At 35.9% G+C, this 144,179-nt stretch overlaps 7 protein-coding genes, 1 long non-coding RNA gene and 2 pseudogenes across 13 annotated transcripts; 1 reads left to right on the top strand and 9 right to left on the bottom strand.

Moving 5' to 3' along the window:
* Positions 1–17,422: 17,422 nt before the first annotated feature.
* LOC121265728 lies at positions 17,423–52,973 on the bottom strand (annotated as a pseudogene).
* Positions 52,974–55,189: 2,216 nt separating this feature from the next.
* LOC121265729 lies at positions 55,190–55,660 on the top strand. The gene has a single exon (XM_041169409.1). It carries the CDS (start codon positions 55,190–55,192, stop codon positions 55,658–55,660), a length of 471 nt encoding a protein of 156 aa, XP_041025343.1.
* A 5,156-nt stretch (positions 55,661–60,816) lies between these two features.
* On the bottom strand, positions 60,817–62,161 carry LOC121264991. Its single transcript, XR_005940589.1, has 7 exons — positions 62,143–62,161; positions 61,896–62,005; positions 61,671–61,740; positions 61,492–61,565; positions 61,295–61,390; positions 61,108–61,203; positions 60,817–60,945 (listed from the first exon to the last, which is right to left on the bottom strand). It is a non-coding gene; the product is annotated as an uncharacterized LOC121264991 (long non-coding RNA).
* Positions 62,162–62,175: 14 nt separating this feature from the next.
* On the bottom strand, positions 62,176–66,075 carry LOC121264989 (protein TPR3-like). 3 transcript variants are annotated; one of them, XR_005940588.1, is made up of 5 exons: positions 63,998–64,298; positions 63,128–63,603; positions 62,671–62,796; positions 62,441–62,554; positions 62,181–62,353 (listed from the first exon to the last, which is right to left on the bottom strand). XR_005940588.1 is itself a non-coding variant. In XM_041168413.1 (4 exons), the coding sequence occupies exons 2-4, from the start codon at positions 62,721–62,723 to the stop codon at positions 62,191–62,193; spliced, it is 330 nt and encodes a 109-aa protein (XP_041024347.1). In that variant the 5' UTR covers positions 62,724–62,774; positions 65,667–66,075; the 3' UTR covers positions 62,176–62,190. The 3 variants fall into 3 exon arrangements, 2 of the variants coding, with proteins under 2 accessions (XP_041024347.1, XP_041024348.1); XM_041168413.1 differs by lacking the exons at positions 63,128–63,603; positions 63,998–64,298 and adding an exon at positions 65,667–66,075 and having other exon boundaries at positions 62,176–62,353; positions 62,671–62,774; XM_041168414.1 differs by lacking the exons at positions 63,128–63,603; positions 63,998–64,298 and adding an exon at positions 65,667–66,075 and having other exon boundaries at positions 62,176–62,353; positions 62,671–62,779.
* Positions 66,076–78,693: 12,618 nt separating this feature from the next.
* Positions 78,694–82,719, bottom strand: LOC121265730 (annotated as a pseudogene).
* A 1,627-nt stretch (positions 82,720–84,346) lies between these two features.
* On the bottom strand, positions 84,347–86,165 carry LOC121264983 (berberine bridge enzyme-like 18). Its single transcript, XM_041168406.1, has one exon. It carries the CDS (start codon positions 86,151–86,153, stop codon positions 84,540–84,542), a length of 1,614 nt encoding a protein of 537 aa, XP_041024340.1. The 5' UTR covers positions 86,154–86,165; the 3' UTR covers positions 84,347–84,539.
* Positions 86,166–89,780: 3,615 nt separating this feature from the next.
* On the bottom strand, positions 89,781–108,252 carry LOC121264988. 2 transcript variants are annotated; one of them, XM_041168412.1, is made up of 10 exons: positions 107,454–108,252; positions 92,947–93,248; positions 92,583–92,821; positions 92,257–92,466; positions 91,971–92,063; positions 91,510–91,605; positions 90,768–91,392; positions 90,544–90,581; positions 90,257–90,409; positions 89,781–90,110 (listed from the first exon to the last, which is right to left on the bottom strand). In XM_041168412.1, the coding sequence occupies exons 2-7, from the start codon at positions 93,173–93,175 to the stop codon at positions 91,078–91,080; spliced, it is 1,182 nt and encodes a 393-aa protein (XP_041024346.1). In that variant the 5' UTR covers positions 93,176–93,248; positions 107,454–108,252; the 3' UTR covers positions 89,781–90,110; positions 90,257–90,409; positions 90,544–90,581; positions 90,768–91,077. The 2 variants fall into 2 exon arrangements, with proteins under 2 accessions (XP_041024346.1, XP_041024345.1); XM_041168411.1 differs by having other exon boundaries at positions 90,544–91,392.
* LOC121264987 lies at positions 96,232–103,087 on the bottom strand. 3 transcript variants are annotated; one of them, XR_005940587.1, is made up of 6 exons: positions 102,702–103,087; positions 101,434–101,504; positions 97,721–100,226; positions 97,528–97,615; positions 96,635–97,436; positions 96,232–96,540 (listed from the first exon to the last, which is right to left on the bottom strand). XR_005940587.1 is itself a non-coding variant. In XM_041168410.1 (6 exons), the coding sequence occupies exons 4-6, from the start codon at positions 98,575–98,577 to the stop codon at positions 96,942–96,944; spliced, it is 1,440 nt and encodes a 479-aa protein (XP_041024344.1). In that variant the 5' UTR covers positions 98,578–100,226; positions 101,434–101,504; positions 102,702–102,819; positions 102,916–103,087; the 3' UTR covers positions 96,232–96,941. The 3 variants fall into 3 exon arrangements, 2 of the variants coding, with proteins under 2 accessions (XP_041024344.1, XP_041024342.1); XM_041168410.1 differs by having other exon boundaries at positions 96,232–97,436; positions 102,702–102,819; positions 102,916–103,087; XM_041168408.1 differs by having other exon boundaries at positions 96,232–97,436.
* Positions 108,253–112,760: 4,508 nt separating the features above from the next.
* On the bottom strand, positions 112,761–113,663 carry LOC121265732. Its single transcript, XM_041169410.1, has 2 exons — positions 113,447–113,663; positions 112,761–113,368 (listed from the first exon to the last, which is right to left on the bottom strand). Exons 1-2 carry the CDS (start codon positions 113,661–113,663, stop codon positions 112,761–112,763), a joined length of 825 nt encoding a protein of 274 aa, XP_041025344.1.
* Positions 113,664–140,558: 26,895 nt separating this feature from the next.
* LOC121265733 lies at positions 140,559–141,479 on the bottom strand. Its single transcript, XM_041169411.1, has one exon. It carries the CDS (start codon positions 141,477–141,479, stop codon positions 140,559–140,561), a length of 921 nt encoding a protein of 306 aa, XP_041025345.1.
* Positions 141,480–144,179: the final 2,700 nt, after the last annotated feature.

A 144,179-nucleotide genomic window follows, 5' to 3' on the forward strand; every position in this document is an offset into this window, starting at 1 on the left:
AACATTTGAATATTTGTTCGAACGTAAATGGAAATGTTCAAACATAACGCTCTTAACGTTCGGACGTTATTTCGAATGTAAACGAAGGAGCGTTCGAATGCAAGTGGTACATTTGGAGATTTGTTCGAACGTTAATCGTTTAATCGTTCGAACGGTTTGGTCATTTGAGTGTGAGTACGTTCGAACGTATAAGCCTACGTTCGAATGTTACTATTGAATTTTATGAATTCATGTTTGAACGTTGGTTCGACTGTGAACCAACGTTCGAACGATTTTAATTTACATTCGAACGTAAATATCAGAAATACTAATTTCATAAAATTTAAAAATATAATACCAATTGTATCATATTACATACCATCAATTAACAAGTAACAATGTCTTATAAAAGGATAAAATTAGATATTAAAACTAGCCACAAATACTAATGAAATTTATTTCTTCTTTCCCTCGTCCACCGCGATTCTGTTGTAACGACATAACACGCTCCATTTGCACCATCATCTCCCGTTGCACTTGCTCTTGTACTTCACTGCGTATTCTTTCCTCCTGGTCTCTCTGTTGGTCCTGCAAACGCGTCTCTAAATGAGACTGTCGTTCTAAGAGAGACTCTAACTCTTGCTGCATCGACCTCATATACTCATTCTCACGCCGTGCAGCTTCTAAATCTGCCGTAAGATTATTAATTAGTGAAGCCGATGAGGTTGAGAAGGACGAATATCTATGCTTGATAGATCGTCCCAAACCTCTTGCCATACTAGACTGCAGCCCGAGCACTTGCGTGAATATGTCTATGTCACTAGGAGAGGATTCCCCAGAAGTCGACTGCATCTCCATCATTTTTGCCTGCAATTTAAAAGGTAATGATCGTAAATAATTAGTAATGTATTAAAAGAAATAGAAATAAAAAATTAATTATTCAAATGTTACATAAATAATTTATTTAACAAAATTAACACTGCTTACATAATTATCTGCAGCGACAGGATCCATCCACTCACTATACTCAATAGTGTGAGCAGCAGCATAGACATGAATGAGGGAAAAGTTCTCCGGATCATCACGTTTCTAACAAAGCGACATTAGAAATTTTAAAAATATAATGTTAATACTTAAATAAATGAATATCAGGAAAATAAATGAATTCTATAATTTTTTAATTACTATTTTTTCAGCAAGACGATGGAATGACCTTGAACCGGCATGATGGTGGACAGTCAAAGCGGATCTATTCTGTGCATTTGTAGAACTCAAGTGCTACAAAATATTTTAAGAATGTTAATTGTAATATGTATACATATAATCTATGGAACGAATATGAATATAAATAATTAAAAGATATAAATGTAAAATACCTGATAATCTGGAGATGCGAAAAGATCACAACACTTTCTCCAATCATCTAACTTCATCTGCTGAAAAGGAGACTGCGCAGCCTCTTCTAACGTCTCAAACTTATTGAAGTAGTCATGACATTGTCCTTTATAACATAGGAATAGTGTAGCCATCAACTCATTCACGGTTCTCAAATCCTCACTACGGCCAAAGTTAAAGTTGAATTCATCCTAATAAGGAAATCAGGTCAAAAATATGATATACTAATCTAGGTAAAAAAATGTACTCTCAAAGTAAACTCACCAGCACACCACTTCAAATATGCTCCTTAATCTCATTCGGAACATCTCGCCATGAGCGCACATAAAATGGAGCATAAGCTCGAACTACTATGCCAATATAGGAGGAAAGCACTGCTGCACTGTTATCCACTCCTCCAGTGGAATTATCAGGAATTGTGATCTTCAATTTTCCGTGCCTTCTATTTTTTTCAAGAGAGATACCACGTGTATAGCCACGACCGCGACGTGCAGATGCGTCAACTACATGATAATAGATAGTATAATTATAAATTATATAGTTATTGAGACAAAAGTATTAACTATATGATTAATTATCAACGACAATTTTTCCTTACTGGTAGGTGTCGACTGGCTGTTGTTCTCTTTTGTGTTAACTTGATCTTCAAGAACAGATTCCTCGAGTGGGAAGTCCTCAATGGGTTCAGGACTTGGACTTGGCGGAGGCACATTTCTTCGTTGTCGTTTCGGCGACATTCTTGAAAATAATTAATTATATCAAAGGAAAGTAATTAGAAGAAATTATGAAAATTCAAGATATTTTATAGTCACCTATATGAATTAAATATTTAGTACTTTTCTTCTTCATCTTCGGATGAATTTTCCATGCTTGTTTCAGAATCTCTATCAATAACATCTTCATCATCATCATGCACCTCTTCTTCATTTTCCTTATCCACCTCCTGTCCGGATTCTGATTCGTCTTCATATTCTGACTCTTCCTCTTCTTCCTCCTCACTTACTTGAATTGAATGATCATTTAATACAGACAGGTCGAGAGATGGATGGGACATCATCTCTACACAAGGGGAGCAACTCGAGTGCACTAAGGTCAACAAACAAGTTAATACCCTTTCCATCTTCCTGGTATGCCTCTACAATCAGAGTGTCATGATCTTCATCTCCACTATTCTCATAATCTGTACTCGTTCCTGCTTCATATATATTTTGAGGGACAAATTTTTGTTCGACTCGCCAAGTTATATCTCCACTATCTTCATCAGCACTTTTCATTAGATCAATCAAGTAATAGACTTGAGTAGCTTGACAAGCCAATACAAATGGATCATCTTCGTACCATTTAGATGCAGTATTGACACTCGTAAAGTGATTATCCCGATGTATCAAAACCCGACCACCGCGTAGATCCCACCAATCACATTTAAAGATATATGTTACAGACCCACCCAGATATTTCAATACGATAATATCACGTATGACACCATAATAGTCAATATCATCTGTTCCATGACTCCCCTCGACCAACACACCACAGTTTTGAGTCTTTCTATTAGATTCACGGTCCAGAGTATGGAATCTCTAACCTCGAACCGTGCATGCAGTGTATCAAAGTGCTCTATTTGAAGGACCACAGGCCAATGCATACAATTCAGAAGAAATTGATTCGGGATCACGAGCACGTTGTTCCAAAATCTAAAAATTGAAATAGTATATATTTATTATTTCATTATCCAAAGTTAAAAATTTTAAAATATAACATATATTTAATTTTAGATCAGACACGTTCTTCAAACCATCCGGGAAATTCTTCCTCGTGGCTTACCTCTATATTTTCTACACCTTCCGTTCTAAGTTTGTCCATGTGCTTACTGTTATAACATGTTGCAAAAGAAGTATATTTTGAGCATAACAATTATAGTTAATTTTAAGAAAACTATAATTATTCGAAACATGAAATGACATACCTGAGATAATCATCAATCTCTCGGCAATTATTTAGCACATACCACAGAACTTTACCCAACTCTCTGCCAATTAAATCGTAACCTGTTTGTGCACCCAAGAGTCGTACATTCTGGAAAATTACTAATAGCTCACGAGGAGGCGGAGCAGCAAGATCAGCATTTCACTCTTGATGATTAAATCTTGTCTCAACACCACGAAGATATAGAGAGCAAAATGTTAACCATTTATCGTGTATATAGGCCTCTGCTATTGAACCCTCAGCTCTGGCTTTATTCCCAGTAGTGCACTTCAGTCGACCCAAATATCTTTTAACTGGATACATCCAACGGAACTGCACTGGTCCACCCAAAAGTACCTCTCACGTAAATGTATTACTAAATGGACTATGACATCAAAAAATGATGGTGTAAAGATTTGCTCGAATTTACATAGTATAGTAGCAATGTCTTCTTCCAATTTCGACAACACATCTCGATTTACTACCCGAGTGCACAAATCCTTAAAAAACATACAGAGTTCAGATATGGCGACACGTACATTAGATGTCATCTTCCCACGAATTCCCACAGGTAATAACTTCTACAAAAATACGTGAAAGTCATAATTTTTCAATCCACTGATTTTCCAATCATCAGGACTCACACATTTACCAATATTTGAAGCATAACCATCTGGCAACTTCACACCTTGCAACCATTTGCAAAAATCTATCCTCTCCTCCCTGGTCATCATAAACATGCATGTGGCATGACCACCCTATTGCCTTCCACCCGCAAATGTAGATTATGTTTAATTCTCATTCTCTCAAGATCTTTTCTCGTCTTGATCGTGTCTTCTGTCTTTTTGTTAATACTCATCAATGTACCCAGTATATTATCACAAATATTCTTCTCTATGTGCATTATATCCAAACTCTGTCGCAACATGTAAAACGACCAATACAGCAAGTCAAAAAAAATACTACGCTTGTCCAATTCAATTCTGCTGCGCCTCTTTTTCTCTTGTTCTTTCCCCGACTTTTGCCAAAATTGTTCACTTTAACATGTTGCAGTTGTTCCACTATCTCTTCCCCAGACAACTCTTTTGGTGCAATTCTATCCTCTACTCTCCCATCAAACTTAGAACATTCTCTTCTCCATGCATGATTTGCTAGTAGATAACGTCGATGAACCATGAAACACAACTTCTGAGAATATTTTAGCCACTCACTAGCAGTTTCTTTATTACACGTCAGACACGCTAACTTCCCTTTCGTACTCCAGCTGGAAAGATTCCCATATGCGGGAAAATCATTTATGGTCCACATTACCGTAGCATGCATCTGAAAAGATTTGACATGGATGCATCATAAGTTCTAACACCTGTTTCCCATAACTCTTTCATCCCTTCAATCAACGGCTGCATGAATATGTCAATGTCATTCCCAGGTGATCTCGGGCCAGGGATGAGTAAAGTTAACAAAAAGTTTAGGGCCTTCATGCACCTCCATGGTGGAAGATTGTACGGAATCAATGCTACAGGCCAAGTGCTATAACTTGTACTCATATTCCCAAAAGGGTTGAATCCATCTGTTGTGAGTCTCAGGCACACGTTCCCAGCTTCTATCCCAAACTCTGGATATTGATTATCGAAAGACTGCCATGCAAGTGAATCAGCTGGGTGCCTCATATATGCATCATTCTTAACTCTTTTTTCCTCGTACCACCTCATATCATGAGCTGTTTTCTTACACATATATAGTCTTTGCAACCTAGGTTTCAAGGGAAAATACCACAACACCTTAATCGGCACGATTTTCTTACCATTCCACCTTGACTCTCCGCATACAGGACATGCTTGTTTCTCCTCGTTCTCCTTCCAGAACAAAACACATTCATTCTTGCATGCATGTATGGACTTGTACTCAAATCCTAATCCCTTTCTCAACATTTTCGCTTCATAAAAGTTCTTGGGCAATGCAGACCCTTCGGGAAGCACCTCGTTAAATAAGTCCAATACCATGTTTATTGCTTTCTTCGACATCTCGCACAATGACTTAATGTGAAGCAACTAAACAATAAACGATATTTTGGAATGTTTTGTGCAGCCTGGATAAAGCTCGCGCTTTGCATCTTCCCACATTGAAGCGAAATTATCACAATCAATCCCTCTGCCACTTGAGGCATTGTCGTCAACCTCATCCATAAACATCCCCGCTCCAATGTCTCCCAAAATCTTCTCCATCTCATCCTGCTCACAATCATCATCCATGTTTCGCAAATAATTGTGATGATCGACCAATACATCTGCTGACTGTTCATATGGCTCACCATGCAGTACCCATCGGGTATACCCCAAATCCATACCATTCACAAATATATGACTTTCTACTTCATCTAACCCTATCGCACACAAATTTTTACACCCTCGACATGGACACTTAATGTAACCAAGACTATCAGCAGAGGCCCGTGCAAAATCAATGAAGGTTCTTACGCCACGCGCATAAGGTATGTAATCATTTCCAAGTCTATCACCCAGACGCATCCAAGTTTTATCCATTTCTAAAAGCATATATCTATTAATAACACGTGCATAGAAAATTCACATGCATTCCATGCTCCAATACGAAGTTACTTTTTTTATAAGGTAGTTGGTCTTATCCTATTCGAGATTATATTATCCATATTGTACAAATCTCATCACTCTACTACTTTCCACGTTAGTAGAAATTTTAGCAGCACCTCCCCATAGTTCTCCAAGTACAAATGTTCAAATAGAGGGATTGTGACCCTATGAACAGTATACCCGAAGAACAGTAGAGGAAGACACCGAAACTTCATATTAAACGTGGAAAGTAACAGTAACAAAAATGTGCAATACAGATAATATAATTTCAAACTGTCCACGCTGGACAATTCAGGAATTAGTGGACACATAAATGTACACTAATTTTCAAACGGGTCTAAGGTTATTTATGCAATGTCATACGCATCTATAAAAAAACACTAGAAACAATATCTTCATGTCCTGTGTCTAGATTGTCAAACAAATAGTATTGCATGTTATATTGTTAAACTAAAGAGAGATGGAAGAATATATTCGCAAGTTTCGTATCATGAGTAGATTCGGGGGAGATTGATCTTGAAGAACTGCTTATATTTTAGTCTAATTGCTTAACTGTCATAGACTCTCTAGTCCTGACAACTCTCAATTAGTAATTGTCAAGACCGGAAGAGAGTAGTCGAGGCTAGAGAAACAATGACAGTCAAGCAAATTGATAGACATTTCTTCAAGATCATTCTGCCTCGTTGTTATTATATAATTGTTATATATAATTTTAAAGGTTATTATATATTTTTAATTATTATCATTCCACAATTATAATCTTAATTGTTATACTTAATTGAGTGAGTTATTTATTTATATAGACAATACATATATAATATTTATATAAGCATTTATTTGATCCTTATTTACTTACTCTTTAGTTTATAATAAATAAGTATATTTATTCCAACTCTACTTATTTGGTAGGTACAAGACTTTTTTATTGAAGAGTATTTTAATGGTTATAATATAATTTTAATTATTATCATTCTTAAAGTATAATTTTAATTGTTATACTTAATTTCAAATGTTATAATATAATATTAATTATTATCATTCTTAAAGAGTTATTTTAATTGTTATACTTAATTCCAAATGTTATTATAATATTTTAATTATTATCATTCTTAAAGTATCATTTTAATTGTTATACTTAATTTCAAATGTTATAATATAATTTTAATTATTATAATTCTTAAAGAGTTATTTTAATTGGTATAATTAATTTCAAAGGTTATAATATAATATTAATTATTATAATTCTTAAAGAGTTATTTTAATTCTTATACTTAATTCCAGATATTATTATAACATTTTAATTATTATCATTCTTAAAGTATCATTTTAATTATTATACTTAATTTCAAATGTTATTATATAATTTTAATTGAGTGAGTTATTTATATTTAATAAGTAATTATTAATTGTAGTTATTGTACGTATATATATATTTTATATATAATTAAGTTATATACTTTTTTTTTCTTTTTTTTAAAAGCAAGTGTTATACTATAGTTATAATTAGAATAATAATCATATTCTAACTAAATTAGTATGAATATATTATATATACTTATTACATGTTAGATATTAAATCTCATATTAAATGTGTATTAAATGTTTTTAATCTTTACTTAAATTAAAATCTTAAATTTATAATTTTCTTGTCAAAGAACAAATTTAAAAAACACAAAAAAAATTATTATGTAAAAAATTCACATAAATACGAAAAACTAAACACAATATATTTCTAACCATATAAACATATATTCACAGAAAATTCACAAATAATAATCATAATTATTTCAAGAGTAAGCATAAAATGATAACAATATGTATAAACATAATCCTAAACTTGAGTAAGCAATAACCATGTATTAACGAAACCTAAAGACAACATATTTTTAAACATGTTAACATATTCAAACAAAATTCACAAATAATAATTACAATATTTCAAATCCATATCACAACATATTCACAATAACTCACAAACTATTCTCAAACTATACAAACAATAATCACAATATTTCAAATCCATATCGCAACATATTCACAATAACTCACAAACTATTCACAAACTATACAAACAATAATCACAATAATCAAGAGTAATCATAAAATGTATAAACATATTGCTAAAGTTTAGAAATATACCTAGCACTAACAATATCCTCTTACAAATCAAAAACTTCCAACTTGCCAAAACAATCAATCCTTCAAAAAAATACAACATTAATTTATTATTTTGTATTATATAACAAAAACACAATACAAATATCATAAAATTAAAAAAAAAAAGACAAAAACTCAATATTTTTTTCTTACCAAAACTCAACGGGACTCTCACTTTAACTCTTTCTCTCCCTAATTCACGTCCCTCTCTCACTCAACTCTCTCTCACTCAACCCTCTCTCTCTCAACCCCCTCTCTATCTCTCCTGCAGAAGACTCTCTCTCAACTCTCTCTCTCTGTCGCGCACGGGAGAAGCAGAAATGAGCCGCTTCCACCCGTGCGTGAATTCATTAAGTCTAAAATTATTAGACGAGACGTTCAAATGTTATATTATCCCGCCCAATTTTACTATGACGTTCGAACGTAAGAAAAAATGATAATTTTTCCACGATTAACGTTCGGATGTTTTATATAAACGTTCGAACATACCCTTCGTATGATAGGGCATGAAATCTAGCGGGAAATTTCCTGCACTTTTTATTTTTATGTTCGAACGTTAAGGAATTTGTCGTTCGAACGTAAATAGATTTTCACCGACTAACGTTCGAACGTACAACTTGCACACTGAACATTCATATCATCAAAGAGTTACCATAATTGAGCGGGAAATTTCCCGCACTAATTTCCTAACGTTCGAACGTTCAGAAATTTTCGTTCGAACATTATAATTTTCTAGTGATTTTCAGTCACTAACATTCGAACGTACAGTATAAACGTTCGAACATTTAGATCATCACCTTAATTGAGCAGAAAATTTTCCGCACTTTTACTTTAATGTTCGAACGTACCCTTCCTAACATCAAAGAGTTACCACAATTGAGCGGGAAATTTCCTGCACTAATTTCCTACCGTTCGGACGTTCAGAAATTTGCGTTCGAACGTTATAATTTTCTAGTGATTTTCAGTCACTAACATTCGAATGTACAGTATAAACGTTCGAACGTTTAGATCATCATCTTAATTGAGCGGGAAATTTCCCGCACTTTTACTTTAATGTTTGAACGTTATAATTGAAATGTTCGAACGTACCCTTCCTAACAGATATAAAAAATATAGCGGGAATACATTATTAAAGTTCGAACGTTAAAAAATCATGGTTGGGCATAAATTTTTATTCAATAGTTAGTATTCCTTAGTATAATAGTTATATATACCTATTATTTTCTAGATACTCACAATATTTCTCTTCATTATAATTTTTTTTTTTTAAGTTGAAAAAAATACCAACTTCTTCTCACTATTTTCTTATTCCATACAACCTGGTTGTTCAAGATATTCTTTGTTACTCCATAAATTATGCATTATATACTATATTATAGTGTAGTATATATACTATATATATTTTATATATATATATATATGTAGTATGATAGCATAATACTTTATAAATAAAAACATAATTAATATAGTATATATACTATACCATATATATAAATCAATAATATATAATTAATAAAACGAACAACAAAACTTATATATATATAATGCACTATATAAATACTATATAGTAATGATTTTTCTTGAATCACATTATCGAAAGGTCATAATTTGTATGACTTTCAACTGCATCCAAATATATGACTTTCAATTTCATCCAACCCAGTTCCATACCGTTCATAAATATTCCCGACTTTCAACGACTATCAGCTGTTGCGGTACGGCTGGGTCTACCACTTAATGGACACCTATCTCGATGTCTGAAGATACGTACGACCCACTTCATAGCCACAAATGTAACAAATGAAGGTACATAACTACAACGTGATCACCAAGCTAGCTAGCTAGTCGGTCCTCTATATATTTATTACTTGTAACATGCACAATCATGGAGGATGTTTGAAGGTTACTTTGAAAACAAAATGGATCGATCCTCCCCAAAAAAATGCACCTTGCTATTTACTGATCCAATTGCCAGTCCTGTCTTTGATCTCCTTCTATATGAAAAAAGAATTATACTTTATATTTAGTTAAGTTATATATTTTTATTTTTTTTTAAGACATAATTTACACTATACTTATAATTTGAATAATAATCATATTCTAACTAAATTAGTATGAATATATTATATATACTTACTCCATGTTAAATATTAAACTTCATATTATCTGTATATTAAATGTTTTTAATCTTTACTTAAATTAAGATCATAAACTTATAATTTTCTTGTTAAACATATTCAATAAAAATTCAAAAATAATAATCACAATATTTTAAATCTATATCACAACATATTCACAATATTCTCACAACAATATTTATACACATATTAATTCATCAATGAACACCATAAACTCACAAACTATTCACAAAATTCACAAACAATAATCACAATTATTTCAAGAGTAAGTATAAAATCACAATAACATATATAAACATATTGCTAAACTTTAAAAATATAATAGCACTCACAAATTCAAAAAAACCAATTAATCTAATTGTCATTCATTAGGGAGAGTAATTTGATTCCAATCAAATTATTTAGAAAATTGTACACTAGAATTTTGGGTACTAGATTGTAATAATAAAATATATTGTTTTAGACAAGTAATAAGAGCATGTGGTTCTAATGTTGATTTCATTAGTTTATAATAGATCATATATATATATATATATACTATATTCTATATTATATTATATAATATTAGATATATACTGTACTATATATATAATACAGTATATATAATATACTATATATATTATAGTATAATATTATATATTATAATGCTATATACAACATTATAATATATAACATATATTAATAATATAATATAGTATAGTTAATATTTAGAAAAATAAATCGAAACACGTTCGAACGTACTAAGAATTACATTCAAACGTTTTGCGTATATAAGGTGGAAACAGAACGGCATCCATGTCATTTTCACCGTTATCATCGTCTGACTGTTGCACGCCGCTTCTCCTCCGTCGCCGCAGTCGTCAAACTCCACCACAACCGTCACTAAAAGGTAGGCATTCATCTTTTAATCAAATAACATGTATTTTATTTAAGATTTGGATTGAGTTTTGTTTAAAAAGGATAAGTGGTGGCCGGATTTTCAACTCTATTTTCCAGCCACCACAGCTTGTCATTGGCCAAATAGTTACCGTAGAAATGTTTCTTGAAGTGTATACTTCATTTCTACGGTGGCATTTCGGCATTTAGAACGCTGTAAATTAATTTTCGAGATTGTAATAATGGCTGAGTCGATTCAGACATTCTGTCTCATAACGTTCAAACGTTTCACCAAGACGTTCGAATATATGACGTTTCAATTACATAGTCGTTAAGGCTTATACCTTCGAACGTTAATTTTTTACATTCAGACGTTATTTTTCATAAATTTTACGTCCACGTTTAATAAATACATCCGAACGTACTACTTTTTTAACTTTATTTCAGCTTTAACGTTCGAACGTAAATTCTTTACGTTCGCACGTTAAACAATACTATGAATGTATAAGATACACGTTTGAACGTATGTCGTTTAAATTTATTTGCTATTTACGTTCGAACGTTTCACCAAGACGTTCGAACATACAACTTTACAATATTTATATTCGAACGTTTGGACGTTTGGATGTTCATATTTACGTTCAGACGTAAAACACATACGTTCGAACGTATAATATAAACGTCCGAACATACGTCAGCCAATATTTATTTACTGCTTATGTTCGAACGTGTATGTTATACGTTCGGACGTAAGTGTTTTGCTTGCGAACATAAAGGTAACACGTCCGAATGTCTTATCTTAATGTTCGAACGTATATTTTACTATGTTCGAACGTTAATGCAGAGCAGCTTAAAATTAACACAAAAAATACCTCAATGTAAATAATTTTTTTCTTTCTCTATTTTCAGGATATAGCTCATCCTCTGCATACTAGGAAATGAGGGAGGGAAGGAGCCACTCAGGATACTGCTCGTATCAGGGCTCGTACTGTTATGGTAGAGCGAGAGGTCCTAATTAATGAGTTTGACGAACTCATTTGGGAGCAGACGAACCTGAGAGATGTTTTCCTCAATATAGGCTAGGGAAATATCTGTACATTGAGGGGGAAGGTATACCCCTCAATGGTTCAGGAGTTCTATATGGGGATGTGTGCCATGCCTCAGGACACATCCTCTCACTTCGTGACTATACACAGTGTTTCTATTGATATTTCACCAGATGTCATCGTCGAGCACCTCGGGATTCATCGAGGAGTTGAGACATCTGCACACGCTACATCCCGTGAGGATGTAGCCACTTCTGCATCATCTATTGGCCACCCATTTGAGCCAGCATTAGCCAGAGATGCAGACCGATCAGAGGCTGAAGATACTGGCCTCGAGGCTCGAGATGATGACCGAGATGAGGATTTCTACATCCTAACCTGGAGGGACCGCATGTAGATCGAGAGGAAGAACGCATTCAACCAGAAGCATCTACTGCCTTTCTTCTGCATGTTGCACCTTATTGTTGCAACAAACGTGGATCTTGTGGCACATAAAACCACATTTAGTAAGCTTTGGGCATAGTTTTTTATACAAGTGGCACGTGGAGATCCCATAGATTTGCCACTTCACATCTTTGGGAGGATCCTTTATGAGGCGAGTATCGTCTCCACAGATAATCTCCCATACGGTGTCCTGATCAGCCGGCTTTTACTTGCACAAGGAGTGCCAACTCAGCCAGAGGAGCGGGTGAAAGATCAGATGAGCCCCCTCGACATGACCACGCATCGACGTAGCATTGGACAGGCTAGGGGACATCAGCCACCCCCTATAGAGGATCTAGTTCCTCCGACGCAGCCTGAGCCAGGTCATGTGGGGAGTAGTAGTCAGCAGCCACCGAGTACATCTGTGGGAGATGCACAGCCTGCTTGGGTTGATGAGGTGATCTCACAGCTGACTGCGCATATCGATCATAAGATCGATCAATCGCTCGCGGCTATAGAGGCATATGTATCTGAGATCGCCCATCGAGTAGGTATCCTCAACGACAAGGTTGATACCTTGACTGAAGAGGTACGAAGTTCAAATTTCGCGAACAATGCTATCATCTGAGTGTTGTTTAAGAAATTCGATCATATTTTGTATTTTGCTTTTATTATTTATAAAGAAAAATGTTATTTAATATTTCTATGGTTTTTCACCATTCAATTCTCAATCTTCTTTAATGTTATATTTTTCAACTTTAATACTAAATCGCTGCCCTTCAAATATATATAAACATAAAAATATATTTATATATTACAAATTGTGTATATATAAATATATAGAAGTCAATTTTTTAGACTTGTTCATAAATTATGCACTATAAAAATCACATAATTTTTAAATTAGAGTAATTTAATTTAAATTTACAATCAACGTTCGAACGTTATTAATTAAAGGTCGAAAGTTGGCGCAAAATATTTAACGTTCGAATGTTAATTACTAACGTTCGGACATTGGTGCCAAAACATTTCACATTCGCACGTAAGTTGCTAGAATGTTCAAACGTAAATTTGACGTTCGAACATAAATTTCCAATACGTTCGAACATTAAAAAAACCTCATCTGTCTTTAGTGACGGTTTCCAGAAACCGTCACAGAAAATACCTTTTAGTCATGGTTTGGGAACTGTCACAATTTTCCAACCGTCACTAAAGACCAATTGTGTTGTAGTGCCAATTTATGGAGTAAACTGATGATCTTAGCATTTAATCATGTAATTGTTTGGAGAAAATTATGTGAAAATTAAAGTATTTGGAGGAAATGGTATTTGAGTTCGAGAATTTTAGATATTACAGGAAAATGGATTTTTTTTTTCATTCTTGGGTTTTAATTATGAAATACGTGTATAATTGAAAATTTACACAAGTTACATACGTGACTATTTTATAAGTGATGATTGATATCCATTTGGCACTATTGTGAGAAAGTTCAGAAAAAACTTTAAAAGTTCATGTAAGCGAGGTTTCTATACTAGACTTTGCATAAAACGAATGGACTAAGGTTGATCTTTTTTTTAAAATATGCATGTTTTATTATGAAAAGAAAAGATTGAAAACAACATTGGTCGTTTTATCTTCATTACTCATGAAATCCGTATAGAAAAAGAAAAATATTTTCTGTCATGACTGGTGTCAACATGAACTATTTTTTACATTCTATTTCTGAATTGTGTAAAAAGAACGAATGTGAAATTTGAAAATTTGTGCATTTTATGTGAAGATACTCTGAATCTATTTTGAATATATGAAAATGATTAGAATTTGTTTAGTACTCTATTATGATATGATGTGATATCTGAAAATCTTTGACATGACATTTTGATTTTTCATCTGATTCTGTTTCTAGTTCTAATTCGAAGACTCTGATTATGATATTGTGTGGCTACCAACATTGTTGTTTTGCTCTGATTTAATGCCCTACCGCGAGATATAATAGTCATCTCTGGCCCTGTCACGGGACATAATAGTGACTTTTGGCCTTATCACGGGATATAATGGTGACCTCTGGCCTTGCCACAAGAAATAATAGTGGCCTTCGACCTTACCACGGGATACAATAGTGGTCTCTGCCCCGGCCACGGGATATAAAAGTGGTATCTATACTGAGTGCATCACTTCAGTGACGAAGAGTGATAGGTTCTGATTCGTTAACCCTAGACATACACAACTCAACTACGGGGGTTAAACATGGCATATGTTTTGATATGATGATGATGTCCAATTATGCTATGTCAAAGGATTTTTTAATATAAATGTTTTGAACTGTCGCTCTGATATTCTGATAACATGTTTTGGAGATCAATCTACATTCTTAAACTAAAAGTTTTGTTCTGCATTCTGAACTCTGTGAAAAGACTCATGTTTACATACTAGTATATATTCTCTGCTTACTAAAGCCAATTCTTGATAGCCACTTTATATGTACCACGCATGTTATGATATATGCAAACATGTCATCAAGTATAGCACACAACATGTCATTCAACATCTTGTTCAGATTCAGAAATTATAGTTATGTACATATTATGTCATGCATGTCTTGTACAGAAGACACATAAGCTATCTTAAGTTCAAGTGCAAGATAATATCATATCAGTTTAATCAAATGGTCATTCAGATGCATGGTACCAATGTAGTTTTAAGGTAGATGTGCAAGTCACGGACTCAAGCATGATCCAGTTTAGTACGCTAGAATACTACTCAGCTGCTCCATTTGCGGTTATGGGGCGTGGGATCAATACATAACCTTGCACACAGGGTTAAGTATGTTAGCCAGTACTTAGCTTAGTCAATTAAATGAAATCAATTAATTAATTCAGATAAATCAAAACATGTCATACATCACGTAAGCATCAATATAATCAATTATGATTTTAAGTTCTTACCATGAAAGCTTTTATAAAAAAATTTTTTGTTAATTATGTTTACATTGTGATGAGCTTCTTACTGAGTCTTCAACCAATTTTAGTTTTATTTCATATTTTTAACCACCCAAGTGAGGATGATAATCAGTACGAGCAAGCGGGTCCGACTAATTAGATGGAGCAGTCAATTTAGTTCTAGGCTTTATTTATTTATTATTTACTTGATTTATTTCCTACGAGATCCTATACACACGTTTTGACGTTACCTTCAACAATTAATGACTCAATAATTTACTACTTAACTACTCTAGACAATCTTTACTATTATAGGTTTCCTTACAAAATGTTCACTATTCCATATAACAATAACGATAACTACTGGAATTTCCTTTTTAGCCCTTCTCAATATATATAACACATCTAATATTTTCAGTCCAGAATATTTATGTCTGCTGCTGTCTACGTAAAGAAATATCATAAATCTAGTTTTAAGGTAACGTTTTGGCTCCTCATTAACGTCTAAAACAAAAGAACTAAATATTTAATAATATATCGTCAAACTAGTTTATGAAAAGTGAGTGAGATAATAATTTATCTTGATTTTCTAGTAAATAACTTGTCGAATTCCTTCGGGTTGGAAATATTATGTTATAGTTACCATGGATTTAGGAGATTTGGAGCTAGAAGGGAGAGAAAAGCAAGAGAGAATCGGTGTGTGTGGAGACCGATTACTCTTTGTGAAAATGTTAATAAAGACTTGTACACTTATAGCTTAAAAACTTATCCCGAGTCAAAGCTTTATGGGGTTTTGAGAGACACATAATAAAGCGAGACGACGAATGATCTTGACACAGAGGGTGAAAGAAAACGATATTGCATGCTATGTACATTTCCATAACATTTTCAATTAATTTTATAGCCATTGACAGCCACAAATAAGTTATAGAAAAGAGATGGTATCATTTTCACACATTATATATATATAATGGAGTATTTATTTTTATAAGACATTTTATAAAAATATCTATTATTTAAAATATATTTGTTTAAAAGATTATAAAAAAAATGTTATCTATCCATCGTTTTTCATTATTGATTAACGTACTGCTTTAACAGTGTATGTCGTAAATATGTTGACTATTTACATAGCCGGGCTGTAAAAAAATGATTGGTTTATATCTGACCAAATTCAAAACCGGATATGTCTACTCCATAGGAAACATTTGTCTCGTTTGATTATACAGCTCTAATGATATATTTTAAATAATAGTAAAATTTTTAAATTAAGATAAGATAAAATAATTTGTAAAAAAAAAATATGTGTTTAAATAGTGAGAAGATATAAGATACTGTTTAATTCTTGAAATTTGAGAGCCGACAATGTCACTGTTTACGCATTGCTTAATATCAGTTGTCACTCTTTATGCACTATTTAAATACTGTTTATTATCAGCTTTTACTGTTTACATAATGTTCACTATTTATTACCGTTTATTAAGTTGATGTTTTTAAAATTTAAATATGAAATATAGTGTGTTTCAAAAGGAAAAACTAGTGTATGACACAAATGAGTTTTCATCTCATATGTATGTGTAACCCGAGCCTTAAATTCCTACTACCGATCAAATTGAAACTTTTAGTATTAGAAATAATTTTTAAAAATTATAAATCGATAAATCTTGCACAAATTTTTATAAACCAAATAGATCTTATTTTAAAACAAATATAAAAAAAATTATTTTTTATTAATAAAATTTACTTTTTTAACAAAACATTTATACGAAATTTATCTATTTAAGATTTGTAACTAACGAGGCTCTTCTTCAAATTACTCGTCAACATGAGCAAATACCATACGTACATATATTTGGAACAGTTTCGATCAATTTCTATTTTCACAATGGATTAGTTTTGTTTTTATTTTTAACAAAGAACAATAATATATTCCATTTTTCAGGAAAAATTTCTGACAATCAAATAGCTATAGTACAAGATTAGAAAAAAAAAATAGCGATAGGACACACATTACAAAAAATTTGATTTTTAGGGATGAAATTTGTTAGGAATGAACTATATTTCATCCCAAAAAGTTATTTTTGAAGACAAAATTTACGTCTCCAAAAATGCCTGAGCTACTAAATTCTTTCGAACGGAAAAATATCCTTTCGAACAATATATTTTGTGACGAACAAAATCGTCTCAAAAAAAGAAACCATTCGAAAGGAACAAAATAGATTCGAACATGAAATTAATGTCCGTTAGAATAGTATATAATTTGTTCAAATAATAATATTGGCGAGAATTAATTTATTTTTTCCAGGAAAAGATAATAACCGTCCAAACTTAAATTTATTTGCTCGAACGGAAATGTTTTCAATTAATTTTTTTATTAGTATGGATTTGTGCATATATTTTTTCCATTAAATTAATAAATATTTTTTCCATTAATTTGTTATCATTTTCAAAATGTAAAAATGTGTATATATTATATGTTATGATTTGCAGTGAGTTAAAATATTTATAAATTCATAAATTAATTTTATGTAATTAACTTCTAAACTTTATAGTGATTTCTTTTATGTTAAATTTATATAAATATAACTTTAAAGATAGTATCATTTTTTATATTATTATGAGCGGCAAGTAAAATGATAAAAATAAACAAAGCAGTAAACACAAAAAACAAAAACCATACATTAATTACATGTCAAATATATAATGTTCAATACAATATAAAAAAGTAAAATAATAACTAAAACGATCATGGGTCCTTAGTAGATCAACATCCGCTTGCAACATTTTAATAGATCCTTTCAGATCCCTAAGTTTCTCCATGATGGACTCAACGAACTCCACAAACAGAACTCGTACCTGATCCAAAGTGGTCCCAGGAGGCTGTCTCTCAACAGCAGCAGCACTACTAGAAGCTGGATCTGTGGGAGGATCACTAGACTGTTCTGGTGTAGTCTTCCACAAGTGTCCTTTACTCTTACTGAATGTGATCTTGTTAAAGGGCCCCATCTATGGCGACCTCCGCTGAGTGGCCGACACTGTAACTCATGATCAGAGTAGGAGGTTAGATATCAGCAGTGCAAATGGTAGACTACCTCCACTGAAAAATAGTGACTCAGATCGAATGCGAAGGAATAAATACAATGTCAGATCAATGGGATCCCCCCGTGCTATCTGCAACAAAAATCTGGCTCAATCAATCCCAAAATCAGTCTTGTATTTTTTCGGATCAATGTTATAGCCAACAATCAAATTAAGCATTCTAAAAAATGCTATAAAATTGGCCTGTCGGATCACCTTGCTCCCATCCTATGGAGGAGCTGATGGGTCTCGCACTAGTTGATGCACCTGATCGTCTGTGAGACCATCATCAGGTAGATCCTCATCCTCACTACCATCCGAACTAGCATCCGAATTTACATTCAAGGCTAGTGTGGAGAATGCGGCCAGTGTGTCAAAGTCAAATGGTGCAGCCGCTGGTCCCTGTGTAGCCGCTGCAGGATATGCGTCGGCCACGCTCGAGATGTCAAGGAACTCAACAATAATGCGGGGAGAGAAATTAATACTCACTCCCCGGACCGATAGGGTGTAGAACAAAGCATCAGCGCTAAGTTCTCCCATGGCACGGTAGAACTCACTGACCATCTCTGGATATGCAGTCCCTCGTTGCTCACAGATCAGTATCCATCTCCGCTCGGTGGAGATGGACTATATGCTCCGTTCCTCCCATGAAAGATCAGAGAAGTCAGACAAAATGACTGGACGCTCGACAAGTATAGGCCTCATCTCCTAAGCATGAACAGCTTTACTACTTTGGCTGGGCTGATCTCTCGCACATTTTCTTCTGCTGGATGCCATTGATATATTGTTTAACTATAAGGAAAGTAAGAATATAATTAACCATAATATTTAAATTATATTATTGAAGAATTATAGTATATTGAAAAAAATTGAAATAATTCGTTCGAACGGAACATATTCTGTTCGAACTAGTCAAATCTATTTGAATTGACTGTTCTGTTCATTCGAACCGGAAATATTTGTTCATTTGAATGAATTTATTTTGTTCGAACAAAAATAATGTTGTTTGGCAACTAAGCGTTCAAACGGATTAGAGTTAGTTCGAACGGGAAGAAGCCAAACAGTCATGGCTGAGTCGACTCAGCCCCGAACTAAAAAACTTCCTATCTAGATGTTATCATTTGTTTTAATCGGTAGAAATGATTAAGGAGTGAAGCCCAATCATTTCTACCGATTATTTTGATGTTATTTCTACGGAATACACCAAAATGGGTGGATTTCAGATTCAAAATCCATACGCCCCACCAAGCACAACCCATTCGTGCAAAAAGCTAAACAATAAAGGTGGAGAGTTGACATATACCTCTTAGAAGTTCAAATGTGGGGTTACTACAGCGGTATATATATGTAGTAGCTATTAGTTATATAGGTACTACTACGTAAGTATTATAAGTTATGATAAATATACAAGTTATCATAAGTACTATAGTTACTATAGCTACTACAATGCACGTATTATAAGTTATGATAACTATACAAGTTATCATAAGTATAGTAACTAGTTACTATAGTTACCATAATTACTAGTTACTATTATAAGTTTAACTATACTTATTATATTTTATATGACAAGGAAGTAAGTTATACAATATATAGTGCAAAATTAGAAGACCAAAAGTGTATATATATATATATATATATATTAATAAGTACTATATATTAATAGTTAGTATATAATATAAGTATTATATTAACTATTAGACTTGTAGTACATTATATATTATTAATTATAATATAAAATAGCTACTATAATATATAGTTATTATATACTATATAATATTAAAATATTTTGTGATTGGTTCGAACCCAATAACGTCCTGTTTGAACGGTTTTATTTCAGGGAATATGTTTGGAGGAAAACTTCGTGCCAAATACTCTGATTGTTTGTTTATTCAAAAGTGAAAATCCATCATTCGAATGCACTGGTCAATTAGTATTATGAAAATACCCTTTGAGCTTGTCTACATTTGAAGAATATGCAAATGAATATTCTGATTTGTTAGTTCGAACAACTAAATTACACATTCGAACGTGAAATAAATCGCGGCAGATTTGGCGCTTATTCGAAATTTTCTTGTTCGAATGCGTAAATATCCAGTTCGAACGGGACTTCACAGATTCAAATACTTCAACCTTCAGTTCATTTTCACAGTTGATGAAAATTTATTTAGAGGCAGAGCATGGCAGGCAATTTTGTGTGTGTGAGAGAGTATTGTGGAGAGAGAGAGAGAGAGAGAGAGAGGAACAAACTTAGTGAGAGAAATGATTCTTGAGAGAGAGAAGAGAGATTTATAAATTGTTTTTTTTTTTTGTTCTATGTTTTTTTTGTATTTCGAGTTCAATTAATGTTAGTTTATTGCACATGATTTAGGTTTTCTCATAATGTGTTTCATTGTGATTGTGAAAATTGTGTTTTGGGGCAAATATTTTGTCTATGTTTTGTGTCTGGAATCTGGATTTGTCCCGTTTAAACGAACAAAACCCTGTACGATAAGAATCTTGTTCGAACAACATTCTAGTAATTGCTTAAATTATAATATAATATAATTATAAAATATACTTATAATATTTTTAATTAAAATAGAAACTTAAAATATAGATATAACATAGCAATTGCTAATAGTTAAATTAATGTTTAATACTTATAAGAAATTTAATTATAAAATAAAAATAATTACAAAATATTATGCACTAAAATTAATACTTATAACATAGCAATTGTTAATAGTTAAATTAATGTTTAATACTTATAAGAAATTTAATTATAAAATAAAAATAATTAAATATTATGCACTAAAATATTATGCACTAAAATTAAATTAGAAACTTAAAATATAGATATAACATAGTTACTAATTGGATAGTTACTTATTGTATAATTGTATTAAGAGTTGGATAGTTTTGAATTTTATGGTTATTTTTATATGTACTTAAACTTTAAACCGGTTCGAGAATTGTGGCCAAAGATTCTCTTAAAGAATATTTGGGTACAACTCTTGAATTGTTCAAAGTGGACAGTTTGAGATTCTATCATCTATACGGCAGATATATTCAGTTTAAACTCTTGTGTTAGTTAATTAAAATTTCGGTTTAGCGATTCCTTACATTCTTCAAGTATGTGGTCTGTAAGTTTCTCGGCCCATTAATAGGGTTGACGACTTATCATGACTAGCATCATTGGAGAATTGTAGGAAAATGCTGCCGAAATATGTACTAACATTAGAGTTTAGGACTGAGTATATATGCGATATAGATGATAGTCTCTCAAATGGGATATGATCAAGTACCTTATAAAAGTTAGATTTTTTTTATAGTGTTTATCCCATGAATTAGGTGTTTCTGGATAGACATCCGACAAGTAACAAAAATACAATGGATAAAAGTTGGATACTACTGGGAGAGAGACTTGGGCAAGACTATAAGGAGTATGCATAACGGGTGAAGCTTTTTATAGAGTTTGTTCGCATAAGTGTTGACAGTCGAGGATTTATATGATGTCCGTGCAAGACGTACAAAAATCTTAATTCTTATAATTTGGTGGTAGTGGAGGATTATTTATTTGTAAATGGAATTGATCCTAAATACTTACATTGGGTCTTACATGGCGAACCATTTCCCAAAGGAGTTAGATTTAGCAGTCAGACCAATCAAATGGAGGAGGGTAACAACATCGAAATAGACGATATTAATGTGGATGATCCTAATGACAATAATAATAATGGAGAGGACATAAATGAGATTTTAGGCGATCTGGGGGTAGTAATATTTGGGATGAGGGATGGAGAATGAACATCTGCACAATCATTTGAGGGAAATGATAATTTTGCAAAACTGTGGGAGGATGCACAAAGAGAGTTGTACGAGGGGTGCACTCGTCATAGGAAGTTATCTTTCACGGTGAAATTACTTCATATTAAGTCTGTTTGTCGTATTTATGTCAAGGCCATCGACATGTTATTAGAATTATTTAAAAAGGCTTTTCCTCAGGATAATGTAGTACCCCGTAATTTTTATGAAGTGAGGGTTAGGATTTGATTATAATATCATCCACACTTGTAAAAATGATTCTGTTCTCTACTGGCAGCAATATGCAGAATTTGACTCATGCCCAGTGTGTCATGAGTCAAGATGGACATCCGATAAACATAATGTACCCCAAAAAGTGTTAAGACATTTTCCGTTGATTCCTTGACTTCAAAGATTGCTTACATCTTGGTTGATTGCCAAAGATATGTCTTGGCATCAAACATAAATAGTCCAAAATAAAAACTTCCTCTCGCATTCTACAGATTTCTTATAATGGAAGAAATTTGATGTCAAGTGTCTATGGTTTGCTGAAGAACCTCACAATGTACACTTTGGTTAGCAACGGATGGTTTTAATCCATTTGGCAACATGAGCACTTCTCATAGTATTTGGCCTATCATATTAATGCCCTATAATTTGCCACCTTAGAAGTCTATGAAGGATCCATATTTTATGATGACTCTACTGATACCAAGGCCAAGATCACCAAGGAATGAATTAGATGTATATCTGCAACCACTAATTGCAGAGTTGAAAGAGTTGTGTGATCAGGGTGTCAGTACATATGATGCAGCCTCATCAGGTGAGTTCAAGATGCATGCTGCAGTGATGTTGACAATAAATGATTTTCCAGCATATGGAAATCTGTCTGGGTGGAGCACCAAAGGTAAAATGGCTTGTCCTGTTTGCAATAAAGATACACAATCTCAGTGATTGAGTCATGGTAGGAAATTATGTTTTATAGGACATCGTCTTTATTTATTATATGATCATAGATGGCGTTCAAATAGAGCGATGTTTGATGGAAGGGTTGAGCGCAGGGCGTCGCGCAGTTAGGGGATGTTTTAGAAAACAGGTTTGGGAATGACACTGCGCCACAATTTAGATGTTATGCACATTGAGAAAAATATATGTGAGAATATATTGGGCACTCTGATGTCAATAAAAGGGAAGACAAAAGATACAACTAACTCTCATAAAGACTTAAAGAAGCTGGGGATAAGACTGGAGTTACAGTTGTAAGATTATGGGTTATCAGCTTATATGCCGATCGGATGGTATAAACTTTCAAATGATGAGAGAAAGAAATTTTGTGATTGGTTTATGAAAATCAAATTACCCCGATGGGTATACTTTAAACATCACAAGATGTGTTCAAACACATGATTGGAAAATAACTAGTCTTAAAAGTCACGACTGTCATATATTTCTGCAGCGTTTGTTGTCGGTTGGTGTGCATAGAAAGCTTACTCGAGATGTTCGTATAGCTCTCACAGAATTAGGGGAATTTTTCAGAGACATTTGTAGTAGAACGTTGAAAGTTGATGCATTGTTAAAAATGGAAGCTGACATTGCAGTAATATTGTGCTAATTGGAGAGTTTGTACCTGCCTTCATTCTTTGATGTAATGGTTCATTTGGCTATGCACCTACCGAGTGAGGCGTTAGTTGCTGGCCCAGTTCAGTATAGATGGATGTATCTTATTGAACGATTTTTGGAAAAACTTAAGCGATCTGTGGGGAATAAAGCTCGTCCAAAATGTTCGATTGCAGAGTCATATATTGATAATGAGTAGCATACCTTTTGTTCAATATATTTTCGTGGGGCTGATACTAGATTTATAAGACCAGACCAAAATTTTGAAGGTGGGTGAGAGATGAGAATCTCATCGACATTTACTGTATTTTCCCATAGCTGCACAAGAGGGCTACGATCTATGTGGGCGAGAGTTGAAAAGAGCTCGATGGTATGTCTTGAATAACTGAGGTGAGATTTATCACTACTTGAGGATAGTGATGATCATCTAAATCAATATTATCTTTAAGTTTATGTATAATAATATAGTATAACTTCATACAAATTAAACATTCACATGAACATGCACAACAAACATATACAACTACTTCGCTCGAATGGTGTAACTGACGTAGAAAAGATGCACGAAGAGGAACTTGCCTCATGGTTTGAACATACGGTATTATGTTAAGCCTCATTTTATAATACGAATTTCATACCAATAAATTTTACTTTTTTTCTATATAATAATATTTATTGATATAGGTTGCATTGAAATATGGAGAAAATTTAGAAAAAATCTCATAGAACTGTACACTCTAGCATGTGGTCCGTCCAAGCGGGCCATCCAGTACTCAGGATGTTTGGTGGGTGGATATAGATTTCACACAACTGGTAGAGAACGATATAGGAAAAATCAAAATTATGGGCTCGTTGTTGAAAGAAGCCATGTGGATGATAACATTGACTTCTACGGAATTGGAAGATATTATAGCGTTAAAGTACGTAGGGGGATATATGGTCCGGTTGTTTAAATGTAATTAGTGGGATGTCTCAAATCCTAGGTTAAGAGTGCGTAACGATGATTATTTTGTGAGTGTCAATACATCTCGCACATGGTATGAGGACAATCCTTTCGTTCTCGCTTGCCAAGCGAATCAAGTTTTTTTATTTAGATGACTCCGAGTACGGAAACCCATAGCAGGTAATGGAGAAGTTTGCACTAAGAAATGTATATGATTACATTCTAGAGGCATCAAGCAGCATATCAAGAAAATGAAGTAGGCATCAATCTATTTGTTGATCTAAGCCAATATGATATGGTCCCATTGAGTAGAGAAGATGTTCAACCCGAACTAATTGAGGGTGAAATATCAGAAGAAGAAGAATCAACTAAAGTGTCTAGTGAGGATGAGGGCGACTGGTCCAGTAAAACGGATAGTGAATGAATTTCAAACATGAATTTTTGTAAGTAATATTAACATATAAAAGTTAAGATAATGTTTTTTTGAATAATAATTTGTTACAATTTCAAATAGATATGCCTCCCAAACGAAATCAACACATGTGACATTCCCATCCATTACTAACTCCCCGTGTGGTTTACCTGCCATGAATAGTGAGCCAACATCACCGGGCCCAGAACAAGGTATTTTATCAAATTAAATATCATATTTTATTCTCAATTTAAGTAATATATCTATAAAATAAATTAATTAAATTAAAAAGTTATGCTTTAGTTAATGTATATATAATTGTTGTAACCATGTGCCGAGGTAGAGGCACTACGAGGAGTGTCTGCATAGAGAAAGTAAGGAATAGTTGTAAAACCAAGGTTGATATTCCTGATGATCACACTGGTGGCTCCAGAGATTCGGCAGCGTGGCTTGCTTCTTATGTTAGTACACTTACTCGCACGTATGCACCGATTGTTATATCCTCTTGGTCTAAAGTTTCCCAAGATGTGAAAGACTACTTAAAAAACCGTTGTTTGGTAATAAGCTACATCTCAAGCAACTAAGTATATAACATGTTACTTTCAAGTTACTTTGTATTTATATTAATTGTTTATAATTTTTGAAATGATGAGTTTGAGCTTAATTTTGGCTGAAAAGAGGATCGATTAACGGTTGAGAAATTGATGTCAAATACATTTTGGAAGTACAAAGGTTAATGCGATGCACATTATAAGAAGTTCAGTACTATAATAGAGGTGCGCCAAAATCCATTCCAAGCAATTCCACCAAACGAATGGAAGAAAGTTTGTGATATGTTTGAAGATCCTGCTTATCAGGTAATATCGCTGCTATCTTTTTTTAATAGTACATCACAGATGTATTACACATATAAACTAATATTTTTTTTAGCAAAAAAATACTGTGAACAAAGCAAATAGATCAAATTTAAAGATAAATCATCATGCAAGTTATCGATCTTTTCATCGTTTGTCTAACAAAATGGTAAGTTATTTTAGTGCTTGTAAAATATTAACATATAATATACCTTTTCTGATTTAAGTTCTAATATAAATTTTCCTTTTGTAGAAAGAAGAAAGTCTCATTGACTATGATTTGATCCAATTGTATGCAAAAATACATAAAAATCGTAATGGTGTTTGGGCCAGTCATGAAGCAGAGACAAATTATGTAAGTTTAAGTTTTTTTAATTCCATTGTCACATAATATTTTTGTTACTTATACTAACTTTAATGTTTTGTTTTTGTAGGACAAGATGATATCTTTTAAGGAAACTGCTGTGAATCCATCTGATGCATCATCTGTCAACGATGCTCAGATTCTTTATGAAATTCTTGGATCACGTTCTCTATATTTGAGGGGCTTAGGACGTTGTGCAAAACCATCATCTTCATCATCATCCTATTCTCGAGCCAGATAGAATGCCGACAAGACTAAGAAATTAGAGGAAGCAGCACTTGAGACCAAACGATTGAGGTGCAAGGAAAAAGAGTTGTTGGCCCGATTAGATCAAGCAGCGGATTTGGAGGCGAGATTAGAAGAGAGGATGCAGTTAAATAATGAAAAAATATTTGAACAATTCTAGTCAATGATGTCCCAAATATCTATGCCACCACCATAGTCTTCAAAATTATCTTTTCTTTCATTGCATTTATATTATGATGTTCAAAAATATTTGAACAATTGATGTTTGAATTACAAATTGTATAATATTAGTATGATATTTTTAAATAAATTCTGATTTATATGATTAATACAGTTCGAACAGTAAATAACCAGTTCGAACGGTAAATTACCATTTGTAATTACATTCGAACCGAAACAGACCCATTCGAACAAAAACTAACCCATTCGAATGACAAAAAAGAAATACGGACGTTCGAACAATTATTTTTTTTGAACAACATTTATGTGTAAAACTCAGTTCGAACGAATATAATTTTTGAAAATAAAATTTCTGTTCGAACATACATAATTTTTGTTCGAATACAAGTCATTTGAAAAATTTATTAATTTGAACGCATAAAATCTGTTCAAACACTCTGTTCGTTCGAACAAGATAAAATATGGACATTAGTTCGAATGGATATTTCATATTGTTTGAATGGACATCTAGGTTTGGACAGAGAATTATTCCATTCAAACAATATATTAAGACAAAATCGGTTCGTCTAAAAAAAATTATCCGTTCGAACGGTTTCGACTGGATCCGCCCAATTTCATCTCTAAAAATGATTTTTTGAGACGAAATTTGATTTTCGTCTCCAAAAACCTTTTGAGACAATCTTTCCGAGACAAATTTGAGATAAAATTTTTTCATCTCCAAAAATAATTTGGGAAGAAAATTGTATTTTTTGAGACAATTTTTTATCTCAAAAAACACAATTTCTTGTAGTGACACAAGAAGAAATACTTTAGCGCTAAAGTCCTAGTTAGCTAGGCACCAATACTGCATGTATATATACACACACACTAGCGTCTGTGTGGCAGAGTAGGGATATTATGTTCATTGCTGAAGAAGTTACCAGGATCATCCTCAGTCTTGATTTTCACCAACCTCTTGAAATTACCCTTGAAATACTTGATTCCATAAACTTTTCCTTCCGAGTAACTGTCCGGTTGATACCCAGGTCAAGATCTTTGTAGTTGTAAAAGGCCTCTCTTGGATTCTTGGACACATATGGAGTCATGTAACTGTAAAGCTTCCTTGTCAAATTTATATAGTAATTTGTCAACTCTTGCCCTGCTTGATTCCAGTTTATTGCATACTAAATCTTTGCCAAATTCCCAGCTCGATGTCGGAATGGAGATTCCTCCGCTGGAATCTCGGCCATTCTTCCACCATAAGGATTGAATGTCAGTATTACGTACTGCAGCTCAATCAGTCTCTTCCAAATCATCTCCAACCCATCCTAGGAAATTGGCTTCCTCACAGTCTGATTTCCTCTTCAAGTAGGTCAGAGATTGAGGTGTTTGGCTGAGCAAAACATAGTTTGCTGTCCCGAGAGGGAAGTTGGTCCAAAAAAGCACATATTGAACCCAGCTGGTTTCGTTGCAATCTGATTTTTTCAATCTCAATTCAGGGAAGCTCTTTGTCATGACTGAGAAAAGTTTGTCAGAGTCTGTGAGGAACAAGGCAAGGAATGTAGCTCTTCTAGTCTTCTGGCCATCAGTTCCATTTACCATGCAGGGCCGGCTCTTCCACTAGGCAAGTTAGGCAATTGCCTAAGGCCCCTAATGGAAGAAGGCCCAAAATATATATATATATATATATAAAGTATAATTTTTTTTAAAAATATATATATACCCAATAAAAAACTTTAATCAACTCAATGAGAACAAGAATATAAATAAGATAAAATAGATATTATATCATTATTAATTTTTAAAAGTATCACATATATAATAATTATTTTACCAATTCTCCTTCTAAGAATGCACTTCTCTTTCGTCATTATTGGTTTAATATACAATTAATATGAAAATTATAAATAGCAAAATTTAAATTTCCAGTGTTCATAAAAGGTTTTTGTATAATCCTTTGAAGAGACAAGGGCCCATTTTTTTTTCGAATGTGTAAGTTTCTTATAGAACTTCATTGACAATAATGATTATAATTGTGTCTAAGAGTCAAAAGTACTTGTTAAACTAGATTTGATAAAATTCTCTCTAAATCAAAAATTTCCTAGTAAAGATAAGTCAGTTATTAATTGAAAATGTTGTATAAAATCTTAGTCAATAAATTTACTTTACAAAATAGTAGGAATTTTTTTAAATAAAAATAAATTTTTTTAATTTTACTTTAAAAGAAAAAAAAATGCCTCGCTCAAAATTTTAGCTTTAGGCCCCGGAACGTATTGAGCCGGCCTATTACCACGTCCAGGATAATCCTGATGAAAAGGTTGTTATCCAGCTTATCTGCAACATGTTGCCACCGAACTCAAGGGAGTGGTGGAGTTGTGGTGATAGTCACTAGATCCAAGTATACTAATGACCTAATCGCAAGCTTTCTTGACAAATTAATGATCAAGTGCAAGAATGAGACCACTTTTTATGTTTTTTTGAACAAATTCTAATGTATTTTTGAAGAAATTATGCATGTCTATTAAAGCTTTTTAATTATATGAGAAAAATATCTTCTACTGCATATATATATATATATACACATACGGCCCTAGTACTTTAATGTATATATGATGCATATGGATCACCTAGAAATTCATAACATCATTGGGATGGAACAACCTATCTGTAATTAAGTGTGAAAATGATACCATCTCTTTTCTATAACTTATATGTGGCTATCAATGGCTATAAAATTAATTATTAGAACCTATTTTCTTTCTAAAAATGTTATGGAAATGTCCCTTACATGCAATATCGTTTTCTTTCACTCTCTGTGTCAAGATCTCTCCTCGTCTCTCTTTATTATGTGTCTCCCAAAATCCCGTAAAGCTTTGACTCGGTTAAGTTTTTAAGCTATAAGTCTACGGGTCTTTATTAACATTTTCACAAAGAGTAATCGGTCTCCACACACACCGATTCTCTCATGCTTTTCTCTCTCTTCTAGCTCCAAATCTCCAAAATCCAAGGTAACTATAACATAATATTTCCAACCCGTTATGAGAAAAAAACTCCCAAATAGAAACTTTGTATTAGGAATCTCACTCTCTTCATTTTTTTTTAATTAGTGATGACCAGTGATCTACAAAAATCTTCAACCGTTTTTATCTCTGAAAGGTCGAAGGGATTCAACAAGAGGTTTACTTGAAAATCAAGATAAATTATTATCTCACTCACTTAATTTTCATAAATTAGTTTGACGATATTGGAGAGGATATCCCAGCCGGTTAGCCCCTAAGATGGGTCTGGACCCTACCAAAGAGTAAAGCCCATACCATAATCGAGGAGCCTAGCCCGGCGCAAAGGAAATCAGTCCAGTGCCAATACCGACTAGATAAGCTAATACCGACGAGATAGCTATCCAGTCAATGGTAAAAGGTAAATGAGGTTATTATTCGAATTTGCAAAGAGATGAATCCTCATTTCTAAATTTGAATTTGAATAAAGGATAACCACTATCCACGAGGGAATGTGGATAGCTCACAAAGCTCTATATAAAGGAAGAATCTAGGTAAGTAGATGGATCGATTTATTGTCATTATTATTATTATCCACAAATTACTGACTGAGGCATCAGAGGCGTTCCCTCGGACCCCTGTGGTCTCTACACTTTGGTTGCAGGTGATCGTGAGGTGGTGGTAGTGAAACACGTCCAAAACAGTTGGCGTCGTCTGTGGGATTGTTTAAGTTTCACACTTTACGTACTTGTCACATAAATTGATCGCCAAGAACATGACCCCCCACGGTGAACGAGAAAGCAAATAAATTGCACCATGACGTACGTAGCTTGATGGACAAATATGAGAAGATGGCCAATAAGATAGGAACATCTTCTTCGGTAGATCAATTGTTGTCGAGCACAAATCTACCGTTTTCTACGGAAATCCTGACAATGCCCCTGCCCACAAAATTTAAAGTCTCGACAATGGACCTATACGACGGCTCGAAAGATTCCATGGAGCACCTTGAGACTTCCAAAGCTCATATGACACTTCACGGGATCCTAGGAGAGATTTCTTGTAGAGTTTTCCCTTTGACTCTTAAAGGATCGGCGAGAGGATGGTTTGGCGCACTACAACCAAACTACATAGAAAGTTTCAAAGAGCTTGGCCGACAATTCTTGACCCAATTCATGGCGAGTAGAAAACGCAGGAGACTCAGCGCCTACTTGTTGACCGTCAAACAAATGGAGGATGAAAGCCTGAAAGCGTATTTGACACGTTTCAATAAAGAAAAGATGACGACCGACGACCAAGACTAGAAAATCATGCTAACAGCACTATTGAGAGATATTTGGCCAAGGAGCCCTTTTATGGCTGAGCTAGCCAAAAAAACCCCTTCCACCTTATGAGAGTTCATGGATAGTGCTGATGATTTTGTTAATGCTGAAGACACCTTGATCGCCTTGACTACCCAACCAGAAAGAAAGAGTGAGCGGGAAACGAAATGGGGATAGAGGAAAGATTGAGATGGAGGACAAAGGGCAAAGAGAGACAGCAAGAGTCAAGGCGGGATGGTAATGTAAGAAGGCATAGTGGCGATTATGTACACTATTTAGAAAAAACAAAGGAAGAAGAACTAACTAAGAAAAAACAACAAACGGAGAAGTACTGCACTTATCATAAGTCAAGGGGACATAGAACCGAGGACTGTTACAACTTGAAGCAAAAAGTAGAAGACATGAGGAACAATTGCGAGTTTGAGCAATTGATCGCCCAGAACATGACACCCCATGGCGAACAAACGAAAGGAAGAATGAGCACAAGAGGAGAAGAAGTAAGAGCCCCAGGCGACGGGAATCAACAGAAAGGGAGAGGGGATCAAATGAACCTACGGGCCAAAGAGCGAGAGCAAATGAAAATCGAAGAAACCAACCTCTAGGCAAGATACACACTATCGCCAGCGGATATGCAGAAGGTGGCCCAACTTCCTTAGGAAGAAAGACCTATGCAAGGTGGGCAAGATATGAAGAAATCTATAATGTAGAAAGGCCCGTCAAATAGCCCCAAGTACAAGGATCACGCACGATATCTTTTGACGAGGAAGATTACTGAGGGGTTGTGTACCCCCATGATGATGCTTTGGCGGTAACAACGTTGGTGGCAAATTTTACCACCAGGAGAATACTAATTGACAATGGGAGTTCGGTGGATATCTTGATCTGGGATGCTTTCAGTAAAATGGGAATCGGCAAAGAGCAGTTGAAACCAGAACCAACTACGTGGAGACGCGGTCCAACCAATGGGGTCCATTACATTGCCAATATTTGTAGGCACAGACCCTTATGTCGCCACAACGATGAGTGAGTTTTTAGTAGTAAGAACTCGGTTGGCATATAATGCAATCATTGGGAGGCCCACGTTGAATGCATTAAAGGCTATTACCTCAACCTATCATCTAAAAATGAAGTTCCCAACAGGCGAGGTACACGAACCAAGAGGAATAGGCGAAGTACGCAGTGAGCAGGTCTTGGCCAAGGAATGTTATGTGTAGGAGCTCAGACAAGAACAAAGGGAGGTCAACATAATGGATTCTAAAAAACACATGATCCTCCTGTTGGGACCACAGGTAATGGCAACAGAGTTAGAAACGAGGGATGAAGATACCTTAAAGCATGGAGAGGCAGATGAGCTTCTAGAGTTGGTCACCCTTGAACAGAACCATCCCGAAAGCCACATGAAGATCGAGGCAAAATTGGCACAAGAAGAGAGACAGCAACTGATAGATTTCCTCCTGGACCATAAAGATATATTCGCTTGGAGTCATAAAGATATGCCCGGGATAGGCGAGGAAATCATCTAACATGAGCTGAACGTAGACCCAAAGATACACCCAGTAAAACAAAAGAAGAGAAACATTAGTACTGAGAAGTTCAAAGCAATCGCTGAGGAGGTTGATCGGTTATTAGCAGCTGAATTCATCAAAGAAGCACGTTATCCAGAGTGGCTGTCTAACGTGGTGTTAGTAAAAAAAGTCCAACGGGAAGTGGCGAATGTGCATAGATTTTACCGGCCTCAACAAATCTTGCCCAAAGGACAGCTTCCCATTACCAATGATAGATCTGATAGTGGACGCAACAACAGGGCATAAAATGCTAAGCTTTATAGATGCCTACTCAGGATACAATCAAATAAGAATGAAGAATGTTGATCAGGAGAAAACCGCCTTTATAACTGACCAAGGACTATATTGGTATAAAGTGATGCATTTCGGTTTGATGAACGTTGGGGTAACCTACCAGAGGTTGGTAAACAAAATGTTTAAAAACCAGATCTGAAGAAGCATGGAGGTGTATGTCGACGATCTACTAGTAAAGAGTAGGGAGTTTGACCAACACATAGAAGACCTTTGAGAGGCTTTTAAGGTCTTAAGTCATTACCAAATGACGCTCAACCCAATAACATGTGCATTTGGAGTACAGTTGGGAAAATTCCTCAGTTTTATGGTGTCAGATAGAGGGATTGAAGCAAATCCCGAGAAACTCATAGCAATAATAGAGATAAAGTTATCTCTTGAATGAAATACAAAGACTAGCGGGGAAGTGTGGCACCCCCGACCCCACGTACAAAAACTCGAGAGTCAAGACGTCCAGATGATAACAACACGGTCACACATCCCAAAAATAAGTGCTAAGTGTGTGTACATGCAATAGTGTACAATAAAAACAAAGCAGCGGATAATTTAAATAAGTCAACTAAGTACTAGAATTGTTAAATACAAATTTACTTAAACCTAAGAGTTTCAAAAAGCAAAACAGTTATCCCATAAATATTATAATACCAAAATACATATTTCAACAAGCGGGAAACAAATCTCAAACACGAGCGAGTGATCCCATATCACTCCTCCGGTGGAGCCAAATCTTTAGGCTTAACATCAAAATCATCTGCATCAAAATCTGCGATACCATAAAACGGTACCGCAAGTAAGTAATAATCCAAACAACCAATGAGATAAAAGTGCATTAATACAACCAACAATTATGCATGCATATGATGAAATATGCATTAGACCTAAAACAACATTTTTCCCAAAAATGAATATTTTCCAACGCACACCAAAATCCCATTTTGACCCAAAATATTCCATTAAAACATTTCCCACCATTTTCCCAGAAAATGGCCCAAAACAATAATCCATCATTTTCCCAGAAAATGATTCACATAAAATCCTTTTATCAAAACTTGCCAATTTTCCAGAAAATGGCCCACGTAGAAATCCACCATTTTCCCAGAAAATGGCCCAAAACAATAATCCATCATTTTCCCAGAAAATGATTCACATAAAATCCTTTTATCAAAACTTGCCAATTTCCCAGAAAATGGCCCACGTAGAAATCCACCATTTTCTCAGAAAATGGTCCACATCCATTTATCAAAAACCGTCATTTTCCCAGCAAAATGGCCCAATATCCATTTTAACCGTATGCACCATGATCTCTCCTAGGGATCATCCGCACACCCTGGCTCCCTTTGTCACACCACGGGTAACGACTGTGCGAGTGACTTCGTAATGAACGATGACCAGTTCTGCGCCTAACACTAGCCCCCGCCACCACGAGAGCGTTATCATCCCGTCCGATCCCATTGTCGTCCAGTGACAACTCAAGAGACGTCACTCAATATATTCCGCTCCCGAGTGACCAGAGGAGTTCCACCGAGATAATGCCCCATCTCGGCTTGGGGACGTGATACACAAGCACCCAAAAATCATTTTTCATATGAAAACTCAGTTTTCAAATATACACATGAACATGTATGCAATTATGCAAAAATCCAGTTTTCATTTACAAACATGAACATGCGTACAATTATGCAATGTACAAGACACGACACAAATATCCAACAGCCAACAAATTCCCACATAATCCAATCACACAACAACTCTATACTACGATCCAACAGACCCCTTACTCCTCGGACTCAATCCAGCACAACCAAACCAGTTCACAATAAATATGAGTTAGCGCAAAAATACATTTAAATCTCAAAAGTTCTTTAGAAATATACTTACAGCGCTATAATATACTTTTCGAATGATCATGGAGATGTTAGAAGTGGCAGCACATCAATGAAACAGTGTATTTTGGACTATGGTTGTGGGTCTCAAAAACCCAATTTCAAATGGGGACAAACTAAGAATTGGGATGGCTAGGGAGTGGCTTAGAGGTGTTGGTGATGCTAGTATTGATGGTCATTGGCCGTGGGTGGCGGTTGGAGTCTAAAATACCCAACTCGAAAATGGAGATGGAGGGGATTTCACTGATGGCAGATCAGAGCTGAAGATGAGTGAGTTAGGTAGTTGGGAGGTTGCCGGTGTTGTGGTGAAAATATGGTGGTCGATGGTGGCACGATGACGGCGCTAGAGCACAAAGGGTGCCACAGCTTAGAGCTGCGCATGGGGCTGACGGCGGCAAGGGAGGAGCTAAAAACATAGGGGGGTGGTCACCGGCCGGAGGGGAAGAGAATTGGAGGGGCGGTGATGGTGACGGTAATGGACGGTGCACGACGGCACTGTGGGTGGAAGAAGAAAATGGACGGGAGAGAAAGGAGAGGTGTCGCGCATGCGGGAGGAAGAAAAAGTAGGGAAAAAAGAAGAGAAGAAGTAAAAGAAAAAGTGGGAAAAGAAAAAGTGAGGGAAAGAAATGAGGTTCAGTCCTTACAACTTGGGTCATAAAATTGATACAACGAAAAGGATTTCAAAACAATAAGTTGAATAAAATAATTTAAATGTAGTGACTAGTTAAAATAAAATAATAATAAAAATTCAACAACACAATAATTTTAAAGCCCACAAGCAAACTAATTTCAATTAAAGAGCATCTTAAATACAAAACAATAATTAATATTAAGAAAACATATCAAAATAAGTTTCACAATTTAAAAATCATAAAAATAAACCAACAAGAAATCCGATAAATTTCAAACAAGAGAACCAATATTTAAAATAATTAAAATACACTAAAATACAGGGTGTCACAGGAAGATTGCAGCTTTGAACAGGTTTGTATCCCGATCAACGGATAAATATCTTCATTTCTTTCAGGTGATTAAAAAAGTGCCAGAGTTAGACGCCAAGTGCGAAGAAGCGTTTTCTCAGTCGAAAGAGTATCTAACTAAACCACCATTGCTCAATCACACCTAGCCAGGAGAGTCATTGTCATTGTACTTAGCAGTAACTCCAGATGCAATATCTATTGCATTGGTACGAGAGGAAGGAAATGAGCAAAAACTGATTTATTACGTAAGTAGGGCATTGAGAGGAGCAGAGACCAGGTACCCAAAGGTGGAGTTGGTCGCCTTTGCAGTGGTAGTAGCAGCAAGGCGGTTATGGCCTTATTTCCAAGCCCATCCAATAAAAGTAATCACTTGGTCGCCCCTACAAAAGGTGTTGCAAAAACCAGACATCTCAGGACGGTTGGTCAAATGGTCAATCGAACTGAGTGAGTATGACATCAGCTACATACCAAAAAGAGTTACGAAATGGTAGATACTGGTCGATTTTGTAGCAGAGTTTTCCAACTTCAAAGAAGAAGTCCAAAAGCCACCTGAGAAGAATCCATGGCAAGTGTATGTAGATGGGTCAGCCTGTCGAGCAGGTGGAGGAGTCGGGGTGTACATAGTAACAAGTAAGGGGAAAGAATCATACGATGCAGTACGATTGGAGTTCAAAGTAACAAACAATGAAACTGGGTATGAAGCAATACTCGCCGGATTGGTCATCAGGAGGGTATTAGGAGCCAAAGAAGTCGAAATGAAAGTCGATTCACAAGTGGTAGCCGGGCAAATCATGAGGGAATATTTGGCGAGGGGGTCCAAGCTAATAAAATACCTTCACCAAGTACAGGAACAAAGCAAAGATCTCAAGTATTTTCGAATCGAAAAGATACCTCGTGGAGACAATTTCAAGGCTAACCAATTGGCGTGCTGCCTCAGCAAAGCAAGAAGAAACACTACCATGGAAGGTTGATTTACAAGCAATCGCTAGACCAGTGGTAGGAGAAGAAAGTTTGCACATTCAGGAGAACACGCCAGGCTGAGCAAATGATATAAAAAAATATTTGGAGATAGGTGAACTTCCCTCATCTCGGGAAGAGGCGAAAAAGTTAAAGAGTAGGACGACCAGGTTTACCATAATTGACAAAGTACTTTACAGGCGGGCTTTCTCAAACCCATTGCTGCGATGAGTAACAGAGGAAGAAGCTGTATATGTAATGAAAGAGGTACACAAGGGGATCTGTGGGAGTCACTCAGGACGACAATCACTCGCCGCAAAGATTGTAAGGGCTAGGTACTATTCTCCAAACGCACTCAAAGACGCAAAGGAGTTCGCAAAAAAATGTGTTCAATGTCAGATTCACAATCCCATGTGCACCCTGAAGAGTTGCGGTTCATCATCATAGATGTCGACTACTTTACAAAGTGGGCAGAAGCAAAGGCGATGGCTACAATAACTACTCAAAGCGTGACAAAGTTCCTATGGAAGGCAGTAATATGCAGGTTAGGGATACCTCAATGTATTATTTCTGATAACGGAAGACAATTCAACTCCGAACATTATCTTCAATGGTGTGCAGAGTTAGGAATCAAGGTCAAGTACTCTTCCCCAGGCCATCTTCAGGCAAACGGACAAGTGGAAGCAACTAATAAAACCATCATGGGAATACTAAAAAAGAAGATAGGGGACAAAAAAGGGCTATAGGCCGACAAGCTCCCGAAAATTTTGTGGGCTTACAAAATGACAGCAATGACCTAAACAGGCCAAACACCTTTCACCCTAACCTATGGGAACGAGGCAATGGCACCAGTAGAGGTCGGGTTACCGAGCTACAGAAGAACAAATTTTGATCCAGAAGCAAATGTAGCAAGGTTAGAAAAAAACCTAGATCTATTAGGAGAGATAAGGGCAGATGTAGAAGTCAGAGTTGTAGCTTCTAAGAGGAAAGCAAGACAATATTTCAATGAATGAGTGAGGCCCAAGTCATTCAAAGTGGGCGACTTAGTGCTGAAGGAAACCGGCGTGACCTTTGGGGAAGAAGAGAAGTTAGGTCCTCGGTGGGAGGGACCTTACGTTATAGTAGCAAGTCACAGGTCGGAGACTTACCACGTCAAGGATGCCACAGGACGCCAGCTACCTCATCCATGGAACGCAGAGCACCTACGAAAGTACTACGTTTAAAGTAAAGATATGTAGTTTTCTTTCATTTCATTTGTTGATTTCTGTAGGAATATCATTTTCAATAAATGCCAGCACGTTTTGTCCACTTTTTTCTTTTGTTTTGTTCATTTTGGCTTTGCAATAAGTATCCAAGGTTAAAAACTCAAAGGATAAAACAGTCGAGGAACTCTCCCGTTAACACCTTCACGCCAAAAGGCAAAGTGGTCAAGGAACTCTCCCACGAGCCTAAAAACTTAAAAGGTTAAAACGGTCGAGGAACTCTCCCATCAAGGAACTCTCCCACGAATCAAAAAACTGAAAGGTTAAAACGGTCGAGGAACTCTCCTGTTAACACCTCCACGCCAAAAGGCGACGTGGTCCAGGAATTCTCCCACGAATCAAAAAACTAAAAGGTTAAAACGGTCGAGGAACTCTCCCGTTAACACCTTCATGCCAAAAGGCGACATGGTTGAGGAACTCTCCCACAAATCAAAGAATTAAAAGGTTAAAATGGTCGAGGAACTCTCCCGTTAACAACTTGACGCTAAAAGGCGACGCGATTGAGAAACTCTATCACGAGCCTAAAAACTTAAAAGGTTAAAGCGGTCGAGAAACTCTCCCGTTAACACTTTCACGACAAAAAACAACGTGGTCGAGGAACTCTCTGAGTCCAAAAACTTAAAGGTTAAAACGGTTGAAAGAGTCTCCCATTAACACCAAAAGGCGACGTGGTTGAGGATTTCTCCCACGAACCTAAAAACTTAAAAGGTTAAAACAGTTGAGGAACTGTCCCGTTAACACCTTCACGCCAAAAGGCGATGTAGTCGAGGAAGTCTCCGACAAATCAAAAAGCTTAAAAGTTAAAATGGTTGAGGGACTCTCCCATTAAACACCTTCACACCAAAAGGCGATGTGGTCAAGGAACTCTTCCACAAATTGAAAAAAAAAACTTAAAGGTTAAAACGGTCGAGGAACTCTCCTGTTAGCATCATCTCGCCTACAGGCAACGTGGTCGAGGAACTCTCTCACTAGCCCTAAAGAGGTAAAAGAAGTCAATAGAAACTCTTACCGATGGGCGATGTACCACTCACAAGCGAGAACAACATAAAAGCTAATACATAAAAGCTAATACATAGGGCATGAATAACATGGGTTGATATCAAAATGCAGAATCAACAATGAATACTTTATAGCCAACAAACAAAGTTCAAAAGCCTAAAAAACAGCTTTAGAAATTCAGTCATTTACAAGGCTAACAAAAAAAAATCAATCAAAAGCAAATCCCGAGGGGAATGAGAAAACTCCAAACTAAGCAGGCATCATGATGGGTGGTGAAAAGCGTCAGGCATCTCAACCCGACCAAAGGAGTCACAGAAATGAAGGGCAACCTCACAAGCCCGAATAGACTTCCATTCCAAAGTATGCAGGTTCGTGGTGGGTTCCCGAAGAAGAAGCTCACGAAGCAATTTTACCCCAACTTGAAGCCTATACCCCAGGCCCGTGTTTGAATCTTGGGGGTAGCAGCCAACTGAGGAAGGACCCGATTAAGGTCATTCTGAGAATTCTCCAAAGAGGATCCCATCTCAGCCAACTTGTGTTCCAAGATAGAGATAGTTTTCTTGGCAGATTTAACAATTGCGTCAAGCGGGAGGTATTAACGATCGCTGTCTTTAAGAAAGCCCTTCACCTCAGCCAAGTGTTTCTCAGCTTCAGCTTTCATCCCTTCAGTCGCCTCCAGCTTTATAAGCAACTCACTTTTTTCATCGCTAAGAGAGGTCAAGCGAGAAGCTTATTCGGATTTGGACTTAGCCAATCTTTCGATTTCTGAGTTCGCACAATCAAGGCTGGCGGCGAAGCCATCTTGTTCTTTCAAAACAGGCTCCACTTGAGCAACCAACTTATCGCATTCTTTCTTAAAAGCTTCTGCTTGGGCAACTAAGTTGCCCCTCTCCCGAATAGCTCCCTCTACTTCATTCAGGCGAGTAGCAAGGTCATCAAGTTCCTTCCCCATTACTACCACCTCCTGACGGTAGTGGTCTGCATCCTCAAAAGAACTTGCCAGCTCTTCCTAGAGTGAAGCAACTTGGGTGCGAAGAGCAGCCAACTCATCATCAGAAGAATGGGAGCGAGCCTCAAAAAGGGCCAACTCATCGGCCAGTTGATTCTTCTCACCCTCCAAATGCATCCAATCATCTGTCGAGTTGGCAAAAAGATGACCAATCACCTAAAAAAAAGGATTAAAAATATATTCTTCAGAATTATTTACCAAAGCATTAAGGAGAACGTAACAATACTGGTGCAAAAACACTATGAAGCTGTTGAACAAAGGCATTGATAACCTCTGCTCGGTAAGTAGGAGGGGAGGCCGGGGAAGCCACATGATCGAAGCTAGAAGAGCCTCTCGGGTTGACAGCCGGCGAGGAGACGTTAGCAAGGTCCCCCTGGGGAAAGGCTGCTTCAGTAGCGGAGAACATAGGGTAGCAAACAGATGGTTCAACGGGAGGGACCATGCAGTTTTTGGCCTTCCCTATCTCACCAGTTTCATCCTGGCGGGGTACAGCCTCATCGGTCCCGAGACCCTCCTCAAGAGTTGTCAAAGATGCTTCGCCGCTTCCTCGAGGAGAGACACTAAAAGGCGGCGAAGGAATTGAAACCCTGCTGCCACTGGCAGGGGAGAGGGTTGGAAAAACAAATGGCAAATCTGGAGTAACCCCACCCAAATTGGTTGAGGCAAGGGGGGGTACTAAGTGCTGCAACTAACTCTTGAGCACTACCCTCTTCGCTCCCCTCCAATCAAGGTAGATCTGAAGGAGCATCAAAAGGTACAAAAACAATTTGCTGGGGCGAAGTCAATAGAGGCGTGGGAGCTTCAAAGGGCAGGAAGCGAGCAGAAGCAAAAGGTGGCGTTGTAAGGAGGACAGGGTTCAAAATAATAATGTCTTCTTCTACTGGAGTATCATCACATTGCTGCTGGGAATCATCAGTCGGAATCATCGAAGGCTGGGTAGCAGCTTCAGCGGCCGTCTCTGCGGCGAGTATACTATCAATGTCTTCCTCAGCCTGCAACATAATGTCATCCAAAGAAAGAGGTAGTGGATCCATAACAATTGGTTCTTCCTAAGAAGTGGCCACCTTGGTGCTTTTACCTTTCTGGTGGACAATTTTACTCGACAACTCCAGAGAGGAACTCAATTTGGTCCCACTCTATTTTTTGGGAGGTACCAATTTTGAATCTCTGCCCGCCGCCGAGGGAAGTAGAACACCACCTTTGGATGAGATGGACTCACTAGAGCGAGGTGAGACACGAGCTTTTTTAACATTTCTTTGTTTCCTCCTGCCTTCGCCAAGACATTTCTTGTTTTTCAAATCTCCCGCTAGCTGGGGAGCACCCAAAAACTCACGTCCCAAAATATAGTCCCGACTAGGAACCATCACGAACCTCTCAATGTTACTGGGAGTTAAAAGCACATCCGAGAGGCACAGTTTGGGGTGGGCTTGAGCCCAGGACTCCACCAATCTAACACAGGCCTCTTCACGAGGGGAAATCACCTCGTAGTCATCCTCATCAGGGATAGGAGCCCAATTGGGCCTAAAGGGAAATTCCCGATTAGGAACTTCATCGGCGGGAAACTCCCAACCAAAGCTAGCAATAAAGAAAATTTTATTGGTCCATTCCTTCACATGAGAGTACTTGCGCTCTAAATCAATCAAGGTTCGACGAGCTCTAAAACTACATAGATTACCATCCAGATGCCTAAACCCATGAAGAGACAAAAACTCACGGGCTGTTAGGTCTGGGTACTCATCGCCTACCGCTTTCAGCACCCGTCGCCACAAAACGCAGCAGGCCATTAAGATCCTCCAGATGTTGGGCACTAACTGAGCAGGAGCAAGCCCTAGGACGTCTAGCACGTCGCGAACAGGGCACACAAAAGGCAGACGAAGCCCCATGACGAACATAGCGAGATAAAGGGCAACAAAGATAGCCATACCTTTGGCGTCGATAGGTTTCTGGTTGGGAGCTGGAGCTTTCAACTTGAAGGAATCAGGGATGTTGAAATTATTCCAGGCATTCTCCAACTCACGGGCAGTGTCGACGGAAGACCAGCAAGAACCCATAAAAATGGAAGCCGGTAGAGCAACAATGAGTCGAGTAAGAGAGTCGCAAGGTGGAGAGGAGTCCAGAGCAGCAACAACCACCCTTGGAAGAAGAGGAAGCCATGGAAGGATTGAAAGAAATCACAAAGAGGCAAAGAACTTGAAGAGGGAAGGGGAATGCAAGAACCCAGAGAAGAGAAATGCAAGAACTCAGAGAAGAAGTAGAAAGCAAGAAGTGTGACCGAAGACCAAAAGAAAAGGAAAAATGGGCAATAAATAGGAGTTGAAATACGATTGACGTGCCCAAGAAGAGGAAATGAAGCGGCGTACTGACACGCCACGAAGAAAGAAACGATGCCTAATAATTAAGTCATATCGTGCCATGCGCAATAAGAGTTCACGGGGTAACTGGAGGTGATATCCCAACCGGGGTAACTGAAAATAACCTTGGTCGTTTTATCTCAATGACTCATGAAATCCATATAAAAAGAGGAAAAAAATTTCTATCATGACTGGTGTCAACATTAACTACTTTTGACATTTTATTTTTGAACTGTGCAAAAAGAGCGAATATGAAATTTGAAAATTTATGCATGTTATGTGAAGATGCTCTGAATCTGTTTTGAACATGTGAAAATGATTAGAATTTTTTCTATACTCTATTATGATATGATGTGACATTTGAAAATCTTTGATATAACATTCTGATTGTTCGTCTAATTCCGTTTCTGGTTCTAATTCGAAGACTCTGATTTTGATATTGTGTGGGTACCAACATTTCTGTTTTGCTCTAATTTAATGCCCTACCACGAGATATAATAGTCATCTCTGGCCCTGTCACAAGACATAATAGTGACCTTTGGCCCTATCATGAGATATAATGGTGACCTCTACCCCTACCATGAGAAATAATAGTGGTATTTGGCCTTATCACGGGATACAATAGTGGTCTCTAGCCTTGCCACAGGATATAATAGTGATATCTATACTGAGTGCATCACCTCAGTGACGAAGAGCGATTGGTTCTGCTTCATTAATCACAGGCGTGCACAACTCAACCAAGGGGGTTAAATATGGCCTATGTTCTGATATGATGATGATGTTCAGTTGTTATATACCAAAGAATTTTTGAATATGAATGTTTTAAACTGTCGCTCTGATATTCTGATAACATGGTTTGGGGATTGATCTGCATTCTGAAACTAAAAGTTTTGTTTTGCATTCTGAACTTTGTTAAAAGACTCATGTTTACATACTAGTATGTGTTCTCTATTTACTAAGTTGTTGATAATTCACCCATTATCTCCATAATATTTTCATATAATTTTGATAATTCAGTTAGAAATAAAGAGTGAGAAGTATTAGCAATATTTGATGATAGAAGAGGAATAAGTGCCAAATGGTACATGTAATTATTGGAGAGTCCTATTCAGTAGATTTATTGTTTTATGTTGATTTGAGCATTCCACTAAAAATTATCCACGTCTCAAAATGCTCAAATCAACATAAAATAATAAATCTACTGAATAGGGCTCTCTACTAATTACTTGTACCATTTGACACTTATTCCTCTACGATCATCTCGTCTTACTCATGCTTCTTACTCTTGACTTCTAACTAAACCATCAAAACATATGAAAATATTATGGAGATAAGAGATAAGTTATCAACAACTCAGCAAGCAAATAACACATACTAGTATGTAAACATAAACATTTATAGAGTTTAGAATGCAAAACAAAACATTTTTTAGTTTTAGAGTGTAGAGAACATGTTATCAAAAATATCAGAGCGAAAATTCAAAACTATTCTTATTCAAAAGTCCTTTGGCATAACATAACTAAAACATCAAATCAGAATTGAATTTCATGTTTAACTCCATGGTAGGGTTATGCAAACCCTGGAGGCCAATCGAGTAGAAATAGAATGTGAGATCCTCCCCTTATTCATTCTTAGGGCCCTGAGTGTGCACACAAGAAAGATCACGCAAAAAACCACTTTGCTTTCAAAATAGGTGCATCAAAAACAAAAAAGTTAGTACCAACCTAAACAGATGCCACAGTTTTACACCCGTGGTAAGGTCAGAACAAAACACAAACAGAATATCATGCCAAAGGTTTTCAAATGTCATATCATATTATATCAGAGTATGTAACATTTTTAGAACACAACAGAATCAGATCATTGTCATATAATTATGCACAAATTTTCATATACACTCCATTTGCATAGTTTATAAACAGAATGCTAAAAATAGTCCATGTCTACACCAGTAATGACAGAAAATATTTTTCCCCTTCTTAAACGAATTTCATGAGTAATGTAGATAAAATGACCGAGGTTTTTTTCAAATTTTTATTTTCATAACAAAACATGCATATTTTTCTAAAATCAACTTCAGCCTATTTTTTTTTTTTACAAAGTCTAGCATAAGAACTCCGCTTATCTCCAATTTTAGTTTTTCTAAATTTTTTACACGACCATGTCGAAGCAATATCAATAGTTAGCTATACGAAATACTAAATATTACTAAATTTCTAAAAATACTTGCTAAAATTTTCCATTTACTTAGATACATACTACGTAAATAACTTTAATATTTATTTTGTTTTATACAAAATTTAAGAGTAATAATACATACAGTCGTATAGTGTGCAAATGTAGTGCACTCGTTTTGAAAAGTGTGAGGTCTACTATTAAAAAATTAATTTTCTTTTCATATAGGTCCTATATTTATTCATTTTTTTAAAAATGATTACGCGACGTTTGCACAATTACGACTGCAACTATTATTTCTCAAATAATTATATCAATCTAACGTAACCAGCGTAACTCATTTAGTAAGATAGACTTAAATCAGATTTAAAGTGTTTAAAATTAAAATTAAAATCTTACTAATAGCTACTGAACTTTTGTTGTAAAATTTAATAGTTAAATTCGTATGTATTTACTGTAAAAATATGAGTTTTTGGGCTAATAAAAATAAGACTAAGCCCAACTTAAATACCAACTATAAAACACAGCCTGCAACATAAGGTCTAGCCCAAAATAAAATTAGTCCTGTTATTGATTTTCATGTTAAGGGCAAATACGTAATTTGGATCTATAAATGTTTGCATTACGAAGGCTACACCATGATCACTTGTGAAATGAGACAGATCGTGAGACAGAGACTCCCCAGAGAAGGGACCGTGCGATGGGCTCACCGTGAGGAAAGCAACGAGCGGCGATCGGGTGACTGGGCGAGGCGGAAAAGAACTGGGGTAGGGAGAGAGAACAGTCACTCACGGCGAAGAGAGAGAGAGAGAGAGAGAGAGAGAGAGACGTGAGAGGGAGAAACGGAGAAGAGGCAGTGGATCACTTATCGAGAGGAAAAACGGCAGATCTGGAGTGGCGTGCAGTGACCGGCGGCACTTCCTGTGCAAGTGGAGGCGACGTGGAGCGGGTGGCGACGTCGTTGGGCTTCACCGTGCTGTCGCTGGTGGCTGAGATGTCCGTGTGGAAGGGCAGTGGATGGCTTGGGGTGTTCTGTTTTGGTGTAGGGGAAACAGGGGCTTTTGGTGGTTTTACAGAGGATGGGTAAAGGTGTGGAAGGAGGGTCTCACACTGTCTGTGTGGTGGTGTAGGGCGGAGGTTTAAGCTGTGGGCCTGGCGGTTCTGTCGTGCGGGGAATATCTCGACCCATTGGGTTTCCGTTCGAGGCTGTTGTGCTGCACGATGGATGCTGGGTGTGGGCTAGTGGTGCAAGGGCAGCTTTGTGGAGGAGTTTTGGCTATGGTTTATCCCACGATGGTGCATCAGCAAGGTGGCACAGCTTGGCCGTGCCTGTGCAAGGAGGCGCGGAGAAGCCGCTTAACGTGGGTTGCTGCGGCAGAGGAGTATGAGTCATTGGTAATGTGGGCTGGCGGCTCGTGGAGGTGCAGTAGGCTAGGCCTTGGGCAGTGGCTGGCGGCAGCTACGTGGAGGAGGTGTACTGAAGACACAGGCTGCGGCAACCGGCCTAGCTTGGAAAACTTTGAACATGCAGGTTAATCCTAGCGGGGGTGGAGACGTGAATGGCGAGGAAGCGGGCTTTGGAGAGTGTAGATGGGAAGCAGGCTTCTTTTTTTTTTTGGCGCCCATTTGAAAGTATTTGGATCCATATCTTGGATAGAGTATATAATAGATACTAATCTGTCTCGGTCTCGACTCGACTTTTAGAATTAGGGTTGTAATCGAGCTGAGCCGGTCTCTCGGCTCGACTCAAAATACTTGAACTCGAGATTTTTCTTTTATTTTTTGTTCGAGCTTGACTCAATAAGCTAAACTCTCAACTCGAGCTCGAACTCGAGTTCGTCCCATAAACGAGTTCGAGTCGAGTCGAGCCGACGTCAAACTTGAGTTCGAGCTCGAATTGTTTATTTTTTAATTTTTTGAATAAGATTTAATAATTAATAAATTAAAAAAATAAAAAATAAAATATCTACTATTGAATTTATACAACTAAAAAGTAGAACCTCTATTGAATTATAAAATTTTTAAAAATTTATAAACAATTAATATTTAACTAATTGATATTTATCCAAAATAACAATATATTATATACCTATATACCTATATATATTATTAATACATACACTTAATATAATATCATATATCTATTTCATATATGGTTCTCACGTACTAATATATGCAATTTTCAAATTTTATCAACTAATTATTATACAAATTATAAAATATACCTATGAAGTATATTCACCATATAGACACAAGTAATTCGATTACATACTATTTATTTAATTATAAAAGTAGTATGCTTATATTATTAGCTAATATATATATATATATATATATGTATATACATAGGTATATGTATATATTTTCAATATATGAATGAGTTTTGATTGAGTCAAGCTAACAAGTCGACTCGAGCATAAACGAGCAAGTCTTAACGAGCGGGTCGTTTACAAATCGAGCAGGTATCTGCTTTCACGAACGAGCTTTTTTTTTACGAGTCGAGTTTGATTCAAGTTTAATCGAGCGAGTACCGAGCGAGCTATCGAACAGACTGGTTGATTTACAGCCCTATTTAGAATTATCCAACTCTTCCCATAAACAATAAATACTAATGACACTCAACTCAATTTCTAAAAATAATACAACTTGTCCCATAAATTTTTCGGGCAAATTTTCACTTGGTCCATAATTAAAATTTTAACCTAGTTATCTAGCCCAATAAAATTCATATCCTACCAAAATAAATTTTTCGGCCCATAACATTTTTAAAAATTACTCATTCAATCTCAAGTAGGTTTTTCATACATATTAACCTAAAAAAAAAGTTTTAGAACACGAGCTTCGTGCTGGGCGTGTTACAAATTAATTAGGCCTAATAAATTCATGAGTAATGCATATGCCTAGGCAATATAGAGTGCCACATTGTTTAAGTATGAGACTTGTATTGTCTTGGCCTCTTATAAAAAAAAGCTACACTAGACTACATTACAACTTACACAAAGTATTAAATAAAAATTATACTTAATATATATTACTATATTTATATATAATAAAAATAATAAAAAATATTTATAAATGTGTATAAATATATATGTACTAATTTATTAGGGTAACAGGGTGCAAAGCCCCGCTACCTACCCCTAATATACAGTACTAATCATATACAGTACTAATAATAGTTTTCAAATCAGTTCCATTCCAGCCATTTCAGTTGGAATTTCGTGCCGATGTAGTATATAGTATACTATACCTGCTCATTCTGTTTTGTTCTAAATCCTTGCTCGTTTCGATCATTACGGCCGAAAATGGCATTCGAGGTCCTATTTCATTCCAGTCTATTTTAATGCTAGTTTTATAATCTTCTTTAGTTTTGATGGTATTTTTGTAAATTTTAAATTAACTTAGATGGTATTTAATTAATTCGAAAATGTATTAATATAATTTTAATTTTTTTTGTAACTTTAAATATGTCTTCTCATTCTCTTTTTTATTTTTATTTTTTTTATAATTTATCTGTCCTTTTATCTTTTTTTTTTCCTTTGTTTTTTTGTGCTTCAACTCAAGTTTATGATTTTTTTAATATTATCTTTTGACATTAATATTTCTAATTTTTTAATGTTATCAACGTATATATATATTCATTTTATACATCGACAATTCTTCAGTATATACACACACATACATGGTGCACACTTACATATACTTGTATTTATTCTATTAGTTATCAGTTTACATATATATCCAATTAGTTCTACAAATAATGCATGAGTAATGACACACTTAATTTCTGTATACAGTCATATTTTAAAATGTAGGATTTACATAAAGTGCTATTATTTTTATAAGATATTTTATAAAAATATCTATCATTTAAAATATATTTGTTTAAAAGATTATTAAAAAAAATGTTATCTATCCATCGTTTTTCATTATAGATTAACGTACTGCTTTAATCTGTCGTAAATATGTTTACTATTTACATAGCCGTACTGTAAAGGAATGAATGGATGGTTTGTATTTGACCAAATTAAAAACCAGATATGTCAACTCTATAGATAATATTTATCTCGTTTGATTACACAGTTTAAGATATTTTAAATAATATTAAAATTTTTGAGTTAAAATGAGATGAAATATTTTATAAAAAATTGTGTGTTTGAATTATAAAATGAGATAAGATGAGATAATTTTAAATTCTTAAAATTTGAAAAAGATGTGTATTCCACTATTAATTAGAGACCCGAAAATGTTACTGTTTATGAAGTGTTTATTGTCAGTTTCTACTGTTCAAGTACTGTTTACTGTCAGTTTTCCTTGTTCATGCGCTGTTCACCTACTGTTTACTGTTAGTTTTCGTTGATCACATATTGTTTACTGTTTATTATTATTTATTACTATTTATTAAAGTAGATGCATATTTTTAAGACTTAGAGACAAAATATACTGTGTTTGAATAGGAAAAACTAGTGTACGATACAAATGAGAGGAAAAGTTTTCATTTATACCATGTAACCAAACCGCGCCTTAATTTCTAGTACCGATCAAACTTTTACTATTAAAACTAATTTTTATAAATTATAAATAGATAAATCTCGCAAAAATTTTTATAAATAAAATAGATATTATTTAAAAACAAATATATAAAAAAAACTATTTTTTATTAATAAATTTTACTTTTTAACAAAATATTTCTACGAAATTTGACTATTTAAGATTTGTTACTAACAAGGCTCTTCTTTAAATTACTCATCAATAGCTACTGCTAGCTAGCTATTCCATACATACATATATTTGGAACTGCTTCAATTTCTGTTTTCACAGCGGATGATCAGCTTTGTTTTTATTTTTAACAAAGAACAACAATATTTTACATTTTTCAACAAATATTTCTAGCAATCAAATAGCTATAGTACACACAAGAATAAATACTTTAAGCGTTGAAATCCTAGCTAGCTAGGCACCAATACTGTGTGTGTATACACATACACTACCGTCTGTGCAGCCGAGTAGGGATACTTTGTTCATTCCTGAAGAAGTTACCAGGATCAACCTCAATCTTGATTTTCACCAACATCTTGAAATTACCCTTGAAATACTTGATTCCATAAACTTTTCCTTCCGAGTAACTGTCCTCTTCGTTGTGGTTGATACCCAGGTCAAGATCTTTGTAGTTGTAAAAGGCCAGTCTTGGATTCTTGGACACATATGGAGTCATGTAACTGTAAAGCTTTCTTGTTAAATTTATATAGTAACCTATCAACTCTTGCCCCGCCTGATTCCAATTTACTGCATATTGAATCTTTGCCAGATTCCCAACTCGATGTGGGAATGGAGATTCCTATGCCGAAATCTCAGCCATTCTTCCACCATAAGGATTGAATGTCAGTATTACGTACTGCAGTTCAATCAATCTCTTCCAAATCACCTCCAACCCATCCTTGGAAATTGGCTTCTTCACATAGTCTGATTTCCTCTTCAAGTAGGTCAGAGATTGAGGTGTTCGGCTGAGCAAAACATTGTTTGCTGACCAGAGAGGGATGTTGGTCCAGAAAAGCACAAATTGAACCCAACTGGTTTCGTTGCAATTTGATTTTTTCAATCCCAATTCAGGGAAGCTCTTTTTCATGAGTGAGAGAAGTTTTTCAGAGTCTCCAAGGAACAAGGCAAGGAATGTAGCTCTTCCAGTATTCTGACCATCAATTCCATTTACCACATCCAGGATAAGCCTGATGAAAAGGTTGTTATCCAGCTTATCTGCAACATGTTGCCACCGATACATGATGTTTGTTGCATTTTGGTCCAAGGTCTTCTCAACTCGGAAAACAGTCACTATTTTTGGAATGCGAACGATTTTTATTTTGTAAGAAACAACCACTCCAAAGCTGGCTCCTCTACCACTTGTAATGGCCCAAAACAGATCTTCTCCCATAGATTTTCTGTCAAGAAGTTTGCCCTTAACGTCGACAATCTGAGCGTCAATAATGTTATCCACTGACAGGCCGTACTTTCTCATCATATTGCCATAACCTCCTCCGCTAAAATGCCCACTGACACCGACTGTGGGACAAACACCAGCAGGAAAGTCATGGGTTTTACTTTTCTTGTAGATTCTGTAGTAAACTTCGCTGAGAGTTACCCCGGTCTGGACCCAAGCTGTCTCCCTTTCCATATCAATGTGAATGGAACGGAGATTAAACATGTCGAGGATAAAGAATGGGACATCGGCAACATAAGAAACACCCTCATAGTCATGGCCTCCACTTCTGATCTTCATTTGCAGGTTGTGCCTGTGAGCAAAAACCATGGCTGCTTGAATATGGGACTCATGCAAAGTAGTGAGAATGAGATAAGGTTTTCGGGTTGTGGACATGTTGAATCGGAGGTCCCGGATGTAAGATTGCAAAACAGAAGAGTAGGAGCCATTGCTGGGAGTTTAGATAGCCGTAGAGATTGGATGAGCTGAGAATGGTAATGAAATACCTCAAAATACCTGCAAGTGTTGAGAATGTTGTGAATAGTAATGAAAAAGTAATAATAAAATATTGAATAGTAGTAAAAAGTATGTGAAAAGTAATGAATAGTAGAAAAGTAAGTAAAATGTAATAATAAAATAAAGAATAGTAGTGAGAGTACTTGAGATACTCTCACTTGCCAAACACACCTGAGCCAGAGGTGGCTGAAACGGAATAAATTCATGAGATGGAGAGTAGGAGAAGTGGGAGCCATGAAAGCATTTCTGCAGGCAGTAGTACTGAAGTTCTTATTTTTGGTAATCTTTGATTCTGCATTAGTGCATTTGTAATTAAGAAGGGTTGGGTTTGTCCGTCGAGTCCTTGGATTGGCAATATAAGTAGGATGATCATGTGCGGCAAAGAAACTCGTAAAAAAAACAAAAATAGATAAGAAGTGGCGCCGACACGTCAGCTTGTTATATAGACGTGCGTTGACATTCCATATCAATATTATTGTATATACGTATATTGCCATTGAAACATGCGTTTCTTCTGCCTAATATTGAATCTTAAGATAATTACAAATATAATATATATCCACAACTGCAATGTCATGTACACGCGCGTACGTCATGTGAGAATTGAGTATCTCTCTTCCATTTCGACCTAAAAAATAAAATTGTATACAGATACGCGTGTTTATTACTTTTCATTTTATATTATTTACCAAAATCCACTTACAGTTGGCGCATTCTCATAAGTTTTGTTGGAATTTAAAAATCTAAACTAACGTTATAGAAATAAATATGTGAAATGTGCTATACAACATTTATTAAACATTCCATATTATATGGAAAATTTATAAGAACAATAACAAATGTTATAGGTATAGTCTCCTTCATTATTAGAAAAATTATTCCATTTAAAAGTCTTGACACTATATACTATTCACGTGACATAATTCTATAGTATGTATATATGTGTGCGTGTAATATTGAGTCGTTTATCCATGAACATATAAATATACGTACCATGCATGTGGTTTTAAATCAATCGGTCACGTACACTAGCTCGTAATATTCATTAACAAATTTATATTTACTCAAGGCTGAGCATTAATTTTCATTTGAAGCGGGTTCTTTGATCTATATATTTAGAGTAGAATATGGTCAAAAGAATATTAAATATTTTAACATGAAAGTTAATAATCGGATCTTCTTTTTCTATGATCCACGATAATAAATAATAATAGTTAGAAAATGTACATTCATTTACATCAATTTGATAAAGAATCTGACATGACTATGATTGAATGATCGCCCTAACAACTTAGTCTCTAAGTGTCTCTTGATGGCTAGAGGCACAATGATGTTGTAGGTCAGAATTACTCTTAACTCGTCAGTAATATTTATAGACTTTTGACCATCAAGAAATCTAGAAACTTTATGTCCCACTGTGATTATATAGAGTTCATTAGAGTTAATCAAATTCTATTGTGACTCATCAATTAAGTAATAAGTATTGAGTTATTCTAAACTCATTAAAATATGGATGTGTAGGATATAGAGTTTAAATAAAACTCTTACAAAGAATTCCAGTTATAACAATTCCAATGGGTAGACGTAAGAAAAATTGAAGGAAAAATAATCAATCATGAGGGCTAGCTATAGAATTGATCAACCCCAAGATATGCATGCGCCTAGTATGGAACCAGGTGGGGTAGCTTCAACTGGCTTAGTTGTCATGGAAAACTTGATAACTTGTATATGTTTACTAACGTGGCTGAATTCGAAGCCTGAATAAGTCAATAAATCAATGTTTTAACTCCTCACAAACCCCTTCTACACACACAGAGATATACATCTAGTTAATTATGCTTAGTTGTCATGGAAAACTTGATAACTTGTATATGTTTATTAATGTGGCTGAATTCGAAGACTGAATAAGTCAATAAATCAATGTTTTAATTCCTCACAAACCCCTTATACACACACAGAGATATACATCTAGTTAATTATATATATACAAGTGTGTGCGTAGGAGAGAATTAGTTGGTCCTTGATGGTTGTGAGGTTTTTTCTCTCTATGCTCTTAGGAACATAGTGTCTCTTTGATCTTCGATCGGTAGAGGGTGGTAGAGAGTGGTTTCGAGCGTCAGTTATGGAAGAGGAGCTCTCTCATATTTGCGGGAGCCTCAAGTTAAGAGAGGAAGAACAACAAGAAATCTTTCTTCCAGAGGAAGAAATTCTACTATCACGAGAAGTAAGCCACGCCTGCTTGGTTGCATTGGTGCTGTCAGACAAGGAAGTAAACAGAGGGGCTTTTAAAGCTACCATCACGAAAGTATGGAAAGCTGAAGGGGACCTGTCTTTTAAGGAGATAGTTAGGAACAAGTTTCTTATAGAGTTTGCTGATACTAATGTCAAAACAAGGGTTCTAGCGGGGCGACCATGGTCCTTCGATAGGTACCTGGTGTGCCTTCAAGAGTGTGCAGAAAGGGTTGCACTAAAGGATGTAGACTTTTCTCTCGAACCATTTTGGATCCAGCTCCACAACCTCCTGTTTGCTGGAATGAACAAAAGCATAGGAGAAAAACTGGGAGCTAGTGTGGGGAAAGTACTGGTGGTGGATGTGGATAACAAAGGTAGAGCATGGGGTGGTGTGCTACGGGTTAAGGTGCTGCTAAACATCTCCAAGCCACTGCCAAGAGGAAGGCTAATCAATATGGAAGGGTCACGTATCTGGATTTCATTAGATATGAGCGTCTGCCATCCTTTTGTTTTCACTGTGGTGTACTGTTGCATCCGAGCTCAAGCTGCTCAGGATAGGCCTCGGATGGAAGATCACATGAGGGACTTCAACAGCAATATGGACCTTGGCTCAGGGCCAGTCCAGTGTCCAAATATCAACACGCCCCACCTGGAAATAGCAAACAAGGAAGGGGAGGACCAGCTGAAGGTCGGCAAGGCAGCTCCGATGGCCAGGGTTCTGATTTGGGCGGGAACAACTTTAGACAGGATACAACTATCTCACTGGAGTCAGTCTCAAAGGCACAATCGCAACCAGACTTTTTACAAGAAAAGGGGAAGGAAGTTGACAACCTGCTGCATGCAAGGTCCCGAGGTAACTCCCACTTGCCTTTTGAGGAAACCCCAATTGGCCTCGAGATCCCCATATCAGTAGCTAGAAAAGTCAGCATGGGGCATACTGACACCCAACTCCCGAACCGTGACATGTCTCCTACAATAGTCAGCAACAATGTAAGTCCCTCAAACCTTTGTACCTCGCAGATGCCAACGAGACAAAACGAATCTTACCTTTTATCAAACTGGAAAAGAAGGGCCAGAGGTGGTCAGCTTCCTAGTCTTGATGTAACTATGCTTTCAATTCCTGAAATATCCAGTAAACCCAAGAATAAGAAGAGAAAGAATGCAGCTACCTCTAAACCTACAAGGGTGTCTAAGAGACTCAAACAAACCAAAATGGCAGAGGCTATTGAACAGTCCTACCTCTCCCCATGATCACTATATCCTGGAACTGCCGAGGGCTTGGGAATCCTTGGACAATTAGAGAACTCCACCTTTTGGTGAGAGACAAGTCCCCAATTTTGGTTTTTTTAATAGAAACCAAATGTAAAAGAAACAGAATGGAGGTTATTCGAAACAGACTAGGCTTTGATTGTAGTTTTGTGATGGATTGTGTAGGCAGGAGTGGGGGCCTAGCAATGCTGTGGAAGAATGATCTTAATGCTGACCTAATATCCTATTCCCTCAGCCATATTTCTTTACAAATGATTCATAAGGATACAAACAAAAAAGGTATAATCATTGGCTTTTATGGCCATCAAGTGACTGCAAAGAGGAAAGAAAGTTGGAATCTGTTTAGATTACTAAAAACATACTCAAACACTCCCTGGCTTATTATGGGAGATTTTAATGAAACCATCTCTCATGGGGAAAAGATGGGTGGACCTTCCAAGCCAAACAAACAAATGGATGATTTCAGAAAAGCTCTAATGGACTGGGATTTGGGTGATCTTGGTTTTGAGGGTTCCCAATACACCTGGTGTAACAATCGAGACGGTTCAGAGTTCACCAAAGAGAGGCTAGATAGGGCCCTTGTCAATGGTGCTTGGCAACACCTCTATGACACTAACTCAGTCATCACCTTGCCTGTCCAATGCTCAGACCATAACCCTATCATGATTGCCAGTAAAATCTTTGCTCACTTTCAAAATCTAATAAAGAGGATATTCAGATATGAGGTTGCCTGGGACAAGAAGGAGGGATGTGAGGAGATTATTAAAAGAGCATGGCAGGGCTCTCTCAAAGATGGAACCAAAGCTGATGTGACCAGAAGGGGTCTTGAGAGATGCAGATTCCAATTGAGACAATGGAACCATGAGTCAAGAAGAAAATCCCAGCAGGATTGAGCTCAAAAAAGGGACAGATTAAGCTCTTTACAAGCAGCCAACATTGGAATGGATAATGCTTAGCTCAGAATTCTTCAGAAGGAAATGAACACTCTGCTGGAGGAAAAGGATTTATTTTGGCGCCAGAGTGCCAAACAAAAGTGGCTTCAAGATGGAGACAGAAATACCAATTACTTCCACAAGTGTGCCACTCAAAGGAAGAAAAAAAAATTGATTACTAAAATTGAGAGTGAGAATGGTGATTGCTTTACAACTAGGGAAGATATTGGGAGAGAATTTCAGGCTTTTTTCATGGATCTCTTTTCCTCCTCCAATCCAGTAGGAGTATAAGACTTTGTGGAAAATTTCAATACTAGTGTCACTGCTGAGATGAACTCCAACCTTACTAAGGACTACACTTGAGAGGAAATTGAAAGGGCTCTTTTTTAGATGAATCCACTGGGCTCTCCTGGACCAGATGGTTTTCCTGCCCTTTTCTTTCAGACTCATTGGTCTATTGTGGGGAATGATATAGTTGCTGCGGTCCTTGAATTGCTCACTCCGAAAACTGGTTTTCAGGCCATAAACAATACCTTAATTGCCTTAATCCCCAAAAAGAACTCCCCCTTGTACGTTTCAGATTTCAGACCAATTAGCCTTTGCAATGTACTCTACAAAATCATTGCAAAGGTCATTGCAAACATACTAAAAAACATTTTACCCTCTCTTATCTCAGAAACTCAAAGTGCCTTTGTCCCTGGCAGGTTAATCTCAAATAATACCATTGTAGCATATGAGCTGCTACATTCCATGCAGAACAGAATGAGGAAGCAAAAGGATGCATTTATGGCCCTCAAACTCGACATGAGTAAGGCCTATAATAGAATAGAATGTTCATTTTTACAAGTTGTTTTACTGAAGATGGGTTTCGATAAGGGTTGGGTTGATCTCATTATGCAATGTGTTGGAACTGTCTCTTATTCCATCATTCTAAATGGAACCCCTCAAGCATCCTTCAAACCTACCAGGGGTATTAGACAGGGAGATCCCCTCTCCCCCTATCTCTTCATTCTGTGCTTAGATATGCTTAGTTTTGCTTTAATCCAAGCTAAACAAAAGGGACTCATCTCTGGAATTCCTGTCAACCGTGGCTCCTTTACTGTTAACTACTTGTTTTTTTGCAAATGACAGCCTGGTATTTTGTAAGGCTCAGGTTTTGGAATGGTCAAGATTACACATCACACTAAGAGCTTATGAATTGGCTTCTGGTCAGAGGCTCAACCTTGGGAAATCTTCCATTTTTTTCAGCAAGAATACCAAGCCTGATATCAAGCAAGCCATTTTGGCTTCAGCAGGGATTCAAGCCTCGGGTCCTTTTGAGCAATACTTAGGTCTGCCTTCCTATGTAGGCAAGAACAAAACAAAGGCCTTCAACCATATACTGGATAAAATCAAAGGCAAGATCAGTAGCTGGAAAACCAATTTGCTTTCCCAAGTAGGAAAGGAAATCCTTCTAAAGGTAGTTATCAAAGCAATTCCTACATATTGCATGGGTATTTTCTTAATCCCTAAGAGTATCTTGAGGAACATCAACAAAAGCATGCAATCCTTCTAGTGGGGCTTGAGGGACTAGAAATCCAAGATGCACTGGCTCAGTTGGCAGGGAATGGGGATGTCAAAGCAAAAAGGGGGATTGGGCTTCAGGGATTTTGAAGATTTTAGCAAAACTCTCTTGGCAAAGCAAGGATGGAAGCTCCTCACAAACCCATCTTCACTTATAGCTCGTGTACTCAAAGCAAAGTACTACCCTTCAGAAGTTTTCTACAATGCAAAAGTAAGGAATGGAGACTCCTTTGTTTGGAAAAGCATCACAACAACAAGACCTCTACTACTTGAAGGCCTTCGATGGAAGGTAGGGAATGGTCAAAGTATAAAATTATGGTCAGACAAATGGATCCCTTATCCATCCTCTTACAAAATCCAATCCTTGCCAAGGATTCTGCCACAAGAGGCTACGGTGGCCTCTTTAATTGACCAAGACTCTCTTAAATGGAATATGCCTTTGATTCAAGACCTATTTTGTCCAGCTGAAGTCTCAATCATACAAAAGATTCACATCAGTCCATGCAAAAGCAATGACAAACTGACTTGGAGATGCACTGTAAATGGCAAAATTTCAGTGAAGTCTGCATATCACCTTCAAACATCTCTTAATACTGAAAAGCTTGGACAAACCTTAGTGCCATCACAAACCATAGGAATATGGCACCACATTTGGAAACTTTAGATCCCAAATGCCCTCAAAATCTTCCTTTGGAGAGCTGCCAAGGACATACTCCCCACCAAGGTGAACCTGCATAGAAGAAGAGTGATTGATTCACCTTTGTGTCTAATCTGCCAGTCTGAACCAGAAACTACTTCACATGCTCTTTGGACATGTTCAGCTGCTCAGGATGTGTGGTGTAACAGCACGAGAAAACTCCAAAAATGCAGAGTGGTTGAGGCTCTTTTCAGTATAATTCAGGAACAACTCTTTTCTACTCTTCTAGAGGAGGAACATCAAGCGTTGGCCTTCACAACAAAGCAACTCTGGTCTAGAAGGAACAAGTGGATATTTGAAGCTCAATTCTCCTCCCCTCAACAAGTTATTAACCTTGTCTCTTCTTGTATATCAGATTTAAATACGGCAAGGAGCCCTCAGAAGCAGAAAAGTCCTAGTGAAAACCCCTATCCAATGGACAAAGCCACCGCTTGACAGTTTCAAGGTGAATTGGGATGCAGCCATAGACAAAATCCATTGCAAGGTACGCATTGGAGTAGTGATCAGGGACTGCAAGGGACTGGTTATAGGCACTCTCAGATCATCTCAAGCTTCCTTCTCGGATCCATTGCTAGGGGAAGCGTTGGCAGCCTTAAGAGCAGTTCAGTTTTGTATCGAACTCGGTCTCTCAAATATAATCCTTGAAGGGGACTCCATGACTGTGGTAAAAGCTATTAATGAAAGGGAGGATTGTTGGAATTCATCTAGCCTAATCTGTCAAGACATCAAGCTGTTGCTATAACAAGTTAGTCCTTGGTCCGTTAAGCATGTACCTAGGCAGGCTAACGTAGTGGTTGATACTCTGGCAAAGAGTTCTTTAGACCTCTTTGAAGAATCCATCCATGTAGAGAATCATTCTCATTGTATTCAAAATCTTTTTGGATGATTTTAATATGAAGTATCCGATTTCTTCAAAAAAAAAAAAAAAAGTGTGTGCGTAGGTATAGATCAAAATATAATATATATATATATATATATATATATAAAATAGAATATCAGATATATATTGAACGACCTTTAATAATTGGTAGGGTGGACAAATCAATGGGGACTAGCTAGGGCTGCTAATTAACAAAATTATTAAATTCATGCACGAATCCCGAGTCAAACCTTTACGGGGATCGAATTTGAGAGACATGTAATAATAATAATAATAATAATAATAATAATAATAATAATAATAATAATAACGGGGGCTTCAGTTTGTACTCACTTTGTTCCCTTATATATATTTTTAAAAATTTTATTTTTACATAATGATTAAAAAATTATTTTTTAATATATTAATATTTTTTTTTTCAAAAATATTTAAATATAAAAAAAAAAAGTCACTTCTGTGTTAGGCACGATCAACAGTCTACAAAATTGGACGATACGCTAACATGACTCTAATGATGATGATGATAGTGATGATAGAAATCAGAGACAGAGCGATGTGTTGACGAGAGACAGAAAGAAAATAATAGGTGCTAATAATAATATTCTAACCATTGACCTACGTACGCACATGACTATATCCTTTTATATATAATAATTTGGGGACACTTGGCGGGTGTTAGGTCACGTAACAAATTAAGCCACCTACTACTACTAATAATATTATATATTTCCCAATATGAAAAAGAAAACCGTTAAAAGATATATAATTTAGTACTTAACTTTGAATATACATACATATATATATACTAGTAAGGGCAAACACGTGCAATGCACGTGTGCCCAATTGCAAAAACATGAAAAATATTCTTAAAAATAGAAATTTCTTGTAAAAACATGTAATAAGAAATTGAGAGAAAATAACCTAATAATAAAATAATATGCATGCCAAAAAAACAAAGACGAAATACTTGTGTTCACCATATAGTGAACACTCTATCATTCTCTACGTGTGATACAGAATTCCATTCGGAGAGGAAAAATCAATCTCAAAGAGTAACCAATAAGAAAGTCTAACCAGCAATTTAAGTTCAATAAAAAACTATGTACTTCAAATTAAAACAATCATCTTATGACTGGAAGGTCATTATGATCCAGCAACACATGCAATACTTCTTCAACTAATTTTATACTCATAATTCGAAACATATCTATTCGATCAAATTGGGATAAAAAAAAATTATAGTGCTCCTCCAAGCCAAACACATCCATTTGGTATGATAGCATGATACTTGAATCTGATGAACCATTTGATATGTACTCGTTCCCCATCGCTACATGAAAGAATGAACTGAGTATATCATGATGTGTTTTATAAGGTGTGAACATGCACATATGTATGTAAACTGCATATTATTTGGTATTCAGTTAGTAGGATGGAACGTAGCAGTCAAATACCTCACAGGCACTTAAGTTCAAAACACAAAGACACACCACACTTTCATTACTGATATTACATTTTTCTATTTCCCTCTATTTTTCTCAGCGACCAAACATTGGAGTAAACAAAGTAAAAAAGTAAAATAAAATCCTAAATTATGAACTATGAATAAACCTCAAAACAGCATAAACTTCAAACCAAAAAGTCCAAATTCCTTGCAAGAAACAAACCAACAAATCAGATTAAGTAAAGAAAAAAAAAACAACCAGAACATAACATGCAAAAAAATTGAAAGTCATCTATTTTTTTTTTAGAGACCAAACCTAAAAAACTGGATCACAGTCCAAATTTCCTAAAAAAAAATAAACCAACCAAACAATGGATAGTTTAGAATACATAAAAAATAGATGTAAAAGTACACATTGAAAGTTGCCTATTTAAAAAAACAAAGGTTAAAAAAATAAAACCCTATTTAGTTGACCATGCCCCCACCAAAGAGCAAAGGACAGTCAGCACCAACACAACAGGTTCATTTTATTACCTGGTACCATCTGCATTGTAAGCCATTGTCGTGCACCAGCGACCAGGAGCATCATAATCAACTCGAGATCCCAAGTTGTCATACAACCATGCTTTTATCTTTCCATCCAGTGCAGTTGAAAAGATAAACTAAGTATAAAGGCACAAAAAAGATGTTAGGAACAAAAATATTGGGACTTAAGGAAGAATCCATGAAAGGAAGGCCAAACCAATAACCACAATAAGCTCAAAGCATCCAACTAAAACAATCAGAACAAAAAAAAAAAAAAAAATCACAAATGAAAATGATACCTGAATGTTTTCCTTATAGTGAGGACAGACAGAATAAACAGGAGCCTCATGACCTTCAAACGTATACTGCTTTGCACCAGTAGTGCCATCCCACACCTACAATTACCAAACAAGATTAGGAAGGAATGACAAATTTACCTCAACTTAAAACATCAAAACGACCAAACATGCAACAAGACCAACCGACCTTGATGGTCTTATCGTCACCACAGGTTATCAGACAAAGTTGCTTGTTTGGGTGGGAGAATGCGATGTCATTTACTTCGCCAACATGAGCATCAATCTATATCAGTAAATTTAAAGTAACTTTCAGTATAGCATCTCAAATACCATAGAAGTTAAAGTGCAAAAAGAATGAAACGGAAAAATTTATATTAGATATACCTCCAGGTGCTACTGTATATTATCATTCCCATGATAAGAATATATTTGAACGATGTGCCTGGACTATGCAACTCCTGTAATTGGAATAGAAAGAAGACATCATCTAATTGTCTAGTTCACCTTTAAGATATATATTAGTTGTGTACATGGAGTGAAAACCTCCAATGTATTAAGCATACCAAACAAAGAACCGTTAGGGCTCCAAATCACATGATTAACAGATACACCAGGATCTTTAACCAGAGCTGCCTGAAAATTCATCAATATCAGTTCCAATTACTCTACAATTTTTTTATTGGTAAACAAGTTCCAATTACTCTACTATTATAAGCATTAAGGATAAAACACTAACATTAACTTGTATCGTTAATGAAAGAAAAAAAAAAAAAAGAGAAGGGACACACCTGCAGAGGCATTGAACAAGCACTGAGATCCCAAACTTTGAAATTCTTCAAAACTAACCGCTCCCTAGAACCAACTTCCCACAACCCAATGTCCCCAACATTGGTACCAACTGAAGCACAACATGCAAAATATTCAATGGACATAAAACACCAAACATTTGTAGGAAGGAAATATAACATTTACAACACTGGATAGCAAGCTTAAATATTTATAGATAAAATCAAGAGGCTTTAAAAGAGAGCCAACCAAGAAGTAAGGTTTGTTGGTGAGAAGACTAAAGCATCTTTAAATGAGTTACTTTTGGTTGATGAGAGTCCGTAACCTTGAATTTTTAAGGTTTGGGAATTGCAATTTATCACGGAATAAAGGATTTGCTTCAATTAATTTTTTAAGCTCCACCAACATGATTGCTCTAGCAGATTTGGTATTTCCATATTTGGAAAGTTGCTCATTTTCTCTGTGATACAACAAATCTATTTTGACAACATTTTCTATAGTTGATTTCAAATGTAAGGGGGAAGAGTTGAACACAAATTCATCATACCTGAAATTCTCCAATGTCAAGAGCTGAGTGATTTCCTTGAAAAGCTTTTCATTAAATGTGGCAAAAACTTTCAAATCCTTTACTAATATATCCACAGCCTTGGAACGATCATGCCTATCAAAAAACAGTCTCATTCACATGCTATATGCCACAGAATCTCCAAAGACAAACAATCACTTCTCATAAAACCGACAATTAGATAATTAATAACCTAAAACTTGGAAGCTTACTTATCCAATGCCTCAAGATACTTTTGCTTCCTTATCTCAAAAAAGATTTTCATTGAGTATCGATTGTCGTCCACTTTTGTGAACCCGGAAAGGTACTTCTCAACCTCCTCTAGTTACAAGTGGATCCTGTAAAGATTTATGCCAACAAACATAATATCAGTCCCTAACAAAATCTAAAGAACAAGAAATAGAATATCTAATGCACCTTGGAATCATTGAAAAGCTGAGAATACACTACGCTTACTAACAAATATTTCACATTTTTTCATCCAGATTTTCTACCACCTAAAATGTTTCAGTATTCACCATTGAATTATCATTTTGACATAAACTTGCACACAGTAGCAAAAATGTGCTTAAATTCTCAACTGCAAGTAGCACCAAACTACTCAGGCACATAACATGCATCTATATTCTTTAAACAATGACTTAAACAGCATAGCTCTGATGACCATACCTGGTCTGCAGTGGTTTCAACTGAGAGCTGCTTCCACTCTTTAGCCAGAGCAAGCCACTGTGCAGAATTCAATTAATTATATAGTTTCCCATTAATTGATTTCTGAGATCCATCCAATATATTCAGAATTTGATGTAACATAGACCATATAGTAATTATTTATATTTAAAGCAAGAAAAAGAAACATTTATTTAAAAAAAAAAATCTCTAAACGAGGCTTTAAATTAACTATTCTAAATATGACATATGAATAAACAAAATAAATATTACAAAATAAATATAAAAAACATACTTCAAATAAAAGTGATAAAAAATACCACAAAGTAGAGGAGAAATAAATGAACGGTAGGAATAGCACAGATGAGCAGTCAGTGAAATGTCATAGAGCAAGATAAGAACATAACCAACTGATTCATGACAAATAATATATAAAGAAACAAAACATAATAAAATTAGGATTTTATTTATGAATGATACTATAATAAAATATTAAGAATGACAACAAACATTATGTATCAAATATACATACACACACACACACACACACACACATAATATATATAGATACATGAAGATATAAATGTAAACAATATAAGAATTATTTATATTTAAAGCAGAAGAAATAAACATTTATTTAAAAAAAACAAATCTATGCATGCCATTAAATTAAATAATCTAAATATGGAGCTAGAATAAATAGAATAATTATTACAGAATAAATACAACAAGCATATTTAGCATAAAAAGGACAAAAAAAATACCAAAGTAGAGGACAAATAATTGAACAGTGGAAATGGTGCAGATGAATAGATAGTGAAATGATAATGAGCAAGATAAGAATAGAACCAGCTGATCTGCGACAAAGAACACATAAAAGTGTAGAATATAATGAAATTAGAAATCATATTTATTGAATGAGGCCATAATAAAATACTAAGAGTGAGAACATATATAATCAATAACATGGGTATTTATAAAATTGGAAATTAAACAGAATATAATACAGTGGGAGATAGAATTTGTTATTAATGGTCTTATTAATAATAACATTAATAACCTCATAAATATAGAATTCTTTGATAATATAAAATATAATATTCAATAATTATTAATAGATTTCAAGTATAATATTCAATAATATATAAATTTTCAACAACTATAACATGTGGAGTATAGTTTGTCACACGTACGGTAGCCCAAAAATATTTTTCACCAATTATAACATGTGGGGTATAAATTATTCTCGTCTTCCCTCTCACTGCTGACACTTTTTTTCTCTTCTCTCCTCTCTATCTTTCTCTTCTGCTTTTGCCTCCACTCTCATAGCTCTTTCTTTCTCTCCTTATCTCGCTTCTACTCTCAGACGCATCAACCGCAACACCAACATAACAGCTCCGTTTTGCACAGCCTGACTCCATATCACCTGGCCAAGAAAAAACAATTTTTTTCTTCGTGCAACAGAGATGATGAACATCGCATCCATTACTTCCCATTCTCCATGCTTAAAACTTTTTTTTTGTTTAGATTTACGTTTATAAATCTAAAGATATTTACACGCTTTACTATAGATCTGAGGAATTTTTTCTTCAGATCTGTTGTTTTATATATTTCCCATTTTTTCTGCAGATGTAACTTTTTTGGTGTACTAATTTTTATTTTCCAGATCTGCAAAAGATTTTCTTTTCGTTGCTACTGTTTGTCTAGTGTTTTTCTTATGATTTCTTCAACTACTTATATAGTGATTTATTGTGCTGGTATTTTCATTGAAGTTTTTTTTTTCCCTAACTTTACAGGTCCAAGGTTTTTTTTTTTTTTTTTTGCACAACTGTAATTTTCGTTGCTTTTATTTTTCTTTCTATAAATTTGTTGTTAATCTCATCTCTGCTTCGTTATACATTTTTTGGTATCAATTTTTTCATCGTTATTGAGCATAGTGATTTGATTGTCATTTGAGGTTTTGTGCAAGCTCTCTGTTTGGAAAAGTTTTCTAGTTTCAATCCTTATTCATCTAGACGTGTATTACATGGTTTGGGATATTTCGTTCTCATATTTGTTCTGGTCTGATCTAAGACTATATCGAGGTGGTGAATTTTTGCGATCTATGATCTTTTTTCTATTAGTATGAGTTCTCTTTCGAGTTTAACGAATCTATGTACAAATGTATTACATGTTTTGATTTTTTTTATTTTATTTCTTTCTCGCATGTCACTGTAATATTGTTCATATCTGAGAATCTTACTTTTATTTTATTTTATTTTTCTAGATAAAGGAGCCAGAAACAGCACTACAATGAAAAATGGAGAACCTGATCAGATTCAGTCATCTCTTTCTCAACTAAATTTAGTTTTCTAAATCCAAATATTCAAATAACTTTTTGTTGTTGTTCTTTCGTTTCGATTTTTTTCATCCATTCATCCCAAAAAAATTTATAGTAAGACTTTTTTTATTTATTTCTAACAATTTAGTATTGCATATAGAAATAAACAACTGAAGAAATAGTCAGAAATATTTACCAAAATAATCAACATAAAATTCATACCTGTGAAACTGGAGAGTTGAGAGGCGAACCCAAAAGCGAAGAAACAGATTTGGGAGGAAATAAAGAGATGGAAATCACTCTTATACCAAGCGGCAGGCGGTGGAAGCGGTGGAAAGCAGAAAAAACAAAATAGAATCTGATAAGAGGAAAACAGTAGAAAATAAACGAAGTGACAGAAGCAGTGGGAAAAAGAAATCAGAGATAAGATTAAAACACAGGAATTGGGAAAGCAGAAGAAAAGGGTAGTTAAAGATAACGACGGAAAAAAAAAAGGTCCAAAGCGAAAAACAAAACCAGAACCTAGGAGAAGTCAAGGATAGAGCAGGAAAAGATATAGAAAATGAAGGGCAAAATCGAAAAACAACATGTTAGACAACAGCTGCCTGCTTCAAAAGCAGGGGTGAAATTGGTATAAATGTTATAACTGAGGGACAGAAACGTAAAGAAATACGAAATAAAGGGCAAAATTGGAAATAAAAGATGGACGACACCTCCTTGCTTATTGCCGCTTATTATATATAAGATATATACACACGTACACACCGATATAGCCAGCCTGGTGCATGTATTATTAATCCATATTAAATAAAAAGTCCAGTCGTTGAAATCAACTATTACTGATTATGAACAAATCTATGCATCATTCTAATTTTTATTATTTTCATATCATCTTTTAATGTAGTATTAAACAATAAATTTATAAATAAAATATAATAAATAAATTTTAATTATCTAATACCATATTATAAAATAATAAAAAAATAATAAAAATTAAGATGATAAATGTCATTACTCTTACTCATTCTTATCAATCTATATAGATTAATATTTTAAACTATATTTGGAGATCAACACTTGATGAATCGTCGTACTTGTAATGACACGTATTGTCAGACTACCACAATGAACGAATTAGATAATGATCTCTTCCCTAGTTGAAGCGGATCTCGATTGAGATTCTGGCCCCTGCATGTGTTGATATAATTAAGGAAAATAATTTATACATAATATTTTATATAATTTTATTTTAAATGAGATATAATTTTATAAAATATCTTATAAAAATAATATTATTATATAATATATTATATAATGTGTTGTATATCATTGCTCTATCTGATAGTACTAATTTGGGAGGTTTTCTAGGTAACCATCTGTACGTATGTTAATTGGGTGCTACGTGGGGAAGATAGTTGAAAGATTTTATGGGTAACGTCGACGGATCATCATCATGATCAGCATTCATGTCCACGTATTCATCTATATTGTTAATGCCTTAATTTGTATAATAAATAGAAATAATTGAAATAATCATATCCGATCCATGCTAATGATTATGGTTTCGATACAGTATTCTTCTTATTTATGTATAAAAATAAATAATAAGTAAATTATAAATAAAAATAAATAAAGAGAGATACGAAACTTTATATAGTTCAACATAATACCTATATCTACAAGTTGTTAGGGAGGAAAATCTATTATAATAAGCAATTTTACAATCTCTCGATACTGCCTTACATATATTTCAACACAATAGATGAATTTAAGAAAATGTTTTTGGAGTTAATATGTAGGGAGCTTCTATGGAGAGCCTCCGTAGATTTGTGGATATCTCCTATTTATATAAAAGTCTATTTCTGTGGGGTAATTGAGTTCAACTTACCTCATGAACCATTTTCTCTTTAAGAATTTGTATATCTTTCTTTTCAGAAATCTGAGTGTCTTTTCTTATTTTTTGTTAGCCTTATATCTTAATTAACTTGATTTTTTGCTTAAGGCTGTGAGTTGTTTGGATTCATAGGTGAGTTGAAATGGTTTGTAAATAGTAGAATAAAATATTATTAATATATTATTTTTTAATATTATTATTATTTTAAAATTTTAAAAAATTAAATTATTTATTATATTTTGTATGAAAATTTAAAAAAATTATAATAATAAAATAAGATGAATTAAGATGATTTTTAAATTTAAAATTATAGCTTACAGATTTGACTTGTACATGGACAATACCAAGCATACAAAGTAAGACTGTTCAACTAGGCCGGGTTTTTTCCCAGCCCGGTCTGGAACCCAGAAAACCGAGATCCGGTTCTGGGTTCCTGCCCAGATTTGATTTGGGTTGGAACCTCGGTTGAAAAATCCAGACCTTTTCGGCCCGGATACGGGTTACAAACCCGAGTGCCGGTATCCGGATCTTTTTAGTTTTTACGCCTCTACAGAACCCCCCCCCCCAATCCGTCTCTCTCTCACTCTCACTCTCTACGCTTGCAAGAAAGTGGAGACCCTAAGTCTGTGCCTCTTCGTAGCCGCATCTCCGCCACCGCATCCCCGTGAGTCTGCTCTCTCTCTCTCTCTCTCCCTCTCTCTCTCTCTCCATTGGATTGTTGGGTTTGACTTTTTGGGTTACTCACGAAAAGTATCGAACAGATCTGATCTAGGTTTGGATTTCTGGGTTTCTCCATGAGTCTGATCTGGGTTAGATTTCTGGGTTTTTCCGTGAGTCTCATCCTCATTTTACTACCTTGTCTTAGAAAGGCTAGGGCTAAGCACCGGATGACTAGTTAGGTTTAGATGGATAGAAGATGAGTATATAGATGATGCAAATTGTCTAGTATAATAAGTTTGTATCTTGTTGATGTAAAGGTTTCTCGATGCTGGGTCTCTTTTGTATTATTTTTTTACTATCCTGTCCTTTTGCATTATTTTTCAATTCATTTCTAAAAATAATAATTGTTCATTAAGCATATGACAAACACATACTTAAGATTCAAAGTTAAAAAAATTATCACGATCCCAACTTCCTTTGAAAAAGGTAATTAAAAATAATTAAAAATAATTGTTTGGAAAAATTTGGGACTAAAATTTTACAAAGTACAAACATGTATAGGGCAGGCCGGGGCTCGAAATGCACAAGACATTAAAAACGAGTACTCATTTTCCCACTTGCTGATAGGTTTGGTTGCCATCCCATTAATGTGCATGTGAGAGCATTAACATTAGCTTCATTAAAAGTCTAGTCAAATGTAAAATTTGATAAATTTCATCAAAATAAGGCTGCATTGGATTAGTCAAATAGATAAATGTAAAACTTTGAGCTACAATAAATCTATAGGTTTCTTCAAATTTGAAGGTCTACTATTCATTCATCAAATATATTTTTTATTCACATTTTATCTCCAACCGTCTTGTAATAATAATGTAAGAATCAAATTAAATTATTAATCAACATATGATTAGTATAATTGTAAAATATGAAAAAAAATAAAACTATTTTTATTAAAAAAATAATATTATATTATTATTTTGATGAATTCAATGGCTAATTCAATGTGAAGTTATGACTAGAGAAGTTTTAGATTTATAAAAATCATGTACTTTTTATCAAATTTTAGAGATAACTTTGATGAAGCCAATGCCAATGCTCTGAGTCTTTTTGTGATCCATATGCATCATGCATGTTATCCACTCATTTGATATTTCGATTGTTGCTATAGAGCTCTTATTGATAGAAGCTACCAATGAAAGTGCATACATATACACATAAATGCATATATAGATATATATATATATATATATATATATATATATATAATATCTTTGAATGAGTGGTCTATCACAACTCGCCACCAGAAAAGATAATATATACATCAGAAGAAAAGGAAGAAAGAAAACAGAACTATTATTAATACTACTCATCATCTCAATTTCTATCATCCTCTTATCATTTCATGATGTGACATTAGATGATAGATTTATCATCTAATATCACATCATGAGATGATAGAATGATGATAAGAGTTGGAATGATGAATAGATTTTTTCATTATTATATGCTAGCAGAGATTATTATATGCTAGAGCCCCGTTGGATTCCTGCTGGGCTCTAACATATATTTTATTATGTGTTTTTTTAATTTTTTAAAAATAATTTTTTTAATAATTTTAAATATTTTAAAAAAATTAAAAAAAATTACAATATTATTAAAAATACTTTTTTAATCACAAGTAAACTAAAAAATATTTTTTTATAAATTTTTATTTTACTTCGTGATTAAGAAAGTATTTTTTTAATATATATATAGTTTTTTTACTTTCTAATTAAAAAAAATATTTTTAATGATGTTTTAAATTTATTTTATTTTTAAAAATATTAAAAATTTATATAAAAATAACTTAAAAAAATACACATGAAAACACGCGCGAGAACAAGCCCACCGGAAGCTCTATCATTGTCTACCAATTAATTAGGAAGGGCCGGGAAGGCAACCATTTCTTTTGTGTGCTGAATGATTAATGTACGAAGCATGAATACAGTAGCTTCAAGCTGCAGAAAAGTACTGCTACAAATCGACAATATTATTCTTGGATCAGAGTTCAAATAGCTCGATTTTGACCATTTTTCCAGGCCTCGCATTCTTATATGTGTGTGTTCTCTTAAATATATGTATGTGTATATATATATATATATATGTATGTATATAATATTTAGTGAGTTTATGATTTTAATATTTTTTTTAAAAATATTTAAGGGGATTTAAAAAGTATTTAAAAAAAACTAAAAAAATAAATTTGATGTTCGTTACCCACTCCCAATGGATTTGTTGGTGAGTGTAGCATTGTCCTTTTTATTTTATTTGTTATCATTAATATTGATCTCTATTATTGTCCTTTCTCTTGGCATTGTCAAGTGATTGTCTATTATGTTGTTAGGGGTGTTCAACTGGATACGGATTCGGATATCCGGCCATAACCGGATCTGGATCCCGATGCTAAAATCTGGGCGGTTATCCATCCGGATTAGATCCGATTTAATACTGGTGGATAACCGGATTCAATCCGAATATTCGGATTTATCCGGATCCGGGTTATAACCGGATTTAATCCGAGTTATAACCGGATAAATACGGTTTTAATTTTTTATTTTTTTTTAAAAAGACTTTAAAACTTAAAAAAATGTTTTTATAGCTCTTAGGTTTTTTTTTAAAAAAAAATTCTGATAATAAATTAACAAACAAAATAAATAAAAATACAAAATAAATAATATTGTTGTTACATCACAATGCAAAACATAAATTTACAAAAAGCAAAAGAAATAATAATATATCACAACTAATTAAACGAAAACATAAATTTACAAAGAACAAAAAAAATAATAATACATCACAACTAAACTAAAGCATAAATTTATAAAGAACAAAAGAAATAAATTTATAAAAATCAAAATTTATTAGTCTTCACATCTTGAAACTCCAAACAACATGATCTTACTTGCTTAGCTATGGCTCTCCAAACAAAATTTATTAGGCGTTGATAGAAGAGTGTGCTCTCTGATGATAAAAGAGCTTTCAGGTACATTTGTATATACCACATCACAAGCAAATTATGCTGTAAATTGTAGATAACTTAATTCCCCTGTTGGCTAATGATGATCTCTACCTTAAAATTAAGGAACTAGATTAATTATTTCTCATTATATTCTATATCGTCAAACTGCAAAATAATTCATGGGAACTAAGTTTAATTGTTGTGGTGGCGATATGTGTGCCAGGACTATTTCAAATTGTAGGTGCTCTTGTGTTCATGATCGATGTTTAGAGGGCATATATATATGCATATGCATGTGAGACACAGCTTGGTCATGAAGGGATTACTTAAACGCGTATCGTACTTTGACAAATACAAAATCTTAGTTCTCGGATGATCGTTTTCGTGATGCATGCAGCTGTTGCCAGTATCAATTAATTTTTGGATCCAAAAAAGCTCTTCTGAAAAATATTTCTCATATGTAAAAGGACTTTATTTTTCTTCCCTTCACTAATCTCTCAGTACTTCCAGCTTCCACCATCCACAGTTTTTGAAGGGGAATAAGCTGTTATTCTAATTGTTACAAGCTGTTATTCTTCTTTGCAAAATGGGCTCAGGTTCAATTCGAATATACCCATGAGAATATGTCAAAGGTATTGAAGGTGAGGTGTTAACATCTAACCCTAAATCCCATGTCAAAAACAGAGCAAAGGAAAGCACTTCGAAGCTTGGAGAAAACCCTAAGTACAAAGAAAGGTACCTTAAGAGCTTAGAGAGAGAGAGCCTTCGATGGTAGCCTCAGCGTGTCTTACCCAGATGCGCAAAGCACTTTGAAGCTTGGAGAAGACGAGAAAGCTGCAAACCCTAAGTGAGAGAGAAGCAGATTCGAGACTGAGAGAGAAGCAGATTCGCGAAGACGAGAGAAGGGGCGGTTTTTTTTCATTTTAAAGGACCCGATTATGGATAACCGGATCACATAACCAAATCCGGAATTTTTTTAACCTCCCGGGTGTAATCTAAGTGGATAACCGCCCGGACGCACCCAGATTTTCAGGTTTCGGACCGGATTCGGAAAAAAACCGGTCTAGTTGAACACCCTTATATATTGTAACCATTTAATGATATACTTAGAGAGTACACTTTATCCGAACATCTTCAATTATTGATACATATAATAATAATAATAATAATAATAATAATAATAATAATAATAATAATAATAATAATATATAGAGATGGATATGTAGTAAAATATTTTAATATCATCCTTATAATAATTGGGGAGACGTGTTACATAATGTTTAAAGAGATTTCTTAAACATAAATTTATAAACTGAAATGTTCGGATGAAAATTTACTTTACAATAAAAAGATCTTAAAATCTAGCATTAAATTAAACTGCAATAGTTTATAAGTTTATTCTTACAAAATTTCTTTATGGACAAAATATTTTCCAGTAATTAATTCTATATATGCTTAGATGTTTTTGTACCCGATACAGCACGGAATAATATTAATACTAATTTTAATACAATAAAAAAAATTGGAACGGTATATAGTATATTGCTATGGCTAGTCGTTTTTTATGGTTAATTTGATTGTGAGTGTTCTGAAAAAGAATAAAGTAAAACAATAAAATCAATCACACGACATAAAAATTTACACAGTTCACCAATGTACATATGTTCACAAAGTTGAATATGATTTTATTTTCTTGAGAAATGTCAAAGTACATTGTGGGGAAAAAGAGAAATGATATTTATAGTCATAGAGTGCGCAAAAATCATTCAATCCTTTTAAAAAAGGTAAGTAAATACGGGACTCATATTGAAAAAAAAAATTTATTTTTTAATAGTGGACCTCACTCTTTTTCAAAAGGATTGTGCAACATTTGCGCACTCCATAATTGTATCTATCATTATTCGGGACAAAATTACAATTCTCAAAATAGTCATACTATTTATAATAAACATATATATAGCGTTGTACATCGAATGCCCTAATTTTTCAATCATTGTGTTATTCGCTTGAGCGAAGTGTCAAGTGAGCTTCGTCCAAACTCTCTTCTAATGTTCACTCAAGCGAGTGTCGAGTGAGCTCTCTGCATGAGTTTCGCTCGAGTGACCTGTAGCACGAACGTCGAGCAAACTTTCGGCTTGAACCTATTTGCCCAAGCCTGTGCTCTATGGCCCAAGCCTCATAAAAACTCCACGTACCAAAAAACCGCAATAAATCCTTGTTGGGTTGGATCATCAAATTTAATCCGTTTAATTAAATGGATTAAACCCTAACATGACATATATAAATAACGAGTAATACAACATGACCTGCATAGCCCATTTGATGATTAACTCTTGTTGTTTTCACTTGAATACCACCCATGCATTCCATCCAATTTAACCTGTTTCTTGCAAATGAGTTTAGCAAACCTATATATTTATTTTGACCAAATTAACATAATTTGATATAGGATACCGAGATATTTATACAAATCATTCACAATTCCAACTACATTCATGATAAAGTATTTTATAATCAATATTCAAACTAATAATAAATAAAAAAACTAATATATCCAAAAAATAAGTTTAAATATTAACTAAAAAAAGGGTAGATACTTTTTAGTTATTATATTGTCAAATAACAAGATCAATATTACATCCCAACAACAACAACGGCATAAATCCAAATATATATAGAATTTGAAAGTAGAAGTAAAGGGTAATCCTTCATTTTGTTGAAAATAGAATGTATTCAAGTTATATATACTAGTTGTGAGTTTTGGATTGACCCTCAATTGATTCATTTATTAATTATATCTTATTGAGCTAACTCATTTTGACCCAGATCTATTTAAATCAAAACTATGTATGACCCACAATAACAACTACAACCACAGATCGAATAGTGCATGTTTTCCCATCACCCAAAGGCACAAGGGCCTTAAGACATGTAACATTAGAGGCACTAAAGGTGTAACGACCCGATCCAATATTATTAAGGATAATTTATGGATAATGTCATTGAGCCTAAATTAGGATAATGAGTCAATTATTATATAAGCCCAATTGTGCGTTTAAGTATTTATTTTAATAGACTACAGGTCTAAGATTTTTTATATTTTTATATTTTTTATTATTTGGAAGATATCGAATTTTATTGGACTTGTCATGTTAGTTAATATCATTAAATATTTATAATATTGGATTAGATGAAATAATTTTTATGGGCCCCAAGCCCATGAAGTCAGGAACCATTTTCCATGTCAGGCTCGTTCCATGTTTCATACGATGGACGTCTCTCATGCACATTATTCTCTTTTTTGTTCTCATCTAGGGTTTTCTCCAATCAAACTCTACAAATATACGTTTTTCCCTCATGCATGAAGAAGACCCAAGCAGCCGTAGCTTCCTCCTGTGCCAAAACTCTTTCACTTCGTAGAACCGCAAGTCACTGCAAACCGCTGCCACCTTGGAGAGCCAAACAGAAGCCAACCACCACACAGGTGCTAGGAACAACCGTCGCCCAGCCATTTAAAACCACCACTGGATAGCACTCTGTTTTGCTTCACCAAAAACAGAGAAATCCCAAAATCTATCGCGCCGCAAACCACCATCACCCACGTTCCTTCACGGCGACTCCACCACCGCCCAGAACATGCCGACGCCACCACCACTTTCAGATCACGCCTGTGCCAGCTCATGGATTGCCACCGCCTGAGAACCCAGCTCAACCACGTTGCGGCCTCTTGCACCCGTAGATGAGCACCTTGACACAGCCTTTCGCCAGCCACCTTAAGGACGTCGGAGCACCTCTCGGAAAACACAGAAACCGCCGACTTGTTGTTTTCCCTCGAACCCGCATCTTCCCGGTAAGCCCACAACCGTCGCCAGCCTCCTATCTCTCTCTCAGTTGTTTTCGGCTTAATGGATCACACTCTCTCTCTCTCTAACTCTCGCTTCCTCTCTCAGCGTCACACCTCCCTGCCTAGAGGACCACCCAGTGCGCTGCCGTGACCCCCTCCAGCCACCCAGAATCGCCGCACGTCAGCCTCTCTCTCGGTGAGCCCTTGTATTGCACGCCTCTCTCCCGAGCCTCTGTTCTCTTCATGATTTAAGTTGAGTTTCGTTTTTAGTTGAGTGTTTGGGTTGTTGGTTTATAGTTTACTGCGAGTAGATGTTAATAATATTACATATATTATTACTTTTATAACCTTTTTTTAAATATAATTACTTTTGTAACCTTGCACTTAAGTATATGATATTTATAGAGACTATTATGTCATTTTATTTGAAGTTGAATTTAATATTTCAAGTTGAGTTTAATGTTATTAAATAAATATATTAGTCATAAGCTCATTTTTATAAGGAAGTGTTTAAGGAATTTGAAATATATTTTATTAAAATATGCTATTGAGCCTAATATTTTAGTTAATATTTCCTTTGTCTATTTAGTCAGATTTTTTTTAATAAAATTATTATGTTATATTTTAAATAGAAAAATTAAGAAATTTTAAACTATATTATTTATTATTAATTTTAAAATTAAATTTCAATAGTAAATAGCAAGTGTTTAATAGTTTATGTTTAAATACTTTAAATCTATGGTATGAAATGAACCTCTAATGTTATTATAGTAGATTTTAATATATTTGTGCTATTAATGTTGCAAATTTAAAATAAAGAAATATGTTAAGAATATTAAAATGATATTAATATTTATTAGATTTCTTGTTAAATTAATTAGTTATGTTAATCATGGGATTGTAAATCTATTAATTGAGATTTTTATGACTTATTTTAAAATAGCCCCAGTATCCTACTAAATTATAATATGTCATTATTATTTAAGTAAATTAAATACTAGGACTTATTGATTATTAAGTTAAACAAAAGATTTATTTGACTATGTTTTTTATTGTGAAATTAATTAAGTAGGATATTAGTACATATTATTTCTAGACGAATTTAGTACTTGTTATTATTGCGTATAGGTGTCAAGTTACGAAGTGATATTCAAGAAGAAGCGTAGTGAGGTAAGTAATTTGATCATAAATTAGGATCATCACAGTTCAACTTATATATAAGTATTATTCAATCAAGTTCATTGGCAGCCATTATTTATGAACCACTCATGTCATATGCAAGCATGTTATCCAGCATAGCATACGATCATGTCATTCCGCATTATGTTCAAATTCAGAAATTATAGTTATGTATATATTATGTCAAGTATCTCATGTGTATAAGACACGTAAGTTATCTTAAGTTTAAAGTGCAAGATAAGATTAGATCAGTTAATAATCAGATGATCATTTAGATGCATGGTACCAATGCAGTTCAGTTTCAGGGTGGATGTTTAAACCACGAACTCAGTCGTGGTCCACCATAGGATGCCAGAATACTATCAACGGCTCCCCTTGCTGTAGCGGGACGTGGGGCTGGTGCACAATCTTGCACATAGGGTTAAGTGTGTTGGCCAGTCAGATAAATTAGTAATCTTGCACATAGAGTTAAGTATGTTGGCTAGTCAGATAAATTAGTTAAATCAGATAAATCAGTCAGATCAATCAGTTAATTCAGTTAAATCAGTCATGCATAACATAAGTATCAGTATGAACAGTCATGAATTTAAACTCTCAGCATGAAATTTTTTATGAAAACCTTATGTATATTATGTTTACGTTGTGATGGATTTCTTGCTGAGTCTTCAACTCATTTTAATTTGTTTTCATGTTTTTAACCACCCAGGTGAGGATGATAAATACGAGCAAGCAGACTAGGAATAGAAGGAGCAGTTAATTTTAGTTTCAGACTTTCTAAAATAAAATTTGCTTTTATGATATGAATTTATTTCAGTTATTCATTTAATGTTTTTGGAAGACATTTTATTAGACATTTTTCTACAAAATAAATTTCTAATTTCTTTTATGAAAAATGAGATCTCTTGCCGGGTTTATTTTATGAAAAATACGTGGCACTCATAGCCTATGGGAATGGGGTGTTACAAAAGGTGATGCAAGTTAGATCATGTTTAATTAAATGAGTAGCAATAAATACTTACAGGCAAGAGATATCAGAAATTAATTATTGTGGACATAATTAACTTATAGGAATAGAGAAATTTTACATGAAAATCTTATACCACACACCTCCACTTAATCAATATATGATTTTTCATTTTTTATCATTCTATTTTAATGTTAATTAAATATGTGTGTCTTTAGATAAAAAATTAAAAATGATAAATCACCTACTAGCTAGGTGGATGTGTGTAATGTAAGGCATTCTTGTAACGTTAATTCTCGCACGAATCTAAGACCCGACCTCCAACACTAAATGCCGACTCAACACTTACATGGCTGCCTATGTATAAAATGATAATCAAATTTTTCTAGATTATTATTAAAAAAAGAAAATCGGGTTGAAATACTCGTTTATTCCAAAAGAATTTTTGGGTCGACTCATCAGCAAAGCAGAATGTCTCTAAGTTGGGTCGGGTTGGGTCAGAATAGTCGTTTTTGTACCGGGTCAGGTTTGGTGAACAGTCTTATGCCAAAGGGTAGAAAGCCAGGTCTCTTTGACTCTCTTTCCGATAATCGGATCTTGTCTTAATTACCAAATCGGATTTGACTATGTCTTTCTTTCTTATGGGTTTGCAGTTCATTACACCAAAGGCTTTCAGTGAACTATTGAAGCTATCGAGAGAGCTTCGCGCCTTTGGCGTTTTCACTAGACGTTCAATTTAGTAACCACTTAAATGAAAATACTACTAAAATTCGAATTGAATGTAAATTAAATGAGAAATAACAAGTCCAAGGTAAAATAAAAGAAAGAAGCATTAACGTAGTACACATGAACAAAAATTATCACAATAAATCTTTCTAAACATAAATTACATAGAAAACAAACCCCTTTCACTCTCACAAGTCTCTAGTGCATGCTAACTAAATAAGGTTGAACAATCGATGATGATGAAACCTCATCATGTTATTCCACATGACTACCTTTTGATTACTTGTTCAGTGGCTATAGCTTATCATGAATATAAGCAACTGTCAACAATTTCCAGAATTTTCCCTTTTTTAGGATATCTCATATATTTTAGCCTACTTTAAAAGTGAGAAAGTTTCATGTAGTAAAAGTTCTAATTATTTAATTTGAATTTTCTGGTTTAAATTTAAAAAATTCTAGATAATAAAATACCCTAAGAATTGTAGAGGATTTTAAAAATCAGTTTTTTTATATAAAATATTAACCCACCTAATCATTACTTAAATCGCAAGATATCCATGCATAAAGCGGTACAATATTGACAATAATGATCCCTGATGACCATCATCTTCTTCTTTTTAATTGTTTTCCCCTTCTCACTGGCTAGCAGTGCCCATCAATGTCAAAAATGCTGAAAACGAGAGCATTATTGGCTCTTATGACCGGAAATATTTTTCAAAGACTTCCTTTTCTAAATCTCATAATTAATTAATTAGCAATTGATTCTCGCTCATGTATTCATATATAACCAAATTATGAACCAACGGGTCCAATGAGAAAGATTTGAACATGACCATGATCATGTCAGAAAATAAATATTGTTTTTGTATGATCTCCATGAACATGCATGCCTCATTAATATGATATATATATATATATATATAATATTATATATATATTTGTGAAAATTAACCAGAAAATTTACAATCCAGTGTGTGCGTGCGTGCGTGTGTATCCATATATAGCCGTTAGCTGTGCATATTAAATGGAAGATCAATAGGTGAAAATAGGTAGAGAAAAAGGCATTATCGCCGAGTACATGGAATCTTTAATTTAGAGATCATATAGATCTCTAAATATCACCACTAATCACCAAGATGAAAGAGCCGGAATGCTTTGTTCATTCCTGAAGAAATTAGTAGGATCGATCATAGTCTTCACATGAACCAACCTATTAAAGTTCCTCTTGAAATATTTAGCACCCCATAGACTTGCCCGTCTATAGCTTGTCTTGCCCTTTTTATTATTTTTTCCAATGTCAAGGTCCCTATAATTCATATATGCAGCTCTTGGAGATTTCGAAACATAGGCAGCCATGTAACTGTACAGCCTCCTTATCTAACTTATATGCCGCTCAGATGCAGCAATTCCTTCATCTTCCGAATACACCAAGTATTGGATTTTGTAGATATTACCAGCTCCATGGGGGAAAGGAATTGCAGACTCTGAAATTTCACTCATTTTCTGCCCATAGGGAGTGAAGATCAATAATGCTGTTTCTGCCTCTTTCTCATAAAATCTCTCCCAAATCCCTTCCAAGCCAACTTCAGGAATAGGTTCCATCACATAGTCAGATTTTGCTTTGAAAAAGGGTCTTATTAGAGGAGTCCTGTTTAGTAGAACATCAAGGGATTCGCCACTTGGAAATCCTCCAAAGTATAGGACTGATTCAATCCAGCTCATTTCAGCGCAATCATCTCTTACCAAACCCAGTTCAGGGAAGCTCTCTTGCATCAATGAAAGGAGATCATTATCTATCCCTCCGAGATACAAGGAACCAAATGAAGCATGTATTGTCGTCCTCCCTTCTTGGCTAGAATTGGCACCAGGGAACACGACGCGAATGAATAGATCTTCGTGAACTTTGTGTGCAACATGTTGCCACCAATAAACAAGCTTGGTTGCATTTTGTTCCAAGTTCCTATTAACTGTGAATACAGTCACAGTTGATGGAACATGAACCAGCTTGATTTTCCATGCAACAATGATTCCAAAACTCGACCTCCACCACCTCGAATTGCCCAAAACAAATCTTCCCCCATAGTTTTCTGTCAAGGATTCTACCCTTGACATCAATCATTTGTGCGTCAATAACGCCCACAGTTGGGCAAAGTCCCGCCAGAAAGCTAAAATTTATACTTTTCTTGACAATCCTATAATAAACTTCACCAATAACGGCGCTGGATTCATCCCAAGCTGTGCATTTTCTGCATCAACACTGATTGATCGAAGATTTATCATATCGATTATGAGAAATGAAACATCAGATACATAAGAAAGGCCCTCGTAATCATGACCACTGCTTCTAACTCTGATTTGCAGGCCATGCTTTTGGGAACAATTAATGGCTGCTTGAATTTGGGAGACATGTGATAAAGTGTTAAAAACTACATGATTAAGTTGTTAAAGTGAATGAATTATTTAACCAAAAAATAAATTAAGCACTTAATTATGTAGTAATTTTTTATACTTGACTCAATATTAAATTTTGGTATTTAGCACTTGAAAAGAGTTGTATTGCAGTTAGTCCACACCAAAATTAATATCCCAAAATTTTACTCCTCTCATATCTTATTTATGTTGTAGGGCATTATAGGAAAGATGTTAAAAGCACATGAGCATTATTGGAAATACCCAGCTAGCCAGGCAACATCCAAAAGCACTAGAAACTCACGCACACGGGACTGAGTGGAGAGAGGCGGCCTCACCTGGGCTGGAGATGAAATGAGGGGCAGACGAGCTCACGCACGGAAACACTGGAGCAACGCTGGAGCAAGACGCCAAACTGCAGGGATCATGGCCTCCATTCAGCGCAAGGTGCGCACTGCAGGAGCTGGACCGTAGCTTCACAACAACACATTCTCACGCGGAAAGAAAAGTGGAACACGCACTGCAGGGATGAAATGCAGAAAATGGGGGTGAAACGCAGGGGCTGAGACGAGGTCACGCAGAGTATAAAAAGAAGGCATTTTTCCGTGCGAGGGGCTCTCTCTTTTTTTTTTTTTTTTGGCAGTCTTTGTTTTTTCGTTTCTATCTTTTGGGATTTTAGGTTTCATATTTTTGATTGGAGATGATTTTATTTTCTTAATAGTAGAGATTCTGGATTTTTTTCTTCTGCAGTTTGTTATGCACAGAGGACTCTTTTCAAAGTTTGAGTTTACTTGTTTCAATTTCTATTTTCTTGAGAGAATGATGTTAGGCTAAGTTTACAGCTTGAGCTACAAGATATGGATTCTCTTGCACTAAACTACTGATTAGAGTGATTCTGATATGATATAAATCTATTTTATAGTTTTGCAAGTTGATTTTGTTGAGATAAGTCAAAACCAAAAACTCTTGTTCTTGTTCTACTGTTAACGTAAGGCACAGCAGAAACTTAGTAATATTTTCAAGATTTTTCATGGTTAGTATTCACAATAAATTTATTTGCACTCCATAGATACTTTAGACTGAAAATCTCGTTTTAAATCTCCATTTTCCGATTGTTAATGATTAGACTAGATTGACAATTGAGTTATAGAGTTAGACCTCTTAATCAGAGTTTGGAAAAGGAGGAAACATTCTTGTAGCCCAAGTGTTTGACATATTGTGTCACTTGCTTTGATATTACTGCAATCTCTACATTTCCTGCACACATTTCTCTAGCATTCAATTTCTTTTCTCATTTCTTTCTATTTCCATTCCTTTTAAGTCTACAAGCATTCAGAAAATTATTCAAGAAAAAAATAGAGAAAATATCCGAACCACTTTTCATTAATACACTTCAAGTTAGTACATAAATATACTTTTCTTGTTTCTTTTCTTGGTTGCATAAATAGCCATTTCACAAACAAGCTCTTCACACAAAATACACTTCATTATATGTTTCCTCAACATGAATATTATTGTCCATATGGAAATGACCATGGAACTTATCCATGTACTACTTTGATAGCTTCTGCACTTAGAAGACAGATTTAGAAAGCCATCAACATGCGACGGTGTAACAATGACTAGAGGTTTCGAGGTGGTAGGTGTTGAGAATCTAGGATTTTGTATGGAGAATTCCAATACAGATGAATATGAGGAATTGGTGAGTGTGTAAATGACCTGAGAAGTTGAGGAGGTGGAGTTACCAGCATGAAGGGTCAGGCCAGGGGTGGAACTAGGACACCACATATCTAAACTTCTTACTTAAGCTCCATCGAACTCAAGTGAAAGATAAAAATTAAGATAGAAAAAGTTATATAAGATTTTTTGAAGCAAATGATAAAAATTAAGTAAACAAAGATAAATTTTTTTGTTGAATCTAAGATTGAATATTGTAAAGTTTCTATAATATATATAGAAATAGTTATGTGAGATTTGTTGCATTCACTCCTAATTGTTAACTCGATGGTAGTTATAGATATATAATATATATACTTATTAACAAAGCTAATCCAAACAAGCTAGCTAGTGGAAGACTTAAAAGGAAAAGTATAAATAAATAGGAAAAATGAGGTTGTAAATTTACCAAATAGCTTATAAAAAGAGACCAAGATATTTTATTGCCACTTTTGAGATGTAAAAAAAAAATGAGAACGTGAGATTTTATTAATGACAAAAAATTAGGTGTAATTATGAAAAAATTATTAAAAAACTAAAAGAAATATAGACAACTGAGTGCTAAATGAGATTTTCAAAAATGTTTTAGGGAGACGAATTATCTTTATATTAGGATATCTTTAAAAAAACTATATACTAAACCATATTTTTGAAAAATTTTGAGAGGGTGAATTATCTTTATACTAAGATATCTTTAAAAAAAATTTCAAAAACTATATACTAAATCATATTTTTGAAAAATTTTGGAGGGGCGACAGCCCCCCACCCATCAACGTAGGTCCGCCCCTGGGTCAGGCACTGAAGGAAGTCTTCATTAGTGTGAGCCGATTTAGTTGCCCATAAAAATGAGAAAAAAGTAAAAACTGATGTCCTAAGAAACTGCATTCTTGTCTATGTTTCTACGCTAGAAATTGGATGCGAGCTTCATCATTTATTGTGTTATGAGGAGATATATACGTAATTTGTTGAATACTTAGAAATTAATGTGAGAACTGTACGTACAGTGGTGCTTATAACTGCTGTAGCTTACAACGTACATATTTTTTAACTTTGCATAAAAACCATGCATTCCATCATGCATCCAGCTGATTGGCCAGGGAAAGACTTGGAAATTTAATGTACGTGACCGTTACGGCGGTATTATCTTTTGCATGTTGTATTTTCTAAGATTAATTTGCAGACCATTCCAACATCCAGATTGGAGAGATGAACCGCCACAAGAAATTAAATAGGCCGGAACACAGAAAATTCGCCACAACATCCAGATTAGCGCACGTCTGCAAGTAGTAAAGTCCAAATTGCATGGCAACTTGACAATATTAAACTTTGACCATGCAACCAAAACTGTTTATTTATGATCAGTTAATTCTAGTAAAATAACTATTTACAATTAAAATGAATCTATTTTAGTCACAAATAATTTTTTTGCCTTAATTAAATGGCCACAAAAGTCTCTTTTTCTTATAGTGATATATATATATATATATATATATATGCGTGTGGATATAATATCAATAATAGTCATTACAAGCAAACTGCTTATTTATGATCAGTTATTTCTTATAAAAATGACTATTTTCTGCTAAAATGAGTTTATTTTCATCATAAATGGTCATTTTCGTCACAAATAATCCATTATAAATTCTCTTTTTTATTCTACTTAAGGACTTTATTAATTTTAAAGTAGTTCTCGTACGGCCTTTTCTTTAAGAAGAAGCTGCTTAATTAATATATTTTAATTGACAATACTTTTAGAATTCTAGATAGTAAAATACCCTCAAGTATAGATATATAGAACTCGTATTTTTATCTAAAATTATTTTTGTATACATCAAATTATAAGCCACCTAATCATTTATTTTAATCGCAATTAATTTATCCACAAAAATATATTGGACAATGATCGTGGATTTTTTCTGCCTTCTGCTGCCCATATGTCAACTTTTTGTTGAAAAGGAAAGCATTTTTTAGCGGCGCGCTGCTTGTGACGGGCAATTGTTAGAGACTTTCTCTGTAGCTCTGAATATTATATATAATCGAGGCTAAGGCATCGTTGATAATAATATTAAATTGGACGAGATAAGATAATTTTAGATGAGTTGAATAAAATATTATTAGAATATTATTTTTTAATATTATTATTATTTTGTAATTTAAAAAAATTGAATTGTTTATTAATTATATTTTGTATAAAAATTTGAGAAAATTATAAGGATAAGATGAGATGAAATTAGAGATTTATGTATCCAAGCAAGGCTAAGAGCTGGTTTTTTTTTTTTTTTTTTCTATATATAAATTCATTCATTGAAACAATAAACAAGTCCTTACAAAAGATTGCTTTTATCAAATCAAACGGCTTGAGATACAAAGGAAGGAGTATCATTAATTCATAACCACCAAACCAACATATCAAAATATATAATTGACGTAAATGAAAACTATATATATTATTAATGGAATATAAACATGTCACAAAATACAATATATATTTTCTTTATATATATATATATTATATATATATATATATGCATCATCAGCAGACTATATGCCTCAATTTGTGGAAACCCTTTTATTTTACAATGCACATAAAATATCGATAGATATGGCCTTTATGATATGTGCTTATTAAATGGAATAATAGGAAAAACGAGAAAGATAGAGGATTTATTGTTGAGTACAATATCTTCAGTAATTAAAATCACCTCTCACCAGGATGAAAGAGCAGGGATGCTTTGTTCATTCCTGAAGAAATTAGTGGGATCGACCATGGTCTTCACACGAACCAACCTGTTAAAGTTACTCTTGAAATATTTAGTACCCCATATACTTGCCCGTCTATAGCTTGTGTTGCCTTCCTTACTATTTGTTCCTATGTCAAGGTCCCTGTAATTGATGTATGCAGCTCTTGGTGATTTTGAAACATAGGCAGCCATGTAACTGTAAAGCCTCCTGATCCAACTTATATGCCTCTCGGATGCCGCAATTCCTTCTTCTTCCCAATGCACGTCGTCTAGGATTTTGTAGATGTTACCAACTCTATGTGGGAAAGGAAGTGCAGATTCTGAGATTTCACTCATTCTTCCCCCATACGGAATCATCACCAAAATTGCTTCCTCGGCCTCTTTTTCGTAAAATCTCTCCCAAATCCCTTCCAAGCCAACTTCTGGAATAGGTTCCATCACGTAGTCAGATTTTGCTTTGAAAAAATTTGGTCTTGGTACAGAAGTCCTGCTTAGCAGTACATCCAAGGATTCCCCACTTGGAAACCTGGCGAAGTAGAGGATAGATTCAATCCAGCTCATTTCAGTGCAATCTTCTCTTACCAAACCCAGTTCAGGGAAGCTTTCTTGCATCAACGAAAGGAGATTATCTATCCCTCCGAGATACAAGGACATAAATGAAGCTTGTATTGTTCTCCTCCCTTCTTGGCTAGAATTGGCAACACTTGAGTTGACGAGAATGAATAGGTCTTCATCAAGCTTGTCTGCAACATATTGCCACCGATGAACAAGCTTGGTTGCATTTTGTTCCAAGTTCCTATTAACTGTGAATACAGTCACAGTTGATGGAACATGAACCAGATTGATTCTCCACGCAACAATGACTCCAAAGCTGGCCCCTCCACCTCCTCGAATGGCCCAAAATAGATCTTCTCCCATGGATTCTCTGTCAAGGATTCTGCCCTTAACATCAATCATTTGGGCGTCAACAATATTATCTGCAGCAAGGCCATATTTGCGCAACATGGTGCCGTACCCTCCCCCACTGAAGTGTCCACCAACACCCACAGTCGGGCAAACTCCTGCCGGGAAGCCAAAGTTTCTACTTTTCTCGGCAATCCTATAGTATACTTCACCGATAGTGGCACCGGCTTCAACCCATGCAGTGCCATTTTCTACATCAACATTGATTGAACGAAGATTTATCAGATCGATAATGACAAATGGAACATAAGAAACATAAGAAAGGCCCTCAAAATCATGACCACCGCTTCTAACTCTTATTTGCATGCCATGTTTTTGGGAACACTTAATGGTTGCTTGAATTTGGGAGACATGCAATGGCGTAATTATGACTAGAGGTTTCGGGGTGGCAGGTGTCGAGAATCTAAGATTTTGTATGGAGAATTCTAATACAGATGAATATGAAGAATTGGCGGGGGTGTAAATGACTTGAGAAATTGAGGAGGTGGAGTTTCCAGCGTGAAGGGTCAGGCATTGAAGGAAGTCTTCATGAGTGTGAGCCGAAGTTGCCCATAAAAATGAGAAAAGAAGTGTAATAACAAATGGAATAAGCACTGAAGAGATAGCGGGCTTCATTTTTGTTTGCGTTTCTGCGCTAAAAACTGGATGCGAGCTTCCTTATTTATAGTGTTATGTGGAGATATATACGTAATTTGTTGAATACTTGGAAATTAATGTGAAAACTGTACGTACAATGGTGCTTATAACAGCTGTTGCATGTAACGTACATATTTTTTAACTCTGCAGCAAACCATTCCATCGTGCATCCAGCTGATTGGCGGAAAGATCACGAATTGCCATAAGTAATTTCGTACATAGAAAAAGAGAAATTTCGTGAACGTGGTAAAGTCCTAATTACATGGCGATTTGACAATTACATAGAATTTTGACAAACGTCTCTTAAAACTTGCCAGCAAAACAAAACCAACAGCAAAACCACTTCAGGTTCACCAGTTCAGGCCATAGTTTCTCGAAGAGTTATCATATACACGTAAGATATTACCCAACATATTATACAATAATATTATAAATTAAAATATTTTTATGAGATGTTTTACAGAAATATCTCTTATTTAAAAAAGAATTATATAAAATATTACGTACAACAATATCTCTTATTTTTATAAGATATTACGTACCTTGCAGCTTGTACTAGTTTAGTTTGAATACCAAAACTATCTCAATCATTTTCATCTCATTATTATAATTTTTATAGAGTTTTACATAAAATATAATAAATAATTCAACTTTTATAATTTCAAACTACAAGAATATTAAAAAATATACATTTTAACAATATTTTATTTAACTTTTACCTAAAACTATCTCGTTTTATCTTATCTAATTATCCAAACCTCACCTTAGCCATGCGGTGGAATAGTCGTCAAAGCTTAGCCTTCGAAAATGTCACAATCTGATTCTAAATTTAACCTCATCTCATCTCATCTCACCATTACAACTTTTTCAAATTTTCACACAAAATATATTAAACAATTTAACTTTTTCAAATATCAAAATAATAATAATATTAAAAAATAATATTCTAATAATATTTTATTCAACTTTCATATAAAACCATCTCATTTCATTTCACTATCTAAATCCCACCTAAAAGGGACATTACCATCTTAATTTCTTTCTTTCTTTCTTTCTTTCTTTCTTTTTTTTGAAAGGATTACCATCTTGATTTCAAACTAACCCGTTACGTGTAGTAAAAGTATGTTTAAAATAGTAACTAATTATGATTTTGACATGTAAGTTTGAAACGTAATCCCGCGTGCTTGGATCTTTCACTTTCATCAATCTTATTAAAAGTTAGTAAAGTGATAACTACACAACCGGCCTTTTTATAATCATGTTTTAAATAAATGAAATTTTTATAGAATAATTATAAAGATATTATCGTCTTGCAAAAATACCTTTATTTTAAATCGTGATTATGAAAAGAGTTATAATACTACTTATTATCCATATTCTCATCATCTCATAATATACTGGCATTAGATGATTGGATTATTTATTATATTTCATTTGTGAATCTATCATTTAATGCAACATAAAAAAATAAATGGTGAGTAGAGTTTTTTTTATAAAAATGATTGTGCTTATTGTTACTGAAATCATGATGAGAAAGTCATCTCAATGCATTTTTACAATATATATATATATATATATATATATATATATATGAGATAGAAATGTTACAATGAAGTCTTTAGGCTACGTTTGGATAGTGAGAATACCTGAGAAGTATTGAGAATGTTTGTGAATAGTAGTGAAAAAGTAATGAAAAAGTAATAATAGAATAATAAATAGTAGGTAAAAAGTAATGAATAGTAAAAAAGTAGGTGAAAAGTAATAATAAAGTAAAGAATAGTAGTGAGAGTACTTGAGGTACTCTTGGCACCCAAACGTAGCTGCCTCTAATTGACCAACGTGTAATTTATTATTTTTGTCATTCTAATATATTTAAACATTATGATAGAAGAGTAAAAATAATAAATTACATATTGATTAAGTGAATGTATCATGTGGTATATATAAAACTTCTATATAAAATTTTTCATATATATATATATATATCGGTTTGCATGAGGATTTGAATTTTGCATAATGCACTGATGATTAATCTCTATAAGGACTTTTCAAAGGTCAGTTCTGAAATTTTCATTTTCATATAAATGGAAAAAGTCCTGCCCATTGTAGAATTAGCATCTGACACGTATGCATGCCTAATCCTTTCGTGGTCCGCAACTCTTTCCAAGTATGAGGAAATTCAGAAAAGACAAAATGTTGTAAGGAACTTCCATTGAAAAATCTCCGTGGAATAAAATGCATTCTCATACGGTTTAATTACGTGCCGTATTTATATTACGTGCCGGCCCTATATTTCTATGTTCTTGATTTTTATGAATTCCTTGTATTTATCATTAGTTCCTAACTAAGGATTCATTTGGATAGTAAGTTAAGATGAGATAAAATATTGTTAGAATATTATTATTATTTTGTTATTTGAAAAAACTAAATTATTTATTATATTTTATATAAAAATTTAAAAAAATTATAATAATGAGATGAGATGAGATGAGATAAAATGAAATGAGATAGTTTCTGTATTCAACCGAGCCCTAAATGCATTCTCATACGGACAACTTTTGTACTCAGGTTATGCTTATTTTTATATTAATAAAATCGTTGAGATTGATTGCAGTGATCAGTTGACAAATATAGATTATCACTTCCCATATATCGCTACATCGAAAGATAAGAAAGCATGAGCAGATATGAACTCTAGATTAAAAAAAAAAAACATATATAATCCCGCATTAATTGAAGATAGTGGCGTACGTATTTTGCATCTCAAAAATGGGATGAAAGGAACCAAATTGTTAATGAATAAAGCTAGCACATGAACCTCACCAGCACATTCGTCAGAAATAAGTAGTGGATGGTGGTTGCTGGATTAGCGGCCAAAGAATCCGATGGTGGGGATACATTTATGGTAGTGGTACAGCTTAGGCCTGGGGGTTGAGTACTACTTTGCCCACCCCAGGCAGCCCACCCCAGGCAGCCCACCCACTCAACCCCTGCCTGGGGTGGGTAAGGTTGTCCTCCCGCATCCACTACAAGAAATAAATTTATTTCCGGCGAATAAAATCGCCGCAAATACTACCAATTTTCGCCGCAAAAATCTTATTCCGGCTAAATAAGTTTGCCAAAATGTCGCTGCTTTTAAACGGCCAAGTAAGACATTTTGTGCCGATGTTCGAAAACGGACAGAAATGTTGTCCATTTCCGGTGAGTATTACTCGCTACTCGCCGGAAATATCATCTATATCGCCAGTAAAGGCTTTTAGCATAGTTGCTCAAGTCTATTTCGGCGACTACTAATCGCCGGAAATATAATCATTGCGGCAAATTTAAGTCGCCAAAAAACTTCCATTATTGGCGATAATTGACATTTGCCAGAAACACGAAGTCAATTATTTGCGGCGATGATATAGTCGCCGTAAATAATTGCAAATAATGTCTACTATATTAATTGCTATATTTATTTTCGGCGAGTTATGTTCGCCGGAAATGGTTTTTTTGTTTTTTTTCAAAACCTATTCTATTTGCTTGAATTTTGTCGTGGTGTTATTTTCCCTAATATTTGTAATTTCATAACAGATAATTGCTTGCTAATAAATTATAAATACTATATTTGGATAAATTTATATCTGATTGCACATATATATTATATGTCAACATCATTCAAATAACCTCGACGTACATTTAAAATTCACCAAGATTTAAGTGTACGTTTTACATAATACCATCCAACATATCACAATGGAATATAAATTTACAAGTGTTTTTTGTTCAAACTATAAATGTCTAACAGCAAGTTGCCTTCATGAATGCACCAGCTTCTTCATTGCAAGTGTTTTTCTTTCTAATCACCATATTCAGCAAGTATGGGAAGAGTTGAATTTGGTTCACCGATTTTACTTCAAGTGCTTCAACACAACTGTAAAGAAATGCAACATATTTCTGCAAAAACATAATATTCAAGGCCTAAGTTACAAGGCATTCAATTAATAAAATATAGCATCTCTAAATAAAATAACCAACTATGTATATATTATGTACATATATAGAACATGTAGAAACTCTGACAATTAATACAAGGGTCTCACCTGAAATTGGAGCTACCTTTTACATGATTCAGAAGACTAATGAGTCCATTTCAGAAAATCTCTAAGTACGCTAGCTCTTTAGTCTGGTATAAAGCTAGCTTCCAAAATCACAGTACCCAATGTGAGAAAAATCCAACACTTGGCAATTTGATCCTGCCAAACAAAGTACGCACCAAAAAGAACAAATTATATAGGTGAAAAACCATATGCACTTATGATTTTTTTATATGAGAAGTACATAATTTGCGCTTATTGGAACTAGTAAATAGCAAGTCCGCTGCACTCACCCAAGGTGATTTCTTCTATGATATCTCTCATTCAGCAACTTCATTGACCAAACAGAAAAAAAAAATTTCAGAATAATGATGAAACAAGTTATTTATTCTTAGTCATATAGATGTTGAAAGATACATAAAAAGCAACAATGTCAGAACAAGAATAAATGAAAATCTGTAGGTTAGTCAGGTACTAATAATATTATTAAAAGGCTACGTATGTATTGATAACTTACCTTGCTGTAGCAATTTCATTGTACATTGATGACCAAGAACTTCCAATGTGCATGTTGGTGGCAAAAGCAACGTACATCGCTAGACAAAAGCTACAAAATATCCTTAACCAAAAAATATACTACCTACCTCACACCAGTAACTGATGTACAAAAGAGGAGGTTCTGGAGATATGTGAGACATGTGAGACATTTTCTTGTTATATTATTTTAACTTTCATCTCCTTACCAAAATTGACAAAAAATTGTTACTCTCAAATTTAGTAACTGGCTATGCAGGTCCCTGAGTCTCTCTATAAGACTCTCCCTGGGTCTACCTCTCTAACTCATATCTCTCCATAAACTTGTCGTACTTGTCTTGTTTCTCCATTAATAACATGACATTCACTCGTAAGTCATCATGTAAAGCCTTATAATGTGCAGCTTTTTTCTCACTTCTTTCTGCACGTTTAGTTAATTCTACTATTCGGGCATTAGTTGATTGTCTAGATGACTCGGGAATAACCATCTCGCTGAGACCCTGTACATACCCTAGCCTGTGGCCCAAAACTTCCTTAGATATTGTTGTTGCAGCCTCCTTAGTTCGCTTCTCAGGCTCCAGCTCTGCCATCTTTGCTGCCATCTCGTTCTATCAACCATTGGAAAACATCACATAGGTTAATTGCTCGTAATATGTACTTAGCACTAAAAATATAGACATTAGTTTTTCTCAAACATCATGGGATTTTACTTAATTAACACTCATATATTTCTCTTCCGTCATGGGAGTCACAAATTTGTCATTCTTCTTTGACCACCTGACTTCTTTAAAGAAATCAACCAAATTCTCCTCGTTCCCAGACTGCAAATAAAATAAATTACACACTAACGTAGATTGAATATATGAACACCATTATGGAGTACAAATTAAAAGCGTACAAGTAGCTAGCATTCACAATGGAACTCAAATCTGCAAGATAAAACTCTCATTCAAGCTATCAAATTAATTGTTGGGATTCGACTTACAAAGTAAAAACAATAACGATTGTTGAGTGTTTTTTCTGTTTTTTCATAACTAAATGTGCAAGTAATTATATTAGTCATTGATATATAGAGAACACAAAAGAAATACACAACTTTGAAGAAGCCTAACATATCACACAGCACAAAGAAATAATAATGTTACATACAGTCGTTGTGCATCTTGCAACCAAAATGGAGACTTACCCTCATCTCCATTAGCCGCACAAATGACCTTCGCCCAGCCGTGTGATTGTTTTGTTGCTTCTCCCTATTACTTTTATTTCGTTCAGACATCCACTGCAATCACATAAGACATGATATACATTTATTGAATGTAGAGGTGTCAAGAGGATTATATGACTAAAAACATAAGTGGATATAGTTGACTATTTTAACAAAAACTAACCGTTCTAACTAACATTTAATACAGGTGACTATTTTACCAAAAAATTCCACAGCATGTTAATTAAGTATACGACTGCCAACTTACCTTAAAGTCATCGCTTGAATATCGAGCACATAACTTTACCCAAGTGGCTGGTGTCACCAACGGTGGCACATTCGCAAGTGCTTCTTCATTGCTCTCATATTGCTTGTAGGTTCTATGTAAATCATAGCGAATATGATTAAACCGCTTGCGTAGTGTCTTCGTAACCGTATCACGATGGTTCTTCTTGGTCCAGTCGAGGATGAAGTTAGCCTACAGACAAAACATCAAGAGTATTAATTATAATCTCTCAGCCCCGAGTTTTACATTACCAATGTTAGGCTTTCATCTACTCTATTTGAACATGTATTGCATTCTCCTACTTTTACCTGAATGCGTGTAATTAATTCTTCCTTCTCATTAGCTGGTACATCGTGCCAGCTAGCATGACTCAAGTCCACATGGTGCTTGACCAACCAGGTAACCCTTGTAGTAAACAAGGTAGCGTTTTCACAACAAGGTGCAGTTTCACCGTCCTTTATCCTCAAGGGTATCTTTCCATACTTTTGCACTTTTTCAAACTCTGTGCTCTTTGCAGCTCCTCGCCCATGCTTCTGGCGAAGTGGTACTAGGTTGTTTCCAAGAGTGAAAATGTCATCATAGTTCAATAATTAAACTAATCAACATGTTAAACATATAATGTAAAACAATATCCAAAATGTAAAACAATATAAATCTAAATTAGATTAATACTAGACGGGTTTGTGCTTAGTGACGAATCAACTGCTGGCATGTCATTCGGTTCTGTGCTTGGGACGACATTAGGTGGATCGGTTAAGTCATCTGAGCTTGAGGATGAGTCATCTCTAAGATCCATCGCAGCAATGGGTACTTTATTCCGAACTTCATCATTGCTCTGAGATCTCCCCCAACCGTAGCTCACGCCGCATGATCGACCTCTACCTCTTCCAGTTATCGGCATTGATGAAGCACGCTATATAAACAAACTTCTAGGTGGTGTGCTTGCCAAAAAAACTGAACAACCAATATTATTCCTGCAATCACACTAAAAGGATACAATTATTTATATATGATTATACTTTAGTTTAGAATATTACAATCAGTTCATCATCATGCTACTATTTGTTTAAGGGAATGGTCCAAATTAACCAAGACATTTAGGAAGTAATGCCTCCAAGTGTGCTGACATCACAAACTTGGCCAAATTGGCAAAAGATAACAAATTATATAATTCTCAAGCAAATTACACATCCATTCAATGGAAGATCCCCTATTCTTGAAGTAAATTGCACACTGCTAACGGCCGGGGTACTGGAATTGTATTCAAGTTGTAGTAATCTAATTAGATCATTCTTTATGCAAATGATCATGCCCGGCCTCTCAAACCCAGTAAAATTACAGAATATATATATATATATATATAGAAGTATCCAATTAATTTGGATAACCATGACAAGCTAGCTAGTTCATATATACTCAATAAACATGCATAATCTAGTGATCATCAGCTCATGCTTTATACACATGACCTATATATAAATATATATGTCTGTGTGTTTGTATGTGTGTAATTCACTGAAACCCTTCATGAGTTTTTGGCTTCAACATTCATGGAAGCTCATGCATCATGCATCATGCATGGGTCTTGTTTAAAATATAAAAACCTAATGATCTTGAGCAGATATTAATTATGATCCGTTAGTAATGAAAATCATAATCAGATAGTTCTGATCTCAGCGCCAACAATATCCCTTGTTCCAGTCAAAGAAAAGAAACAAGATGATAACTTAATTACCATGCATTTTTGTACGTGAGAATTGTAAAACCAATTAATTAGCTGTTTTCAACCTAGCTAGCTAGCTAGAGCTATATCTTGAATTAATACTTGCATGGATTACAAAATAATCTCGTGATTGAATGTAGATCTAGAGTCTGTCTCAAATATAATGCTTACGCATGAGTACTACTACTTTACCATGCAATATAGTATGCAAGCTACCGGATATTATAAATGTACGTCTAGTATAGTAAACGAAAAGAAAAAGGAAAAACATTCTTAATTTTTAAGGCAAATATGCATGCTAGTACGTACTTGCAGACTGATTGCAAAATTGATCCCTAATTCGCTGCAAATACAGTTCAACCTGTGATATTATGCAGAATTAACATGAGTATAACTAGTAGCTAGTGTATGCACTGGTCACCTCTCTCTCTCTCTCTCTCTCTCTCTCTCTATATATATATATATATATATATATATATTATATCTAGTGTAAACTATGAAGTATTTTAATTAATTCAGTACTTGTCAGCATGATATATAATCTGAAATGATCAAAAGACTGATCAATATTTTACACTATATGTATTATATCTATTAATCTCAAGTGTAGTGGAGAAGATCATATTCTCCTTAATTAATGGGGAAGATGTCTCAAAAATATATATGCAGCTTGATCAGTCATTGATCAATGAGTGTATATATATATATATATATATAGAGAGAGAGAGAGAGAGAGAGAGAGAGAGAGAGATGCTAGGTAAAAGCCTTATATATGAAGTTGATCTTGTACATGATTCTCTGCCCTCTTTAAGTATTAATATTTTTGGCACCATTACTCTTTATTGGCTTAAGCAATGTCACTCACACAGTATGAAACATGAACAAGTTTAATATATAACATGATCAACTCAGTTAGTTATAATATGTTAATTTTAAGTATGATATTGCAACACAGGCGATTATAATTAGGTCATGCACATGATATTGTAGAAAGAGGAAAAAAAATTAAAAGTCCAATATCTTTTCTAATGTCATCTAATTTAATTATGCAGTAATATTCAAATTACAGAATATATACTAGATCATATATATTTTAGGCAAACAAAACTCTGAGTGATTTCTAAGATCATGAAGCAAATAGTGGTTAGTTTTGTCCTGATTGGTGAGACAGTTTCAGGAGATTATCAAAGCAAGGCATGGTTCAATTCGTAATATCCAATTTAATTATCATAAGGTCCTCAATTAATTTGAACAGTTTTGAAAGTTGTTAACGCGAGTAGGTAGTACTGCTACAATAAGTCAATAACGAATGTACAATATCCTATATATATATATACTAATTTAATTTCAATTTGATATTGCCTCTGAGCATATAATTAATGCATGTGATGTGACATGATATGATGGGATCAAATTAATAGGAACGTACGTATATATAAACTACTAGTACTGTACACCCAATGGTAAATAATTTGTTGCGGCATGCATGCACAGATCATCGAATTCCAACACATGCGGATTAGGAAATTTCAACGTGGCTAGCTAGAGAGGTTCATGCATCAATATTTACCCTCATTTCGATGGCTTTGTACAAGGACGTTGTACATAATATATAATAAAGTCCAGCTTGGAATGTTGCTGGAAAAAATAAATAAAAGGCTGCTTAACTGTTTAGTTTGTGACCAATAGTAGTACTACTAGAACCAACCAGAATAATTAATCTTTAACCTTACTTTCAATTTCAAGGACGACATAGACATCAAGCAGCAAGCTGCTAGCTAGGTTACGACAAAAGACAACTATATATAATGATGATGATAAACGAATTAGCAAAACTCAAAACAGCATGAAGAGACTGCTAAAATTCTAAAGTTCGAGTTGTCTGTCCTAGTACTCGTGATCATGTATATATATGTGTGTATATATATATGCAAGTGACTTTTGTTTTGCAGCGCGCGCAAGTGATATATGATCATATATATATATATATAATATGGTATTTCTAATTGATTAATGAGAGGGCATACATACAGTGAATGAACAGTTTTTGAGGAAGAAGTACTTGGAATTAGTTCTACAGTGAGATCAGTTGAGAAGGGCATGAAGAGATCATCGATCGGCGAGAGACTCAAACTAAATATATAGTAATAAAAGCAAAACATATTGAAGCTGGAATGATATGATATAATAAATATTTCATGGATAAATATTTCAAACTAAATTATCATGTGTCATAAATATTTTTACATGAAGTTAATAAAAAGAAGACATCAATTGATCATGGATAATATATAGTGGCTAGCTTCGATCTATCGATTTCCAATGGCCTCTAATTAATAATTTGCTTATGCTGGCTAGCTAATTCTTCATAAATTAACCAGGACATTTAGGAAGTAATGCCTCCTAGTGTGCTGTCATTACAAACTTGGCTAAATTGGCAAAAGATAACAAACTAAATAATTCTCAAGCAAATTACACATCCATTCAATGGAAGATCCCCTATTCTTGAAGTAAATTGCACATTGCTAACGACCTTGATGTTCCTGCGAGAGACGGAAAATATGGGTCTTTAATTTGAGAAATGATATTTAGGATAAGCCAAACAAAATGGGTTGTATGGAGACACAGTGTAATTACCAACTTTGAAGTGGCTAGTTCATCTCATCCTCTGAGAGACTATCTTCTTCTATGCTACACTCCACTTCGGTGCTGTGAGAAGAACTATCTTCACTTGTATCGTCATTGATAAACCCCCTCTCAAACTGGTTGCAATTTGACATTTGCATTACCGATGTGTCAACTTCAATCTGCTCCGGCTCAACATTAGGCCTGTGCATGTTTGTTTGCAGTGGAATGTCATCAGCATGGACATTCACGTAAGCATCGCCAGAATTATCCACTTGGTATGCATCAACGTTGCTAAAATCAGATGCATCATCTTCAATTAGGGGTTTTCGTGGAAGGTCATAGTTGGACCTTTGACCTTTTGCACTATATACCAATCACCACGGATGCTGCGATTTTTTAGGTAAAACGCTTGCGACGCTTGGCACGCCAAAACAAAAGGGTTGTCCTTATAAGCTGTCCGAGACATATTCACACTAATAAAATGTTTTTCCACACGTATCCCTTGTTTGGAATCAGAGATGTCGAACCATTCACATTTGAATAAGCAAACACAACGCCAACCCATGTAGCGGATTTTCAAAATGTCTATTAGTCTACCAAAGAACTCAAGCTTTTCAGATTCTGGTTGTTCACTAATCACCATGACACCTGAGTTTTGGGTGTGACGATGTTCTTCACGATTTTTTGTGTGAAATCTTATACCATTGGTTATGCAACCTGAATAGGATGCACCCCAAGGGTTAGGACCACATGCTAGGGCATATAGATCCTTCGAAACTTCTCCGGGATTATCAGCAAGCAGACTTTGAATCTATCACAAGTTGAAACAAGGAACCGCATAAAGTAAAGCCAAACATATTCAAAACTCATATAGGGGTGAACTTCTAAATGAATTTCCCTACATGTGACTTGAACCAATATGGGAATTTTGCAGCATGCATACTATCGACATCATCAGGATACTCTTCACTGACCTGCATGTAGTGCACACTAGACAAAAGAACTCAAGCGGTTAAGTATGTGTAGGAGATGCAACGTAAATCAGTATCTTTAGAATTGAAAATTACTAAGTTGGTAAGTAGTTTGGTTACTTACTTAAGGTATAGATCAATCTCTGTGCAAATATTAAGAAGATACCATCTGGCTTTTAAGAAAATGTTATCGTCTAATCGGTGACGTGAAGCAAAACCCATGGGGCGCACCTTCTGTGAAAAAACACATAGTCCCTCTTGTACACCCTCATCTCCTTCATCAACATTACGTTCGAGGGGATTGAATCTAGTCTCGACATCGTGGAGGTACATGGAACAAAAATTCAAGCATTCTACATGGATATAGGCCTTGGCTATTGAACCTTCCGGGCAGGTCTTATTCTTAACATATCTCTTGAATTTTCCAAGATACCTCTCGAAAGGATACATCCACCTATATTGAACTGGCCCTGCAAGCAGAGCATCACGTGGCAAATGGTAGGCTAAGTGCACCATTACATCAAAGAAGGTAGGCAGAAAAACCATCTCAAACTTACATGTTCTAGCACACAATTCTTTGAAAAAAGTGCTTAACTCAGTTAGTGCCAATCGAACATCTTGGCGTAAGTATCCAGAAATTGCAGTAGGAAGTAACCTTTGCATGAAAATATGGCAATCAGGACTTTTCATCCCCGAGATTTTACAATCAGGTACACTAACACATTTGGCAATGTTTGAAGTGAATCCATCTGAGAATTTCACACCTCGCAACCAATTACAGAAACTAGTCCGCTCAGCTCCATACAACATATAACATGCATGTGGCATACTAATGCGTGTATCATCCTGAATAAGGTGTAACTCCTTCCTTATATTGAGATTGGAAAGATCACGACGTGCATTAGGATGATATTTAGTTTTTCCAGAGATATTCATCAAAGTTCCTAAGATGTTGTCACAAATGTTCTTCTCAATATGCATTATATCTAGATTATGTCTAATCTTTATAGTCGACCAATACGGCAATTGAAAGAAGATACTTTTTTTGGTTCAATTAAACTCGTCTATAGTATGCTTTCTTTTCTTTATGCCTTTACCAAAATTTACATCAAGAATATCTTGAAGTTGAATCAGTATATCTTCTCCAGAATACACCGTAGGCAGGCCGCGATGCTCTGCATAGCCATTAAAAATAGTCTTCTTTTTCTTTCTCCAGATGTGGTCCGGTGGCAAGAATCGGCGATGACCCATGTAACAATTTTTTGGCTATATGTCAACCACATTGAATCTGTTTCTTCCTTGTACAATGGACATGCCATATTCCCCTTAGTGCTCCACCCGGAGAGGTTTCCATAAGCAAGGAAGTCATTGATTGTTCACAGCAATGCTGCATGCAATCGGAAAGTCTCTCTAGCGTTTGCATCGTATGTATCAACACCATTATCCCATAGATCAATCAATTCATCTATCAGAGGCTGAAGATAAACATCGATTTCATTTTCCGGTGATCTTGGTCCAGGAATCAAGAGTGAAGTGATAAAAAATGGATCTTTCATGCATAACCATGGGGGCAAGTTGTAAGGGACAAGAATCACTGGCCATACGCTGTAAGGCTTAGCCAAATTATTAAATGGGTTGAAACTGTCGCTAGCTAAACCAAGCCTGATATTTCTTGGATCTGCCGCGAACCAAGCATGCTCTTGATCAAATGTTGTCCACACCTCAGAGTCAGCTGGATGACTTAGAATACCCTGTTGAATAACGCGCTGATCCTTGTGCCACCGTATATCAGCTGCTGTTTTCTGTGACATTAACAATCTCTGCAACTTTGGCTTCAACAGGAAATGTCGTAGAACCTTTTGAGGAATTCGTCTTTGCTTACTTTCGCTGAATTTCCACCTTGGGAGTTTACATTTCGGACACTCATCTTTATCTACATTTTCCCTCTAATAAAGTATGCAATCATTCGGACAAACATGTATCTTGGTGTAAGTAAAGCCCAGGCCTTTTTCCAAGTTATGTGACTCTTGATATGAGTTTGGCAAAAGGGCATTGGGAAAAGCTGACTTTTGCAAGTGACAAAGCATGTCGAAAGACTTTACACTCCAACCACCAAGTGTTTTGATATGCAGCAACTTGACAGTGAATGATAGTTTAGAATACTTTGTACAACCTTCATAAAGAGGACACCGGGAATCAGCCAACAACTGGTCGAAAGTTGGCGATGATTCAGGATCAACCGATGGCGGACCCTCAGTATGGAATGACTAAGTTATGGGAACATTAGGAAATGTCCCAGCTCGAAAATCTTGTAACATAACATCGATGTCATTGATGTAATCATCCTCTTCTTGGGGATCATGTAGATCATCATCATCATCACTTATGATTAAATCTTCCTCCTCGCTATGGAAAATCCACGTCGTGTAATTCTTCTCAATACCTTTAATGAACAAGTGTCTTTCTACCTGGCCTATAGGTAGGAAGTAATTATTTGAACACATGACACATGGGCAACGAATTTCGTCACTAGTAGCATGAGATCGGGCCAAGTTAATGAACTCCTTAACTCCTTTAGCATATTCCTTAGATCCAAATTTATCAGTGATTTGCATCCAACTCTTGTCTATCTAGAAACAAGTAGAGGAGGGGAAGTTGTTTAGTAAGGGATAAATTCAGCACAATGCCACATAGAATAATGTAAAGTAAGGGAAAAGTTATTTAGTTGGTTGTGGCTACCATGTCCGGGTGCAAACCGGCATATGTATTTAAACTTATAAGCATATATATTATTAGAGGTGTGCAATAATAAGCAAAAGCAAAGGTACTTGTAGGTATGAACATAAGTAGTAAGAAAGGGTGTCAAGAGTGTATATTATTTTGTTAATTAGAACCTGATTAAGGTAATTCCAACTCCAACTCTACTCTTGATGTTAGATCATTCCTCGTCCCTCTATGTCAAATAGTCATATCTTTCCCTATTGCATACCTCTGTTATAGTACTTTATGGATTTATACCAAATCTACCGTACAACGAGTTCATTAGTATCTTGTACCCATATGCCATTGCTTCATTACCAATTATCTTAGCTTCTTGTCTTCTCCCGAAGAGGGATGACACAAAGTTGTTCATCCTCCTATTAAGGTAAGTCACTTCAATCCCGATTACTTATGATTAAGGTAATTTGCATGGGCAAGTTATACCTATCCAAGATATATTCCTACAATTATATCTAGCTAGCATTGCTCAAAGAAACTAAATAGCAAAAATCCATATTAAAAACAGAGTTCGAAAACAAAGAGCTAGATAAAAATACGCCACTTGAACACCATTATGGTAGATGTCAGCTCAATGTTCATCAGTCAACCCAAATAATCAGGAAGAAGACATTGACCCTGAGCACGACTAAAATAACATGCTCTACAATGGCCAATTAGTATATTTTTCCAGACCATGTTATATAGAAAGCCAATGACGGAAAGATAATTATAGTTTTTTTTTTCATTTATTGCAAATATCATCACGATAGACACCACCTTACTACAATTTCACTTGTTCCAAATTATGACCCAATTGTTTTCATTAGGAAACAACATATTAAGAAATCAATCTAAAAGTGGCTAAAAAAGTAGTCAAATGTTGTACATAAACAGCTAAAACTCCAATATCACACTCACATAAAAACAATTCTTTTTCTTTCTTTGGGAACCAATACGCAGGTTTCTGCTTTTCCAAAGTACTTTAATGACAGTTCATTTCAACTCCAAGAATAAAGTTCTCATAAAACCAACCTAGTGGTTGCCTAAGTTTCACTCAATGGGGAAAGAATTTCTTACCCAGCCTTCCAAGAAAACAAGATGAGATGGGATCAAATCTTCAAAGGCAGCAACCGATAAGTAATCAATTCCTACATTCCATAATGGTAAATGTGTCAAAGCAAAAGAGATTCATATATATGCATTATACTCATATCCCAAACTTTAAGACTTCTATTAGATCATCACTTCAGACTTTAATTCATGTCCATTTTGTGGGGTTTTTTCTTTGAGGAGAAATGCTTGGTCTGTATAGAAATCTTACAAAAACTTATAAACTGACATGGCTTGACATGAGATATCAGATTATAAAGCTTTCTAATTGTGAAGTAGATCTAATAATTTACATGATCAAGTTATGTTAATTGGCAAGTTTACTTTTATAAGATATCCGTGTAAACCTTCTCATTATATTATCAATCAAGGCATAAATTGCATTTTGAGCCTTGAGGGAGTGTTTGAGAGAGTATTTGATCTTTAAGATTTTGGTATTTGGTCTAACTTTCATGAGCAAGGAATATCCATGCACCGAAATTTTGTATCGAATTATTATTTTTTTTAACTTAATGGTTAAGAAAGTATTTTTTTAATGAATTTGTAGGTTTTTTAACAAAAACAAATGTTTAAAAAAATTACACAATTGGTAGAAATCATCGGTGGATTTCCTCAGTAGCTCTAGCAGCTGCCAACCTCAAAAAGATCTTACTACAATAAAACAACCAGTACTGATCAACAAGAGGAACCACAAAATACATGGCCAAAAACAACCACATTAATTAAATAACTTGGCCACAACTCCACCAAAAAACAAACATTAATCAATCGCCACTGCGCCACTGCAGCATCGGCTCCACAAGGCCCAATCAAACAGCTGCCACAGTAAATGCATTCACCCTAATATATACCAACCAAGCAGCATAGAGAGAGAAAGAATTCAAAAGCTCACTCAAGCCAAATAGGTTTGTGACAAACTTAAATCAATAAGATATGAATTAGTTAATTCCCTTTTCTTATTAAAATGCCAAATGTTGTTATATGTAGCTAGTCATTTGCAGATCATCATACGCATGTGAATTATTTAATATGAACTACTTTTGCACGCTTGGCATTTATAATTGTCGATTTCTACATGTTTTGACAGTTAAACACCAGCACTAAAAAAATCTACCCCATCTGATTTATATTTGTTCACTCCCTTTGACTCTCCCGTCAAAGTCACCCGACTCCAAAACAAAGACACAATCATGGATGACATTAGGTTCCATGGGTAAAGCAAGAGAGTATCTTACCCAACTAGGAGTGGTGGTGGGCTGGATTTTCGTGGGCGAGGTGGCGCTGCAGCGAGGATTCGACAGAGCGAGGCAACGTGGCTGGACAGGTTGCGGCGGCCTCCACTAGTCACAGTGACTGGCTTAGTACGAAGAGATAGTTATTGAGAGGGAGAGTCGGAACCGAATACACAGATAAAGATCGAGACAGATAGAAGAGGATTTAGAGGCTTACCGGGGTTTCATAAGTAGCGGAGGAGCTGCACAGCTTGTAGAGAGGCGGCCTAACCACGGAGAGGGAGAATTAGTGAGACGAGGATGGGGGAGAGAGAGAAAGTGGAGCTTTTAAGTTTTTGGGGGTGGGACGCGTGGGGATTTTAGGGGGAAGGAGAAGGTGAAGGAAATAAGGGTTTTTGGGGGATTTTGGTTTTGGGAGGAAGACGGTGCGTTTTGTTTTCTTTTTCTTTTTTCTTTTTTTTGGTGCATTTTCTGTTTTTTTTATATATATATTTTATTAAATATGACAGACTCCCAATTTTATTAATTGTCCTCATCTATGGCGGAGGAAATGCGTTTAGCGCCTATATTTCTTGTAATGATTATAATAAAAAAGATGATAAATAAAATATCTCATAAATAAATCTTTGTTGCTCTCCAGCCAGCAGATAATAGATGTTCTTCTCTGATTGCATATAAAATTTCTTTGCAAGCCTTTGGGTGATCATGGATGGATGTTTTAATTGGTGTAGATTGATTTATACTATACTTAATTATATTTTATAACTTCAACTTTTGAATATTTTGATAACGTTATATATTTGAATTTGTAAATGCAAAGCCCTATACAACCCTCATATATAGGACATCTTTGTATCAATGAAAGTTAAGTTTCGCATCTTCTATAGGGTTATTGAATGAATTTTATTATTTTAGAGAGTTGAGCGACCACCTCTTGCATATATTTTGAGATAACTCGGCCAGATCCCGTGTATGAAGACTGAAGAGAAATAAAATAGAGGGAAGTAGAACAAAGAGAGATGGTCGTGTGGGAAACACTCTAAGCCATCTCAAATCGACGTAGACGGATCGACGTCCATCTCGGATTGGATGGACACTCTAAGCCATTGGAACCAATTTTATCTTTTCCACTAGATCTCTCACCTTTCCTTCAAGAATACATGTTCATTGAGTCTCGGCCTCTACTGGAAAGTCAACAAAAATTCATAGCATTTTGTCTTGAAACTTGTCATCTACGACTCAAGCTTTGCTGCGGAAGCCTTCCGAAAGAATTTGCCATAAAATTTAAGTATAATCTGTAACACCCCATATCCAGAGGGTTAGGAAATTAGTTCATGTCATTTAATATCACATCCAAACTATACATGAAGTATAAACTCCAAAGACTCTATCACATAAAACTTAGTTGTTCAAATCAGACGTATACATTTTTCTACAAGAACATCAATGACTACAACATAATTAATTAAGAACACGGCAAAGTACTCTCAATATCCCAAAATAATCATACAACATTAAAAAAAATAATGGAATCATCAAATTAGAGATGTAATTTTTTAAGATTAGGACGTTACTTAATTTGTAAATTTTATTGATAAGATGCAGCTTACTTATGATGGAGGAATATATATTGTATTTACAATTATGAGCTATGACTTTAACTGATATCAAATCCAGGTTCTTAGAACCACCTTATAAGTTAGTCATTATAAGTTTAAATACTAAACTATATATATATATATATATATATATATAAAGTGTAGTTCATAATTTAAAACTTAAGATGGGTAAGCAAACTGATTATCTAGTCGGTCTTCAATATAATGTTCTTAATTGAAATACTATATATGTAAATCATGAAAGTCCTTCATAATTATATATTAAGCTCTTTTGCATTGCCCTTATATATATATATATATATATATATATATTATCTAATTAGAAAAAAAAAAGTCGAAATGGAGCTATTGTCGCGAGATAGTGTAGCCGAAAAAAGTATTTCCCATTAAATATTATTGTCGATACTTAGTAATTTCGCCAAGATATAATCGCCGGAAATGAATCAATTCATCTATAATATTTTAGCTTTAACTCGTCGGAATGAGTTGAAATATTTTTTCTGTATACAATTCAGCCTGCTTTCAACATCAGTTTAATCCATTAAACCATCTGATCAATTATATTTCCTAATAAGCATACAATATCATGAATTAATCATCATTGAAATATATATATATATATATAGATAGATGGTTTAAACATCCCCAACATCATACATTAATGAAAATTGCTCAAATTGAAATTGATGATAGTTTAGTCTAAAGTACTACTTAACACCCCACAATATATCAATATTGTTTTATAGGTGTCCTCCTCTCTTCAATATAGGGTAACTAGAGTTTCCTAAGCAAGCCTTGATCATCCCTTGGAAGCTGCTGGCCTTCGTCATGATCTCAAAATTGCCTTAATCTCAAAACTTCATTCTTCAACTCTTCTTCTCAAAACTTGATGCATTCTTCATTGATGTTAATTGCTGCAAACATATACATTCTTCTTTAGTTCTCAAAGTCAACCACAATGTACATTCATCATTTTCTTCATTTCCATGTACATTCATCATTTTCACAATGTACATTCACTTTATTAATGCTATAATGGCTGCATTAAATAAAGGCAACTGGCAAGCTGATTACATTAAGTGAAACAACATTAAATATATGATTGCATTAAATATATATGATTCCTAAGCAAATAAAATTAACATGAGCATGCTTTTTTTTAATGTAAAATGCATAAAGGAAAACATTAAGTGAAACAAATTTTGAACTAATGTTGTGAGATCTCGAGTTTTCAATTAACTTGTCTACTAGGTTTTTTTTCATGTCTTTTATCTACAATGTGTAAGCATAGGTGCATGTATACATTAATTTTTTAATATAACCACCTATAATGCAGTTAATTGGGTAACTCATCTAATCACCAAAAGAAAGGATAACACATCCTATCTCAGCCTCTAGGTGCAGCATATAGATAAAAATAACCAGGTTAAAGCAATTAAGTTAAAGCAATTCATGTCTAGCAATTATATCAAAGTCATCACAAATATAGAACATAATCAAATTAGCAATATGGATTGGTGAAGTTTACATACCCTCAGCTTAGAGAAATTATATTGCACAGTCCTTATGAGAATAATGACCATCAGGGAACCAAGAGATTTCTGATGAAGGAGGCGTTATTTGTACCATGGAACACCAGGCAATCCCTGTCCACATCATCTAAGTTAATACAATCCCTTTGTAAAGCATAAATGACAAATAAATATAATCCATTTATACATTTTTCTGACCTTAACACCATACCAAGCATCTTGAGGTAGAATAAGGAAGGCAATGGGAAGAGTTTGTTAAGGCCTTCCAGATCAAAATCCTTGACACCACATAAACTTAACATGACAAAAGTGAAAGCAACAGGTGAAGGCCATCTTGTGAGCAACTCCAAATCAATGGAAACTCTTCAAAACATATGTACTACCCCACAAAAAATGTGTTTCCCAATATATATATATATATATATATATATATAGTGTACTACCTCCCTAGTTCTTGTTTACAAAGAGGACAAGAAGATGTAATTTGGAGCCATTGATCTATGCACTTGAGGTGGAAGACATGGCAACATGGCAACCTCCTTAATTCTTCCCTATCCAAGTAATTGGTTATGCAAATGCATCATTCCTATCATTCCCGACACAAACACAAAGAAAACACGACAATCTCATCAGCACTTCAACTTTCAACACACCAATATATTCTTTTGACTTAGAATCTACTAAATTTGTTCTGTCCTATGAAAGATATTAGCTTATCTGTAAGTGTAAGTTGAAAGAAATGAGACTTACTAGATCATCATTTGCAAGGTCGGATGCTGGGAAGCTGAGAAATTTCCTCGTCGGATGCTCCTCTATCAATTGACCCCGCATTCATGTTGTATCCGACGAGGTTGCTAATCATTGGCACGCAACAGCATAGCAGGAAAAATAGCAAAAATGGAAATGAATAGCAAATTGCATTCCAAGCTAGCAGGGAGATGCATAGCACGTGCAGTTTTGGGGCTCGATGGAAGGACCCAAATCGAGAGTCAACTACCCAAACATTACCCATCACAAACCATAATGCAAAGAACAATTCTAGTGAAGTTCGGCATTTGTTCATTAGATGTGAGATCCTGTATCCATTGTAGCAATCAATTAGAAGGCTTCGAAAAGCTCTTGAGTTGTCAAAAACTCTCTGTAACACTTTCACTAAATTTATGGAAACTAGTTTGGGTGTGAAAAAAAATAAAAGCAGCCAATTCATGAGTTTGTATCTTGTTTTTCATCATTTAAATATAGCTGCCAATACGATTAAAACTCTAAGGTGGCCTAGTACAAAATATAGTGACCACCAACCATTATCGAATTGATTTGAAGTTATTTGTTATAACTTGAGGCTTTTATCATATCACTAAGGGTTCATCACTACTAAGTTGTTTGCATAATTCCTCAATAATTTCACCCAAAGAACAAAATCAAAGACTTATCCTCAATAACAGTTGCATGATGTTTTATAACTAGCTCACAAATCTTTGTAATGATCCCAATAGACGAGTTTTCACTATTAGTACAACGCATGGAAACCAATGATTTTGTTTAAGAGAAAAATATAAATGAATCATAGAAGCTGAAAGGGCGAACTGTATGTAAAGCTAGCATACCTAGATTATTCACTGCCCCTCTGCTGTTCCACATCAGAAAGGCCAAAACCATCTCCATGATTGAGATGATGCCGATAGCAGCCGTAGAGTAGCAACAGACTAAGAACACATCCAATATTATAACCAACAATCAATATTCTCATTGGCCAAACAAGCTTCTCCTTGGAAATGGCTATAGTAAATGTTGTGATGCTTATTTGAATCACCAAAACTATAAATTCCATCAGCATCCAAGTGCTTGACTTGAAAGGATTCGAGCTAAGATCAGATCTTGATCCATTCTGGTAGTGGAATACTCTTCTTAAGAAAGAGAACCACCTTGCTCTGGAGATCCTCATCGCCATCCTTACCAAGGACGAAGAAGGTAGAGCAAGAGTAGGCCTATGTCCGGTATTCATTTTGGATGATTTTTGTTGGACTAAAAACCAACTTCCAAACATTTCCAAACAATAAACTACCATTAACCCTTTGCCCATCATATCATTGCAAACAATCGGAATATATAGAATACCAGCATAAGGAAGCTTCAAAATCACAAAGATGCTATTGTTGAATCATGAAAAAAAGTGACTTTTGGCTAATTCGTAGTGTCACGCAATTCATGAGATTTCACAATAAAAAGGTTTAATCAGAAGCTTTTGGCAAAGATTCTAGCTTATTTGATCATGCATGATAATCTTGATTAATGTGAAAAAAGGTTTATTCTGTACTTTTTCTTCAAAAATTAAAAGGAACCAAAAGGATTAACCCAACTAATGAAATTCCTGTACTTTTAATTGTCCATGAAGTTGGTAATTATTAACATATATAAAAGTTGTGGGACTTTTAGCTATCCATTATTAATGATAATGGTTGTAACTACTGATCAACTCATCTTTTTACTGGTGCAATTAGATCTAAGCTGCTCATGATGTATTGGAGATGAATGGATCATTAACATTTAAATGACTAATTATTAAATATGTATGTATGTATGTATGTATGTATGTATGTATGTATGTATGTATGGATCATGGTTATAATGTTTGTTCTCAACCACATTATAATCTAGCTACTTCAATAGCATTTTCTATGTATATATGTAGAAATTAAACTAGCAATTCATGCAGAACATCCTCAGCTACCTCGTGAAAGACAAGAAATGCATGCGTTTTTTCAATCGATCTTCTCATGCATGCATGTGAACCCATAATTCTAGATCACTGATATAATCAATATGTATAATGTTTCAACATCAACATCAAAGACATTAATTTCTATAGCTAACTCAAGCCATTTAGATATATATGACTGAATAATCAATAATTAACAAATAGAAAGAAAAATAGGTCATTAATTCATGATAAGCCTCAAACCCACCCAAAAAATTTAGTTTTATCTAATTACTAGGTAGGTTATATAGCATATATATATATGTTTTTTCAATTAATTTTCATCATTTAATGCTTATGAGAATTAAGGTACATACGTACGTAGGTCTGGTTTCAAAATTAAAATAACTAATTAATTAAGAAGACTGGTCTAATATATATCATTTCCATGAAATTATAAATTAGCATAAAGCTAGAGTTCACTATAAAAACGAGTACGTATTGGAATATTATTGCAAAAATAAAATGGTCAGTTTGTTAAGATTGATATCAAGAAAGTGCCAAAAAGATGCAGACCATCGAATTCTTTTCTGTATTAAGACTTCTGTTTATACATCAAAGCAGAAATGCTTTATATACCGTGTATAATAGGCGGGAAAGAAATATTTTAAATACCTAAGCAACAAAACTAACCTATCTGTTACTAAAAATGTAACTAAAATGTAACTTACTAATAATAGAGACATAACAGAACTAAAACAGAACTAATGGAAACAATACTATCTCTAATACCCCGCCTTCAAGATGGAGCATGTATGTTGATAAGGCCCAGCTTGGATACAAGATCAGAAAACAAAGGAAATCCTAATGGTTTGGTAAAACAATCTGCCAATTGATGATGAGAGGAAACATGAAAAAGCTTCACAACTTCTGCTTGAACCTTGTCACGAACAAAATGGCAGTCTATTTCTATGTGCTTTGTTCTTTCATGAAACATAGGATTAGTTGCAATATGAATGACAGCCTTATTGTCACAATAGAGAGCAACAGCTTGAGAGTGAGGAACTTGTAAATCATGGAGCAAAGAAAGTAACCACACAAGCTCACAAACTGTGTTAGCCATGGCTCGATATTCAGATTCAGCTGAGGATCTGGAAACTGTGCATTGCTTCTTGGATTTCCATGAAATGAGAGATGTGCCAAGAAAAATACAAAAGCCTGTTATAGATCTTCGAGTGTCCTAACAGCCAGCCAATCTGAGTCAGCAAAAGCAGTCAAGTGAAGATTGGAACTAGTAGGAAAAAATAAACCTTTGCCAGGAGAGTCTTTAATGTATTGTAAAATTCTCTGAGCAGCATGAAGATGAGGCAGTCGAGGAGAGTCCATGAATTGACTTAAGGTGTGGACTACAAAAGTGATATCTGCCGTGTGATAGTAAGGTAAAGAAGTCTGCCCACTAATCTCCTATAGGCCTTAGGATCTTCCAAAATAGCACCATCAACTCGAGATAGCTTGAGGTGTTGTTCCATGGGAGTTTTAACAGGTTTAGAGCCCATGAATCCAGTATCTGATAAAATCTCTAAGGCATATTTCCTTTGAGACAAAGAGATACCAGAACTATTCCTTGCAACTTCCAAACCCAAAAAATATTTCAAAGACCCAAGATCCTTAAGCTTGAATTTCTGATCAAGGAATGTTTTGAAAATATTGACAGCTTCTATATCATTGCTAGCAATGAGGATGTCATCCACGTATACTAGTAAAGCAATAAAACTGGTGCCTTGCAATCGTGTAAAAAGAGAGTAATCTATTTTGGATTGTTTAAAACCAAGATCAAGAATGGTAGAAGAAAACTTAGCAAACCATTGTCTTGAAGCTTGTTTTAAACCATACAATGATTTGTTCAACCTACAAACTCTTGTATCACTTTTGTCACCAAAACCAGGAGGCAAGGACATGTAAACTTCTTCCAACAAATCTCCATGAAGGAAGGCATTGTTGACATCCAATTGGATTAAATGCCAACCTTTTGCAGCTGCTATGGCAAGAAGACACTTGACAGTAACCATTTTGGCAACTGGACAAAAAGTATCAAAGTAGTCTACTCCTTCTTGTTGTGTAAAACCCTTAGCAACCAATCTTGTTTATACCTCTCGAGTGTCCCATCAGATTTCAGTTTTACTCTATAAACCCATTTGCATCCAATTGGACTCTTTCCATGCGGAAGATTAGTTAATGTCCAAGTGTTATTGTTTTCTAAGGCTTGAATTTCTTCAGCCATAGCAATTCTCCAATGAGGAATTTTGACAGCTTGGTCATAAAACTTGGGTTCAACAAAGGTTGAAAGAGCTAAGGTGAAGGCTTTGTGTTTAGATGATAAATGAGAATAACCAATAAAATGAGAGAGTGGATATTGCTTACCTGATAAAGAACCAGAATTCCCAATTGAAGATGAAGAAGAGCAAGCCTATGAGGATGCCAAATGGCAATGAAAATCTTGCAAATAACCAGGTGGTTTATGTACTCGAGAAGATCTTCTAGGAAGAGAATGATCTTGTGAAGGTGTGGATTGATTAGGAACAGGTTTTGTATGAGTGGATTCTGAATGTGTGGATTCTGAATTGACAGGTTTTGTAGAATCAGATAGAGATGAACTCACTGGAATGGATGGAAAAGAAACATGTTGATCAAGAATAGGTGTAGGAAAGACAGGAGAGGATTGGGGTAAAGCACTGAGATTTTGATTTAATGACTTAAAGGGAAAGATGTGTTCATGAAAAACAACATCTCGAGATACAAAAACAGTATGACTATCAAGGTCATAGAGTTTGTATCCTTTAATAGCAAGAGGATAGCCAATGAAAATGCATCTTCTAGCTCGAGGAGCAAATTTAGATTGATTGTGAGCTAGTGTAGAGGCATAACAAAGAGAGCCAAACACTTTGAGGTGAGAATATGAGGGTGGTTTTTTGAAAAGTAATTCATATGGTGTTTTGTTTGCTAGCAAGGGAGAAGGAATCCTGTTAATGAGATACACTGCTGTAAGAATGCAGTCAGACCAGAAAAACAAAGGGATATTGGACTAAAAAAGAAGAGCACGAGCAACATTGAGAATATGTTGGTGCTTCCTCTCAACTACTGAATTTTGTTGAGGAGTGGCCACACAAGATAATTGGTGAACTATGCCTTTAGAAGAAAAAAAATGAGGCATAGCAAATTCAGTGCCATTGTCTGTCCTTATAGTTTTGATGGAATAATCAAATTGATTGGCAACCATATTAATGAAATTCTGCAATAGCACTCGAGTTTCAGATTTTGACTTCATCAAATAAACCCAAGTACTTCTAGAAAAGTCATCTACAATGGTTAAGAAATACTTAAAACCATCCAATGACTGAGACTGAAATGGGCCTCATATATCACAGTGAATAAGATGAAAAGGACATGAAGAAATGTGTTCACTGTGAGAAGGAAATGGCAATCTCTTGTGTTTAGCAAGTGGGCAAATTGAACATGGAATGTCATTGTTTATGGAAGCAGTATGTATAATAGAAGACAACAACTTTATTCGAGAAAAGGATGGATGACCCAACCTTTTATGCCAAATATCAAACTCAGAATGATTAGATTGTGAAACATAAGTAGAATTGAAATTTGAATTACAAGGAAGAGTAACATGATCATCTGATTTTTGCAGTATGTATAATCCTCCTTTGGCTTTACCCTTCCCAATCATTCTCCAATGGGTGAGGTCCTGTATATAGCAAGCATTACCAGAAAAAATTAAGCAACAGGATGTTGATTTGGTTAGTTGGCTAACAGAAAGAAGATTGAATTGAAAAGAAGGTACACACAGAACATTATGCAAAATGAGCTGCGGAGATAGATGAATGGATCCAATATGTGTAACTGGTGCAGAAATGCCATTGGGCATTTTGACAAACGAGTTATGTGTGGAATGAAAAGAAGTGAAAAGTGAAGTGGAATGGACCATATGATCCGTAGCACCGGTGTCTATGATCCAATCATTTGAAGTAATGTGCATAGGAAATGCTGTTTTAACGAAAAAAACAGAAGAAAATTTACCCGAAAGATGATCGACTGAAGAAATCACATTGGCTGTCTGAGACACATGTGATTCAGAATTGAGAAGAGCTATAAGCTGTTGGCATTGCTGTGGTGTGAGTGGAAATGAAGAGGTAGAATCACCAACAACTTAATGAGCTGAAGATGATGGAGTGGAATATTTTCCTTTGGAGCGATATCCAGGAGGATATCCGTGTAACTTGAAGCATTTTTCAATGGTATGCCCAGGAACAGAGCAATGGGAGCAAATAGGTCTATCTTTGCGAGTGGAGGGTTTAATCTGATGAGCCTGTTTTGCTGTTAATGAGAGTGCAGCAGATGGAATGTGAGAGATAAGAGGTGATCCAATGTCTCTCTGGCGCTCTTCTTGAAGAACAAGAGAGAAAACCTTGTTCATAGGAGGAAGTGGATCAATCAAAAGGATTTGACCACGCACTTGAGAGAATGAGTCATTCAGCCCAATCAAGAAACGCATAACATAGTCTTGCTGATGCATGGCCATCAATGTACGCAGACCTCCACATGAACATACAGGTAAGGGTCTATAGTTCATCAATTCATCCCATAAACCTTTCATTTGAGTGAAATATGCACTAACAGAGAGATCATTCTGCATAAGAGAAGCAATAGACTTCTGTAGTTGAAAGATCCGAGGACCATTTCCTTGAGAGAAACGTTCTTGAAGATCAGACCAAACTTTCTTGGCAGATTCGACATATATGACACTAGCAGCAATCTCTTTAGAAAGAGAATTAAGAAGCCAAGATAAGATCATGTTATTGCATCTGGTCTAGCTATGAAAAAGAGAAGAAGTACCTACTGGTTTGGCAATAGAGCCATCAACGAAACCAACTTTGTTCTTGGCAGTGAGGGCCATTAGCATGGATCTACGCCATGTATGGTAATTGTCACCAATGAGAACTTGAGTAACAAGAATGGATTCTGGACTATCTCCATGGTGAAGATAGTAAGGACTGGAGGAATCAGAAGAAGGATCAGAGGGAGAAGATGATACTGAAGAAGAATCAGTCATTGCGCGGGAATGTGTTTTTCAAACTGATACCATGTTAAGATTGATATCAAGAAAGTGTCAAAAAGATGCAGAGCATCGAATTCTTTTCTGTATTAAGACTTCTGTTTATACATCAAAGCAGAAATGCTTTATATACCGTGTATAATAGGCGGGAAAGAAATATTTTAAATACCTAAGCAACAAAACTAACCTATCTGTTACTAAAAATGTAACTAAAATGTAACTTACTAAAAAGAGAAATAATAGAGACGTAACAGAACTAAAACAGAACTAATGGAAACAATACTATCTCTAATACAATTTGAGAAAAATTAATATTGGAGGAAAGAACAAACCTTCATATTAAGAAGAAGAAGAAGAAGAAGAAGAAGAGAGGAAGTAAATGCATGGAGAGGGAATTTGGAGAAACTGAAAGCCCTTGGAGGCAAAGGGCGAAGGTGTAAATTAAGGCAAAAAAGGCAATGATTACTAGAGTGAGATGAGAACCACTTGATTAAGCTCAACAATAGTTGAGGCTGTTGCCATGTGATTCTAGATCAACCACCATTAATTATATGTGACATGATCAATTATATATATATATATATATACACAGCTAGAGTACTAGTCCTTCCAGGTAAATATATAGAAGATATTTTCATGGTGGGAACAAGCGTGCACTGCATTTTATATTATTAGTTGACCTATAAAATCACTTACAATATACACGTATATATAAGTGAATAAATATAATAAAATCACTCAGTGTGCTACAAGCAAACTGAACAGCCAGCTTGTTAATTTCCATCCTAGTTATCATAGTACTATCACAAAATGTTGCATTATTATATATAATTGTTAATATAAATATTAATTTTACTGCATGCATGTCGATTGATCTTTGAAATTTTCTAATAATTCATTTGTGTGTGTGTGTGTGTTAGAATTGTAACATGGAGGATTGATGTGGGCGTGAACTTTGAGTTGCAAGCTAGCCTTAGTCGTGCTAATTAGTAGGATATATATATATATATATATATATCTATATGAACAGGGTCTCACCTGCATTTATATATATATATATATAGCTAGAGTACTAGTCCTTCCAGGTAAATATATAGAAGATATTTTCATGGTGGGGACAAGCATGCACTGCATTAAAAATGGCTGATCATGATCATCTAGCTAGAAAGCGTTAGATGGAAGATAATCTCCAACTACAATATTAATAAACTTGGAGTAAACTTTTGTCAATGTGATGAACTCTCTGATCTAAGTCTGGTAGTGGTTAAGCATGCAGATGACAAATATCACAGCAGTTTCAATGTCAAACAAAAGCTTATGTGCTGAAAATAAAAGCCACACAATGATAGAGATTTTAATGACTTCTTTTTTCTTTCTCTTGTTTGGGGCTCAAGTACAGAGATAAGAACTTCATATACATGGACTCCATATGAAATGCAGTCATTCGGACTATGGACTGGCCGGTAAGTACTTCAAGATAAAATGCAGTAGTCATTCGGTTCTAAGAAAACAATATTATACTCGGCCAGGAAACTGATCAGCGGCAGCATTAGAGAGAGAGAGAGAGAGATCGGTGGAGCCTAAAATAGTGAAAGAGAAACTCACCGGCGTCGGCTAGGCAGCGAGGCGGCGAGAAGGCAAGACAGCAACCGGAAACAACCGTGCGAAGCCTCGAGTCAGAGAAAGAGAGAGAGAGAGAGAGAGATCGGTGGAGCCAAAAATAATGAAAGAGAAACTCACCTGCGTCGGCTAGGCGGCGAGGCGGCGAGAAGGCGGTGACAGCAATCGGAAACAACCGTGCGAAGCCTCGAGTCACAAAGAGAGAGAGAGAGATAGAGGGGCAAAACTCGCCGGGGGGGGGGGGGAAATAATAGGGAAATTAGGCGCGAGGGGGAAAATTTAGGTTTTCGTTACTGTGTAGGACTTATTACGGCGACCTAGATGTCGCCGTAATAAGCAAGATGGATAGGATTTTACATTTTGCGACAATATTATTAGCCACGACATAAAATCGCCAGAAATAATAAATTGTAGCGCCGATTTTTTTTTTTTTTAATGATAACGGCTGAGTTGCTATACATAGCGTATTTGGGACAACCTTATTAGCGGTGACAAAAAATCGCCGGAAATAATGATCTAGTCCGGCGATTTTCCTAATGGACACAAAGAATTTACCATAACAATAAATAGGCTATTAGCGGCGATTACATCGCCAGAAATGACGCTTTTTCTTGTAGTGATCATGCAAGTAGACGGGCAGGCGAACGAGCGGGCAACTGCCCATTGTGAAAGGCTGGGACGGGTGTTGGGCAAGGCTTCTATCCTGCTCGGATTTCACTTGATCACCTAGCCCATATATATATATATATATATATATATTAAAAAGAAATAAGTTTTGTAATGAAACAACGTCGTTTCGAAGAGTTTATACGGCGTCATTTCATTTTAGGTTTAATCATCGCCTGCTCTGCATCTATGTGTCTCTTTCTCATGCCTCTCTTAAGGAATGCATGAGGAGAAATATGAGATGAGAATTTTGTAAATAATATTAAGATGGTTTGTGAATAATAGTGAGATAGTTTGAGTTAAGTATTTACTACCTCTTGAAAAATGAGACAAAAAAAGTTAAAAATATTATAAAATTGAAATATTATTAGAATATTATTTTTTTAATATTATTTTTGTTTTGAGATTTGAAAAAACTGAATTATTTTTTTGTATTTTGTTTGGAAGTTTGGTAAATGTGTAATGATTAATTTGAAAAAGTTATAATGATTAGTTTAAAAGTGTTTGTCTTTGAGTGATGCTTGGGAAGAAGATGAGATGAGATGAGATGGAAATTATTTCCAAACAACCCGTTAGACTCTCTCTCTCAAACTCTCTTAACTCTCTCAGTCACGGCGTCATTGTCGCAAATTTCATTTTCCCTCAATCTCACCTTGTAAGTATCTTGAGGCCCTAAGTTTGAGATTCTGAAATACGAATTGTTTTATATTTTCGATGGATGATAGGATTGTGTTTTGGATACTGTGAAGTTGGATTGTGTGATTAGGTTAGACTTTTGGTGTTTTATTTTTAGGAAAAATTTTAGAGTTTCAATCCAAAAGCCTAAATTAGTTTAGGGGTTTGGATTTATTGGATAGAATTTGTTGAAGTCCATACCCATGCCTGAGCAGTCCATAATAGCTGCTCAGCGCTTAGCAAGTAACTGCATTTGCAGTTACCAATTGAATGCAAATTAAATACATTCATACTAATATTTGCCTATAAATTGAGGCTCCCAGCGAGAGCCTTAGACACACCAAGGAAGAAGATAAAAGAGAGAGAGCCAGGAGAGCTCTGAGAGAAAAGAAGATAGTTGAGTTGAGTAGAGTGTGATGCTCCTCCTCTGTAATATTTTTTTGTGTTCCACTATTTATTAGTGAAACTCTTTTCTGTAGATGTAAATAGTTGCCAAACTACGTTAAATTTTTGGTGTCACTGACTGCGTGGGTGTGCTATTTTATTTCCGCTTTTATTCATTCTGCTGTGTTGTTTTTCCCAACAAGTGGTATCAGAGCGATTGTTGGAAGGAGTTTTTACACAAAAAGCGGTTTTAGTGCGCTGCTCAGTTTGTAAATTTGAACATACCACTGTGTTCGTCTCATCGAGACAAGAAAAGTGGTGAAAACCAAAGGCTGAACGGACGCCGCACGCACCTTCTGAAGATTGGAGAGTGAAGTCCACTGTCAACACGCACCACACACGCCAAGGAGAGGATCGAGCGGGTGACCCCATGCGCACCAGGAGCCACACGCGCTCCAGAGAAGTATTTGCGTGTGACGTCCACGCATTTCACGCACTACTGACCACTAAAAGGTGTGTGACTTCCATGCGCCTACGCATTTTTCGATCGTCACACACTGCACTCGCGACAAAGTCCATGTTTTAGTTTTTTTGCTCATCCTTGTTCTATTTGAATCCGATTTTGACGAAACTAGACTCGTTTCCAACAAAACCAGGCGTTCCGGACACAACGGTGCTCTCCGTTTTGCAATATTCTACCTCAAAGATACTATACTTGCATTTTTTATTTAGAATTAGTCTAAATCCATGGAGGATTCACCATCAGGGGCCATGATAAAGCTGACTGCCTCAAACTACAATCTTTGGAGACATCGGATAGAGGATCTCTTGAACTGTAAAGATCTGTTTGACCCCTTGAAAAATGAAGGGAAGAAACCAAATGAATATACGGGATCAAGTGTGGAATAAGACGCACAAGAAGATTATCGGTCAGATCATGCAATAGATCGACCATACTGTCTTTCACCACGTGACCCAAGAGATAGATGCATAAAACCTCTGAAAAAAGTTGGAGGATATGTATCAAGTTAAGACTACTCGAGACAAGGCCCTCTTGATGAGATGACTTATTAACTTGAAGTTGAAAAGTGACACATCTGTTACCGAGGACATTAGCGAGTTTCAAAATCTAGTTAACCAGCTCGAGTATGTCAAGTTGAATCTTTGCTATAAAGAACAAGCCCTGCTACTTTTCAATTCATTACCAGACAGTTGGGAGACGCTGGTGGTCTCCCTAAGTAACTCTACTCTAGATGGTAAACTTACTATGACGATGGTTAATGATGCCTTGTTCAATGAGGAGGCTAGAAGAAAGGAGATGAGCATGAATCAATCTCATGTCCTTTGCACTGAGAATAGAGAATGACCTCAAGGTAATCATAGAGGGAGAAGTGGAGGCAGAAACAGAGGGAAGTCTCAACCACGTGGAAAGTCCAGCAGTAGCAGGAACCAGAAGACAGATAAAATGAAGTGTTACCATTGTGGCAAAAAAGGCCATATGAGGAAAAACTGCCGCAAGTTTTTAAGGGAGCAAGGTCATAGCAATAAGCTGAAGAAAGAAGATGGTGAAACTCTTGTCACTCTTTCGGGAGATGTGGCAATACTCTCTACCAGTGTCAAGACGTGTCTGCACGTTGCAAGCCACGATGTTGAGTGGGTGGTATACATAGCAGCATCATACCACGCCACTTCCTATAGTGAATTTTTCACTCGTACAAAGCAGGAGATTTTGGTACGGTAAGCATGGGGAACGCCAGTTCCTTGAAAATCGTGGGAGTTGGCAAAGTGCAGATAAAAACTAACATTGGTTGCACCATGGTATTGAAGGATGTTCGACACATTCCTGACCTTTGGCTTAACCTGATTTCTGGAACAGCCCTTGATCGATAGGGCTATGACAACTATTTCAGTAAAGGCACTTAGAAGTTGTCACAAGGTGCCATGGTTGTCGCCCAATGACATATTTGTTGTACGTTGTACAAGACCCATGTGAAGATCGATTATGATAGCCTCAATGCAGTGGAAGACGAGGCATCACAGAATTTATGGCACAAGAAACTCGGACACATTCGTGAAAAAGGGATTAGATACGCTTATGAAGAAGGCACTCATCAAAGTTGTCAAAGGAACAGCTTTAAACCCTTGTGAGTATTGTTTGTTTGGCAAACGGGGTAGAGTCTCGTTTAATTCCTCTACAAAGAGAGGATCAGAGTTGTTGAGTCTGGTACACTCTAATGTATGTGGTCCCATGAAAAAAGATTCATTGAGAGGTAACAGATATTTCATGACATTCATTGATGATGCTTCATGAAAGGTTTGGGTATATGTTTGAAATCAAAGGATCAGGTATTCGAGTACTTCAAGAGTTTCTACACCCTAGTGGAAAGAGATACGTGAAAGAATTTGAAGTGCCTGCGAACGGACAATGGAGGAGAATGTATTTTCAAAAGGTTCGCTGCATACTACGCTAATCACGGTATTCGACATGAGAAGACGGTCTTATATACCCCTCAACACAATGGTGTAGCCGAAAAAATGAATCGGATCATCATGGAAATAACAAGATGCATGCTCAACATGGCCAAGTTACCAAAGCCATTCTGGGGTGAAGCTGTTCGTGCTACCTGGTACCTGATCAACAGATCTCTTTCTGCACCACTGGAATTTGAAGTTCCTGATAAGGTTTTGTCTTAAAAAGATGTCTCTTACTCTCACCTGAGAGTGTTTGAGTGCAAAGCCTTTGCACACGTATCTAAGGAGTTGAGACAAAAACTCGATGTCAAGTCAACTCCATGTATCTTTGTTGGATATGGAGATGAAGAATTCGGATACGAGTTATGGGATCCAATGACAAAGAGAATTGTCAGAAGTAGAGATGTTGTGTTCCATGAAAACCAACACATAGGAACTGAAGCTTCCTAAACATCAAGAGAGCTTAGTTCCTATACTCCAAATCCTGCACCATTACAGTTTGCTACAGATAATGAGGATGTGCAGGATCTAGATTCAGAAGCAGAAGAATAAGCTCAGGCTGTCGAGCAGGGGGAACAAGAACCCTTTCCACCAGAAGCTGGTGCACCACCACAGGGGTTGGATGGTGATGAATCTCATTTGGTTGATGAAGCTCAACCAAGAAGATCGGTAAGAGGCTGCCTACTGATTTCGTCGAAGAGATATCCGAAATCAGACTATATTCTACTTATTGATAAGCAGGAGCCAGAGAGCTTCCAGGAAGTTCAAAATCATGCTGATAAAGCCTATGGGTGCAGGCAATGCAAGAAGAGCTGAGTTTTTTATAGAAAAATCAGACCTATAAGTTGGTGAAACTTCCTGAATGAAAGAAAGCCCTAAAAAACAAATGGATGTTCAAGAGATGGCTTAGGAAAGCTGATAAAGCACAAGGCCAAATTGGTTGTCAAAGAATTCCAATAGAAGAATAGAATCGACTTTGACGAGATATTTTCTCCGGTGGTGAAGATGATGTCAATCCGGATTGGTAGCAAGCTTGAATTTGGAACTCGAACATATGGATGTGAAGACAACATTTCTCCATGGAGATCTGGAGGATGTAATCTATATAGAGCAACCAAAAAGGTTTGAATTTTCAGGAAAAGATCACTTAGTCTGCAAGTTAGAAAAGAGTCCATATGGCCTCAAGCAAATGCCGAGGCAATGGTACAAGAAGTTCAACTCATTTATGATGAGTCATGGTTACAAAAGACTTGTTGCAGATCAATGTGTCTATGTTCAAAGATTCCAAGATTAAAAGTTTGTCATGCTCCTTTACGTTGATGATATGTTAATCATTGGTAAGGATATGTCCATGATTAACAAACTAAAGAAGGAACTATCCAAGTCCTTTGACATGAAGGACTTAGGCCCAATACAGAAAATTTTGGTCATGAAAATTGTTCATGATAGGAAAGCCAAAATGGTGTGGCTATTACAACAAAAATATGTTGAATGGGTTATAAGACGTTTCAACATGGGAGATGCTAAGTCAGTCAATACTCCACTTGCTAACCACTTCAAGTTGAGTAAGAGCTCATGTCCTTCTTCAAAGAAAAAGATTGAGGAGATGGAAGCAGTCCCTTACTCTTCAGCAGTAGGAAACCTGATGTATGTAATGGTTTGTACCAGACCAGATATTGCTCATGTTGTAGGCATAGTGAGCAGATTCCTTTCAAATCTAGGAAATGATCATTGGGAAGCAATCAAGTGGATTCTCAAGTACCTAAAAGGTACATTGAAGGTGTGCTTGTGTTTTGGGGCAGCTAAACCAATTTTGGAAGACTATACTAATTCAGATATGGCAGGAGATCTGGATAGTTGAAAATCTACTTCAGGATTTCACTTCACCTTTACAGGAGGAGCTGTCTTTTAGCAGTCTAAATTACAGAAGTGTGTTGCTTTATCTACAACAGAGACAGAATACATTGCCGTAGTAGAGACTAGGAAATAGATGGTGTGGCGCCCTGACCCCCACGTATAGAAACACGAGAATCGTGACGCCGAGATGATGACAACACGAGTCACACATTCCAATGATAAGTGCTCAAGTGTGTGCAACATACAAAAAGTGCATAACAAAAGTCGCAGCAGTTAATTAAGAGTTAGACAACTAAGTACCGGATATTTAAATACAGATATCCAAAATAAATTGTCTTTAAAAAGTTATGTTGTTATCTAATATAAATATAATACAAACCAAATGCATAGCCAAAAAGTGAGAGACAAATCTCAATAAACAAGCAAGTGATTCCAAATCACTTCTCCGGTAGAGCCGAATCTTCAGGCTCTTCGTCCTCATCTATATCAAAATCTACGGTACCATAAAACGATACCACAGGGTAGCAAATACCATGAGATTATGAATCTCAGCAAGTAATCAACCAAGCAACCCAATAGATAAAAATACATTAATGCAGCCAACAAACATGTGTACCTGATGAAACGTAAATGTAACCCAAAACTTCATTTTTTCTAAACATCATTATTTTCTAACGCACTCCAAAAATCTCATTTGACCAAAAACACGCCATGAATAATATCTGCCATTTTTCCAGAAAATGACCCAACATAATCATTTATCGGATATTGTAACTGGGAATCACAGGTGGGACTCTACCATCATCCCTGCTTACCACCATCACTACTGCATGCACCGTAGAAGAGACTATACCACCATCCCTACTGCGTGCACTGTAGGCGAGAATCACAGCTGGAACTATACCACCATCCCTGCTTACGACCATCCCTACAGTTCCTTTTCACACAAGACGTACCTATCAGAGCATTATAGGCAGGAATCACAGGCGGGACTCTACTACTATCCGTACTTACCACCATCCCTATCGCATAAACCGTAGGTGGGAATTACAGGCAGGACTATACCACCATCCCTGCATACCACTATCCCTACTGCATGCACCGTAGGTGGGAATCACAGGCAGAACTATACCACCATCCTTATCGTATGCACCGTAGGCAAGAATCACAGGCGGGACTATACCACTATCCCTGCTTACCACTATCCCTACAGTTCCTTTTCACACAAGAGGTACCTATCAGAGCACTATAGGCGGGAATCACTGGCGGGACTCTACCACCATCCTTACTTTCCACCATCCCTACTGCATGCACCATAGGTGAGAATCATAGGTAAGACTATACCACCATCCCTGCTTACCACCATCCTCAGGCTCTTCGTCCTCATCTACATCAAAATCTACGATACCATAAAACGGTATCACAAGGTATCAAATACCGTGAGATTATCAATCTCAGCAAGTAATCAACCAAGCAACCCAATAGATAAAAATGCATTAATATAGCCAACAAACATGTGTACATGATGAAACGTAAATGTAACCCAAAACCTCATTTTTCCTAAAAATAATTATTTTCCAACGTATGCCAAAAATCTCATTTAACCAAACACACGTCATGAATAATATCTGCCATTTTTCCAGAAAATGACCCAACATAATCATTTATTGGACATTGTAGGTGGGAATCATAGGTGGGACTCTACCACCATCCCTACTGCATACACTGTAGGTGGGACTATACCACCATCCCTACCGCGTGCACTGTAGGCGAAAATCACAGGCGAGACTATACCACCATCCCTGCTTACCACCATCCCTACAGTTCATTTTCACACAAGAGGTACCTATCAGAGCACTGTAGGCGGGAATCACAGGCGGGACTCTACCACCATCCCTACTTACCACCATCCCTACCGCATGCACCGTAGGTGGGAATCATAGGTGGGACTATACCACCATTCCTATTGCATGCACCGTAGACGGGAATCACAGGCGAGACTATACCACCATCCCTACAGTCTATTTTCCTTTCTTTCAAACCGATCAATCCAATCATTTCAAACATACTCAAAATCATTTCTCACATAAAAACTCATTATTTCAAGTATACACATGAACATGTATGCAATTATGCGAAAATCCAGTTTACATTTGCAAACATGAACATATGTGTAAATGCATTGTATATGACACAACACAAATATCCAATAGCCAACAAAACCTGACATAATCCAATCACACAACAACTCTATCCTTTAATCCAACCGAACCCCTTACTCCTCAGACTCAGTTCGGCAAAACTAACCAGTTCACAGTAAATATGAGTTAGTGTAAAAATGCATTTAAATCTCAAAAGTTCTTTGGAAAAATACTTTCAGTGGTATAATATACTTTTCGAAGGTTCATAGAGATGCTAGAAGTGGCAGCGCAACAATGAAACAATGTATTTTGGACTATGGTCGTGGGTCTCAAAAGCCCAACTTTTGAACGGAGACAAACGAAGACTTGGGATGGCTAGGGAAGGGCTTAGGGGTGTTGGTGAAGCTAATGGTGGTGGTGGTTGGCTGTGGGTGGCGGCGTGGGTAATGGTTGGAGTCTACAAAACTCAAATCAGAAAATGAGTTAGAGGAGCCTCAAAGGTGGCGGATCAGGGCCGAGCTTGGGTGAGTTAGGTAGCTAGAAGGCCACCGGCGTTGTGGTGAAAATATGGTGGGGCGATGGCAGCGCTAGAGCATAAAAGCCGTGTGGCTTGAGGCCGTGCATGGAGGAGATTGGCAGCCCGGGAGGGGCTGAAAACATAGGGGGTGGTTGCCGGCTAGTGGGGAAGAGGTTGAGAGAGGCGGTGACGGCCACGACGGCCCTCGGCAGTGCACTAGGAGGGAAGAAAAAAATGAACGAGGAAGGGGAAGGAAGACGTCGTGCGTAGGAGGGAGAAGCAGGGGGAAAAGAAGAAGAAAAGAAAGAGAAGAAGGAAAAGAAAAAGAGGGAAAAAGAAAAAAATGAAAAAGAAAAAGTGAGGAAAAGAAATGAGGTCCAATCTTTACATCTTGGGTCACAAAATGATCCAATGAAAAGAATTTCAAAACGACGAGTTAAATAAAATAATTTAAACGTAGTGACTAAATAAAAATAAAATAATTAAATTCAACAATAAACTAATTTAAAATAAAGAGCAATTTAAATGCATAACAATAATTAATATTAAGAAAACATATCAAAATAAATTTCACAACTTAAAAATCATAAAAATAAATCAACAAAAAATATGATAAACTTAAAACAATAAAACCAATATTTAAATTAGTTAAAATAACCCTTCAATTAAAATACACTAAAATACGGGGTATCACAGATATTATGGATGAAGCATTTTCTTCAAGAACTAAGGATTAGTTAAGAAGACTACAAGATACATTGTGATAGTCAAAGTGCTCTAGACTTGAGCAAAAATTCAATGTATCATTCTCACACCAAGCATATTGATATCCGCTATCATTGGATATGCGAGGTGATGGAACAACAGTTGTTGAAGCTTGTGAAGATCCATTTTTTTTTTTTTTTAAAGAAAAGTTAGGGTCACCTGTACACTAGTGACCCCTCCCCAATTTTATTAATAACCCTCACTTGTGGCGGAGGAAAACCATGGTTACAAAGACAAGCATCTGGGGTACAAACGATAAACCCAACATGCGGAAAACACCTAGCTAGAAAAAAACTAACAAAAACAATAAAATAAACGACAAACAACAAATACTCGAAACTAACTAAAACGCAAAGACGGTAAACCGGAGTAATCCATACGGATAAGACCACGCAATGCACGGGGAGTCTCCGTTAATTGCGAAACTGCTAAGTCTTTACCAGAAGCTCCATGTTTGGCTAACCAATCAGCAACTTTATTTCCCTCTCTAAAAGCATGGTGTATCGAGTAGGTCATGGAGTCCATAATGTCGATAATTTCCTCCCAGAAATCCTCCAAATACCACACCCCACATCTCTTGCTCTTCCACCAGGATATAACATTCATAGAGTCAAGTTCGATATGCACAAAATTAAGAGATAAAGATTTACAAACCTGAAGCCCATGAAGAAGAGCTAGAAGTTCTGCCCGATTATTAGAACCTATGCCAATGAATGAGGAAAAAGCATGAATAAGTTTTCCATGATTATTTCTAATGATCCCACCTATCCCTGAGGCACCAGGGTTACCCAAACTGCTACCATCTGTGTTAAGCTTGACCCATCATGCCGAAGGACGATTCCAGGTGATAGTTTTGCAACGCCGAATTGGGATTAGAACAGCCTGGACATTCAAACTTTTCAATACATGCAAATCAAAACTGGAAATGTGAGAACTAGCATGCATATCACGGCATATAAGACTAATCCACTGACGAACAGAATGAATAATTTCTGAGACAGATTCAAAGCGACCCTCCATACGCGCCAAACAACGCCTCCGCCATAGTCTCCAAGTTATAATCACCAGAAGAATTCCCAGAATAATGCCAACTTGAGACATAATATTTGCTCGACGAAACCACCTTTTCACTGTATCTTTCCAATTTTGTCCTATCGGGATCCCAAGATAAGCCCCAAAATAGCGCCAATTTTGACAATTACCCTGAAGTTATTGTCTCTGAGCCGAACCCTGATATCCCTCCAGATGTGTTACCTCATTATAAGGAGTACCATTCGGAGTCTGAAGATAAACAGGTAAAGAAAAAATATAAGAAAAAAAAATTTGAGAAAGTTAGAAGCTCCACCCGGGTCATCACCTGCCCTCTACTTTATCTTTATGAATAATTCTATAATTGTTTGCAACGTCCGTGGTATTGGTACCTCTCATCGCAGATTAAAGAATTTTGTTTCCAAGTTCAAACCTCAACTGGTTGCGGTTCTTGAACCGTTTCAAAATGTGGACAAAGCCATCCGGTTGCAGCATTATCTTCAGTTTGATTCCTTTTCTTCTAATGTGGATGTTGGTGGTAAAATCTAGATTTTTTGGGCTAATTCTCTTGATATTCAAGTGGTGAGATCCAACTTGCAGTTTGTCTCGCTTCAGGTCAACACTGGGTCTTTTCAGTTTTTATTAACTATCATCTATGCTAAGTGTAGTATGTACGAGAGAAAACTTATGTGGGAGGACCTTAGCTCCCAAGTTATGGGGCAGGCTCCTTGCCTGTTTGCTGGGGACTTTAATATTATTCAGAATAATTCGGAGAGAAGGGGTGGATCTCCTAGATCTAATGCAGCAATGGCGGATTTCAATGATTGGATTCACCAAGGTGGATTGGTTGAGATGAAGTCTAAAGGTAGAATTTTTTCTTGGTGTAATGGGCAGTCGGGTCTTGCTAGGTCTTGGGCTAAGCTTGATCGTATTCTTATGGATTTTTCCTTGCTTTCGTATTTCCCGAATGCGGTTTGCTCTTACTTGCCAAGAACAACTTCTGATCACGCCCCCATGGTTATTGAGTTCAAGATGGATCCTTCTTCTTATGGCCCTTCGCCTTTTCGCTTTCAACAAATGTGGGTGGATCATCCCCAATTCTTGTCGTGCGTCAAGCAGGCTTGGTCTGCTACTTTTGATGGTCATGGGCTCACAAAATTGGCTTTTAAATTGAAGATTACTAAGGTCGCCTTGCATGAATGGAATAAACAGAATTTCTGTCATACTAAAATGCATATTATATCCCTCGAGAAGCAAATTGAGGAGATGGAATAGAAACTTCAGCAAAATTGGGATGATTCTACGGAGCGGGATCGTATTGCTACCTCAGCGGAATTGGATAATTGGCTCCGTCGTGAAGATACTAGACTGGCTCAAATGGCCAAGTTAAAATGGCATATGGAAGGAGACCAGAATACTAAATTTTTTCATGCATGCCTTGCTAATAAATGGCGTAAAAAAGTGATGCACATGAGATCATCGAATGGTATGGTCTTTAATTCGCCGGAGAGTATTCATCAGGGTGCTGTGGATTACTTTTCTTCTTTTTTGCAGGGCTCCCAGATTAGCTTGTTACCTGATTTATCGACTCTTATTTCTCCTATTATTTCTGATTCTGACAATTCGATGTTGTGTGGGATGCCTTCTATGAAGGAAGTGTCTTCTGCTCTTTCTTCTATTCCTTCTAACAGTTCTCCGGGACCTGATGGTTTTAGCTCGGGCTTTTTCAAAAGTTGTTGGGATATTGTGAAAGAGAATGTCTTGGAAGCCATTTCGGAATTTTTTAATTCAAAATATCTTCCAAGATTTTTCACTGCATCTTTTCTGGTCTTAATTCCAAAGGTTGATACTCCCTCTGGTTTTGATAAATTTAGGCCAATCAGCCTTTGTTTGGTGTTCTATAAAATATGCTCCAAAATCATTGTTAATCGGCTGACAGGCCTCATTTCAAGAATGATTTCGTGGGAACAAGGAGCTTTCATTCCAGGGAGAAGTATCTTTGAAAATATTACCATTACTCAGGAAATGATTCACTCCATTAATAAAAAGGCCCATGGTGGTAGTATCATGATTAAATTGGATATGGCTAAAGCTTATGATCGCGTGGATTGGTTGTTTCTTCTGGAGGTTCTTCGTTGTTTTGGGTTTTCTTCTAATTTTTGTGATCTTATTAGAACATGTATCTCGACTCCTTGGTATTCTATTATGATGAATGACACTATTAAAGGATTTTTTAAAGCTGGTCGAGGTTTACATCAGGGTGACCCTCTTTCTCCTTATCTCTTTATTATACTTCAAGAGATTTTCTCTAGATTGATCAAGCAAAGTGTGGAGGCTAAAAAATTTGGTCAATTCTCCAAGGCCCGAGGTATGCCCAGAATCTCTCATCTAATGTATGCTGATGATGTAGTTATTTTTTCTAATGGTAGCTCTCAAGCTATTAGGGAGATTTTATCTGTGCTCCATAAATATGAGAGTTGGTTGGGTCAGTGTATCAATCACTCTAAATCTGCCATTTTCTGCTCCTAAAAAATCTCTACTGCTCGCAAAAGCTTATTATTACGGAAGACTAGATTTTCAGAAGGATCTTTTCCTCTCAAATATCTTGGAGTGCCTATTATTTTGGGTCGTCTCAAACAGGTTCATCTGGAATATAGCTGGCTAATATCCAAAAGAAAATTTCGGGGTGGAAGATGAGATTTCTTTCGACGGGTGGCCGTCTTACCTTACTTCGTCATGTTATTTCTAGTATGGCTCTTCATCTTTTTGCTGTCCTTCAAGTCCCTCAAGCTACTATTAAAAACATTCACCGGATGATGAGTACTTTCTTTTGGGGGGAGCATAATGGCAAAGGTAAGAAAAAATGGGTGGCCTGGAATTCTATCTGCTGTCCCGTGGAGGAAGGAGGTTTGGCGCTTAGAAACCTCGATGATATGCAGAAAGCCCTTCATGCCAGATTTGCTTGGAATCTTATTCAAGGTAATTCTTTATGGGCTAATTTTTTTAAGAGTAAATATGTGGGTTTGAAACCTTGGGACCTGGTTGATCCTACTAAGGGTACTAGGTTTTGGAAAATGATTGTTAAATCTCTTCCTTTGGTCTTGGATAATTCTAAATGGCGTCTTAAGGATGGTAAGGTTTTTTTCTGGTATGATAAATGGAGAGACAGAGGTCCTTTAAGCAATGATATGAATATTGTGGGGCATCCCAATCTTCTCGTGAAGGATTGTCAATTAAATAATGTTTGGGATGTCGATTTTATTCGTCAGTTAGTGGGGCCGGATCAAATTGATGAAATTTTAGAGGATCTTTGCAAGGCTAAGCCAGGTATGGATGTTCTGATTTGGACTAAAAATGATAATGGTCTGTTTTCTACTAAGTCGGCTTGGGATTGTGTTCGCATTAGAAGTGATACTATTGAGGGTCATTCCTGGATTTGGCATAAGAGTCTCCCTCTTAAAATGTCTTCTCTCATGTGGAAAGCTTGGTATATGGCCCTTAGTATTGATCATCATCTTCGTCGTATTGGCATCCCTATTACCTCTCGTTGTGATTGTTGTGCTAATGGTCACTTTGAGGACCAAAATCATGTTCTTTTTGCAGGTGATGTTCCTCATTAAAATCAGGAGACCAGTGGAACGCACGGTAAGCCACTCCATTCACTTCACATGATTCACGGGACAGGGCTTTCACAAAGTTTGCTTCCGTAGCCAATCTGATGAAGACGTTACGAGGCAATTTCATAGAGGAGACCACCGGGGTAGATGACAGACCCCACCGACTGGCAATGAATGCACGAATCGCATCCAGAGAGGGACGTTGGCGGAGGAACTTGATCACAATCGAGAAGCGGAAAGGTTCCGCAGATCTGTTGATTTCTTCCTTTGAGAATTGAAAAAATATTTCTCCGTCCATTACTTTTGGAACACGATGGGCAACTGTGATTTCAGGGAGGGGTTGCGGCACCACAACAACCATTTCGGAGAAGGATGGACGGCCAGAAGAATGGCCATCCAAGGCTGCCATGCAGCCACAGCAAACAAAGAGACGGAACCCTAGCAGAGCACGTAAAGGGCAATATCGTCCGTCAATGATTAATTCCCTGCTTGTGAAGATCCATACGAAAGAGAATCCAGCAAACATGTTGACGAATGTGGTTACAAATGAAAAGTTTGAGTTATGCAGAGACATAGTTGGAATGGATAGCATCTAGGTAGATGGGCTTGGAGGGGGAGAATTGTTGAAGTCCATGCCCATGCCTCAGCAGTCCACAATGGTTGCTCAGCACTCAGCAGGTAACTGCATTTGCTGTTACCAATTGAATGCAAATTAAATTCATTCATACTGATATTTGCCTATAAATTGAGGCTCCCAATGAGAGCCTCAGACACACTAAGGAAGAAGAGAAAAGAGAGAGAGTCAAGACAACTCTAAGAGGAAAGAAGATAGTTGAGTTGAGTGGAGTGTGATCCTCTACTTCTGTAATATTTTCTTGTGTTTCACTATTTATTAGTGAAGCTCTTTTCTATGGATGTAGGCAGTTGTCGAACCACGTTAAATTCTTGGTGTCACTGAATGCATCGGTGTGCTCTTTTATTTCCATTTTTATTCATTCCGTTGTATTGATTGCCCCAACAGAGTTGGCACCAGTTAACACAACGTGAATGAATAAATCTTCATGAACTTTGTTTGCAACATGTTCCCACCGATAAACAAGCTTGGTTGCATTTTGTTCCAAGTTCCTATTAACTGTGAATCCAGTCACAGTTGATGGAACATGAACCAGCTTGATTTTCCATGCAACAATGATTCCAAAACTAGACCCTCCACCTCCTTGAATTAATGGCCGAAAACAAATCATCCCCCAAGGGTTTTCTGTCAAGGATTCTACCCTTGACGTCAATCATTTGTGCGTCAGTAATATTATCTGCAGCAAGGCATATTTGCGCATCAAGGTGCCATATCCTCCCCCACTGAAGTGTCCACCAACACCCACAGTCGGGCAAAGTCCCGCCGGAAAGCCAAAATTTATACTTTTCTTGGCAATCCTATAATAAACTTCACCAATAATGGCGCCGGACTCAACCCAAGCCGTGCCATCTTCTGCATCAACACTGATTGATCGAAGATTTATCATATCGATTATGAGAAATGGAACATCAGATATATAAGAAAGGCCCTCATAATCATGACCACCGCATCTAACTCTGATTTGCAGGCCATTCTTTTGGGAACAATTAATGGTTGCTTGAATTTGGGAGACATGCAATGGCGTCGTAACAATGACTAGAGGTTTCGGGGTGGCAGCTGTTGAGAATCTAGGATTTAGTATGGAGAATTCCAATACAGACGACACTAAAATGATTGGCACCTTTACCAGCGGTTCACTATCGCTGGGAAAACTCAAACAATGGCTGCAAAACACCTTTCCCAGCGATTTATAACTCACTGCAATTTCGCCAGTATTAAAGCCCCACTTTAGATCTACTCCAACAGAACCCTAAAATCGCCGGCAAACATTTAATTAGTACCGGCGAATAATGCACGCCACAATATCACTTTCAATCGCCGCAAAATGAAGGTACGATTCAGTTGTTAAACGCTGGGAAAGACTCATTCCAGCGATTAATTTGTGTCGCTAAAAGAGCAAAAATTGCCGGCAATAATATTTACCAGCGATGTCTTCAAATCGCTGTAATATAATTAGCGGAATTGAAATATCAATACCGGTGATTAAATGCGCCGGCTATGGCTTATACTAGCGATATTAACAACGCTACAACTGAGATATATTCATTTGCAGCGAACATAACATCACTGCTAATAAATAAATAACGGCGATTATAAATTCACAGTTTTCTAAATTATTTGACGACGACTATAACATCGATGGGAAAACATGTATTACAGCGATTAGAAAATCGCCGTTAAGTAGCGTTTCATGGGAAAATTATTTACCGACGATTAAAAGCGCTGCGATTGTTAAACCTGCAGCGATTTTCATATAGCTGCTACTGAGTCATTGCTTTAGGGAACTCAGTAGCAACGATATGAAAATCGCCGTAATTACTGACGGTGATATGAAAATCGCTGGTAGTGTGGTTTTAGCTGCGATTTTCAATGCGCGGGGATTGGACAATCACCTTTTTAACTTATTTCCTGGCGAAAAATTTTTCGCCGCTAAAGACCTAAAATTTGCCGGAAAACTGAATTCCATGAAAAAATTGACGACCCAATTTTCTTACTAGGCCTGGTTTTTGGTTGTTCCTAAATACAACATTCAATCAACTTCTGCTTCATTTATTCAAGTTGAACATCGAAAACACATGCAAAATAAAATCCATCAACAAAACTTCCAAACTCATATGTATTACACTGGGGTGGTGTATTATATTCTCGTATCAAGTACAAATTGAGCTACATCAAGTACAAACTGAGCTACATCTGGAATAATAAATAACCATCAACAAACTGAGCACTGGGACTAACAAATCCTTCTTCCACTGCTTTGTCAATAAATGACAGCAGCAAATTATAATATCCGTCAACATTCAGCAATCCCACCTGCAAATTGTGAAAATGTTATAGTATCAGTCATCTGAATAAGCATATTGGAGAACAACTTAGCAGTTTTAGAAGGAGTTAAGTTCGTTGGATTTGGCAGAAAATGCACAAAAGTCTAATACCGGTTTATCGTGAATTCCAAGTTGATCCCAGGTTATCACTTCAAGTAGCTCTTCCAGAGTTCCATAACCACCTACATGGAGCACCACATGAACTTCTACTAAGACAAATATAAGGGGCAAATCATCACTTCTACTAGAAAGTGCCCATTTGGAATATCCCTGCATGTTATTGATGCCCATTACCATTTCAGAGACAAAATAGAGTTAAACTATTTTCTTTGATTCGAAAGGGAAAAGAATCAACAATTGTGTAATCCTCAGTAATACGAAAAAAAAAAAAAAGTGTTTACACTTCACATTCAAACAGCTCATTTGAATTTCAAAGACTGGTTTTACTTCTATTTTGATGGACATGGTTTTTTATTCATCCATTACTCATGAGCCTAATTAAGCCTATACGTTTTTTCAACTCTAGTATCTACTGCTCTTATTCTATGTTAAAAAAAAATAAAAAGATGCATAATCATAAAACACCCTCATTATCTTAAGGGTGTGTTCTAGTCCTCGTTTCCACTATCTCCTAGGCAAGATGTCTCCACTTGGTGGGCAAAAGAAAAAAGAAAAAATAGATGGGGGTGTTGGAAGGTGGGGTTTCCCAAGCTAGAAAAAATGACTGTTATGCCCTACATGTCCTCCTCCATTTTCACCTGCTGTATTTTCAGGCTCAGGAATCGAGATGGATGATTAAGTTTTAAAAGGGTAAGCAACAACAATCTATTAGGCGCAGGTACTAGTCGGCGAAACTATTTGGTGCAAGTGTGTCTTCATGTCCTTTTCACCCTACATGGCAGATAAAACTTGTTTGCACAGTAAGACCACAGGCTATGGGACTGATTAGAGAAACAAAGGATATTAACCACAGAAGCAGGGTTCCTCAGAAGCTTATAATTTTCAGTGTAAGATGTGGACGGGTCAATGATCAGGGTTTGAAACTCATCATGGGTCTTGGGGTTTGTGAAGGAAAGCTGATAAATTTATGATAATTCAGGCTCCATTACAATTGCTTTCACACCATTAATCAATACCATATATAGCTGCATAAATCGACAGCCACAATAGGGAAATCTCGCTAAAGTTTGACATGTTCTTGTGAAGATCTCATTTTTCCACTCAACAGCCTTATCAAATGAGATGAAAAGAATATATTATATACAAGTTATGGAGGTAATATTCGTAAGACTACCAAAACAGGCAACTAAGCCCAACATTGCCTTTTTACAATGTCGGAACATGACATAGAAACAAAACAAACAAACAAACACCAAACACAACTAAAAAAAAAAACCAAAAACATCTCTCGGTTTCGATTCCAGAATTATTTCACCAATTAAACAAAAAAAAGTACAGTCATCCAGATACCACAGCTTGGAAAGCTGTATGTGCAAATGAAAGAACAAAAGATATGGTTTACCCATCTATACCATGCAATTTGATACGGACTTGGAGACACTATATCCAGAAAAGGAAAAAAGCAGTTAATAAAATGATAAGCAGAGATAAATAAATAAGAGGGTACATTTACCTGCTGCAGCAACGGCGGCAGTGGCACCAGGCAACAATCCATAAGCAGGAGGAGCCATATCAAAACCACTAATCCTTTTGCTGCACGTAAATATTATTAGTATACCATGAGCAGAACAAATATACAAGTGACGCATTCGTTTAAAAACCAGACATCTGAATTAATAAGGGAAACAATATCGGTTAAATATCGAGAAATTCATGTGTTGTACAAGAAAATACAGCATCTCCATCTTACCTAGTTGTTCATCATAACAAATATTGATTATAAAAATGCATGTGTCTATATAAAATATCGAGAAGAACACATGGAATTTAAAAAAATATTCATAACATATCAGTTACAGGCCACTTAGTAAATCTGACAGCTTATGTGAAAGACAGATGACACTAAAATACGGCCAATTCCAGATCACTAAATGACCTGAAAAGGTAAATAACCATGAAATTACATGCATAAACTGCAGCCGGCATTTTCCATGACAAAAGGTGATGTTGCAGGCATAGTTCAACAATAAAATCAATCCAAACAATTTCATAATCCCGAAAAATCACAGCAATCTGTCTCCATGGAAGTTGATAAAGGAATACACGATAAATAATTCAAAATGTATCTGTTCATGTACTACCTGTCATCGTCCCAACTTCGATGGTAATCATCATCATCTCTCTCCCTGCCCCGTTCCCTTCTCTCACTGCGATCTTGATCCCCATGGCGATCTCTATGATGACAGTCTCGGTCCCTATCTCTGTCCCTTTCCCTATTCTTATCTCTTTCCTTGCCTCTCTCCTTATCACACACCATATCACTGCAGAGCATATCAAACCAAATCAGAAATAGTCAACAAGTATTTGTACCATTTAGTTTATGAAATAGGAAGTTTTTAAATTAAGGAACTTACACTGGGATTTAACTTTAATATCATGATCATGATATAGATCTCAGTCCTGGTCTACTAGTGATTGAAAGGGACATGGACACTAGATAGAGGAGAACATGTCCTACACTTAATGGTTCAGGTATGGAGTCTGAAGATATGCTCAAAACCCAACAAAAAGAGGACACCCAAACTTGTTATCTCCCCGGTGTAGACATAGATCCCATTATATATAAATATATATATAGTACTATATATATATAGCCCAGTGTCGTATAGACTAAGTACAAAAACCACCCAAAAGAAACGTCGACACCCTAACTTCATATCTTCCCGGTGTCACAAAAAACCACCCAAAAAATTTCAAAATATGAGAAGCCCCTTATGGGCCGGGGGAATCGTTACACTGAGTCTGTCGAACTGACTCAGTGAATAACGGAAACGCCCTAAAGAAAGACTGCATAAGGTTTTCGTTCTGTATCTGATGCTCCCTAAGAGCCCGCATCTCTGTCCTCATTTCATCCAACTGACTCTTGTAGGCTTCAGTATCTTTCTTATATTGTTCAGAATCTTTCTTGTGCTTTTCAACCTCAGACATGTATTGTTGCACTTGAAGTTTGTCACGCTGTCTACTTGACTCGGGGATGACCATCTCCCCAAGTCCTCGTGCATAACTAGGTCGATGGCCAAGAACCTCCCTAAAGACAGCCGATGCTGCCTCATCACTACATTGCTCTGGTCCTAGGCCATCCAACCTATCTTGCATCTCCTTATGCACATTTGACAAAAAAAACATTATTAACAAAGCTAGGTTCAATGCTATGTTCGCATTTATGACGTATAGAAAGAAACATAGATCCCAACTTTTGTAAGTGTACTACTCACATAAGTATTTTCTGCATCCTCTGTGATAAATGCATTCTTCTTCTTAGACCATCGCGTCTCTTTGTAAAAGTCGACCAAATTTCCATTCTCAGTGCGCTACATGTGTGACAAATGAGTATAAGAATATAATATATATAAGAAAACGTTATTCTGTGGTAGACATGAGGATTTTAAGCCCAAAATAAGTGAGTAACCACTACCCAACAGTAATGTAATACCATCACTAAAATCTCCAAGTAAAGTGCATTTTCACTAGTCTATTGAAATGAAAAGATTCTTTTCCCTTAGAGATACCTTTTGCTCAAGTAATCGAATGAATGATTTACGTCTTGATGTGTGATTAATCGTCTGCTTGTGGCGGTTCTCCCGATTTTGAGCTGAAAGTTTCTGCCATACACATCAGGGAAAGATTACCTATGATAGACAAACAGATTTGCACAACAATATTTAGACATATTAAATTGAAACATATATGGTCGTATGTGAGAAAGAGCGTATGTACCTTAAAGGCATCATTGCCCCACCTTTCACACAACTTCACCCATACAATGGGGTCCACCAAGCTAGTTCCATGAGCCAATGCTTCTTCGTGGCTTCCATATGATTGATAAATCTTGTGCAAGTCGTGATGGAAGGAGTTGAAGCGCTTACGTAGGGCCTTTGTCACCGTCAATCGGTGGTTTTCACAATCCCAGTCAAGCACAAAGTCACTCTACATAAGGCAGCATGCATTTGTTTATGTGTCATCTCATTATTTGGGCTATAATTATACTACATAAACAACTTTCAAATAATGACTAAGAGTAAAATGCACTTACCCAAACAAGGTCGATGAGCTCCTCATTAATCGCTTGTGGGACATCCGACCAACGCTTGTAACTCATGTCGCAATATTGTTTAACAATCCACGATACTCGTGTTGTGAACATATAAGCGTGTTCACAACATGGGGCTGTCTCACCATCGTTTATTTTCAACTGCACTTTCCCATTCTTCCTTAGCTTCTCAAAGAAAATGCATTTAGCTGGCCCACGAGTTCGTCTCCTTTGTTCCTGTGTTGCTACGGCCTCCGCGGGGGCATCTGCAGCTATATTTCAAGGTTCAATATATAAGTGGACCCCATTGTGTAATGTGGAATATTCACACTTAATAACACACAAACATGATAATGCCCTCAAAATTAAAGTATTGGAAAAACATGCACCAATTTATTCCCTAGGAGGTGATTGTTCCACTGCATTTGGTGGGGGTTCTTGAATAGGTTCTGGCGCGTGATTTGGGTTGGCGCATGGCGGGGGACTTGGGGGCTGTGTCGAGTCATCCGAGGAGGATTGATTACACTCCTCCGTGCTGTGATATGAAGATAACTTCGCACCTCATGGTCGGATGTGACGACCTGAATATGGGATATAATGCCTTCCGCGAATACCTCGAAGTATGCCTCCGCCTCTTGAACTGGGTCCCGATTGGTTACCTGCACGAGTATGAGTTAATAGCATTATGATAAAATTGTTAAGTCAATTGATACATAATAATCAATAAAAGTCACAGACAAGTTCGTAAAAAAGATCATTTATCTACCATTTTCAATTACTTTTGGGTAGACTAACCCTTACACTATGAGCATAACATAGACAGATGAATAACTGAATTTTCAAAATATATACCTTGATAATGCATAGTGCTATTGAACGTCACCTGAAGCAAATAAAATCATATGTTAGACTTCGTTTAAATTAGGTATGGATGTTGTAAAAGCAATATACTACTCTCAAGATTGTTTGCTATTTGCATGATAAGTAGTTCGAGCTAGGAGAAAGCAAATCCTTCATGGTGGTAAGAAATAAATCAAAACATATATTTCATACAATCTCATATTGAACTGTCTATATACACATACCAATTTCAAACAATCTCATATATTCAGATGTCTATGTACATATGGGAATTTTGAACAAGAAATCTAATATCTCAACCTTAAATGAACGAAGTTCCTGGGTTGTAATTATAAATCATATGATGACTCATCCTTTGTTGATAGGTCCTCCTCATCTGAATGTTCCCCCTCATTTGTTGATAGGTCCTCCTCATCTAAAAATTCCCCCTCACTGGCCGCATTTCCAGAATCAAAAGTGATCATGTCATCATTAATAAAGCCTATTGCATGGTTTCGTTGACCATCTGGATCCATGATTTCTCGTGCATAGACATGGCTAGGTAGTATACCAGGCCTATTCAATGGAGTTGCCACTTGAAGTGTATTATCACACTGCACTGGTTCATAATAATATGATGACTCATTTTCTTGATCGACATCATGAGTACTTGATTCGCCATCAATATCTTCGAGAACCCTCGGCTTTGGCGGAATGTTGTATACATTCCTATTTGCATTGTTCTACACAACACCCCAACTCCCTTTCACCCTTAAATCTCTTATGTAGAAACATTAATCAGCCTGACTCGCCAACACGAATGGTTCATCCTTATACCAAGTCCTGTTCATGTTAACACTAATCATATGTTCATCCACCCGCATCCCTCATTTTCGATCACCAACGTCAAACCAATCACATTCAAACAGGTACACCCGACGCCACTCCATGTAGCGTAACTCTACGATATTATTAATAACACTGTAGAAGTCCACGTTGTTTGTGGCCTCATCACCGGTTACCAACATCCCAGAATTTTGTGTACACCGGCCAAGTTCACGCTGCTTCGTATGAAACCTTTTTCCATTTATTATGCAAGCAGCATATGTTGCAACCCAACGGTCAGGCCCGCAAGCTAACGCATACAGATCAGCGGACGCATCAAGTGTATGCGAGGTACGATGTTCTTGGATCTATACCAAAAAAAAAACAAATTTCATAACGTTTATGTTCAGCATTGCAAAGCATATAAAATGGCTGCTATAGCATTTTAACTTAGATAGGGATGGATAAGAACTTACACGTTGCTTGAACCAAGTTGGAAACTCAGTTTGATGCGTGCGATTGATGCAATTTGGGTGTTGCACCTTACATTTCTCGTAGTGTTCGCTGCATGTCCACCACCGAGGCGAAGCAACATAGTTCAAGTTAGCTGGTATTGGGTTCATAAAAGGTTCATAAGATCAAATGGAAGTGGATTTTTAAGTTGACTCGTTAATGCTTACTCTATATAAGGTCCAATCTCCGCACAATTGTTGAGCACGTACCAGATGGCTACCCTAAAGAGTTTATCTTCTAATTGCATGTTAGAAGCTATGCCCAAGGGACGAACTTTCTGGTTGAAAATTCTGTACCCATCTAACGTTTCCTCTTCGTCAGCATCAATGTTACGGTCCGCTCGATTAAATCTCGTCTCAATGTCTTTGAGGTACATGGAGCAAAATGTCAAGCATTCGGTGTGAATGTAGGCCTCGGCTATTGAACCTTCTGGGCGGGCTTTATTCTTAACATACCGCTTGAATTTGCCGAGATACCTCTCAAATGGGTACATCCACCTATATTGTACTGGACCCCCAAGTCTGGCCTCACTGGGTAAATGGACAGCTAGGTGGACCATAACATCGAAAAAGGAAGGAGGCAATATCATCTCTAGTTTGCATATAATGGTGACGATATCAGTTTGGAGTTGGGATAGGCGATTGACATCCAGTGTTCGAGCTCACAACTCTTTGAAGAAAGTACCAAGTTCAATCAAAGTCAAGGCAATGTCACTTCTTAAATACCCCCAGCAGCAATGGGGAGTAGTCTTTGAAGGAAAACGTGACAGTCGTGGCTTTTCAACCCTGAGATTTTACAATCACGTAGAGAAACACAGTTCGAGATATTGGAAGAGAACCCATCTGGAAATTTGATATCAGACAGCCACTCACAAAATTTGTTCCTTTCATCTCTGCGTAATGTGTACAGTGCATGTGGCATTGTTATACAATCACCATCATGCCTCAAGTGTAATTCTTTTCTATAGCCCAAAATCTCAAAGTCACGCCTTGAATTGATGTTATCTTTAGTTTTTCCTGGACTGTTCATTAAAGTGAATAAGATGTTATCGGTAATATTCTTCTCAATATGCATAACATCTAAATTATGCCGAAGTCGAAGGGTTGACCAATAAGGTAACACGAAGAATATGTTACACTTTGTCCAGTTCAGCTCTTCAGCAGTGCATTTTTTCTTCCTATGAGATTTCCCAAACTAAACATCCCCAATCATCTGCAATTGAGTCTGAATATCTTCAGCTCCTATATCCCTTGGTGGCATGCGATGATCTTCTCTACCGTTGAACAACCCTTTCCTCCTTCTCCATATGTGATCTGGTGGTAAGAAACGTCTATGTCCTATGTAACAATGTTTTCGGCCATATTTCAACCAATTGGAGTTTGTGTAAGTATTGCAAGACGGACAAGCCAATTTTCCCTTTGTTAACCAGCCAGATAGATTCCCGTAGGCAGGAAAATCATTGATTGTCTACAATAAGGCAGCATGCAACATAAACGTCTCCTTAGTTGAGGCATCATTAATAATTACCCCATCTTCCCAAAATTCAAGCAGTTCATCGATCAACGGCTGCAAGTATACGTCGATCTCATTCCCTGGTGATCTTGGGCCAGGAATAATCAGAGATGTCATGAAGAATTGGTCTTTCATGCATGACCACGGCGGCAAGTTATAGGGGACAAGGATCACTGGTCAAATGCTATGAGGTTTAGCCAAATTGTTGAATGGAGTGAAGCCATCACTTGCCAGACCGAGCCTAACATTGCGAGGGTCCGCAGCGAACCAACCATGATCTTCATCAAATTTCTACCAGCACTCAGAGTCGGCCGGATGTCTCATACAAGTATCTTCTATAGTCCGTTGTTCTTTGTGCCATCGCATATCACCTGCTATCTTTGCAGACATAAAGAGGCGCTGCAATCTCGATTTCAAAGGAAAGTGACGCAACACCTTTTGAGGTATCGCGCGTGACCCGTGTGTATTTGGTATCCACCTTGAAGCCTTACATACAGGGCATTCATTAAAAGAAGCATTTTCCTTCCAAAATAAGATGCAGTTGTTGGGGCACGCATGGATTTTGTGGTACTTGAAGCCCAAGCCGTGCTCCAAAGACCTTGACTCCTCATATGATTGTGGCAATAAGGCATTAGGAAAGGCAGACCTCAACAAATCAAGAAGCATGTCAAATGACTTAATTGACCATCCACCGATTGATTTGATTTGTAACAACTTGACAATGAATGACAACTTTGAAAATTCTGTACACCCGTCGAAAAGCGGATGTCGGGCATCCTCTAGTAGTTGGTCAAAAGATGGTACTGGTGAATCTACAGTAATTGGTGGCCTGTTTGGCGTAGGAGTGCTATCTTGGGGCACATCAACGAAGGTGCCTGACCAGATGTCATCCAACATATGCTGCATGTCATCTATATAATCGTCTTCTTCGATGATATCGTCATCAATATCACCATCGCTAACGTACAATGTTGTCTCATCCTCCCCATGAAATATCCACTGGGTGTAATTTGGGTTGATCCCTTTAATAAATAAATGGGTTTCCACCTCAAATATAGGCAACCAAAGATTGTTAAGGCATGCACGACATGGACATCGAATGCGATCCCTTCCACTTGTATGGTTTCGTGCTTCTGTGAGGAAATATTTAACGCCTTCGACATATGCAAGTGATACAAACCTATCGGGATCATTCATCCAACTTTTGTCCATCTAAACAAAGATATGGTGGGGAAGAAAGTTAGTTAAGCAGAGACCGTAAATATATATGTTCGATGAAAAACTCACCATAGGCCAAATGTTCGCATAGGAGAATAAATGTTTAACTTGAAGATGATTTATGAATGTGGCTATCTAGGCATCTCAGAAGGTTTCTAGCTAAAAAAAATTTCAAGGATAATTGGCTGACTAAACTTTATTTTCGTCTTGTTTATGACATCATGTGATTCCATATAGATCAAAAATTGGTACCGAAACTAGTTTTCATCTGAATTAACGTGAGTCAAGTTTGATGATGATGCTAGCTACGTAGTCCTTAGTTGTCCCTTCTACAAAATATTGATGTGTATTGATATATATGTATTTATCAATACTGGATAAATATTGTTTGATTGTGATAGTATTAACCGTCGATGGCCAACTACATGTCCACCACCTTCACTCTCATATATATATATATATATATATATATATCCATATTCTATGTGTGTGTGTATGTATATACACATGATATATATAGACTTACAAACGAACAACATCACCCAAAACAAAAAGCCAAGTCCAAGAGAATTTGGTAAGTAGAATACACTTGACTTAGAGTGATTATCTAATAATAATCCATATTTCTTTCCAAACTCAGAAGGTCTAACATATATAATAACACTAACAACAAAACAATCTGTTATGTTTTGAGAATTAATGAAATGGAAAAAAGGATTTGCAGCTGTGTATGGGTATTCGTTACCTTCAATCCCCACCCTAAAAGACTTTCAGCTCACACCTAGGTGAAATGGCTCACAGCTTTGCTTGTTGTCTCAGTCAAGTGCTTTTCAATCAAAAGCACTAGGTCTCCGTCATACAATCTACACCCAACAATCCAAGTAATTTTCAGATTAAATCTCAATACCAAAATATAACACAAACAAAATCAATAAACATAAAAAATATATATATATTTATATATATACTAATAAAAGCAAAAATCCTGTAGGAGTAATGATTTTAAGTACAAAGCACTTTCCTTACATCCTCTTCACTTAGGGAAAATCAACTACAAAACACAACATCAAGCCATTTAACTTCTATGCATACTTAGCAATAAGCCAAACTTGAAAACTCCTCATTTCAAGCATTCTAAATAAATAACTAAAATTGATTCAAATTGCATGTTTGCTGTCCAATAAAGGCCATTGAGTTTTCTACATGAAAGATATATGGATGGAAGCGACAATTGGGTTGACTTCCTCCCTTTCATAAAATTTCATGTAGTATTGTATTGAATGATTTATGTAGTGTAGTTTCATTTCATTTAAAATAGCAATCTGAAAGAAAATGAAAGTATACTAGTGCACAAAGTAGGCTAGCTAGTTATAACCTTGAAGATGTTTTCTTTCTGAATTTTAACTGTTAATCAAATCAAGCAAAAGTTTCCATCACTAAATTGATGGAAACTTGCTGTGTATGAAGAGGCTTATGAAGGTTTATGTTAGTAGGATGGGATGGTTGAGGGGAGGCCCTTGTTGAAGGCAAAAGGACCATACTTAGTATGGTCCTAGAATATGAGCAGTAAACAAAATGTTCATTCAGTTGTAGCCTATGTTGGATTGTGTTTTGTGACTAGTTTTTTTTTTTTTTTGTTTTTTTTTTTTTTTTGGGGGGGGGGGTGGCCATATCATCCATTGCAATAGTTCAACAATAAAAATTATTACGTAATACCAATATATAATATGTAAGCTAGAGTTAATTATATTCTACCAATTCCATGCAGCTAGCATGGATAAGTAGTATTTATATATATATATATATATATCCATGAGATTATATATATATATATATATATATATATATTAGAATATAAGTAGGTAGAAAGTGCTTTATTTATTTAAACAATCACACTAAACCCATGTGATTGCATGGGTTTATAATCGAAAAAAATGAAACTTATTGGTCAAGTAGAAATGATATATGTCCAGCCTCCATTTATGCATATAACGGTTAAACTATCTAACAGGTGGATCTGCAGTACTCAGCTTTTGATTGCTTCGGGGCTAATAATTCGTACAAACGGTACTGCCCATAAAATAACCATTAATTGTAAGGCATGATCAGTGGCAGACTTTCCATTTATATGTACGATTAGTGGGTGGTTATAGGAAGGCAACAGAACGTTGCCCTTGGGCGGGGCAACAGAACCAAGTGCATTTGGGCGGGGCAAGCCAGGACGTTGAGATGATGCTGGAGCCTGCTTACTTATAGGAAGGCAATTTGGTGGCTGTTTTATTTGACTTATTTGCTAGATACTTCACTCTCCTATTGGATTGATTTGGAAGAGCATGAGATAAAAAGGGAACTCCGGGCCGGACATCATCCTTTACCTTGAAGAATGTATGATCCTAATTAGCTAGTTCTATTAATAATCCTACATAACAGACTATTTATAGAGGAGTACTGCTGCATGTCTTGTGTAATGATAAACACTCGAGTTTGTCGAGTGTAAGTACGTACATGGCCGGCTACGATTCTTGAGAGTGGCTGCTATTCATGCATGCAAACATATTGAAAGTTAGTTTATGTCTATATCCTCTCTCAAGGAAACTGACTAGCTACTAGCCTCTCTCTCTCTCTCTCTCTCTCTCTCTCTCTCTCTATCACACACACACACACACTATATAATATAATATATTCACCCATGCA

Source organism: Juglans microcarpa x Juglans regia, chromosome 5D (assembly GCF_004785595.1).
Source record: "Juglans microcarpa x Juglans regia isolate MS1-56 chromosome 5D, Jm3101_v1.0, whole genome shotgun sequence".
NCBI classification, from domain to species: Eukaryota; Viridiplantae; Streptophyta; class Magnoliopsida; order Fagales; family Juglandaceae; genus Juglans; species Juglans microcarpa x Juglans regia.

What these genes read in the sequence shown, in the direction of transcription:
- LOC121265729 (XM_041169409.1), top strand. Translation starts at nt 55,190, where the DNA reads ATGGGTGGACCTTCCAAGCCAAACAAACAAATGGATGATTTCAGAAAA.
- LOC121264989 (XM_041168413.1), bottom strand. Translation starts at nt 62,723, where the DNA reads ATGAAAATCTTTTTTGAGATAAGGAAGCAAAAGTATCTTGAGGCATTG. An exon ending in TATCTTGAGGCATTGGATAA is followed by an intron (nt 62,555 to 62,670) that starts GTAAGCTTCCAA and finishes GTTTTTTGATAG; the next exon opens with GCATGATCGTTCCAAGGCTG. An exon ending in TTGACATTGGAGAATTTCAG is followed by an intron (nt 62,354 to 62,440) that starts GTATGATGAATT and finishes GTTGTATCACAG; the next exon opens with AGAAAATGAGCAACTTTCCA.
- LOC121264983 (XM_041168406.1), bottom strand. Translation starts at nt 86,153, where the DNA reads ATGAAGCCCGCTATCTCTTCAGTGCTTATTCCATTTGTTATTACACTT.
- LOC121264988 (XM_041168412.1), bottom strand. Translation starts at nt 93,175, where the DNA reads ATGCCGATAACTGGAAGAGGTAGAGGTCGATCATGCGGCGTGAGCTAC. An exon ending in AATTAATTACACGCATTCAG is followed by an intron (nt 92,467 to 92,582) that starts GTAAAAGTAGGA and finishes TTTTGTCTGTAG; the next exon opens with GCTAACTTCATCCTCGACTG. An exon ending in TGCGGCTAATGGAGATGAGG is followed by an intron (nt 91,606 to 91,970) that starts GTAAGTCTCCAT and finishes TTTTATTTGCAG; the next exon opens with TCTGGGAACGAGGAGAATTT.
- LOC121264987 (XM_041168410.1), bottom strand. Translation starts at nt 98,577, where the DNA reads ATGCATATTGAGAAGAACATTTGTGACAACATCTTAGGAACTTTGATG. An exon ending in GAGATTGATCTATACCTTAA is followed by an intron (nt 97,616 to 97,720) that starts GTAAGTAACCAA and finishes TCTTTTGTCTAG; the next exon opens with TGTGCACTACATGCAGGTCA. An exon ending in CATATTGGTTCAAGTCACAT is followed by an intron (nt 97,437 to 97,527) that starts GTAGGGAAATTC and finishes AACTTGTGATAG; the next exon opens with ATTCAAAGTCTGCTTGCTGA.
- LOC121265732 (XM_041169410.1), bottom strand. Translation starts at nt 113,663, where the DNA reads ATGACTGATTCTTCTTCAGTATCATCTTCTCCCTCTGATCCTTCTTCT. An exon ending in CTCTATTGCCAAACCAGTAG is followed by an intron (nt 113,369 to 113,446) that starts GTACTTCTTCTC and finishes CTCTTTCTAAAG; the next exon opens with AGATTGCTGCTAGTGTCATA.
- LOC121265733 (XM_041169411.1), bottom strand. Translation starts at nt 141,479, where the DNA reads ATGGACAAAAGTTGGATGAATGATCCCGATAGGTTTGTATCACTTGCA.